We start from the raw sequence: 123,192 nt of genomic DNA on the forward strand, positions 1-123,192 counted from the left end.
GTCCAAAAATGAAAATGTATTTAAATTCCATGATTGTGAAACCAAGCAAATTAGCTTTGATTTCGTTATACACAATCAGACTTTGTGCAACTGTTTCTGACTTGAAATGCAAGCCAAAAAGCACACTGATGCTTTACCAAATGGGTGTTCACTGGGAAATTATTGGGACCCCATTTTCCTTCCACATTTGTCTTCACAGTCAGATGTACCATGCCGGTGTGAAAGTACACTGAACACAAATAAAAACGCAGCATGTAAAGTGTTGGTCCCATGTTTCATGAGCTGAAATAAAAGATCCCAGAAATGTTCCATATGCACAAAAATCTTATTTCTCTCAAAATGTGTGCACAAATTTGTTTACAGCCCTTTTAGTGAGCATTTCTCATTTACCAAGACAATCCATCCACCAGACAGGTGTGGCATATCAAGAAGCTGATTAAACAGCATATATCATTACAAAGGTGCAACTTGTGATGGGGACAGTAAAAGGCACTCTAAAATGTGCAGTTTTGGCACACAACACAATGCCACACAGATGGCTCAAGTTTTGAGGGAGCTGCAATTGTCATGCTAACTGCAAGAATGTCCACCAGAGCTGTTGCCAGATAATTTAATGTTAATTTCTCTAAATTAAGCCGCCTCCAATGTCTTTTTAGAGAATTTGTCAGTACCTCCAACTAGCCTCACAACTGCAGACCACATGTATGGTGTCATGTGGGGGAGCAGTTTGCTGATGTCAACGTTAAGAACAGAGTGCCCTATGGTGGCGGTGGGGTTATGGTAAGGGAAGGCATAAACTACGGACAACGATCACGATTGCATTTTATCGATGGCAATTTGAAGCACAAAAATACCTTGACCAGATCCTGAGGCCCATTGTGAGGCAGATTTTTTAAAGGTGTCTGTGACCAACAGTTGCATATATCTATTCACAGTCATGTGAAAGCCATAGATTAGGCACTAATACATTTATTTCAGTTGACTGATTTCCTCATTCGAACTGTAACTCAGTATAATCAATGAAATTGTTCCACGTTAAGTTTATATTTTTTGTTCAGCATAGATTTATTTTCTTACAGGTATGGGACACAAGTAGCAAACACAGTTTTTTTATACTACAAAAATGACATGGTAGCCTGCTTTTCACTGAAAATTATAATTTAACAATCATCTAGTTGGTATTTGGAGCGCACGCTTCCCAAATTGCGGGACCTTCCAACTTTAGGTTATGCCATTTAAATCTTTTTTTTTTAAAAGCTAATAATCATCTGTGGCCAAATCATGGTTGCTGGTGTAGTATCCTATTTTTTATGATTTGTATTTATTTATGTATAGACAGGAGTAAGAAAATTAGACTATATACTTTTGGCAATTCATTTTATTTAGCTTCCCCTAGCCGTATGGACACGGCGCCTATGCCTTTCGATGTGGCATTAACAACCAGTCATGATGTTTTCATCTGATTGTCAAACGATCGTGTAGACAAACCCCAACAGTGCACTGTCCACCCGCAATTTGATGAATGGAATGGGGCATCAGTTACAAAACACCTTCGTTTAGTATAATAGCGTTATGCGATTGTCCTTAGGGCTACACTTGTAGCCTTAATTGATGCATCCACTGTTGTTAACGCGCGCCTCGGTCTCGGCCACTCATCTCCGCCTTGTCCGCGAATGTTTCTGCCTCTGCACCTTGACAAAATGTAAGTGTTCTCCTCAAACCACAAAGCAATTTGGAGCGTATACCATCCGGTTTCCAGTAAATTGTCACATTTATCATGCGGCTGACATGCAGTAATGTTAAATAATGGTGTAATCGCCTATAGTTTTTTGGGCATGTTGTAATAATTGTGATAGGCTCACGTTTTACCAGTATGGCGTACCCCAACTATTTATTTTACCGGGACGCCATAACGGACCATACCGCCTTACTTTCATCTCTGCTTAATGCTCTCTTCTATGGATAGCAGAACCTATTGTTAAACTACTGTACTGTATGTGGAATGTCACAGCATACCCCCTTACAATATAATGCAATAATTGTGTCATTTCAAATCAGATTTTCATTATTGATCCATTTTCCCTCGACCACTAAGCCTTTTTAAATGTTGTATTATTAATTCATGGAGTACCTATTCCGTAATGCTTAGAACTCAGTCATGTGTAACAGGGCCAATCCTTTAAACTATGGAATGCATTCCAGTTAGTGTGTCTGGAATGGCAGAGCCCTGCTGATGACTAAAAGCCTGGGCTATGTCTGGTTGGATGATAGTGTGGTTTAATGTCCCATCATGCCCTGCCCACTGGGAACACACTGGTTGAATCAACATTGCTTCCAATTTTCAATGAAATTAGTTGAACCAACATGGGATAGAAGTTGAATTGATGTCTGTGCCCAGTGGCTAGTACCATTCTCCCTCAATTTAGATTATGTAAGGCTTTTAGGGGCCAACTGTAGAAGGAGCAATGTTTGCATCACCCCATTACAACAATTTCAATAACACCTATTAATAAATTGTTAGACTAACAAATTCATATCCTGAATAGATACTTTGCCGAAACATGTTCTTACTAACAACTGCTTACTGTGTGTGTGTGGCAAGGTAGTATCTTATGGAGCTGCTACTTTTAGCAACTGTCCCTCAGTTACTCACTCACTTAAAGGGAGAATCTCCACACTGTCGATTCTCCTGAAAGGGTTTAGATCCTATGGGAATTTCAGTTATTTTTGCCTCTTTTAAAGTACTCACTTCATTAATTTATCTTTAAAGGCCTATACTAAATGGAAGCATGTTCCCTCTTTGTACCAATCACTTTGTTATCATAATGACTATTTCACATGCTCCTGAATGGACTGTTTTGTTTGATACAGTATTGTGCGCTAAACTAATTTAAAGGTTTTAACCAGTCCACACTGGATAGATCAGAAAAAGAGTAATTGAATAAGAGTGTTATTGTCTTTCACAGGTGTTCCCATAATCGCTAAGCATGGTCTCTGAGGATAACTATCACAATGTTAAAACTGGGAAGCCTGGAGCTCTTTTAGCTCAAGTGAAATAAAGATGTCTAAGTTATGTTATGACAAAAGGGTGGTGATGATAATTCCCTTTTCTATTTCAGTGCAGCGCACCTCAGAGAAGTGCATGAAGAAACAAAGGAAAAGCAAGAACAGCGCAATCCACGTCTCCTCTCCAGTGGTGGAGGGCGAAAGGAAGCTTGATGGAAGCAGTTTGACAGTTTATGATGACGGCCAGAAGGTGAAGGTGGTGTATGAGGTATACCCTGGTGATGTCCGCATCATGGAGAATGATGCCCACTCCCAAAGACTGTTCCAGGTCACCAACAGAGATGGTGGAGGAAAGGTGCCCTCTCCATCGGACGTAGTCACCAACGGCAGGGGACAGAACGACCTACAGGATCAGAATGCTCCAAAGGTCTGTAACGTAATGTTGATTTGTGATGCCTCCACCGGCCAGCCCTGCTCTGGGCCTGAGGACAACTCCACAGACACACACGAGACTCTAACAGAGACTTCAACTATGACCTTTGTGGATGCACACACCATTGATGAGTCGGGGGAGACACACAGCCTTCTCTGTGTAATGGAGGTACACATTAATAAGGAGTTTGTCCTCATTGATGATGATGATGACGGTGACATGTCCCTAAGAGAGAAGACTGTCACTAACATGTCCATCATGGATGGTAATGCTGCAGACCTGGTCTGTGGCAGACGGCTGTCCATCTCTACTGACACTTACTCTGAGTGTAAAGAGGAGAGTGTGGCCCCGGAACCCACTGCACAAGCAGACACACACACTAAAAAGCAGCCCTGTTGCTTCTGTTCCATTCTATGATCATTCTATCTGTTCCTTTTTATGAGCATTTCATCCATTCACACTGTATCAGAGGCAGAGCACATACTGTAGTAAATTTTAGTTTTTGCAATTTTGTATGAATTTTCTATCAATCAATCCCTATTGTCTTCAAAAGCTGCCCACTACTCTGCACAAAGTGAGTGTGATGATGTTAAAATTATGGTTATTTGTCATGTCATGTCACTGCACAGTATTTGCATCGATTTTGCATTCTTATTTATAGTGTTGGGTAATACGAAATAAAGGTGCATAGTGAAATAATCAGCATTTCTCTTAGCTACTTAGGACCACTGAATGCTTCTTGAATCAAACCCTGTGATCTGAATAATAGGTTCTCTACAGAAAGCCTTTGAGTGAACCTTGTGTTGATTTCCATTTATGTTCTGCTTGCTCTTCTTCACTTTAGATAGACTTTTAATACTTGTACTTTATGTACTAATATGTGTCCTTTGTTTACCGTACATTCAATAAACTTCACATTTTTTGCATTCCTAAATATTGTAGTCAAATGTCTTGAGAAGTTATCTGAAGTAGAGGCCCATGCCTGCTCTATACATTCTATGCCTATTGTCACGGTTGTCGTAGGAAGGAGCGGACCAAAGTGCAGCGTGATTATCGTTCCACATTTTAATTGAACTGTGAAAATATGCAATACATACACAATAAACTAAACGAAAACAACAAACCGTGATGCAGAGTTGAAACATACACTACTCAAAACAATCTCCCACAAACCCAGGTGGAAAAAACACCTACTTAAGTATGATCTCCAATTAGAGACAACGATGACCAGCTGCCTCTAATTGGAGATCATCCCAAACAAAACCCAACATAGAAATACAAAACTAGAACATGACAACATAGAAAAACTAAACTAGAAAACCCTCCTGTCACGCCCTGACCTACTCTACAATAGAAAATAACAGCTTTCTATGATCAGGACGTGACACCTATTTAGTTACAATGTTGTGTTACCATACATTGCATCCTCCTCTGTACAGTATATGTGGAGAGACCCTAGTGGAGTGTTTGTTTGGTGCTTTTGAGGGACAGGCTGGTGCTGTTGGGGCTAGGGGGCAGTATTTTCACGGCCAGATAAAAAATGTACTTGATTTAATCTGGTTACTACTCCTGCCCAAAAACTAGAATATGCATATAATTAGTAGATTTTGATAGAAAACACTCTAAAGTTTCTAAAACTGTTTGAATGGTGTCTGTGAGTATAACAGAACTCATATGGCAGGCCAAAACCTGAGAAGATGCCATACAGGAAGTGCCCTGTCTGACAATTTGTTGTCCTTCTGTAGCATCTCTATCAAAAATACAGCATCTGTGCTGTAACGTGACATTTTCTAAGGCTTCCATTGGCTCTCAGAAGGCGCCAGAAAGTGTAATGGTGTGTCTGCTGTCTCTGGGCGAAGAACAGCAGGAGAATTTGTTAGTGGTCAGCCTGGGAACAGTGAGACTGAGAGACGCGTTCATGAGAATTCTCCATTTTTTTCTTTCAGCCTTTCAATGAATACAATGTCGCCCGGTTGGAATATTATCGCTATTTTACGAGAAAAATAGCATAAAAATTGATTTTAAACAGCGTTTGACATGCTTCGAAGTACGGTAATGGAATATTTAGAAATTCTTGGTCACGAAATGCGCCCGCGCGTCACCCTTCGGATAGTGACCTGAACGCACAAACAAAACAGCGGTATTTGGATATAACTATGGATTATTTGGAACAAAAACAGCATTTATTGTTGAAGTAGAAGTCCTGGGAGTGCATTCTGACGAAGAACAGCAAAGGTAATCCAATTTTTCTAATAGTAATTCTGAGTTTGGTGAGCCCCAACTTGGTGGGTGTCAAAATAGCTAGCCGTGATGGCCGGGCTATGTACTCAGAATATTGCAAAATGTGCTTTCGCCGAAAAGCTATTTAAAATGTCTGACACCGCGATTGCATAAAGGAGTTCTGTATCTATAATTCTTTAAATAATTGTTATGTATTTTGTGAACGTTAATCATGAGTAATTTAGTAAATTCACCGGAAGTTTGCGGTGGGTATGCTAGTTCTGAACATCACATGCTAATTTAAAAAGCTGGTTTTTGATATAAATATGAACTTGATTGAACAAAACATGCATGTATTGTATAACATAATGTCCTAGGAGTGTCGTCTGATGAAGATCATCAAAGGTTAGTGCTGCATTTAGCTGTGGTTTTGGTTTTTGTGACATATATGCTTGCTTTAAAATGGCTGTGTGATTATTTTTGGCAGGGTACTCTCCTGACATAATCTAATGTTTTGTTTTCGCTGTAAAGCCTTTTTAAAATCGGACAATGTGGTTAGATTAACGAGAGTCTTGTCTTTAAAATGGTGTAAAATAGTCATATGTTTGAGAAATTGAAGTTATAGCATTTTTGAGGTATTTGTATTTTGCGGCACGCGTCCCACCTCGCCCAGACAGGTTTTAATCAGGCCTCTCCAGCAGGTGCAGTGTGACATGGGCTCACTGGGGGAGTGATAGAAGGAGACCCCCTCTGAGTCCTGGTGGGCTGGGTGATGATAGCAGCATGGAGGACTTATCTCCCCCTTCCACACTACTGTATACTAGACTAACTCGCTCCCCAAAAACCAACTGGAAACAGCTCAATGGTGAATGGGTGTTCTTACTGTGTTGACCCTATTGGTGCAATGGTGAGCCAGTTTTACTCCATTTCACACCATGTTTTTTTAGCATCAGGGGACAGGGTTTTCCTTCTATACATGTGACAGAGCACCTAGTGTGTGTTGAAGTTATGAGTCTCACAAACACTGTGGATAAAGTGGATTCAGGAAAAGGTAGGCTGTATAAACAAGTAGGCCTGCCTACACTTTGAAGATTCATTTACTGTAATTAATTGTATATCACCAATTGTTCATGTCACTCCCATATCTATGTTTATCATTTATACATTGGACTGTTTATTTACCTAGTTTTAAACTTCTTTAATTCATAATGTTGTATTGAAGATGAAGCCCAAGCGGGTTTGCTATGCCATATGTAGTAGCTCTTATTGGGGTACACAGCATAACTGTGGAATTTGCTAATGTGTTTTATGTCTCCCAAAGTGTGGAGTACTTAATCATACATATGAAGTAAAACTGAATATGTAAAAAATGCTGATGACGACAGACATTTCCCCAAACCACCATTGCCAACATCACCATTGAGCTGAGACAGAGCGGTAGTTGGATTTCATTGTGACCTCAGCTAACTTTGATACCCGTCTCTCAAGTCTGGTTATCAAATCCGCTCAGCACCGCAGGGTCTGCAAAACGGAAATAAAGATGCAGGTAAAAGGATGTGTAGAGGAGTTTCATAAACGGGTCAGAGTCAGGCAGGTACAGAACAGCAGGCAGGCTCGGGGTCAGGGCAGACTGAATGGTCAGAACCGGGGAAACAGAACTTGAGAAAGCAGAGAGACGGGAAAACACGCTGGTAAGACCAGACGAACCGGCATCAGACAAACAGAAAACACATGTATAAATGCACTGGGGATAATGAGGAAGATGGACGACACCTGAAGGGGGGTGGAGACAAGCACAAAGACAGGTGAAACAGATCAGGGTGTGACAAGACAGACAAGATTAATATGAGATGAAATGTTGAGTTCCTAACAAGTTCAGGAAGCAAAAAGCTAGAGCTCTGTGAGACATTCACAGCGATGGGGGCAGACGGTTTGATCAAGAGAGACCTTTAGAAAATAAACATACAAATATGTATTTTAGAGTTATAAGGAATCTTATAGTTAGTCATTTTCTAATTTGAATATACTATATTTAGAAAGCATACAAGTCATTTCAAGCCGTATTCATACAGTTTTGTTGAATAGGAAATACATCTTATAACATATTTCATATTTTCACATTTGTATCATCTTTGTACTATGTACTTGAGCTTGTGTCCTCAAAAGTGACTGCACCTCAGCAATTTATAACTATTTTTACCAGAAATGTGAGAGTTTAACCTTTATTGGAGTATGCAACATTACTAGTTATTGTTTATGGCCCTTTCATGATAAAGTATTACTTTTGGGGATTACGTAGATTACATTTTCAATTACTGTTAGCTTAATTTAACTGGTTAAATTCTAGAGATTGACTGTGGGGAGCCAGTGTTTATGTCCCATGCTAAGATGCTATGGAACTGGACATCGTTGATTGGTAGTGGGGTTTATTACCAATGTGTTGAAGGAAATTACACCACGAGTTGGAGACAATATACTGAGTGTGGAAAGAATGCACTTTGGGAGGATATAGAACTTCATGAATGAATGTATGTACATAAAGACATGTATTTAAATGTACACTATATTCAAATGCAAAATTGCTTTATTATTGTACTGTATGAGTCAGGAAATGCAAACTTGTAGTGCATTTGAATTTTAAAAAGGCTTCTAAAATTGGTCATTTCCACTTTGAAATTTCAACTCCTATAGAAGGTCTATTAATTACAATCCACATAATAATTCACATTTCCTTTTGCTGCCACCCATAAGGTCACTAGAGGGCGAATTGGTCATTTGACTGTAGGAAAGGGCTACCAAAAACAAATTGATTTCAATGAGCAGAGGTAAACTGTGGGGCTCCACTAACCCTTCCCCATACTAACGTGTTGTGGGTTAAGACAACTGGCCTGGGGAGAGTTATTGAGTATGTATGTAATGATGGATTATACCAGGAGGGTGGAAATAGTCTCTCAACTTGTACACCATCAGGGTAGTGGGAATTGTTTCAATAATGTGCAATGTTATATCATCAATATAACCGTGAACCAGTATATTGTGTTAAAGTGCTCACATTCAAATTGATGCTGTGTTGTTTGCACCTACCAATGGAAGAGAGACGTTCAGCACCTAGTACTCTGTACCAGAAGGGGGTAATGTTGTATTGGGTAATTGGTTGTATTGAGAGTGTGCGTCAGTGTTGTAAATTCATGTTTAATCATGATCCTGATTATGTTACAACAAAATAATCGAAACTAGTATTTGTATATGCTGTGTATTGTGATCTAATATTTTATGGTAATCGTCACAGGATGTCCTTTGTATAATTCAATTGATCTGACTTCTACCATGTTTTTTACAGCTAAATGCAGGCCAGCTCCTGCTCTGGCCAACTCATAGGAGATGTGGCTGTCTGGAGGGATTCCACAGTCTGGAGGGATTCCACAGCTGGAGAGGAAGGAACACCTCTGTGTGTGACATCACCGGGAAGTGGCAGGCTTCTGCACTGCAATACCAAGGTATGCCATTCATGAATCTGTAAACCATAGTTCACTTGAAAAACCTTTCAGTATATGGAAGGAATTTGCAAATCAGTAAACTTTTTTTATTTACTTTTTAATGTTTTTTCTCTTGTTAATACCAGAAATCAAGCCTGCCACCAGCGACTTGGTTGTTTTCATGAAAAATGTTTGCGTTGGAATGCAGACAAGTATGAAGAAGACACAGAACATTACAGAGTAAGTTTATCTGAACAAGGACCATAAACTATACAAAATTGTTGATTAGAAAAAGTGCTCTCTGAACTGCATACACCTATGCATACACCTTGACATAGTTATTTGATCTGTCTACCTGTCTATTACAGGTATCTGCCTGAACCTGCTGCCTGTTACCAGCTATACCATCAGCTTCACTGCACTGTGCAGGTTCACTTCTACGGTCACAGCTAACACCAGCCTACAAGGTACACTAGAAAACAACCTCAACTAACAATAACAGTTTTATGATTAAATGTTTTAAGGTATTATGAGAAATATGAAGCACAATATTGCTTTTAATTTTGACTTTGACATGATATTTAAATTTGTCAATAACTTCTTCTCTTATTGTGCCTCAAACCAAATACAATTTTATAGAGAAGTTGAGGCTCCATTGCCACTGTGGCTACACAGATCAGCTAACACTGTGGACCCAATTAGATAATTAATCATTTTACCTCTATCCCTCTACCTCACTAAATGCTGATTTAGTATCTTGAAATGGACCCAATGACGGCTGCCACTCTTGACTGGCTATTATGACTCAAACACTTTTCTCTTTTGTTCCTGGGTTTACAGTTTCTTCCAGGTGCCACTGGAGGGGACCCGTGTGTTTGACTACAGCTCTCCTAAGAATCCAGTCTCCTCCAGTCAGAGGAGGTCCCATGGACAGTGCGTCACTGCCCAGGTCCATCTGAGGGATAAGGGGAAAGAGATTACCCTAACTGTGGCCGACGGACCCTACTATGATTTCTTCTACAACGCTCCACTACAGAATGGCAGAGACTATTACATCATATTACAAGCTATCAGTAAAGACCAACTGCTATGCATTGGAAATGCATAGCATTTATTCATTAAAAAGGAATGACAGTTTTGAAGGTCTTTAACAAAGTTATATTGATTGTTGATCTTATTGAACTCCTGTGCTATTAGTCATACTGTGCCACGGTGACGTTTTAACTATTGTCTAGGATTTCAAGCACACTTGTGTTATTTGGGCAAAAGTGAGAGGTAAGGCTCCCTTTCCTCATCTTTATCCCTTTGGCTTTGTTGTGTTTTAATCAGATTGTTGTAAGATGTTTTCTCTCGTTTGGTAGGTACATCCTACATAATGAAGGTTTCATCACTTTTTGCTGGAGGATCAATTGGAGTCTTTGCTTTGGTCATTTTTCTGTGTATGCCTATATATGATGACATGCTCTATATGTGCAATTCTTTTTCAGTATATTGAACAAATCTGACTTAATACATCGACTACTAAACCTTTTGTATCCCTTTGTCAGGTTTTGTAAGAAGACATGACAGTCATCGTGATAACTGACTTTTTCAGATGGGTCACACTTGGTAATATCAGCATAATGTTCAACGACATCTATCTGTAAAATTGTAACTGTGTAAAAAAAAAATGGTATTATTATTTGTGATAAAATACAAGTGAACATGTTTTTCGTTTTTAATTGTTCATATAGTTTTATTATCAGCAATATCATAAATAATATGTTCTTAAAATAGCCTACATGCAATATAATACACACTTTTTACTCTGTAGGTAGCAAAACCTTTTATAATTACATACATTAATAACAAGTTCAGAATGAAATAGATGCAATACCAGTACTATGTTATAATAGATTATAAAAACTGAAGGTGAACATTTATATTATACACAAAATTACAATATTTCATGAAGGAAAGATCAATACAATTTTCCTCATGAATGTCAACACTGTGTTCAATGTCGAATTATCAGATCATTGAGCTCAAGGAAGCATACAAATATAATTCTGCGTGAAGGATGGGAGCAGAGATCCTTGGTCGTCACTAGTTAACACAGCCACAAAGTCATCATTATGGCTAAACCCCCGGCCATTTCAACAATGTATCTATCTTCTTACAAACAATCTAACCCTAACCGTAACCCTAATCGTAACCACACTGCTAACCAACCCTACGCCTAACTATAACCTTAAATTAAGACCAAAAAGCTAATTTATGTAGACAATTTATGTAGACTTTGTGGCTGTGAATCTGACTTTGTGGCTGTATTGTCTAGTGGAAACCGAGATCCTGGGAGAAAGGCCGACTCGTGACGTCATGATTATCTGTCAAGTGAAGGTCACGAGGGCATCGAAAGTTGAGGTGAGACTGAAGTAAAGAAGAGGTTGTTATTTCATTTGTTTTTTGATGAAGGTATATCATTGGCGCCGCCATGTAAGTGTCATATAATAACGTAGCTAGCTAGCTATAAGTATTGAACAAAAATGTATGGTTGGTTATATACAACTAACTGTCTTCCTGTTATTTTTTTGTTGTTGAGAGCTTGAGTCCATGTCCGGAGCTTGATAGCTAGCTCCGCTAACCCACATTTGATTTGTTTTGGCAGTGAAGATAGCGAACGTTAGCTAGCTAGGTTAGTTAGCCTCTGTGGCCTGGTTGGCTTTAGCTATCCAACATCATACTAGAGAACGAATGTCAATTTAAAAAGAGTTATCTAACAGAATCCTTGTAATATCCTGCTTAATGTACTTCATGAGAATAGTAGATAACTAAATTTGGCATAATTTCTATTACAACGAAGACATTGGTTTTGTATAACACTATACTCATTATAATATAGTTAATAACGTTATCTCTTTAGCAACAAAAACACATGTCTAAAGATCATACAGTAAGCTTATTTAGGCCCTGGGTAATGCATTGTACAAAATACAGTACAGTATCGGCCAAGTGCTCCCTACTAAGGCCTATATCAGAGGAGTTTTATCTTCAATAGGGTGTACTAACTAAAATGAATCACAAGGTGTAACTAATTTACAGCTACAATAAACTATTAGTTAACAGAACAACATATAGCCTAGACCAGGGGTTCTCAATTTTTGGGGGGCCAGGGATCCCATTTTGTGATAGCAAATTCATCAGGGACCCCCTCATAATCATAACACAACTGGAGTGCGATAAAAATAGTCTACAAGGAGTTTTACTATGACATCTGCAGTGCATGGCTGGATGAACCAAGTCTCGGCCTGGAGAGGAAATTTTGCAGTTTTCAAGCAAACTTTCTACAATTCTACATATTTTTCCATGGGGCAGAGATTTTGGGTTGTTGCCGCTTTACCGCTAATATGCTGCAACACATTTAGCCATGAGGCAGAGAGAAAACTTTAAAGTTTTAAACCTGCATTGATGTGAAAATAAATACATGTTTTGAGTTAAGAAATGTATAAGTGGTGGAGTACTGTGCCTAACAATATCCCTGTGAGCCTCCCAGGCCCATGTTGCCCAGGGTTAAGAACATAATATTACATTGTATTACACACTTTAAACTTATTTCACAGATCCTTTGGCCAAAAGTTGTTTCATCTGTTAGTAATATTCATTATTCATGTATTTTCATTTTGAGGTCTGGCTGCGGACCCCCTGCAGGCCCCACTTTGAAAACTCTTGGCTTAGCCTAATATCAGGATTTTAAAGCTACAGTCTGGGAATATGTTTAGTTGTTTAATTCTCAAAGAATATAGGCTAACATAGCTACATTTGAGCTATAGTGTCCACCTCAATGTACATCTTTTGGAACCCTAAAACTGCATTGTTGGTTAAGGGCTTGTAAGTAAGCATTTCACTGTAAGGTCTACACCTGTTGTATTCGGCGCATGTGACAAATAAAATGTTATTTGATTTAATACAGGGCAGTTTCCCAGCCCTGTGGAGGTAGAGAAGGGGCTGCACTAACCCACAGAATACAGCCACTGTGATGCAAACACCGGGAACAATTCCGCTATATTTGATTGATCAAACAGGATGAAAACAACAAGTAACGGCTGTCACGGCTGTCAAAAGGAGCAGACCAAAGTGCAGCGTGGTTGTAGTTCCACATTTTATTAAATCCGTGAAACTTTGCAATACACAAATAACTGAAAATGACAAAACAACAAACCGTGACGCAGAGAGAAACAAACACTACTCAAAATATAATCACCCACAAAACCCAGGAAGAAAAACCCCTACTTAAATATGATCTCCAATTAGAGACAACGAGGACCAGCTGCCTCCAATTGGAGATCATCCCAAACAAGCCAACATAGAAATACAAAAACTAGAACCTAAGAACATAGAAATAGAAAACATAGAAAAACACAAAACACCCCCTGTCACGCCCTGACCTACTCTACCATAGAAAATAACATCTTCCTATGCTCAGGACGTGACCGTACCCCCCCCCCCAAGTTGCAGACTCCGAATGCAACTTAAACAAACAAAAACAAAAAGGAGGGTAGGGTGGGCAACTCCTGTTTATGGCGGCTCAAATGCAGTCCACATAACCTTAACCTCCAGCAGAGGAGGCGGCTCTGCTTGAGCGTAATCTCCGCTCCACCCGCTGATCCTTCTGCTTTATTACCACCGGACCGTGGATCGTCGTCGAAAGAACCGGGCTGCAGGCCGCCGCTGGAGGTTCTAGGTTGCAGGTCGCCGCTGGAGGCTTTGGGCTGCAGGCCACCGCTGGAGGCTCTGGGCTGCAGGCCGTCTCAGGAGGTTCCGGGCTGGGGAGCGTCGCTGGAGGAGCGTCGCTGGAGGAGCGTCGCTGGAGGAGCGTCGCTGGAGGCTCCGGACTGGGGAGCATCGCTGGAGGCTCCGGACTGGGGAGCGTCGCCGGAGGCTCTGGACTGGGGAGCGTCGCCGGGGGCTCCGGACTAGGGGCCGTTGCTGCAAGCTTCATGCCATGGATCATCAATACAGGTTCCGCTCCATGGATCATCACTGGAGGCTTCGTGCCATGGATCATCTCTACAGGCTCCCGGCCATTGATCATTCCTACAGGCTTCTTGCCATGGATTATCCCTACAGGCTCCGGACCATGGATAATCCCTACAGGCTTCTTAACATGGATTATCCCTACAGGCTCCGGGCCATGGATCATCACTGGAGGCTTTGTGCCATGGATCATCTCTACAGGCTTCGGACCATAGATTATCACTGGAGGCTTTTCTCGTGGAGCTGGAACAGGTCTCACCGGACTGGAGAGACGCACTGAGGACCAGGTGCTCAGAGCAAGCACCGGCCGTACTGGGCTATGGAGGCGCACTGGAGGGAGAGTGCGAGGAGCAGGCACAGGACGTACTGGGCTATGGAGGCGCACTGGAGGGGGAGTGCGAGAAGCAGGCACAGGACGTACTGGGCTATGGAGGCGCACTGGTGGTCTGGAGCTTATGGCTGGCACAACCCGTCCTGGCTGGATAACCTCCGTAGCCCGACAAGCGCGAGGCGTTGTGACAGGTCGCACAGGTTTGTGTTGGCGAACTGGGGTTACCGTGCGTAGAGCTGGCGCAGGATAACCTGGACCGAGAAGACGCACCGGAGACCAGGAACGCTGAGCAGGCATACTCCTTCCTGGCTCAAATACCAACTCTAGCACGGCAGCTGTGAGGAGCTTGCACCGAGCGCACCGGGCTGCTTGCTGCCTCCAATTGGAGATCATCCCAAACAAGCCAACATAGAAATACAAAAACTAGAACCTAAGAACATAGAAATAGAAAAACACAAAACACCCCCTGTCACGCCCTGACCTAAGCTACCATAGAAAATAACATCTTACTATGGTCAGGACGTGACAATGGGACATAGTTTACCGCCACATATGGTAGTCATGAGAGTCAAAATGATCCTAAAGACCTTCATGTTATTTCCCGCCTTCCTCTCTCCTTCCCCGGGCTGTTTAAGAGCCCTGATAACTGAGAGGCAGAAAAACAACATCACCAAAAGGAATCAGGAACGAGACCAAGATCCCATAGTATGGTACATGAGGATTGAAGATTCCAAAGACCACATAATTAACCACAACTACAAACTAAACCACTACACTACACCCTGTATCTAAGGGGTCTGAACTTTAAGAAAACCACAAAAACACAGCACTGGAACAGGGGACAACCAATCCAGAGAAAATCCCACATGAAGGCTGCCACTTTTCCAAGAGGGATGTTAACCCCCATTACGGTTGTATACGTTACCTATGCAGTGGAGGATCTCAGTCTTGCTCAACTTGAGGATGAAGATTTCTGCAGCCAACCCAGAGTCAGTAAAAATCAGCCACATCACCCAGCCGTTAACAGGAAGGCCAACTACAAAGTAGGAGACTTGGCAAACAGTATACAGTGCATTCGGAAAGTATTCAGACCCTTTGACTTTTTCCTCATTTTGTTACGTTACAGCCTTATTCTAAAATGGATTACATTTGTGTTTTTCCCTCATCAATCTAAACACAATTCCCCATAATGACAAAGTAAAAATAGGTTTGTAGAAATGTTTGCAAATTCTTTAAAAAAAATGTAAACATATTAAAAATATCACATTTACATAAGTATTCAGACCCTTTACTCAGTACTTTGTTGAAACACCTTTGGCAGCGAGTACAGCCTCAAGTCCTATTGGGTATGAAGCTACAAGCTTGGCACACCTGTATTTGGGGAGTTTCTCCTATTATTTTCTGCAGATCCTCTCAAGCTGTGTCAGGTTGAATGGGGAGCATCGCTGAAAAGCTATTTTCAGGTCTCTCCAGAGATGTTTGATTGGGTTCATGTCCGGGCTCAGAGACATTCAGAGACTTGTCCCGAAGCCACACCAGCGTTGTCTTGGCTGTGTGCTTAGGGTCGTTGTCCTGTTGGAAGGTGAACCTAAGCCCCAGTCTGAGGTCCTGAGTGCTCTGGAGCAGGTTTTCATCAAGGATCTCTCTGTACTTTGCTCCGTTCATCTTTCCCTCGATCCTGACTAGTCTCCCAGTCCCTGCCGCTGAAGAACATCCCCCCCAGCATGATGCTGCCAGCACCATGCTTCACCGTAGGGATGGTGCCAGGTTTCTTCCAGACGTGACTTGGCATTCAGGCCAAAGAGTTCAATCTTGGTTTCATCAGACCAGAGAATCTTGTTTCGAATGGTCTGAGAGTCTTTAGGTACCTTTTGGCAAACTCCAAGTGTGCTGTCATGTGCCTTTTACTGAGGAGTGGCTTCAGTCTGGCCACTCTACCATAAAGGCCTGATTGGGGGAGTGCTGCAGAGATGGTTGTCCTTCTGGAAGATTTTCTCATCTCCGCAGAGGATCTCTGGAGCTCTGTCAGAGTGACCATCAGGTTCTTGGTCACCTCCCTGACCAAGGCCCTTCTACCCCGATTGCTCAGTTTGGCCGGGCGGCCAGCTCTAGGAAGAGTCTTGGTGGTGCCACTGTGTTCTTGAAGACCTTCATTGCTGCAGACATTTGTTGGTACCCTGCCCCAGATTTGTGCCTTGACACAATCCTGTCTCGGAGCTCTACGGACAATTCCTTCGACCTCACGGCTTGGTTTTTGCTCTGATATGCACTGTCAACTGTGGGACCTTATATAGACAGGTGTGTGCCTTTGCAAATCATGTCCAATCAATTGAATTGACCACAGGTGGACTCCAATCAAGTTGTAGTAACATCTCAAGGATGATTATTGGAAACAGGATGCGCCTGAGCTCAATTTCGAGTCTCATAGCAAAGGATCTGAATACTTATATAAATAAGATATTTCTGTTTTTGATTTTTTATAAATTTGCCTACATAAAAAAAAATGTTTTTGCTTTGTCATTATGGTGTATTGTGTGTAGATTGATGAGGGAAACAGTTTAATCAATTTTAGAATAAGGCTGTAACGTAACAAATGTTTAAAAAGTCAAGGTGTCTGAATACCCTCCGAATGCACTGTAATAGTAATTGAAGAGTAGTCCGGTTATGTTGCTGTAGGAGAGGTTAGAGACTGCAGGGTGTTAATTATCAGTGGTGTTCATCTCCTCTTTGGTTGTAGCCTGGCTCGTCTGAAAAATACACCTGGGAGTATCTGTGGGCATGAAATCAAAATAGTGGTCAGGAATTTCCAGTCTCTGAAATGTGATTTAAATCACATTATACTGTAGGTGTAAAACTCATTACAGCCGGCACACCACCCACGTTGCTTCCTACTGTGTCCCTAACTGAGTTCTCAAGGATTGCCATCAGACATTTTCATTGGATATTGACGACATGAAGCCAAGTACATTCTTAAAATATACGGATGTACTCATTGTGTACCTTCTTTTTAAATAAAATATCTGTCAAAAGTACATTAATCTTAATCTCTGAGTTGGAGTGCATTTCACAAGTCAAACAAATGCAAATGTTTTAAGACAAAATACGGTGAGGAGCCATGATACAAAATACTCTATTTTGCTCGAATGAATCATTTATTATTTGAAAATATTTGAAACTCAATCAAACCTGGGCTGATGGAATGCTCTTCTCTTTAGTAGTGATACATTGTTGTTTTTTTTCTTTCTTTTTTTTGGTTTACAATCTGTTGCATCTGACACAGTCCAAATACCTGTGTTAATTTGTGTGTTTATCTTCATGCAGCCACTGGCTCACATGTCACCACATTACACAATACTATAGGCTAATAAGTCATGGAAATACAGTATGTTAGCGTTACAGGACCAATATCCATAATTTAAGTCCGTTTCTCTAATATGATCAATCTATTAGAGTTATAAAGATTCTGCACAACAAGTGCTACTCAGATCTTGACTCTCCATTCTTGCTCTACTTTTGTTTGTCCCCATCCAGGTCTGAAGATGGGTGCTCTTTCTCAAGTCATATTTTCTCAGCAGTCAAATATAGAGCTCTTGACTATTCTTCTGAGGTGAGTTGACTACTTAGGCCTTTCCCCTCTATCTGAAGCCTGTGTGTTAGCCAATGATTTATCCGAGTTGGGCATCTCCGGCGCGGCCCACGCTTGGATTGCGTCCTACCTGACAGGTCGCTCCTACCAGGTGGCGTGGCGAGAATCTGTCTCCGCACCACGTGCTCTCACCACTGGTGTCCCCCAGGGCTCTGTTCTAGGCCCTCTCCTATTCTCGCTATACACCAAGTCACTTGGCTCTGTCATATCCTCACATGGTCTCTCCTATCATTGCTATGCAGACGACACACAATTAATCTTCTCCTTTCCCCCTTCTGATAACCAGGTGGCGAATCGCATCTCTGCATGTCTGGCAGACATATCAGTGTGGATGACGGATCACCACCTCAAGCTGAACCTCGGCAAGACGGAGCTGCTCTTCCTCCCGGGGAAGGACTGCCCGTTCCATGATCTCGCCATCACGGTTGACAACTCCCTTGTGTCCTCCTCCCAGAGTGCTAAGAACCTTGGCGTGACCCTGGACAACACCCTGTCGTTCTCCACTAACATCAAGGCGGTGACCCGATCCTGTAGGTTCATGCTCTACAACATTCGCAGAGTACGACCCTGCCTCACACAGGAAGCGGCGCAGGTCCTAATCCAGGCACTTGTCATCTCCCGTCTGGATTACTGCAACTCGCTGTTGGCTGGGCTCCCTGCCTGTGCCATTAAACCCCTACAACTCATCCAGAACGCCGCAGCCCGTCTGGTGTTCAACCTTCCCAAGTTCTCTCACGTCACCCCGCTCCTCCGCTCTCTCCACTGGCTTCCAGTTGAAGCTCGCATCCGCTACAAGACCATGGTGCTTGCCTACGGAGCTGTGAGGGGAACGGCACCTCCGTACCTTCAGGCTCTGATCAGGCCCTACACCCAAACAAGGGCACTGCGTTCATCCACCTCTGGCCTGCTCGCCTCCCTACCTCTGAGGAAGCACAGTTCCCACTCAGCCCAGTCAAAACTGTTCGCTGCTCTGGCACCCCAATGGTGGAACAAGCTCCCTCACGACGCCAGGACAGCGGAGTCAATCACCACCTTCCGGAGACACCTGAAACCCTACCTCTTTAAGGAATACCTAGGATAGGATAAAGTAATCCTTCTAACCCCCCCCTTAAAATATTTAGATGCACTATTGTAAAGTGGTTGTTCCACTGGATATCATAAGGTGAATGCACCAATTTGTAAGTCGCTCTGGATAAGAGCGTCTGCTAAATGACTTAAATGTAAATGTACATTTCTAGTAAACATAAATTAGTGTTGTATATTGTTACCAATGTTTTTTTTTATTGCTTCCATTGCAACAGGCAAACTCAATCGAGTACAGCTAAAGTATTTGAAATGATTTATTCAAGGTATTATTTTCGGCTTTGCCTCATACATATAACTGCAGCCATGCTGAAAAAAGTACTTTACTATGCTGTCTCGTATAAAATTGCTTTATTTGAACCTTGGTCTGATGTTAGATTGCATCGTTGTCTCAATCTATAGGCTTCTACTAGTCTCAAATTGACCATGAACTGGCTGGCCCTTCCGATGCCCTACCATCTGGGTAGCAGTGACCTCTACCCCCACACTGGTAACCCCCCTGAGGTCACCTACAGGAAACCATGGAGCAGAGGTATGTTGAGTTACTCTTTTTAATTACTTATCTACCCGACTACACAGCAGTTGGCCCTATTCCAAGGTTTTTCAATGTAAATGCTTCAATTATGTATGGGCCAACACAGATTTGTATGATTATGATTATCTATAGGAAGGAGTCTAAACATTTACATTATTGCATCAGCAGTGGTTAGATAAGGACTCATAGACACGTTTTTCCTATTCCTTGTTTTGACAGGGAATGTGATTTCCAACTGCAAACTGTTTGTCAGTGGATCTGTACTAGATGACTTGAGCATTAAAGGACAACCAACATCCTCTCTTGAGAAGTAAACACTTCATTTGAAAACATGTATATAGGCTACTGTACACCATTTTTATGTTTAAAGACAATCCAAATGCTTAAAGTTCACTTTACACCTGAGAAGTTACTGAAGGATTGTATGCGCTACATTTGTTCCCTGTAGCTCAGTTGGTAGAGCATGGTGTTTGCAACGCCAGGGTTGTGGGTTCGATTCCCACGGGGGGCCAGCACAGAAAAAAAAATGTATGAAATGTATGCATTCACTACTGTAAGTCGCTCTGGATAAGAGCGTCTGCTAAATGACTAAAATGTAAATGTAAATTTGACAGGGTTTTCTCATCGTGATGTAATTTTTCAGGCAGAGTGTTAGTCTGACCCAGGTGAGAGTGGATCTTCTGGAGGTGATATCGAGCTCCAACCCTAACTCGCAGCTTGATTTAGATAGAGATGAAGCAGCGTGGCTCCTGAGAGAGGCTAGGAAGGACAAGGGACACTTTGTCTGTAATGAATCCTTTAGCAAGAGCACAGGAGAGAAAATGAGGCCAAGTCATCAGCATGATGGTCAGTTCATAACGTAATGCTTCAATGTAAATATTCCTACACTGTGTATCAGACAATGTTATTTTCCTGTTATTGGATGAATAACGATGAAGAGGAAAATCCCTTGAATTATTTTGAATTACATATCCAGAGATATCCTTTCCTAGGTATGTGCTATAAGCAGTGTCTATGTCAGTGGAGGTAAGTTAAAAGAAACAAGTCGCAAAATAACTATGTGAACATGTACTGATATAACCAAACCTGTATTGTCCTCTCAGATCTTGTCATGCCAGAGGAGGTTCTGTTTGCTGATCACTTGCCACAGTTCAGGAAACATCTGCCCTCCATGAAAGCCAAGTTATCCAGACTGAGGAACCTGCCTGTGTCAGATCCTCTTCTCAGCTCCACTGGAGGCACCCTGTCAGAGGAAGCTATATTCAGGTAGGCAACAGTATTGGGGTCATTTCAGTGAACTCAGTAAGGGAATTGGAATTAAATTAATGAATCATCCTCATAGAAAACCATGGACAATTTTCAATTCATTAAGGATATTTTCATTCATGGTGGTAATATACAGTTGTCTTTGTTGTGTAGTATTACTTAATGATCTGTTTTTGTTTTGTAAACTATTTAATGTCAATTGGGCTTTCAGGCACTGTGCGGCCTATGAGGTACCCCTTGATGCAGAGACGGAAAGCTCCGAAACCTGTTCAAACACTGACGAGGACTTTAGCAAAGAGTTGTTGTTGAATGAAGAGGTCATTTATTTGTATTATTATTATTTCAATGTTTTATTAACAACAAATGTAACAAAATATAGTCATACTTTGTATCACAGTATACAAAACAAAGACAATCTTTATACACAGGGTATACACATTTAAAGCTACAATATGTAACTTTTCTGGCGACCCAACTAAATTCACACAGAAATATGAGTTATAGGTCTAAAGAAGCGGTAGATCTGTTGTGTGTGCTATTTTTATGCTTCCCGTTCTTAAGTTTCATTTTTGCGTCTTTTCCATAACCAAAAATATTGTAGTTTCAGCTGTTTGAAGCTGGTGTGCAAAGCTGAAAGTAAAATATGTTTCACAGTGGTTTAGATGGTATAATGATACTCTACACTATGACTGCTCGTTTTGTCACATAAACTGAAATTAAGCGAACTATTAGAATTTTAGCAACCAGGAAATGGTGGAGCGATTTCTGCGTAGTGCATCTTTAAACAAAAATACATAAGGCTTCACAGGCATTTAGGGTTCGCTTTGCGTTACCATTTTTTAAATTTATTCATGCAGCATTTTAAAGTAATTTTCTTGGCTTTTCTTTAGCACTTGCATTTATGTATAAAACATTTACCATACATAAAAGAGATTCATTATGTATACTTTGTTCTGATCCAAATCCTGATGATGAAATCAAAGTAATGCATCCTTACCGTCAAGCTGAACCCCAGCACCAGTTGATCTAATAAAGAAAGGCTCAAGGTTTGTCCCAAAAAAATCTTAGTACAAATACAATCATAGAGAATGAAGAGATGATCATACAGGACACTGAGGAGGAAGATTATATAACAAATCTGTTTAGCAAATAGTTACCAGATTGTATAAATGATTCAATGTTATTCCTTTCTTATAGTCTCTGATGTTACCTGTTGAAATGGACACCTGCACACCCAAGAGGGAAGATTGCCTCCCTTTTTCAAATATTCCTAAACTATTGAATGTTGTGCCCGAATTGATGGAGGAGCGAACTTCTTGCCTGGATATGCTCACTAAAGGTGGGGGGTAACTATATCTAGGAACAGCATTTACCGTGTAGAATGACTGTGATTGAGGCTAATTGCAAAGTCCTGTGTCATCTGTTTATTTAACCTTGAGCCAGTTAAGTCATTGAGAAGAAATATTCCTTACCAATAACAACCTGTTTTATATGTTCTTTCTTTCTTTCAGCAACTCCCTCAGATGCACTGGAGTCAGTGGACATATCCCAGTTTGAAGTGCCAAGGCTGCCAGTCAATGACTCTCACTGTGAGATTAATGAAATCCTGCTGGATCTCAAGTCATCAGGTACAAAACTATCACTTTACTGTAGATCTTACTTTACTGTAGATCTCACTTTACTGTAGATCTTATTTTACTGTAGATCTCACTTTACTGTAGATCTTACTTTACTGTAGATCTCACTTTACTGTAGATCTTATTTTACTGTAGATCTCACTTTACTGTAGATCTTACTTTACTGTAGATCTCACTTTACTGTAGATCTCACTTTACTGTAGATCTCACTTTACTGTAGATCTTATTTTACTGTAGATCTCACTTTACTGTAGATCTTACTTTACTGTAGATCTCACTTTACTGTAGATCTTACTTTACTGTAGATCTCACTTTACTGTAGATCTCACTTTACTGTAGATCTTATTTTACTGTAGATCTCACTTTACTGTAGATCTTACTTTACTGTAGATCTCACTTTACTGTAGATCTCACTTTACTGTATATTCTCATTATGTGTCAAGAGTCAATAAATCAACAGAATGGCTACATACAATGTATTATCGACATATGGTATAACCAAATCAATGTGTGAATTATTAGAATTTCCACCCCCCTCCTATCAGATCACTTGGTGTTGCCTACTCAGATGGAGATGGACCTACCCCTCACCCCCTCTCCCAAGCCCAACCTGACCCAGCTCTGTCTGGCCTCCTCCCAACTCCCAGCTGAGCAGATCTCTCCACTCTACAGATAGTAAGTCACCTCTTGACCTATCACCAGTGTGAGGGTAAGACTAGAGAGATAATACCATGTATTTTTCATAGCTGGGGTACATTCCTTGGCGTGTTCTACCACTGCAGATGTGGCTGCTTATATCAGGATACAGGATATAGCAACCTGCAATGTTGTTCTGAGATTCCATTACTAAGTGTGCTGCACCATATACACAGTACATCATGTCTCTATATATGGCTCTGTAAGCGTGCCACTAAGTGATGCAGCGTGCCACTAAGTGATGCAGCGTGCCACTAAGGGATGCAGCGTGCCACTAAGTGATGCAGCGTGCCACTAAGTGATGCAGCGTGCCACTAAGTGATGCAGTGTGCCACTAAGTGATGCAGCGTGCCACTAAGTGATGCAGCGTGCCACTAAGTGATGCAGCGTGCCACTAAGTGATGCAGCGTGCCACTAAGTGATGCAGGGTCTCATGGGGCCGGTGATTGTCTTGTAGTTATTTTGTGTCTGAGAAAGATCAGGAGGAGATGGAACAGGCACTTTGGAGGGCAGAGAAGCACCTTGACTTGGTAGTGGGCTTTCTTTTGGCAGGTAAGAGCATAGTACTGTAGTTAGATGAGGTGTGTGACATAACAAGACGTATCACAAATTACAATATCCACTGTTACCAGTTCACCGTTACCTAAGTTCCCTCTGTCACACTTCCTTTGCCTGCATTCATGCTGCATTTTGCACATTGCGTTGTTAGCAGCATTGCATTACTAAAAATACATATTCTTCTCTTTGCTAAATGCTAACAGAGCCTCAGAAGTCAGAATCCGTTGTGCAGCTCCAGCCTTTGACCGAAGTCTTATTAGGGATTGGTCGGGACAACTCTGTGAGACTCGATGAAGGAATGGAACTATCACTCCTGGGAACAAACTCACCAGGACTGACAGGGATGTATGGGAATGGTTCCTCTGACTTCACTGAGAGTATGATGATCTCAGACCAACCCCACCTTATGGAGACATTGAGCAGTATGATAGAGGACTTCACACTACTATCACCCTGTCAGATGGACAGTAAGTTTGACTGATCTATAAAACTATTGTCCCACTGCAGTATTGCTAGCTACCTGTCTAGGTAACTTAGTAAATTCTTTCAAAGCGTGAAACTTATTGAGGATATTGTGTTATCTTGTTTTACAGATATATTGAGTGAATCTGTAGATCACTCTGGTAAGTTTAATATCAGGCCGATATATGAATCAGTTTATTACCATATAATATAATAAGCACTTTGCTGCCGCTATCTTCCGCAGTGCCTCAAAAAAACATTGAAAGTGTGTATAATATGGCTGCAGCAAAGTTCTGGATCTCGCTCCTCTATCTGTCCCTAGAGTTGTCAGGCCCACCAAGTGAGATCAAAGGCAGGTCTATCCTGAAGAATGCAACGCCCATGGTTGTGCTATATCATCAGGAGAGAGAGAGAGCTGGGAACACAGTCGTTTCAGCACCAGCTGTTTCCACTTCCCAGGAGAGAGAGAGAACCGGGAATGTGGCCCTCACAGCCCAAGCATCTACTTCTTCCCAAGAGAAAGAGAGATCTGGGACTGTGGTCTTTTCAACGCAGGCTGTTTCAACTTCTCGTGAGATAGAGAGAGCTGGGAGTATGGCCATCTCAGCAGCACAGGCTACCACCACTACTTACCTGGAGAAGTTAAACCATGCCGTTAGACCTCAGAAGAAGGAGGGTTTACCTGACCAGACAGCTAATGTATCCAAGCTCCCAACCCCCAGACCCAGTGTGAGAGACCGTCACATGAGTCTCCCAGTGGCTAAACCTCAGAAGGACTTAGACCCTCTGTCCACTTTCATGATGTTAAGGGCCCAACAGAGAACCTACGTCTCGGTGTCGCCTCAGAACTATACAAGCACCCCAGGTAGAGTATGAAGTAGATACGATATGATATTTTACTGTCCATGTTCATGGCAATTCACCATGACAAGCAGTATTCACAGCAACATGGGTTTGTGAGATTATTTTAGGCCCTCTAAGCATTTAACTTATTTAATAAGTAAGTGAGTGATTTTCAGTGGCACAGGTGGAACAGCAGACACCACAGCCACCTACGACAGAAATGAGGCCTGCCTATGCAGTCACAGGAAATGACATCAGAGCCCCTGAGGCAATCATTCAGCCTGTCCCTGAGGACAGACATAACAGCAAAGTCATACACATCCAAGCCACAGGTACAGTGCAGTACTGTGGTACACATTGAACTAAATAATAATACTATGTTCACCTATATTAATAGTTAAATACTGTTACTAAACATGTATATAGCTACAGTATATTGATAATCAAATGCAGACGATGCTGTGAAAACTGATTCCATCGTCCCCTAACCATGAGCAGGTTGGCATTCATTGTGATGACTCATGTACTGGAGGCAGCTCTGCAGGGTAGTCACTAGCTGGCACAGCCACAATGTCCTAAAATATATTTTTAAACCTAACCTTAACCACACTGTTAACCTTATCCCTAACACTAACCTTAAATTAAGACCATTTCATGAATTATTATGATATATAGTCAATTTGGACTTTGCAGCTGGCCAATTTAGAGGATATTACTCAGCTCTGCCTCCAGGACAAGATTCATCCCAATAAACATCAAGCTGCTAACCATGACACACGTCCAATTCTGAGCACAGTTACAGCTGCCTCCCCTCCCTCTGTGCTCCTGCAGAGAGTCAGTTCTGGGCGTACAGAGAGCTGCAGGCGTTTGCTCTGCCCTGCCTGTCCAGAGCCAGGGAGCTGGGGCTGACTAACACAGCCTGTGGAGACTTCAGCATCCTGTACCCGGACCACACACGCTTCCTACTGAAACAGCAGGAGAAGGAGCTCAGCATTCGACAAGGCCAGGGTGAGACACACACACATTTACCAAACACAACCAGTCAGGCACCCATCATGCTTGGACACTGGTGTATATATATATGTGTTGGCTTATTCTGGCGTGTTCTTCCTTGACTTTCCATTTGTTTAGTAGATTTCTGATCTGATAAACCGTGTTTAAACCACGATTGAAAGGATTAAAGTAATACAAATTAAGGTAATAATATACTGCACCCTAGTAATTGAATCTGAACGTCTCATTTTATGGCCTGACATATAGAAGAAGTTGTTTGATGTTGTGTTGCAGACCCAGAGGCTTTGTTTAACTATGTGGCACTGATACATGTCCTTGTGACAGTGAAGGACCTGCTCTTCAAGTGTGACCTCAGCACTGCAGTGGGTCAGTATACAGGAGTTGAAAATGTCAACTTCAGCACACTGCTATTCAACAATGCTTTTAATTGATCGCAAACCACGGTTTTGTCCTCTATATATCTGGAACTTCCCTCTTTTTGGTCCTGTAACAAGAGTACCTATCCAAGGCCACAGAGGCCTGCGCGGGGCAGAGTCTGGACAAGCTAGTGAGAAAGCTGGAGATTGTTCTGTATCTCAGTCAGAAAAAACAAGAGCCCAATCCTAAGATACTGGAACTGCAGGAACAGCTGACCACATGGGTGCAGAGCAAGAGCAATGGGGTCCAAAACTCCAAAGTGAGTTTTCTTTCCTATCAAAATGCATATGGATATGAAAAGTAAACGTTGCAATTCATTCAACATGACAGCTAAAAGGCACAATAGGATCTACAGTATGTGAACTTCACCACAAACCAGACTACGTTGTGAAAGTCATCACAATTGATGACTGTAGTAATTCAGAGGTAAATACATTTTATATTGTAGGTTCTGGTGATAATAACAATGGACTTGGACTGTGCCAGAGCAATGCTTATTAAAGCCCTAAGCCAAGTCACAGGTAAGGAAACTTTCTCGCTTCTCTCAGACTTGATCTAATATTGTCAGGTTTGTATTACTCAGTGATGCCAATTCAAGCAGACATGGCCTGTTGCGGTGCATTTATCTTACACTTGCTCACGGTTTTTATTTAATAGTCTTATGCAAGATTACTTTAGTAATCAGCCCTACCCTATCTGAGTGTGTGTGTCTGTCCCAGGTGAGGCTGTAGCTGCAGTGTGTCCTGAGGAGAGTCGAAGTAAGCTGGAGGGTTCGAAAGTGCTAGATAGGTGAGTATCTGCCAAAACTTTATTTACACATACTTCTTTTGTTTATTGGAACTCCTATTGAGAAATTATACTGTCATGCCTTCTCCCTTCTCCCAGCCTGCAGCATAGTTGCTGTGTGGTGGTGTGTAGTCAGCACATGGAAGCCGACTTCCCCTGGGACTGTTTCTCCCTGGTGGTGGAGTACAGCAACACGGAACACTCGCCCTGGGCTGCTGTCTGCACAGAGAGGAACATCACACACATCACCTTCCAGACCAGGATACCTAATTCCTCTGGTTTGTATTGAACTCGGCAGGAAGATGATTCTTTTAAATGGTGTTAATTGCTTCTTGGCCATTTCTCATGAAATTCTGAAATGATCGATCAATTGTGATAATCAAATGTATTTATAGAGCCCTTTTTACAACAGAAGTGCTTATACAGAAACCGAGCTTTAAACCCAAGAGAGTAAGCAATGCAGATGTACAGGTACTATAATAATCAATTCTCCTTTCACCAATTTCCATGTGTGTGTGCTTGTGTGTCTGTGTTTGTATTAATCCACCAGTGAGTGACCCTGAGTCTTGGTCCCTGGAGCAGAGTGTCCCCTTCGTGTTGTTTGTGACCGAGGGTCTGCTCAGCTGTCCTCTGTTGCTTCAGATACTGGAGTCAACGTGGGTCTTCTTTCGACTGAATTATTTCAAGTCACTTCTGAAATCTGTTGACTTTATTGTCCTTATTATTTGGAGTAGGTTTGAGGATGTGTCTCTTTGTTGCAGGTGTAATATGACTGTATTGGAGAGGAGCCACTCTCAGTCCTTACAGATGCTTGGAGGGACTCATCACTATGCTGTGATTACAGTCGACGAAAGCACTGCAGTCATCATTCAAGTAGGTCCTCCTCACCAGTCCCAGTGAAGAGAGGGCCTTTCTCTGTCTTTCTTTAGAAGGATCTTATCCATTGTTTAGTTCCCAATAAATGTTCTTCAGAAGAATGTCTCTCCACCAAAATGTACTGTATGCCCACTCCCCTCCCTATCCTATTATTACATTGTTGAATACCACATTTCCCCAGTTGTTAACACTTTTCTATTCTGTTTCTGTCTCATATCTAGAAGAACTGTAGGTTAAGACATTATTCTCAAACTGTGCATATGTGTTCTTTGCTCTGGTCTCCCCCATCACCAGGAGCAGGAGGAGCTGTGTCAGGAGCGGGCCTGTGAGAGTCTAGTGATTCGACTGACTGCTCTGTCTCTGCAGTACAGCTGCTGCTGGCTCATCCTTCACTGCCAGCAGGACTCTGGGTTAGTACTCACCACCAACGCGCACACATTTCCCACAGATTACATTTTTGAATTGTCTTTGTGGTCGTCTCTGTGGGTGTAGGTTGACCAGCGAGGGCTTCAACAACCTGGTGTTGGTCTACTCCTCTCTGGTGCTGTTTGGCCTTAAGACTGAGGACCTGGATGTCAAGGTAAAATACATTTCAGCTCTCATCAAAATCAACCATGCATGCCTGATACAACATTTCTATGAATGCTTTTAAAAAAACTTTTTGCTGACTTATTTCTCTCAATACCAGGTGCTGATTGTATCAGAAGTGGTGGACATTGCCAAATGGATCTGCCAGATAGCCTTCCATACACTGCTGTCCAGTGACAGAGATCCTCTCAGCTACCTGGACAGAGAATGGCTTTCTGTGATTTCCTCAGAGGTGACTAGTAACTACTGTAGTCTTACCAAACTGCCTTTTTATCTCTCAGTAGCATGTGGTATTTTCATCCTTTCCACTGCTATTATCATCATTTGGTTCAGGTTATTAATCAACCTACCGGGGTGTTTCCAAACACTACAGGAACAAGATCATCCACATGTGTTGAATCTGTTTTTACTGATACTGTAGAACTTTGTTCTAAAGCTGTATCCGTACCCATTGGATGCAGTGATCACAAAATAGTGTCTATATCAGGGAAGTCGAAGTTCCGAAAGCTGGGCCTAAAATAGTGTATAAGAGATCATACAAAAGATTTAGCTGTGTCTCTTATGTGGATGATGTTAACAAATAGTTAACTATCTAGAGCATCCAAACACTGCACTTGATGAGTTTATGAAATTGCTTCTTTCAATTATTGATAAACATGCACCTGTTAAGAAACTGACTGTTAGAACTGTGAGTGCTCCATGGATTGATGAGGATATGGGAAAAACGGTATGGTTGAAAGAGATGGGGCAAAAGGAGTGGCTAATACGTCTGGCTGCACATCTGACTTACTGCAAATTGAGAAATTGTGTGACTAAACTCAACAAAAGAAGAAGAAACTGTATTATGAAGCCAAGATGAATTGTATAAAAAACTTGAAATTAAATTATGGGCAGAAAGACAAATTCAACTCCATCTTTCATCGAATCAGATGGCTTATTCATCACAAAACCATTTGATGTTGCCAATTATTTTAATGATTACTTCATTGGCAAAGTGGGCAAACTTAGGCAGGAAATGCCAACAACGAACAGTAAGCCATCATACTCATGCATAAAAATACAAATAATGAAAGAAAAGCATTGCAAGTTAGAATTTTGGTGGATTCTTTTTTATCAATCAATCAATGATGACAAACCTCCTGGCATTGACAACTTTGATGGAAAGCTACTGAGGATGGTAGCTGACTCTATAGCCACTCCTATCTGTCATATCTTTAATCTGAGCCTAGAGGAAAGTCTTTGTCCTCAGGCCTGGAGGGAAGCCAAAGTCATTCCGCTACCCAAGAGTGGTAAAGCGGCCTTTACTAGTTCTAACAGTAGACCTATCAGCTTGCTGCCAGCTCTTAGCAAACTGTTGGAAAAATTTGTGTTTGACCAAATACAATGCTATTTCTCTGTAAACAAATTAACAGACTGTCAGCATGCTTATAGAGAAGGGCACTCAACATGTACTGCACTGACACAAATGTCTGATGATTGGTTGAAAGAAATTGATAATAAGAAGATTGTGGGAGCTGTATTGTTAGATTTCATTACAGCCTTTGATATTATTGACCATTAACTGTTGTTGAGAAAACGTATGTGCTATGGCTTTTCAACCTCAGCTCTGTATCCACGATATGGCAATCTATCTAATAGAACTCAGAGGGTTTTCTTTAATGGAAGCTTCTATAATGTCAAACATGTAAAGTGTGGTGTGTCGCAGGGCAGCTCTCTAGGCCCTCTACTTGTTTATATTTTTACCAATGACCTGCCACTGGCATTAAACAAAGCATGTGTGTCCATCTCTGCTGATGATTCAACCATATACACATCAGCAACCACAGCTAATGAAGACACTGAAACCCTTAACAGAGTTGCAGTCTGTTTTGGAATGGGTGGCCAGTAATAAACTGGTCCTGAACATCTCTAAAAATAAGAGCATTGTATTTGGTACAAATCATTCCCTAAGTTCTAGTCCTCAGCTGAATCTGATAATGAAGGGTGCGACCCAGAAAAAGTTGAGGAGACTAAATTACTTTGTGTTACCTTAGATTGTAAACTGTCATGGTCAAAACATATAGATTCAATGGTTGTGAAGATGGGGAGAGGTCTGTCCGTAATAAAGAGAAACTCTGCTTTTATAACACCGCACTTCAAAAAGCAAGTCTTGCAGGCTCTAGTTTTGTCTTATCTTGAATGTTGGCCTGTCGTGTGATTGAGTGCTGCAAGGAAGACCTAGTTAAGCTGCAGCTGGCCCAGAACAGAGCGGCACGTCTTGCTCTTCATTTTAATCAGAGGGCTAGTATAAATACTATTCATGCCAGTCTCTCTTGGCTAAGAGTTGAGTAGAGACTGACTGCATCACTTCTTCTTTTTTATGAGAGACATTAAATTCCAAATTGTTTGCATAGTCAACTTAAACTCATCTCTGACACACACTTACTCCACCAGACATGCCACCAGGGGTCTTTTCACAGTCCCCAAATCCAGAACAAATGCAAGAAAGCATACAGTATTATATAGAGCCATTATTGCATAGAACTCCCTTCCATCTCATATTGCTCAAATGAACAGCAAACCTGTTTTAAAAAAACAGATAAAGCAACACCACACAACACCTCTCCACTATTTGACCTAGATAGTTTGTGTGTATGTATTGATATGTAGGCTACGTGTGCCATTTTAAAATTGATGTAGTTCTGTCCTTGAGCTGTTCTTGTCTATTAATGTTCTGTATTATGTCATGTTTCATTTTTGTGTGGACCCCAGGAAGAGTAGATGTTGCTTTCGCAACAGCTAATGGGGGATCTTAATGAAATACCAAATGAATGTAGTTAATTTCAGAGTGCTGAATAATAGTGCCGATGTCATCATTTAGTTAATTAATGACGGAAGCATACAGTTTAAACAGAGAGAATTAGTTGTCCCAGTGGACGGTCTGTGTGTGCGTGCGTGTGTGTGTGCGAATGTGTTTGTATGTGTATTTGCTCTTGTGTATTTGGATGTACAGTACCAGTCAAACGTTTGGACACACCTACTCATTCAAGGGTTTTTCTTTATTTTTACTATTTTCTACATTGTAGAATAATAGTGAAGACATCAACACTATGAAATAACACATATGGAATCATGTAGTAACCAAAACAGTGTTAAACAAATCAAAATATATTTTATATTTGAAATTCTTCAAATAGCCACCCTTTGCCTTGATGACAGCTTTGCATACTCCTGGCATTCTCTCAACCAGCTCCATGAGGTAGTCACCTGGAATGCATTTAAATTAACAGGTGTGCCTTTGTGGAATTTCTTTCCTTCTTAATGCATTTGAGCCAATCAGTTGTGTTGTGACAAGGTAGAAAATAGTAAAAATAAAGAAAAACCCTTGAATGAGTAGGTGTGTCCACTTTTGACTGGTACTGTGTGTGTGTGTGTGTGTGTGTGTGTGTGTGTGTGTGTGTGTGTGTGTGTGTGTGTGTGTGTGTGTGTGTGTGTGTGTGTGTGCGTGCATGTTTGTTTATTTGGTCTCACCGGCTGCTCTTCCCTTATGTCTTCCCCCCAGGAGGAGAGGTGCCTCTTAGGTTTCCCCTGTGTGAACCCTTTGGTGGCCCAGCTGATGTTGAGTAGGGGCCCCTCTCTCCACTGGCTCCTGGGGGCCTCCCTCTCCCAGCTGCAGGAGCTGCTCCCTGAGGTCCCTCACAAAGTCGTCAAGGTGACCTGGCCAGCCATGTCCTCTCACGAGTTTCCTAGTCTTGTCATACACCTTGCCTTCATTGGGAAGAAAATATGGGGTTGTATCTTACTTTTTTGTATATTACAATGTAGATGTATGCCTTTTCCATATGCTATGGAACATCTGCATCCTCATCATTACGAACTTTGTCTTCAGTTATGTTTTATCAGCCAAACTTTGTGATGGTGCTATATTGATAATACAAAGTTTAAATAATTACCTTCCTTCTTATTTCAGCTCTTCAGTGACACCACGTCTCTGTACAAGCTGACTGCGGCTGCCTCCTCCACAGAGTCTCACACTGACTTCACTCATCAGAAAGACCACAATAGCCCCACTGAGCCTTGGGCCACAAGCAGAGACAATCAATACACACACACCGACCCTCATACAAGCCGTGACCCACACGCTGACTGCAACCGTCACACACACCGCGACCCAGAACCATTCAACTCCAACTGCTTCCTCGCTAGCTCCCCCAGTGCTGAGAGTGTAGTGGGGAGCTTCTATGAAGAAAGCTCTGTCATGACCAAGGAAGACGGTGCAGACTTCCAGGTGGACTTGAGTCCCTCCTTTGGCTCCCAGCAGGCCCCTTTTCAGCACACCTGGAGCCACAACCCATGGGAGGTTGAGGAGAGCGATGAGCTGAAGTTTGTAGGCTGGAATAGAGGAAGAGGAGGAGAGGAGTGGACGGGCAGCGCACCCCTACACCAGGAGTCCTGTGGCTCCCCCAGAAACTACGCCCCAGAAAATAAATTTCCGACGGGCCTCTCATCCTCATTCAGCTACAGCACCAACACACAGAGACCAGCGTACTCCGACAACCAGATGTACTCGTTCTCTACAGTAGGGTACACTGACCGGCTGCACTACCCTGATGTCAGCCACTACCCCAGCCTGGCCTCGTCTAGAGGAGCTCTGTCATGGGGGGGCAGAAGCAGTGGCAGCCCCTACAGCACTGCCCAGGGGAGGGAAGACATGAGTGTGTCACCTGACTACGGGACCAGTTACAGAACGGGGATGGAGAGGAAGAGGAGAGCAGAAGGCCCAGAGATGGCTGGCACAGGTAAAGACTGAGAGTAACATGTTTAGAGTGCTGAGAAATCAAGTTTGCATTTAAATAGGTTTTTAGAAAACTCCTTTAGTGGTTTGGAAAAGTTCCAATATAGCCTGAAGTGTGAAAAGAACATAATTATTTATGTAAATGTGAGCAATTACGAGATTATTTTGTCCTGTTTTCATGTATTTTACTCTTCTTATTTCCCCCCAGTTTTAACGCCATTGAAGAGGGGAAAGCTCAGTTATGAGAAGGTGCCAGGCCGAAGTGATGGACAGACAAGACTAAGGTTTTTCTAAAATGTCTCATATTTATAAAGGGCAAAATAGTAAGATTGACCTGAAAAATGAACAGAAAACTCTTAAAACTTACAAGGATAGAATCCTGTCAGTCCCTTGCCCTGTCTACAACTGGTGATATTCAGTATGTAAGAAATACAGGTACAGTGCCTTCCAGAAAGTATTCATACCCCTTGACTTATTCCACATTTTGTTGTGTTACAGCCTGAATTCAAAATGGATTACTTTTATTTTGTTTGTCACCCATCTACACACCATACCCCATAATAACAAAATCTTAGTAGAAATCTTGGGAAATGTATTGAAAATGAAATACAGAAATATCTTATTTACATAAGTATTCACACCCCTGAGTCAGTACTTTGTAGAAGCATCTTTGGCAGCGATTACAGCTGAGTCTTTCTGGGTAAGTCTCTAAGGGCTTTCCACACCTGGATTGTGCAACATTTGCCTTTTTTTCCCCCAAAATTCTTCCAGATCTGTCAAATTGGTTGTTGATCATTGCTAGACAACCATTTTCAGGTCTTGCCATAGATTTAAATCAGAAGTGTAACTTGGCCACTCAAGAACATTCACTTTCTTCTTGGTAAGCAACTCCAGTTTATATTTGACCTTATGTTTTAGGTTATTGTGTTGCTGAAAGGTGAATTCATCTCTCAGTGTCTGGTGGAAAGCAGACTGAACCAGGTTTTCCTCTAGGATTTTGCCTGTACTTTGCTCCATTCAGTTTCTTTTTTATTCTGAAAAACTCCCCAGTCCTTAACGATTACAAGCATACCCATAACATGATGCAGCCACCACTATGCTTGAAAATATTGAGAGTGCTACTCAGTAATGTGTTGTATTGGATTTGCCCCAAACATAATACTTTGTATTTAGGACAAAAAGTGAAATGCTTTGCCACATTTTTTTGCAGTATTACTTTAATCACTTGTTGCCAACAGGTTGCATATTTTTGAATATTTGTATTCTGTACAGGCTTCCTTCTTTTCACTCTGTCAATTAGGTTAGTATTGTATAGTAACTACAATGTTGTTGAGCCATCCTCAGTTTTCTCCTATCATAGCCATTAAACTGTAACTGTTTTTGGCCTCATGGTGAAATCCCTGAGCGGTTTCCTTCCTCTCCGGCAGCTGTGTTAGGAAAGACGCCTGTATATGTGTAGTGACTAGGTGGAGTGACTAGGGATATTCAATGTCTTGCTTTATTTTATTTGTTTTACCCATCTAACAATAGGTGCCCTGGTCTTTGTGAATCTGTGGTTGAAATTCACTACTCGACTGAAGAACCTTAAAGATAAATTGTATGTGTTGGGTACAGAGATGAGGTAGTCATTCAAAAATCATGTTAAACGCTATTATTGCACACAGAGTGAGTCCATACAACTTATTTAGGCTTGCCACAACAAAGGGGTTGAACACTTCTTGACTCAAGACATTTCAGCTTTTCATTTTAAATGTTTAATTCCACTTTGACATTATGGTGTATTGTGTGTAGGCCAGTGACACAAAATCTCAATTTAATCCATTTAAAATTCCGGCTGTAACATAACAACATTTCTAAAAAGTCAAGGGGTATGACTACTTTCTGAAGGCTCTGTAATATACCATAGGTTCTTGAGTGTTTTATAGGACACTATTAAATGTTCAACTGTTGTTAGGAAAATAATCATACATTTTTGTGTAAGTTGTTTTTTTAATAAAAATGTTGTGAATCTTTTTATAAGAAGGATGCGTGTAGACAGTTTTGTGTAATTTTGACTTTTACAAATTCATATAAAAATATGACGTTAAAGATACTTTTTAAATAAAAGCAATCTGAAATGTTGTCCTCTATCTTTCTTTGCTTTTGCCAGAACATGTTAAGCATTGTATCAGGACCATGAACAAGACTGGATTAATATTTATGAACTCAAATGAATGTATGTCAGTAATTTCCATCAATTCAAATGTTCACTTAGTGCATATCTAAACATCTTCTGTCTAGTCTAATGCTTTCGTCCTGTGACCTTTCCGTAGCAGTCCACTGTCTCCGTGGTTGGTGTTTTTAGCTGTGCCGCAGTGAGAAACAGCAGGTGGACTGGACATCAGGACTGCAATAAAAGCTCCGTTCACAAGCATAGCCACTGTATTTACCGACAATAAGGGACTAAGACTATACTGGTCCCAAATACCTCAGTTACAACTTGTAAAAATGCTTTATGTAGTCAGACACTGCATTTCCACTGCAATGTGAATAGTTGCTGAGAGAAACATTTTGCAGGGTTCGAGAGAATTCCAAAAGGAATACTATGTATATTCTGTTTGGGAGATGTGTGTGAAATAACCATTGGTTAAATAAAACGTGCTTTGTATTTGTTTTTGCTGGGGATTCAGGTTTATATGGATTGTCCCTGCACTGAAAATAAGGATACTTTTTACTCTATAATTGACCTGCAATTTAGTCCTTGCCATTCCGACTTGATACATGAATAATTTTGCACTCTAAAATTAGTCAGTTTACGTTAGATTAAATACCCAGATACATTATTATTACGAATACTACTTTTACATAGAATAATATTTCATAATCAGAACATTTTATGAAGGTTCTATTTTTCCAGCTAAAACTGATAGTCTCCCCCCCACTTAATTTCAGAGCTCAAAAGGTAGTTTTTCATTTAGCACAGAAATCCTCTTATCACTGTCTCTCAGAGTGTGGAGAGAGTGCTTATCTCCACCAGCCAGCAGACTGAAGCCTGCTCCCGCAGGAATGAGCCTCAGACAAAGAGCCCCCGAGGGCATTGATTCCTGCCAGCAGCAAACCTCTGTCCATAAGCTACACACACACACACACACACACACACACACAGACACATACACACCATAAATAACCACCAAGCTAGCCTTTCGTTTCGGTTATATGTCTCTGGCCACATTGCCTTAACAACAAGCCTAACAAAAAGACCAAAAGGGGGTGTTTTTAACGGCAAGCAAAACAAAAGCTGAGGGAGAAAATGATTAAAGAAGTCCAACACGTGGAGGCTAAATCAACATCAGTGTAATGGTCCAGTAATTGGTCCTGCCTGCCACACTTTGGCCATGGATTGAATAGGTGACATATTGTGAGAATTAACAGGCTGTTCAAATCTAACCTTCAAAGCAGAATTCTTTCCTAACCACCTCAAAGGTCAGGCTACTACTGTGATTGTTTTATAACACTATGTTCTTCTAGAGAAAGTACTTTGATTGGACAGGCTCTCGATGTGGACATCAGTTGAAAGGAGACGTTAACATTTACTTTTGTAATTGTAGTCTCTGCATAGTTGTTTCTTTAGCTACACTGATGTTTATTATTTATTCTGATGACACCACTACAGCATGGCTACCTTACTGCATTTGATGTTTATACAGTTCAGTAAGATCTACAATTGAACAAAACTTACTATTGTATTTTTTTCTCACTTCTCCATAGGAGCTTTATGTTGTTTTCTTCAGGGTCGTCAAGCCGATTGGTTCTTTACCCCCACACGCTACCCTCCGTGACAGGAAAACCAAAGCTAAAGCCGAGCTACAGTCCACAGCTCTTCAGATAAAAGTCCTTTGCTGAGCTAAATCTTATGATCATGGTCATGGTGGGGTAAATGCTCTGGGAGAGTGCTGGGCAGCGTTCAGCAGGAAAATGTTGTGGAACATTGCAGATAGAAATGTCATGAATAAATCTGACAATGTGATTCCTTATTCTACATGTCAGAGAGGCATGTTTATTCTACATAATACATTTCTATCTGAACATTCCACAAAGTTGTGCCCTGGCCCTGCTGAATGCGGCCCTGGGGTGTATTCATTAAGTCTTGCAACGTAAACCGTTTATCGTTTAAGAACCAAATGGAAGCAAACAGAGCAAACGGAACGAAACTGGGAGGGATCGACCTGAATTTGTCCAATAGAAACTCAAGTTTTTGTTGCAAAACAGTTTCCGTTTGGAGTTAACGGTTTCGTTGCTAAATGTTTTGCAACAGAATCGGCGTAATGAATACACCCCTGGTGTGAGGATGGGGACGTAGGGACTGGCTGGCTGGCTGAAGGGGCCTACTGCCTGCTGTGAGTGCGTCTGCAGACCTGAGGCCGAGTAGAGTGGAGAGAGCAGGGGAGAGGGGGACCCACCACTGCAGGTGCAGCCCCTTGGAAGTGCAGCAAGGCCCATGAATGGCTGCAATTCAGGGCCGGCCCCATTGGGCCTGTTCTCCAGGCCCCAGCGCTAATCCCAGGGCCTAATCGGATTATGTAAATTCCTACTCCACACAGAGAGACTTTTATGGAAGGCTGCGTCTTTGAAACAACACTTGAAGGGTGTAAAAAAGAACATTAACAATTGGTTAAACTAGACGTCGTTTTTAAAAATCTGAAACGGAGGTTGAAAGTGGGAGGCAGAGAGAGAGGGTGTAGGAGAGGTGGGCTGAGGAGGAGGGGTTGTAGAGAGATGGCTTGACTTGCGCTCATGCTTGTGGCTCAGGGAAGGACCAGCCCGCTCGCTCCCCATGCTCCCCCTGTAATTTATGTGTGGCCCCTGGAATGGCTCAACAAGATTACCATAGTCATAACAAAACGCACATTGTTAAACTGTCAATCTGGATATGGTATTTTTACCTTTTGTGGCCCAATCAGGGTGAATTCAGTAGTAGCAGGACTGGTGATATCAATGTTTTACTGAATGGGTTACCCATGGTTGATGTTTGCGCATAGAAGGGAACAAATGTCCGGAATTGTAAGGGAAGGATCAGGAAGGGAAACGTCTCAGTTTCAGCTCAATAGGAATTTATTTGTAAGCGTAATGTTACCTTTTAAAAGTCACATCGTTCCGTATTAAAATTCATGAATCATTTAGTAAAATGACTCAACAAAAAGGAGTGGATGATATGAAAGTAAAAGTTTTCCAATATTCTCTGAAATTGTTAAACGTATGATATTACATCAGTATTCATATGTTTACCGCTAACCTATTGGTAATTTCTTTGTTTACAGACAGAATAGAACACCCAACGGGAAACACTGTGGTCTGCGGCTGGAAACATCACTCTTGAGTTGAACACCACAATGCAGCAGACTGGAGGAGAGGCTCAACGACCGCACACGTCACACAATAGGGGCTCACCCAGCTATAAAAATGTGAGATGTATGCGCCAGCCTTCCCTCTCTCCATCCCTCCCTCTCACACACAGTCATCAGAGTATGAGAAGGCTGTGACTGACTGGACCTACTATACACAGGACTGGACTACTACATCGGGCTACTGCAGCAGCCAACACTGATGACCTGAGGTACACACTTCTGCTACCTGATACCTCTGTCTGCACGCTACAGCACTTAACAGGTGAGATCAGGGACAATAAGTGGATTTTTGTTTTTTCCTCTGAGGTTTTCCTTTATTGAACTGTAGAATTGTTGGAGTAAAAAATTGTTGGAATGAAAATGTTAAGGAATCTCATGAAAGATGGAACACATTTTCCGTTTGTATTTTTTAGTGTACCATTCAGAAATAAATAGTTCAATACAACAGAAGTGTATTTATTTGTATGTACGCTAATCGTGCGAACACACTAGCATCCTCTGTATGCATTGACTGAAGGTCAGACCTTTTCCATAAACATGTATTTTCATGATGGTATTTCTCATCTTATGAACATGAAACTGAATTCCAATATCAAATACATTAGTCATACTTAAACTATATTTTACATCTATTTCTTACCATTACGGTGTTAATGCACCCTATTTCAGTCATCGTGGAGATTTAGGTGCCATTAAAATGTTATGTGACACCACCATACAGCATTTCTGCCTGGGGTCTGCGCCAGAAATGGCACCCTATTCCCTATACAGTGCACTACTTCTGATTAGACAAAAGTAGTGCACTATAGTGCCGTTTCAGACTAAACTCCAGAGAAAGACATGTCACATAACATTCAAAGAACATTTACTTTTGCCATGGGCTAAGTGGTGCACTATATAGGGAATAGGGTGTAATTCCAGTAGAGCAACACTGTGGTAGTTTTAATTCTGTGTAGATTTCGCTCAAAAACGCTCCCCTCTCCTCCTCCCTCCAGGAGAGCAGCACGATGACCAAGAAGGTGTTCACCAACACACGGGAGCGCTGGCGGCAGCACAACGTCAACACTGCCTTCACTGAGCTCCGCAAGCTCATCCCCACCCACCCGCCAGAGAAGAAGCTGAGCAAGAACGAGATCCTGCGGCTGGCCATGCGCTACATCAACTTCCTGGTGCAGCTGCTGGAGAGCCAGAGTGGTCAACCGGCCTCGCACTCCCCCACCGCCCTGCTCACCTTCCTCAGGGGCAATGTGGAACGTCTCCACTCCTCCTCCAGGACCTGGGGCCTGGCCAGCGACACTGACGCCCCCTCCCCTGGATCAAGCTGTGACAGTACCGAGGCCTGGTAGTGTGCCTGCTGCAGTTTCTTATGATGGGTGATCATCATCTACCACTCCCTGGGGTAAAACTGTCTGTCACCATACCCCCATCCATAGACTCCATTTTAGCTCTGCAACACTTGAGGGGGACAGTGTTGGTGGTGATGGCAAGCAGAGGATGTTTGTGTGGTGTTTATGGGTGCTGCCGTCCCTGCTGAATTAAAGAGATGGCGATGGATTTATTTAGCTACACTTTTATGTTGAAATTATGACAGGGGATGATGGGAGCCTTGTGAAATGTAATCTGTTATCTGCATGGATGTACCGGTAGCTTGGATGTATTCCCATCTTCATGTCTGACATGTATGTTCATCCTGTCGGTGGTGAAAGATGTCTGCATAAAAATAAAAAAATAGTTTTGAAATGAGAAATGAGGATGCATTAAGGCCATGAAGGACAATTTAAAGGATTAAGAAATAGAAAATGTCAAGGATTTTTTTTGGGGGGGGGGATCATTTCAGGAAAGATAAAGTCTTGTCCAATTCACCAAGGACTGCAATCCAATTACAAAAGTCTATGGAGATTTGTTTTTTTGTGTGCTGAATCTGATTCCGACCTTGCTTATTTGCAAAGCACTATTTATTATCAAATCCTGCAATATGATATGACCACATTCATTGAGTGACACATTGATCATATATGTATTGATTACGTACAGTATTGATTGATTATTTATTTGGACGACAGGGAATGAGCTGTAGGATAACACAACTGACAATCCTCTTTGAAATATGTTTCAATTGTAGGACTGTATTGTATGAACAGATAACAGGAATAGTTTTTGTTGTCTGTCCATTCAAGTATTTATTCATCTTGCTCTTTTTGTACAATAGGCATGTCATGTAGCCAAAGATTTTTATTTTACCATCTTTTGTCAAGGCTATTGTGATTAATATGCTTTTTGTAAAATGTTGGTTAATATTGTTAATGTTATTTATTGGAACTATTTATTTAATAAATTATTTGTAAATTTAAAAAAAGAATACTTTGTTTGAATTTATCAAAAGTAATTAAGTACCATCCTCTTATCATTAAAAGAGGATTCCATTGACACCATGCAACCATTTTTACTAATGTAACAGAAAGTCCCGATCCAGTAAGTCAAGAGTACAGCTGCTCCCTGTGTGTTTGTACTGGTCCATCCTGGATCCCCTAGTCTAGTAAAGCCCTTGTTCCCTCTCAATGGGCCAGTAATGGCCATCCCTCTGATTGTCCACTACAAACACCCTGACCACTGTGTGGACAAAGAGACCACCACTGACCTCTGAACCCTTATCTAGTGTCCGAGGGCAGCGAGAGGGGAAGAGTAAAAGAACAGCTTAACTTGTGCCCTGCAGTCACACAGGTCACCATGCAGTCAAACCCTGACCACTGACCCAACAAGCAGATGTAGTACTGCTCGTCCTGAGGGTCTCCCATGGCCTCTTGGTGTGTTTTTCAAATCACAAATCTTTGTAAACAAAGTGAAACGCTTACTTACGGCCCTTCCCAACAATGCAGAGAGAAAAAAAGATAAATAGAAAAATAACACGAGGAATAAATACACAATGAGTACCGAGTCGATATGCCGGGGTACGAGGTTATTGAGGTAGATGCACTACATGACCAAAAGTATGTGGACACCTGCTTTCGAACATCACATTCCAAAAGCATGGGAATTAATATGGAGTTGGTCTCCCCTTTGCTCCTATAACAGCCTCCACTCTTCTGGGAAGGCTTTCCGCTAGATGTAGGAATATTGCTGCGAGGACAAGAGCATTATTTGGTTGGGCACTGATGTTGGGCGATTAGGCTTGGCTCGCAGTCGGCGTTCCAATTCATCCCAAAGGTGTTTGATGGGTTTGGAGGTCAGGGCTCTGCAGGCCAGTCAAGTTCTTCCACACCGATCTTGACAAACCATTTCTGTATGGACCTCGCTTTGTGGACAGGGACATAGCCTCCCTGTGGCTCAGTTGGTAGAGCATGGTGTTTGCAATGGTGTTTGCAATGCCAGGGTTGTGGGTTCAATTCCCACGGGGGGCCAGTATGAAAAAAAAAAATATATATAAAAAATAATAAGAATGTATGAAGTGAATTGAAATGTATGCATTCACTACTGTAAGTCACTCTGGATAAGAGTGTCTGCTAAATGACGTAAATGTAAAATGATTGTCATGCTGAAACAGGAAAGGGCCTTCCCCAAAGTTGGAAGTACAGAATTGTCTAGAATGTCATTGTATGCTGTAGTATTTAGATTTCCCTTCACTGGAGCTAAAGGACCTAGCCTGAACTATGAAAACAGCCCAAGACTATTATTCCTCCTCCAAACTTTACAGTTGGCACTATGCATTTGGGCAGGTTGCGGTCTCCTGGCATCTGTCAAACCCAGATTCGCATGGTGATCTTAGGCTTGTGTGCTGCTGCTCGGCCATGGAAACCGATTTCATGAATCTCCCGAAGAACAGTTTTTGTGCTGACGTTGCTTCCAGAGCCAGTTTGAAACTCGGGGAGTGAGTGTAGTAACAGGACAGACAATTTTTACACGCTATGCACTTCAGAACTCAGCGATCCCGTTCTGTGAGCTTGTGTAGCCTACCACTTCAGTAAGGCCATTCTACTGCCAATGTTTGTCTATGCCGATAGCATGGCTGTGTGCTCGATTTTATACACCTGTCAGCAACGGGTATCAGTGAAATAGCCAAATCCACTAATTTTAGATGGTGTCCACATACACTATATATACAAAATTATGTACAGTGCCTTCAGAAAGTATTCACACCTCTTGACTTATTCCACATTCTGTTACAGCCGGAATTCAAAATGGATTACATACCTTTTTTTCCCCACACCCATCTACACATATCATGACACTAGGTGAGACCCAAATGCAGACACAAGAGGCAGATGGTTGGAGTTTAAGATGTTTAATAAATCCAAAGGGAGTAGGCAAGAGAATGGTCGTGGACAGGCAAAAGGTCATAACCAGATCAGAGTCCAGGAGGTACAGAGTGGCAGGCAGGCTCAAGGTCAGGGCAGGCAGAATGGTCACGCAGGCGGGTACAGAGTCCAGAACAGGCAAGGGTCAAAACCTAGAAAAAGGAGAAAAGGCACAGTAGGAAACCGGGAAAACCACTGGTAGGCTTGGACATACAAGACAAACTGGCACAGTGAGACAGGAAACACAGGGATAAATACACTGGGGAAAATAAGCGACACCTGGAGGGGGTGGAGACAATAATGAGGACAGGTGAAACAGATCAGGGTGTGACAACACACAATACCCCATAATGACAAAGTGAAAACATGTTTTTAGTAATGTTTGCAAATGTATTGAAATCGCAATAGAGAAATATCTCATTTACATAAGTATTCACACCCCTGCGTTAATACTTTATAGAAGCACGTTTGGCAGCGAATATAGCTGTGAGTCTTTCCACACCTGGATTTTGCAACATTTGCCCAATATTCCTTTCAAAATGTTCAAGCTCAGTCAAACTGGTTGTTGATCATTGCTAGACAACCATTTTTAGGTCTTGCCATAGATTTTCAAGTAGATTTAACATGGTGCAGCCAGCACTATGGTTGAAAATATGGAGAGAGGTACTAAGTAATGTGTTTTATTGGATTTGCCCCAAACATAAGACTTTGTATTCAGGACAAAATGTGAATTGCTTTGCCACATTTTTTGCAGTATTCCTTTAGTGCTTTGTTGCAAACAGGATGCATGTTTTGGAATATTTTTATTCTGTACAGGCTTCCTTCGTTTCACTCTGTAAAATAGGTTAGTATTGTGTTGTAACTGCAATGTTGTTGATTCATCCTCAGTTTTATCCCATCACAGCCATTAAACTCTGTAACTGTTTTAAAGTCATCATTGGCCTCATGGTGAAATCCCTGAATGGTTTCCTTCCTCTCCGGCAACTGAGTTAGTAAGGACCAGTGGTGTGTATTCATAGATGACAAGGGAAGCCAGGCTTACTCAAATTCTTAACTAATAAAAACAAAATCAAATGATAAAATAATGTATCTTTTGTCTCTCTCTGTTTTCATAATTTTCCATCAAATTTGCAAGTGGATGAATCTCACAATAGCCCATGTATCTGATGCTGTCTGGACCTAAAGAGTATAACATTTTGCTGCCGTAGCATTTAATTCATTGATGCCAGCAAGCATTTGGCCTCCCTTGATAAAAAAAACGTATAAAATAATGAGGTTCAGCAAAACACCCCCCAAGGGAAGCCAGCTTGGATTTGGCTTCCCACTAATCAAATCACTTCCTAAGCATAACATAATTTTCGGGGGGAAAAAAATGTTTCTGTTCTGTTTGTGCTGATGTCCTGCAGTAGCTATATGAACAAAAATATAAACGCAACATGCAACAATTTTAAAGAATTACAGTTACAGTTCATATAAGAAAATAAATCAATTGAAATAAATTCATTTCGCGGTAATCTATGGATTTCACATGACTTGGCAGGGATGCAGCCATGGGTGGGCCTTGGAGGGCATAGGCCCAACCACTGGGAAGCCAGGCCCAGCCAATCATTATGAGTTTTCCCCACAAAGGGGCTTTATTACAGACAGAAATACTCCTCAGAACCCCCCCACCCCACCCCCACCAGACGATCCCGCAGGTGAAGAAGCCGAATGTGGAGGTCTTGGGCTGGTGGGATTACTCGTGGTCTGACAACATTCAATTCTCTGGCAACAGCTCTGGTGGACATTCCTGCAGTGAGCATGCCAATTACACGCTCCCTCAAAACTTGAGACATCAGTGGCATTGTGCTAGGTGACAAAACTGCTCATTTTAAAGTAGCCTTTTATTGTCCCCAGCACAAGGTGCACTTGTGTAATTATCATGCTGTTTAATCAGCTTCTTGATATGCCACACATGTCAGGTGGATGGATTATCTTGGCAAAGGAGAAATTCTCAATAACAAGGATGTAAACAAATTTGTGCACAAAATTGGAGAGAAATATGCTTTTTGTGTATATGGAAAATTTCGGGGATTTGTTTTTAGCTCATGAAACATGGGACCAACACTTTAAATGTTGCGTTTAGATTTTTGTTCAGTGTAGCTTGCTAATTCTCTGTACGGACAGACCAATGACAATGACAGCAATTCAGCTCTAACCATAAATTCATATTTTGTTGCACTGGCCTGAGACGACTGAAGTCCAATATGTAGCCTAGATGTAGCCTAGTAGGCTCACGTTAACTAGCTAACTAACTTAGTTTGTTCATTGTTGCCCATGCGAGGAAGTTAGGCTAGCAAGCATTTTAGCTAGGTAGCCTATGACAACAAAAACTAAAAGTGTATATAAAAGTATATATATACATACATACATACATTTCATTCATTCATTCATTCATTTATCTCCGTACTGGTCCCCCATGGGAATCGAACCCACAACCCTGGTGTTGCAAACACCACGCTCTACCAACTGAGCCACACGGCACCACATACAATATGTGGTCCTGTGTGTGTGTGTGTGTGTATATATATACATATATACACACACACACGGGACCACATATCGTATGTGGTCCCGTGTAGCTCAGTTGGTAGAGCGTGGTGTTTGCAACACCAGGGTTGTGGGTTCGATTCCCATGGGGGACCAGTACGGAGATAAATGAATGAAATGTATGCATTCACTACTGTAAGTTGCTCTGGATAAGAGCGTCTGCTAAATGACTAAAATGTAAATGTATGACAGAGCCATAGACTGTTTAGCCAACATGAAAGAGAGGAGGATGACATTGGCATTCAACTAGTCTACATGTAGGTCACTTTTTTTTATTTTACTTGCACACACACACACACACACACACACACACACACACACACACACACACACACACACACACACACACACACACACACACACACACACACACACACACACACACACACAAATCAGTACCATGGACAGCAACATGATATTTAGCAACACTGATTGAACAAAATCGTTTTTTGATATCTAAGTTTGTTTTCGGTGTATTAAACTAACATATATAGCCTTGTTGATGTGTAAATTTTTAATTTGAAAGGGTGCTGGAAAGCGGGGGCAGTGCTCCTGCTGTCTTTGTGCTGACTTGTGTTAACTACTTGGTTCTAAATCAGTAGTTAAGTAAATTGTCAAAAATATTACATTAGGTCAATGCGGGTATCTATTTAACTAACTATTTATCAGTCTTATGACTTGGGGGTAAGAGCTGCTCAGAGTCCTGCTGGTTCCAGACTTGGTGCATCGGTACCACTTGCCGTGCGGCAGCAGAGAGAACAGTCTATGACTTGGGTGGCTGGAGTCTTTCACAATTTTTAGGGCCTTCCTCTGACACTGCCTGGCATAGAGGTCCTGGATAGCAGGGAGCTTGGCCCCAGTGATGTAAGCACAACCCTCTGTAGCGCCTTGCAGTCAGATGCCAAGCAGTTGCAGTACTAATCAGTGATGCAGCCAGTCAAGATGATCTCAATGGTGCAGCTGTTGAACTTTTTGAGGATCTGAGGGCCCATGCAACATATTCTGAGGGGGAAGAGGCGTTGTTGTGCCCTCTTAACAATTGTGTTGGTGTGTGGACGATGATAATTCCTTAGTGATGTGGACACCGAGGAACTTGAAGCACTCGACCCTCTCCACTACAGCCCAGTCGATGTGGATGGGGCATGATCGGCCATCTGTTTCCTGTAGTCCACGATCAGCTCCTTTGCCTTGCTGACGTTGAGGGAGAGATTGTTGTCCTGGCAACACACTGCCAGGTCAGTGACCTCCTCCCTATAGGCACTTTCATTGTCATCGGTGATCAGGCCAACCACCTTTGTGTCATCACCAAACGTAATAATGGTGTTGGATTTGTGTGCGGCCACACAGTCGTGGGTGAACAGGGAGTACAGGAGGGGACTAAGCACCCACCCCTGAGGGGCCCGCGTGTTGAGGCCCAGAGTGTTGTTGCCTACCCTCACCACCTGGGGGCAACCCATCAGGAAGTCCAGGATCTAGTTGCAAAGGGAGGTGTTCAGTCCCAGAGTCTTGAGCTTAGTGATGAGCTTGGAGGGAACTATGGTGTTGAACGCTGAGCTATAGTCAATGAATAGCATTCTCACGTAGGTGTTCCTCTTGTCCAGGTGGGAGAGGGCAGTGTGGAGGGAAATAGAGACTGCATTATCTGTGGATCTGTTGGGGTGGTATGCAAATTGGAATGTGTCCAGGGTGTCTGGGATGATGGTGTTGATGTGAGTGAGGACCAGCCTTTCAAAGCACTTCATGGCTACAGGTGTGAGTGCTATGGGGCACTAGTCTATTAGACAGGTTAACTTGGTGTTCTTGGGTACAGAGACAATAGTGGTCTGCTTGAAACATGTAGGTATTGCCAACTTGGTTGTCAGTGAAGACACCTGCCAGCTGGTCAGTGCATGCTCTAAGTACGAATCCTGGTAATCTGTCTGTGAATGTTGACCTGTTTAAAGGTCTTACTCACATTGGCTATGGAGAGAGAGATCACACAGTCATCTGGAACAGCTGGTGATCTCATGCATGGTTCAGTGTTGCTTGCCTTGAAGCGAGCGTAGAAGGAATTTACCTTGTCTGGTAAGCTCGTGTCACTTGGCAGCTTGCGGCTGGGTTTCCTTTGTTGTCCGTGATAGTTTGCAAGCCCTGCCACATCCGACGAGCATCAGAGCTAGCGTAGTAGGATTCGATCTTATTCCTGGTTGGCATTTTGACTATTCGATGACTCGTCGGAGGTCATAGCGGAATTTTCCGCTTACTGAGGCAAAATCCCACTGAAGTCAGATGCCAGTGTAGGTTACACAGGCTTGGCCATTTCTCTGTCCAATGGTTTAATTTTGATATTTTCCCTTGATATAGATACGCACATATTAGATTTAATAGACTTGAATTCCTGAATTTCCCTGTAGGCTCTCCATCATGGATTACTATATAAGAACTGTGAAATTTGATTTAGAAAAATACATAACCTTACAGCACAATAAAAGGAATGTATTGAGAACAAAGGCCTATTTTGTCAAGTAAGTACCAAAAAGTACCCATTGTTACCCCCCCTTCAGGGCTCCCGAGTGGCGCAGCGGTTTGAAGCGCTGCATCTCAGTGCAAGAGTTGTCACTACAGTATCTGGTTCAAATCCAGGCTGAATCACATCCGGCCGTGATTGGGTGTCCCATAGGGTGGTGCACAATTGGCCCAGCTTTGTCTGGGTTTGGCTGTCATTGTAAATAAGAATTTAAAATAAAGGCTAGATTTAAAAAAATAATATTGTTCTATTAAATACAAAGAAAATACCAGTGGAAAAAGTCATGTAAAATAAAGTGCTACTGTGAACAAAAGTAAACAGAAAGAAAAGTTTCCTTGTTCCACCATTGTGTTGGCTGAGATGTCATCAGCTAAGAAGACGATTACACCCCAAGGTCACAAGTCTACAGCTCTAATCACCTAGCCTGGTTAAACCAGCCTGAATGTGGAGCTCACCATTGTTAAACATTTAACCAGGCTACTAATCACCTATTGACACTGTTTAAATCTGCCCCATGTCCTGACTGTGCCAACATGCTGCAACTACTGAGCTGAAGAGTCAACTGTGAGTTGGTGTGAGGCTTTTGGCCTTTTCTCCACCACCATTAAACCTGCTAATGGTGTGTAAACGGAGCAATGTGCAGCTGCTGGACACAGGCATACAGCCTGTGGGAATGGACAGGCAACTGCTCTTAATCCACTGGGGATACACTAGACTAGAATCATACTTTATTAGGATGATAGAACTACAGTACCAACAGGTTCTCTATGCAGTTATATCCCCCTTAATCCATCCTCAGTTACACAGCGGTTGTTTACAATGTATAGGTATATTACAATGTATATACGTCTGTGTCTTTTTGCTGTGCTAGTATTGGTAGAGAAATTGCACACATGATGCCATACATGGTTTTATTGTTGCTCAGCAAACTATAGGACTCTTTTAAGGCCAAACAAATGTGACATTTTCAACACAACACATAGGCCTTCAGTGTAGTCATATTAAATCAAAGTATCATTTACTGTGTCATTTATGCACGTTATTTGCCGAAAACATCCAAACACAGTAGATGTTTCTCTGACATTTTTTTTCTTCAACGCTAACTCACTAGCTACTGAAAATCAAATCTGTATTCTGCTCATCTCATTCAAGTATATTTGCCTGATTGACTATTCTCTCCCAAGTACAGGGGTAATGGTCTATTGACAGCACATTTCCTTATCTGCGTCTAGCACACTGTCTGAATCTGTTATCACAATGGACCAGATCAGTGCAGGCAAGCCCTCTCACTCCCGGCTGAGGCGGCATGAAAAAGAATTTCTGGAGCTGGGTGCCAACCGATAGGCCCTGAGCTCTTTATCCCCTTAAACCAATTCACACTCTGCATGTTTAAATATTTCAGCCCCCCCCCCTTCCCTATCCCCTCCTTTCCTCCCCCTCTTTTCTTCCTACCCATTGCTCTGGTCTTCCCCCAGCAGCGTCGGCAGGGAGAGGAGGGCAGCCCAATGAAGGATGGATGCAGGTGCAGGCTCATCGAGGGAAGGGGGACCCCATTGTTGGCTGGACAGCACCCTCTCCTCTGGAGCACTTTCTTACAGGGCCTGACACAGACAAACCCACATTCTAATCAGATTATGCAAATGTATACTTCAAAAAGCAACACGCTGTAACCCACACCCAGGCGCTGAGAGGGAGAGAGAGAGAGAGAGAGAGGGGGGGGGTGGGAGGGAGAGAGAGAGAGAGGGGTTGGTGGGAGGGAGAGAGAGAGACAGAGAGAGAGAGAGGTGGGGTGGGAGGGAGAGAGAGAGAGAGGGGTTGGTGGGAGAGAGAGAGAGAGAGGGGGTGGTGGGAGAGACAGAGAGAGAGAGAGAGAGAGAGAGAAATGGGGTTGGTGGGAGGGAGAGAGAGAGAGAGAGAGAGAGAGAGAGAGAGAGAGAGGGGTTGGTGGGAGGGAGAGAGAGAGAGAGGTGGGGTGGGAGAGAGAGAGAGAGAGAGGGAGAGAGAAGGGGTGGGAGGGGAGAGAGAGAGAGAGAGAGGGGGTGGGAGGGAAGAGAGAGAGAGGGGTGGGAGGGAGAGAGAGAGGGGGGTGGAAGAGAGAGAGAGAGAGAGAGAGAGAGAGAGAGAGGGGGGGGTGGAAGGGAGAGAGAGAGAAGGGTGGGAGGGAGAGAGAGAGAGAGACAGAGAGAGGGGGGCGGTGGGGTGGGAGGGAGAGAGAGAGAGAGGGGGTGGGAGTGAGAGAGAGAGAGAGAGAGAGAGGGGTGGGGTGGGAGAGAGAGAGAGAGAGAGAGAAAGAGAGAGAGAGAGAGAGAGAGAGAGAGAGAGGGGGGGTGGAAGGGAGAGAGAGAGAAGGGTGGGAGGGAGGGAGGGAGAGAGAGAGAGAGAGAGAAAGAGATTACTAAGGATGGTTAGAAAGAGGAAGGAGAGCAGAGGCAGCCGTTTAGAGAAGAACAACTTATAGTGTATACTGAACGCTCCACGCTAAAAGTTCACTAGACCTTATTAATATAATACCCACGTCCTTCATCATGAAAGTAGCATAGAACCATAAAAGGAAGGCTGACTTTCTTACAGCCAGGCAAATTAACCATTCAAATCCTTATTGTTTTCACAGACACTCCTGGATCCAATGTCAAAAGGAATCTACAATGATAATGAGGGGGGCCAGAGTGTTTGTAGGAGATGACATTATTTCCCAGAGAAAAACAGTCAGTCACAATACCACAGCTTCCTAAAGGACCCTGACCCTGGAAGAACTCTGTGGCCCCACACTCAAACCAGCTGCCTCATTCACCTGATCACTATACCAGTGCTACATTTCACATTAAAAACAGAGATTTGGTCATCTAAAATAAACTATACTATACTTAGTGAGAAAGTTGACTTAGTTTAGAAATGTCTATTCCCAATTATAATAATTGTTTGTTACACACATAATAGTAACACAAACATTTACAATGATGACTTCTGTTCACTTTTATATTTGTTCCATTCTGTTGACTTTCTCTGTTTTTTTAACCCTGTTCAGATTTACAATGTAGGCTTTTACTTTTCACCCCCAAAGACCAGCTGTTGGCTCTTTAATCTGGTGACGTGCGATACATTGAGTGCAACTGTGATTCAGAGTTAAAGTTATTCTGTTAATGTTTGCTTGACTTGAACGACTAGTTTAAAAGGGATTGATTACAGCTGAAAGAGTGCATACCTGTTTGTATAATCATACAGCTATGTATCATAAGGCACATAGACTGTGGAAGCATATTAGTTTGGCCCACTGAAGCCAGTCACTGGATCAACTTCAAGCACGTATTGGACACTGATAGACAGAGGACACAACGTCACCGTGCTGGTGTGCTGTGCTTCTCTATACATGGACCCCACGGAAAGCTACTGTTTCAGCTACGAACGCTTTCACTTCTCGGTCTCTGTGGAAGCCTTGGAGGATTTCCTTGAGGAGTACATACACTTCTCCGTGAACGAGATGGACGACCTCTACCACCAGCAGATCCGCTTGAGACTTCATGAACTTATACAAAAAATACATTCAGTTTAACATGCAGATTTTGAACTTTATGGACTGTTAAGGTAGGAGAGAGCCATGGGGAGACTGAAAGAGGTCAAGTACAACCAACTGTTAGTTGACCCCATTTTGCCCGGCGGTGAGCTGATGGCTGAGATTCTGGCCATTCCTCTCGTGTAGATCCTGCGTTTCTCTATCGCCCACATCTGGGAGAGGCTCTGTGAGCAGCTTCCCACCCCACGGTCCTACGTCCCCGGTGCCATGGTGAAATTAATGGGCAAAATAAGCTTCCTGTTCTGAATGTTCTGTTCTCTGCGTCCCAGGACATGACAATACAGAATGTGGCCATGATATGGATGACTACTACAGTGAGGCTATGGGTGAGCTCATTTACAATATCATTGGATGAGGTCAATTTAATGATTACACCACAAAACAACAGAGTATAGTGTATTTTTTTAAGTTTAAATGGATGTTCTAATGCCAATACTACTCATGTTCTACTGATTTGTAGTAATTTGTAATGTCTAATTTTATTGTAGAAATTACTTTATTACTGACCCAGAGAATGGTGTAACAGGCAGGCAGCTGCACTCAATGTGTGTATGGGGTGCATTCCAATACTCTAGCAACGATACCAATAGGTACTCAAGTGCTACGCCTCCTGGTGGCGTGTATGTGTATTGCGGTTAATACCACATTCCTCCCCTCTTAAATAAGTCCTTTATTAGGATATACAACATAATACATTCCCTATGCTCTTCTATTGCGTTAATGAACTCATTATGAAATAAAGTTCCTTTAACTGAAACGTTCTTTATAACTTGTTATGTACTCTACTGATCCAAACAATAAACATGACATTTCACATGTTCACAATAATTGAATCTTCTTTTCACATGCTTAGGTAACTGTTATGTATTTCATTCTTGAGTCTCATTTACTGTGAGTCTTTTAGTTGTCTTTTAAAAAACAATTTATATCAGTTCTTTTTTTTCTTGTTCAGAGTTCACGTTTTTTTAAGCAGCTTGGAAGCTCTGCATGCCTCTGTGAACGACGGACACTAGGGGTAGTGTTTATTCTCAACGGTGGAAAAGCCACCCGCTGTTTCTGAGCCAGGCTCAGAGTATTTGACTGAAACTGGGTTTTTCTCTTGGTGAACTGTTTTCTCTGTTACGGTCTCTGTCTGTGGCACGTGCACCACAGTAGCACTTGGATAGCTAGAGAACAGCCTGTCCTCTGCCATCACAACTGGTAACTCACTTGTTGTTCCTTCCCATCTGGAAAGAATCGGATCAACATGTCTGCAAACCACTTTACCATCTCCCAACATTTCCTTGTAAGAGACAGGACCAGTAACTGAGTCTGTGAATCTAGGAATCCATTTTGACCCCTGACTGAAATTTGTGGTAAGGACAGGGTCTCCCTCGCCAAAACTTCGGGCCCTTGGTGAATTTGTCATGGTTCTCTTTCTGTCTGTTTTGTTTGCGTTCAACTTTCCTTTTCAGGTCTGGATAGACTAGGTCCAGTGTGGAGCATCGTCTACGACCTTGTAACATCTCAGCAGGAGAACGTCCTGTTGTGGGTTGAGGTGTTAGTTTGCAGCTGAACAGAACACGTGACACTTTTGCTGCTACGCTCCCTTCTGCACTTTTCTTCCTCATTTCTTTGAATGTCTGTACTGCGCATTCCACCAGTCCATTTGAAGATGGATGATATGGAGCAGATGGCACATGCACAATACCGTTGTTTCTGAAGAACTCTTGTGTTTCTGTACTCATGAAACAGGTTGCATTGTCGCTCACCACCCTCTCAGGTATCCCTTGATTACTAAAACTCTGTCGTCGGCCATCTATAGTAGTGGTGGACGAAGCAAAACTAACAGGATACACATCCATCCATTTTGAATGTGCATCGATGATTATCAGAAACAGTTTCCCATGAATGGCCCTGCGTAATCTATATGAAATCTTCTCCAAGGTTTCTCTGGGAAGTCCCAAGGCTGGAGGGAAGCTGTTGCTTTTGCCTGTGTTCCTGACACGTGTTACATGTCTTGACTAGATTCTCTATCTCCTTATCTAGTTTAGGCCACCATAAGTAACTCCTAGCCAACCCCAGGGCGACTCTGATGTAGCTGCTGTAGGATAGCCTGGCATGCTGATAGTGGAATAATCACTCTTGCTCCCCACAAAACGCAACCATCCTGTACGCAAAACTATTTTTTCCTGACTCTGAAATTCAATCCCTTCTGTTTGTTGTGGTCATCCCCTTACCATATATTGTCTAAATCTAGACAGTACTGTATCTTTACCTGTCCAGGTTCTCACTTGCTCTGCAGTCACGAGTGCCGTGTCTGTCCACGAACATCAGCACTCTGTCTTCTTGAGCTGTTATGATGGCATGTACGGCAGTGGAAGATAGCTCAAGGCATCTACATTCCCATGGTACTTTCCTGCCTTGAAAACGATGACATACTCGTACTCAAAGTCACTGCCCACCTCTGAATTCTCGGGAGACACCATCTGTGGAACTGCCTTCATTTCTTTGAAAAGAGACAGTAAAGGTTTATGATCTGTACATATGGTAAACTTCCTGCCATATACAGTGCATTCAGAAAGTATTCAGACCCCTTGACTTTTTTTTGCTTCAAAAATGTATAAAAATGTTCCTCATCACACACAGTACCCCAAAATGACAAAGCAAAAACAGGCTTGAAGACATTTTTGCAAATGTATTAAATATATAAAAATGAAATATCACATTTACATAAGTATTGTATTTGGGGAGTTTCTCCCATTCTTCTCTGCAGATCCTCTCAAGCTCTGTCAGGTTGGATGGGGAGCGTCGCTGCACAGCTATTATCAGGTCTCTCCAGAGATGTTAGATTGGGTTCAAGTCCGGGCTCTGGCTGGGCCACTCAAGGACATTCAGACTTGTCCTGAAGTCACTCCGGAGCTGTCTTGGCTATGTGCTTAGGGTCGTTGTCCTGTTGGAAGGTGAAACTTCGCCCCAGTCTGAGGTCCTGAGCGCTTTGGAGCAGGATTTCATCAAGGATCTCTCTGTACATTGCTCCGTTCATCTTTCCCTCGATCCTAACTAGTCTCCCAGTTCCTGCCGTTGAAGAACATCCCCACAGCATGATGCTGCCACCACCATGCTTCATCGTAGGAATGGTGCCTGGTTTCCTCCAGACATGACGCTTAGGATTTAGGCCAAAGAGTTCGATCTTTGTGTCATCAGACCAGAGAATCTTGTTTCTCAGGTGTCGCTTATTATCCCTGTGTTTCCTGTCTCTCTGTGCCAGTTCATCTGGTTTGCCAAGTCAACCAGCGGTTTTCCTTGCTCCTATTTGTTCCCCAGTCTCTTTTGGTTCTAGTCCTCCTGGTTTCGACCCTTGCCTGTCCTGACTCCGTACCCGCCTGCCTGACCACTCTGCCTGTTCTGTCTTCAAGCCTGCCTATCCCCTTGTACTGTTTGGACTCTGATCTGGTTACTGAACCCCTGCCTGGCCTGACCTCGAGACTGCCCTTCGTCTGGTACTGTTTTGTACTCTGACCCGGTTTATGAACTCTTGCCTGTCCCCGACCTACCTTTTGCCTACCCCTTGGATTAATAAATATTGGAGCTCAACCATCTGCTTCCTGTGTCTGCATTTGGGTCTCGCCTTGTGTCCTTATAGTCTGAATACTTTCCGAATGTACCCCAAACTGTACTGCTAACCCCTCTTCGTCTAGTTGGAAATAGTTATTTTCTGCTGGGTTAAGAAGCCTCCTGCTCTTTCCCCTACTGCCACTTTGTCTCTTTACACAGTAGTGTGTGAAGAGGTGCAGAAACCTGTTATAATAGTTTAGCAGTCCCAGGTAAACTCAGTCACATTTATAGGAGCAGGTGCGTTCTGGATTGCTTGTACCTTGTCATTGAGAGGATGTATACCCGTGGCGTCCAATCTGTGTCCTAGGAACACTGCCTCGTTCCCCATGAAAATACACTTACTCTGCTTGAGACGTAAGGCCGCACTCTCCTCCCTGTCACCAGGACGTCATCTCTCCTCCCCGTCACCAGGAAGTCATCCAAGTAAATGGTGACATGTGGAAACCCTTGACATTCGCCCTTGATGGTCCTCTGAAAAATAGCAGGACTGCTGGAGACACCAGAAGGTAAAAGTTTATACATAAACAACCCCTTGTGTGTGTTTACTGTACAATACTTCTTAGATTCCTCATCCTGTTGCTATGCATGGCTCATATCTAACTTTGTGAACTTCTGTCCACCAGACAGATTTGCAAATAGATCCTCTGCTTTTGGAATAGGATACTGCTCTAATTTGGATACTCTCTTAACAGTCAATTTGTAATTCCCACAGTATTGTCAGGTTTCAAAACAGGTACTATGGGAGCTGCCAATTCCAAGAATTTGACTGGTTCCATAATGTCCTCTCTCAAGAGACGGTCAATCTCTGCTTCCACCTTTGACTTCATGATATAAGGCACAGGTCTTGGTTTGTAAAACCTTGGTGTGTCCTCCTCATCTACATAGATTTTAACTGGGGAACTTTTCAATGTTCCTCTTTGAACACATTCTCATGCTCTGTAAACACCTCTTCCAATGTGCACCGTTGACCCTCATCAATCTGATTTAATGTTCGCCATTCTAACTTCAGTTCTTTTATCCTGCCTCGACCTAGCTGGTTCTGATATGACTCCTACGGTAGCTGAGTCACTGTGTCTCTGTGCTGCACAGTTACATTAGCTGCACCTAATGTGTCTCTCACCTGTGTACGTTTTGAGATGCAGAGAACAAGTCTTTAAGTTTGGAAATGTTGCACTGTCCTACAACTTTGAGTACTCTGATCTGTTCATTATGTTTACACTGCACCCTGTATCCACTTCAAACGTCACATCTGATTCAATGACTTTCAATTTCAATGTGATAGGATCCACTTTTGGAATGTAATCTGGCATGTTGTACATTGTAAACATATCCTCTTCTTCCTCTTTGTTTTTTGTTCAGCTTCCCCACTGATGTAATGTGTCCCATACTTTTGTACAAATGTTTCTTAGTTTTGCTTTCCTCACACTTTTGGATTGGAACTCTCTGCAGGGGATTCAGCCCTGCATGCGCGTTTTATAGATCCTTGTTTACCACAATTATGGCACTTCCTCCTGAAAATGGCATTCACGTGCTCACCTAGCTCGTGCTGGTTCATCTTCCTGAGGCATTCTTAGCTTGTGCACACTTCCCTGGTATATCCCTTGTTTCCAAGTCACATTAGCACTGTCCACACATTTTCCCTGGATTTCTTTTACACCCTTGTTGGCAGTCTGTAGCTGTATACTGTAGCTAAGAATGTAATACTAAGTGTATGTTGTGTAGTAAACTGCTAGTAGTCCTTGTTCCTCACCCTAATAATTTGGTCTATTTTCCTCTCTTAATTTTGCCTACTATTCTGACTTGGTGGTGCACATGTAGCCTATAACCTGTTTTAGAGAAATGTAATCATTGAATATTGTAAGAGCTTTCAATGTCTGCTTATATGCCCCCTTTATTTATCCTATGGTTCTGACTTGGTGTACATGTAGAACACTGTAAGAACAACACATGTTCTGAATTCTGTCGCTGTACATTCAAAAGTTCTGAACAAATAGTTATATTGACTACGTCCGTCCTAGCTCGCTCATTAACGTCTTAATCTAAATTACGGATTGCCTCTTATCCGCTTGTCGTCCCCTTGTGCCATAATTTGTACATCTCATTTGTCAGTAGAAACCACATTTGTTTAAGCAAGTCAGCCATGTCAGGTATGTATTTCTAAAAGCTAGTGAATGAGGCTGAATGAACTGTTTCGCTGCCAGACAAGGCTCCGCTGATATCCAGGTGTAGTAGTGGTAAGGTGTTGGAACTGCTGTTGGGACTCTGCTGTTGGGACAGCTTCATGTAGACCCTAACATTTTGTGGGCACCGTTTGTCACCGTTATAGTGCAATGAATGTATTGTTTAGTGTTATGGCTTTGCTGACATGCATCCCCCAATTTTTGGGGTTTGTTTGCCCCACCAAGTTTACATTCTAAAATCGTCACTGCCAGGGGCTAGGAACAATGCGGTGTGAAAAGGCCTCACGAGGAACAAAAGGGCCAAGCACGTGCTGGTTCTGCTTGTTGCTATCCTGATGCTCCTCTTCATCAAAACAGGCCTGTTCTGCATCAGGAGGTGCTGTTAAGTCTAAAAGGAAGACAGTGACAGGTTCATTACGCAATATTATTTCCATACTCTTGTACTGTTATTTAACTTGACTCTCTTCCTCGTCAGGGAGAAGTGATGGACACCAAACGACATCAGCATTTTTTGTCTCATATCTTACATTTCTGTAAGATTGCTCAGTTTATTTTATTTCATGTTTGCGTTCATTCACTTTTTGAGGAAATAATAGGCTTCACACAATTTGATCCTGTTCTTTCAAAAGAACAGTGTTCATAAATATGGAAATAAATGATTCTCTGACACTGTTTGAGGTTTTATGTGTCCATTTTGATTAGGTAACTTCACATATAACATCTGAAAGTGTTGAGGATTGTAGATACACACACTGGGGAGGAGATTATTTATTGTTCAAGTTTTTAGTTCATTTGATTTTGGATTTATTGACCCTAATCTCATCAGGTGAAAATGTAAACATTCTTCAGGTGTTCTTTCAATCAACACAGCCACCATCAACAATAACAAGGTTATTTATTGTTAATAAAACCCCATAACAGATTTATTTTCTTTTACATTCAATATATTCTTATTTCCCAATGTTCAGAGTGCATCCCCAAATAATTTCACATTGACAAGAGAGACTGTGAGAGGATCATAACATGGTTAAACAAAAATGAATTCCACCAATTGACATAAAAATTATAATTTCAATCCCTCTCCAAGCCTACCCACGCCATTCGAAGAAAAGACCCAACAAATAACACTTCACCTTTATACAAATAAGTGACATTTGAACATGAATATTTGTGATTTCATGAAAAACGTAGGTGGGCGATGCCAGTTTTATTCAGATCACCATCGTTTAGTTTTACCATCTTTGACCTTCCACAACATGAGCTGTCACGTCTACTCCCGCTCCTTCTCTCTGGCACTCGGTGTTGCCAGTTTATTCATTATTACGCACACCTGCCACCATCGTTACGCGTACCTGCGCCTCATGAGACTCACCTGGACTCCATCCCCTTCCTGATTACCTCCCCTATATCTGTCACTCCCTTTGGTTCTTTCCCCAGGCGTTATTGATTCTGTTTCTGTGTTTTATGTCTGTACGGTACTCGTGTTTCTTGTTTTGCTCCATTTATTATTAAATTCCCTCCCTGTACTTGCTTCCCGACTCCTAGCGTACTCGTTACATGAGCTCCATACAGGCAGCAGCATCTTCTGCAGAGTCATGGCCACCCACTGGAAGGGAGTGGAACAATACCATACACACAGTTACTATTAACCTACAGCGCACACACACAAAATTTGAAAACCTTGGATTAGGAATGATTCTCAAATGAGTGGATACATGTTTAGGACTTTTGCCTACTACAAAACACAAAATATGATAAATTCTCAGATTGTCTCGACTGCTTTTACTAGTGTTCTAAGAACACATTTAACTGTAAGCAGTAAATGGACAGAGTTGGGATTGTGAAACACTTCATTAAAAGATTCATGCAACATCTTTCCCTGCTTACACCATGATCAGTTTGACTGTTTAAAAATGTAATGACACACAGGTGATGGGTATTATTCCCATTGCCAGAGACTTGTTTGTTTGACCCTCCACTCTCCTGGATGATCCTCATCGGGTAGTCTGCTGTCAGGTTGTGGAGCGTCGTTTTATTTATGAGGCTGAGATTAGGCCTTGTCCTGGACTAAAAAAAATATGCTCAAAGACAATTCTCATTGGCAGTTGAAATGTTTTGTATTTCAATATTAATCTATACTGTATCGAGAAAAAAAATAAGCAACTGGTATCGACAGACTTTCCATATCGGTGCGCATTCAGTAATAAATAGTTACTATTAATAACTAATGCAGCTGAACTTACCTTAAGTGCACAGAGGTCAATTTCTAAGCGTTGGCCAATCAGTATAGTCTCTGCACTGACAAAGCTCAGAAGAGTCTCCTGAACATCTCGTATGGACGAGCTTGTTCCTTTCACATTAACTTCACTGATGCCTGAAAACCTGAGCAGGAGAGAGCATTAGTGACTGCGATGCCATCTTTGTTTAAAATGCTGGAGAAAATAAAGCAGTCTGTCGAGATTCTATATTCATTCTGGAGTGTTATGTGGCCCTTTCTGGTGTTGTAGTCAATGACTTCATTATCAGCTTTCACAAAAGGTGTCATAGGTTACCTGCAAACTGGAGTTGACAAAGGTCACTCTAGCCAGCTCCAGACCATGAGTGGTATAGCACTGAAGGAAGAAAGACTAAATCTATTAGTCATACAGTAAACAAAATAACTTTTACCAGATCACTAGTATGGCAGTGTGGACATTGATGTTCAAAACACACTGACCTAACTTTAATTGGCATGTCATGCAAAAGGTTGCCTATGATTTCCATAATCAGACTGTTGAATCTCACCATTTCACAGTCGACTGAGAACACCTCCAGGCAGCCCTTATCAGAGGCAGGTCCAGGAAGGGTACTGACAAAGCCATCCAGGCTAACTGTGTCATGGACATGCAGCTGAGGGGGAGACGTATGTGGGGGATACTAAATGCTTCATGACATCTTTGAACGGTCTTATGGAAAATAGATGCTATGCCCTGTTTGTCTTCTTCGTACCTTGAAAACGTGGCATCCAGGGCATCCAATGACACCCTCACAGCAGCTACACTCCTCCGTGCGAGTGTGCTTTCCCACTCATAGAGTAAGTGGCCCCACACCGACAGAAAACCCTCTTTAAAGCTTCTTTACCCCTGAAACAAAAACACACAAGTTGCCAATTTGGGAGTAAAACAGGACTAGCCCTGAATACAAATACATCATAAAGCGGAAGTATGCCCTATTCTGGCATGATGGGGAATGATGAACAGAGCATGAAGAACAGGCCCATGTTGACTACAATACCCAAAGTCGACCAGTCCAAGGGAAATGAATCATACCACAGCCTATAGGATATATTGTCTATACCAAGCATGTAAAAGGCATGCTTATGACCAAATCTGTCACATTTCAAGAGGTATATTTTTACATTTGGTCGGCCCTCAGCAATATATAACTGAACAATACTTTGCTTCATACTGTACTCATGGTCAGTGAATATCACTGAAGCCATTTCAGTCCACCTCTACATCTTTAAGTTTGCACTCACCTCAGCAGGGATAAAGGCAGTAGGCTGAGGTTCTACAGGAACAGGGGAAATGGGTGAAACTGGTGTGACTGGGTATGGACTGGAGTGACTGGAATAACTGGAGTGACTGGAGAACTAACTGAGGTGATGGACAGAGTATAGCTTCCCTCTGGGAGGATGAAGTGCAGGTTGTTGCCCACCTGGATGGTTGTTCCCACAGGTATGATGTTCACACAGGCTAGCAGGGAAAAAACACAAGCAATGACTTGGTACACACAATATCAACATGTTCCCAACTGTCCAAGTATCCTACCCAATGTGTGAGAGTGCGGGTGTACCAGCCTGGTGCGTTGATCCCTCTTCACCTTGTTGGCTTCCTCCAAGAAGATGTGGTTGCATTCCTCCATTGTATCACTATCAGATAACTCAATACTCAAGCTCCTCAGAACTCAATAACTTGTTCATTCACTTATTCTATGGTAGGTGGTTCAAAAGGAGTAGATTCTAATTCTATTCCATTAGTTGGTCCATATAACAGCTGGCATTTTGTGATACCGCGGTAGTGGCTGCTTGCTCTACAAAGTTTGTTGCCGGAACTGGACTAGGCAAGGCAAAATCAAGCCCTGGAGTTTGGCCTGGTATTTTCTGAAGACATGGCACTGATGATACGCTTTGTACAAGTGACCAGAAGCTCTGTGTTGCTGTCTGCTTATCTCTCTGGGTCTCAATGGGGAGTTTATGGGGGGAGGAGATTGAGGGAGGGACTAAAACCTTGTGAGGTAGTGAAGATACATGTCCATATAAGACTTCACAGTTGGAGGCAAGCTCACTTTCAAGCAATCCAGGCTCTGCCATCAGTAAGTCGACATCCACATAACCAACTGGATCATTATGGTGACATGTCTGTAAAGATGAAGCATCCATTTTGGGACATTCAAGTTCTGTCTCAGTTACTTTCCGCAGCGGCCTCAGCCTCTTGGTAACAAACTATTCTCTCACTTTCACTCCTCAGGTTTTCCAAGCATTTTGACAGGTCATCGAACACACTCTCAGCACTGGGTTTACCTTCAATTTCCTGACTAGCAGAAACACTAGATATGACAACACTTATAACCTCATCTTTCACACTCTCACACACTGCAGGTGGGGATATGACTTTGACTACTTCAGGACAAGGAGTGGACACAGGAAGTGGAATAGCAAGTGGAGGATCAGCCACAGCAGGAACAGAAACAGGAACAGGGTGGACTTCCGCTTTGACTTCCTGTGGAAGGTTTGTGGTGGTCTTACAGGGCTTCTAAGCTCGACTCTTCTTCCTGTCGCTCTCCAGAGGTGGAATATCAATGATGAGGACCCCTTCTTCATCAGTCATCAACTAGCTTGTTTCTACTAGCTTGTGAGGGAGTGAGCTCTTGAGAAGTTTGGTTTGTTTCCCCTTACAAACATTCTCTCTCGTCCTATTCATACTTTGCACACTCATCCCTGTACTTAAAACAATGACTAGATCACAAAGAAGTTGAGAAGTTGGACAAGGGCTATTATTCCAAATCAGTCCTCTATTTGGAGTTGTCAAACACGTACTTCCTCCTAGAAGGAGAATAGACTGTAGTTGACGGCCTGTGTGAAGATTTGGTGCTATTTCCATTCAAATCTTCACCTGCCGTTTCAGATTTGGGAATCGAGACTTTCTTGGACTCTATGCTTTTACTGTTAATCTTCACAGTTTGGTAAAGGGATAATCTCCTCTGCTCCTTCTCTACCTCATTCACATTCTCTATTTCCTTGTTAATCCTCTCCAACTCCAAAAGGCAAAGGTCTTTGTCCTCATTGACCTGTGGGGCTCCATTGATGGAAGTGGAACGTGTTTTCCATACACCTGTTTATGGAGAAAAAGTCTATATAAAACAGGTTTGTCATTAAGAATATTAAACGATGTAATAAAGTCCATTGCTACACGTCACATTACACTTTTTCCAAAGTGAAATAAAATGCAGCCAATTGATATTGCCTTCTATCATTCCTTACAAATGCAGGTTTGATGCATTAATAATGCAATAAGGTTATAGGCCGACTTGAAAACAAGTAATCAGATTGCAAATTTATTAAATAAATGTAGTACTGCCCATTACCATTTGAGAATGGCATGTTGGAATTAACTAATAGGCCTAGGCCTATTTTTAAAAGTATGGCGAACCAAAGGCAAGCTGAAGAAGAGATACTTTGGGAAATTTGCATGTAAATACATTACAATAAAACTAGACTAACCTGCCACTTCTGTTACCGGTGATCCATACAGGGTGTTGTCCAACATTCCTCCCTCGACTTTGACATGCTTGTACAGACAGTAAGGCCTATCACAGAGGTCACGTCTGAAAAATGGATAGTATAATTCAGCGAAGAACCCACTGGAAGGCAATATCGGCAACTTATAATTTATCTGTATTCCCGGTATGTTTGATCAAATTCATTAACGCATGCACGCTTTCCATCAGTGGCCCACTCACAACACCATGCACCTGCAAAGCGAGAGGGATAACTGGGCGCTCAACAAGCGAGGAGTTTTTGAGTAGAGGTCAATGCGAGTGTCGAATTTGGTTAACAAAATTTTTCATGGGATATTTGATCAAAAGTTTCATAATGATTTGGTTACGAATATACTGCTATAAGTAGGACACACAACTTTGAGAAAAAACACTTTATATTGGAGTTGTGCCTGGTCGTCATTAGTTACCACCGCCACAAAGTCAAGGGATTTGCTCCATTGGTTTTGTTGGTAGACCTACATTATGCAGAAATAGCCATAATAGCCTGTTAGCTACTGTTTTAAACTGTAAGGGTACAGCCTTAGTGTTCCCTGTAAACGTGTGCTGGAAGTTGCACAAAAATCTCAGAATGTTTACATTTTTGCACACAAGACCAAAAATTTGCTCAGTGCCCCAAAAATTGTGAGGGAATATTGGCCCCCTCCTGTACTCTCTGTTCACCCATGACTGCGTGGCCACGCACGCCTCCAACTCAATCATCAAGTTTGCAGACAACACAAGTGGTAGGCCTGATTACCAACAATGACAAGACAGCCTACAGGGAGGAGGTGAGGGCTCTGGCGGAGTGGTGCCAGGAAAATAACCTCTCCCTCAACCGCAACAAAACGGAGCTGATTGTGGACTTCAGTAGACACCAGAGGGAGCATGCCCCCATCCACATCGGCCTCAGTGGAGAAGGTGAAAATCTTCAAGTTCCTTGGCGTACACATCACTGACAGTCTGAAATGGTCCACCCACACAGACAGTGTGTTGAAGTAGTTCTTCAACGTCAGGAGGCTAAAGAAATTCAGCTTGGCCCCTAAGACCCTCATAAACCTTTACAGATGCACCATTGAGAGCATCCTGTCGGGCTGTATCACCGCCTGGTACGGCAACTGCAATGTCGACAACCGCAGGGCTTTCCAGAAGGTGGTGCGGTCTGCCCAGTGGATCACCGGGGACACACTGCCTGCCCTCCAGGACATCTACAGCACCCGGTGTCACAGGAAGGCAAAAAAGATCATCAAGGACCTCAGCCACCCTAACCACGGCCTGTTCACCCCGCTATCATGCAGAAAGCGAGGTCTGTGCAGGTGCATCAAAGCTGGGACAGTGAGACTGAAAAACTGCTTCTAACTCAAGGCCATCAGACTGTTAAATAGCCATCACTACCCATTTTCCACACAGTACCCTGCCCTGAAGTTAGTCACTGTCACTTACCGGTTTCTCAACCACTGCCCTATGTATGTAGGCATGGAATGCTGGTCACTTTAATAATTGAACACTGGTCACTTTAATAATGTTTACATACTGTTTTACTCATTTCATGTGTATAATACTTTATTCTAGTCAAGGCCACCCTATACAACTATTGCTGTACATACTGTATAATATTACATCCTACGTATTCTACAGATATACTACATATTCTATCCGCATACTGTCCATAATGTCTATACATCCCTTCAGAAAGTATTCAGACCCCTTGACTTTTTACACATTTTGTTACGTTATAGCCTTATTCTAAAATGGGTTCCTCAGCAAACTACACACAATAGCCCAGAATGATCAAGCGAAAATAGGTTTTTAGAATTGTTTGCAAATTTATGAAAAACAATATTTAAAAACATACCTTATTTACATAAGTATTTAGACCCTTTGCAATGAGACTCGAAATTGAGCTCAGGTGTATCCTGTTTCCATTGATCATCCTCGAGATGTTTATGCAACTTGATTGGAGTCCACCTGTGGTAAATTCAATTGATTAGACATGATTTGGAAAGGCACACACCTGTCTTTATAAGTTCCCACAGTTGACAGTGCATGTCAGAGCGGAAGCCACTCCTCAGTAAAAAGCACATGACAGCCCGCTTGGAGTTTGCCAAAAGGCACCTAAAGACTCTCAGACCATTCGAAACAAGATTCTCTGGTCTGATGAAACAAAGATTCAACTCTTTAGCCTGAATGCCAAGCGTCATGTCTGGAGGAAACCTGGCACATTCCCTACGGTAAAGCATGGTGGTGGCAGCATGATGCTGTGGGGATGTTTTTCAGCGGCAGGTACTGGGAGACTAGTCAGGATCGAGGCAAAGATGAACGGAGCAAAGTACAGAGAGATCCTTGATGGAAACCTGCTCCAGAGCACTCAAGACCTCAGACTGGGGTGAAGGTTCACCTTCCAACAGGACAACGACCCTAAGCACACAGCCAAGACAACGAGTGGCTTCGGGACAGGTCTCTGAATATCCTTGAGTGGCCTAGCCGAGCCTGGACTTGAACCCAATCGAACATCTCTGGAGAGATCTGAAAATAGCTGTGCAGCAACTCTCCCCATCCAAGTTGACAGGGCTTGAGAGGACATGCAGAGAAGAATGGGAGAAACTCCCCAAATACAAGTGTGCCAAGTTTGTAGCGTCCTACCCAAGAAGACTCAAGGCTGTAATCGCTGCCAAAGATGCTTCAACAAAGTACTGAGTAAAGGTTCCGTGTACTAATGTAAATGTAATATTTCAGTTTTTTAGATTGAATAAATGAGCAAAAAAATGGCTTTGTTATTATGGGGTATTGTGTGTAGATTGATGACGGGGGAAAAACGATTTCATATATTTTAGAATAAGGCTGTAACCTAACAAATGTGGAAAAAGTCAAGGGGTCTGAATACTTTCCGAAGGCACTGTATATGCCAAGAGTGTGCAAAGCTGTCATCAAGGCAAAGGGTGGCTGCTTTGAAGAATCTAAAATATAAAAAATATTTTCAGTTGTTTAATTAACACTTTTTTGGTTACTACATGATTCCATATGTGTTATTTCATAGTTTTGATGTATTCACTAGTACTCTACAATGTAAATAATAGTAAAAATAAAGAAAAACCCTTGAATGAGTAGGTGTGTCCAAACTTTTGACTGGTACTGTATATACAGTATATTATTAGGTTTTGAACAAACAGTGTTAAAAACTCACGGACAGCTAGAAAAAGCTCAAACCAGGTTTAGTCACTCACTAGGTCATACAGCTGCAAAGACAAAGACATGTTAACACAAGCACATATATTTCTACTCTCCTGCTAGGTCGGAGTCAATTCCTTGCACATCTAGACAGCCAATACATCTGTTAAGTCTGGAACTTCATTGGTTCCTCCCACTGGTGTAGTCATGGCCCTGCCTCATGCTAGAAGCTTCGTGGGCATGGAAGTATATGTGTGTGGGATAGGACTGTTCCTTCTCACTTCATCTGACCTGACCTCGGGACGAATTCCTCACTCCTCTCTAATCCACGGCTGTCCTACCTTATCAGTGACTGAAACCAAACTGTTGCCCTTTGCCTCCCTCCTTAAGAGCCATAAGATTTCACAATACCATTTTTTGACAGAATGTAAATGCTCTCCCCCTTCCTCACTCAATAACTTTCCATACATCTAGCTCTTCTCCACCCTCCATTGACCCCTAACATATACATTCCTTATACATGTACAGTAATCAATAAGTTCTAGTCTGGTAACATGAATTACATTTACATTTACGTCATTTAGCAGACGCTCTTATCCAGAGCGACTTACAAATTGGTGCATTCACCTTATTTCAAGCTAGAATCCAACAATATTACACTCCGGAATCCGACATTGCTCTTCCTAATATTTCTATATTTCTTAATTGCATTATTTTACTTTTAGATGTGTGTGTATTGTTAGATATTACTGCACTGTTGGAGCTAGGAACACAAGAATTGCGCTACATCCGCAATAACATCTGCTAAATATGTGTATGCGACCAATAAAATGTGATTTTACGGAAGAACTCTCACCTGTCTCTGTGTTTTCCCCCATTCAGAGTCGCTGATGTCATTCTGTCCATTTAGTCAAATGTCTGGGATGTGTTAAGAATTTCATGGACGTCACAGAGATGGTTGAGAGGAGGATGGAACTGACTCCAGAGTCTGCTCGTTATTCATCATGACACTGAGTAGCCTGTCTAGCAGCATTCAGACTGGGTACTTACTGATAATATGGTTCTAAAGGTATCCATTTGGCTTAATGAAACCAGGATATGGGTTGTGAAACAACCTGTCAGGATACAAGTTTCCTTCATGTACAGCCTGAAAGGGTTTGGATTCTTATCCTTAGCCTTTAGTTCTTCAGTAAATATTTTCTTAAATCTATTTCTTGAACTGCATTGTTGGTTAAGGGCCTGTAAGTAAGCGTTGTATTCTGAGTAAGTAAGCAAATAGAATTTGATTTGATTTGATTTTAGTTAGAAGAAATGAAATGTCTTCATACTAGCAATCAGTTTACGATGACGTGAAATGCAACCAAGAATTGTGTATGTTATTGTTTTGTTTACTCAGCCTCAGATGCCAAAGTCATGGACCACCCTGGACTGGGTTGTGGTGGGCTCACACATCACAGCTGAACTGAGAACAGCCATCCAAAGCAAGCTGGGCCTCACTGGTGTCAGGCACCTTCAAGCCAAATCAACAAACCACACTTTTGCCAGAGAGTGTCAGAGAAATCATGGGTAGTCTAAGTGGTTTAGATAAAGTACCAGGTTTAGATATACGTTTTATTTCTAACTTGACTCAATTGAATTGATCCAACTCACTACATGAAGTATTTGTATTTATTATGGATCCCCATTAGGGCTCCAGCAAAAGGAAGGCAGTTATACATTTTGAAAAACATTACAGTACATTCACAACAGATTTCACAACATATTAAGTGTGTAGAGTAGAGATTATTGATGCTCAATGTAACCCATAGCAGTTATCACCTCTGTAGCTGTTGTCAAGCCATTCAGGTATTTACCTTTACCCATTATGGCCCATTTCAGGAGGTAGTTTAGTTTAGTTGGATAGGAACAAGTACAAACACATTGAACAGACAATTGTCCTATGCATTGTCCTATAGTGTTTCCTAACTCACGCTCATTTTCAACACCTATCCCTAGTTGGACTTTAATGGAAACAAAAGGAAAGAAATAAGTGCATAATCAATGTTTAAAATAATAATAATCACATAAAATAACACATCTGTACATTATTATAATTATATCACAAAGCAGATGTCAGTCAACAATTAGACGCACAAAGCAAATCTCATACATCCAGTATATACCCCTAATATTTACAACATGGATGTTCAGAGCTCTTCTTGGGAGCACTTCATACAGTTCATACATGATTGCAATGTTGGAGCTGTAGCAACCAGTTGTTGGTGTTTCTTTTGAATGTATTGACATGTTCCAGCAGTTTATGTTCTTCTGATAACGTGTTCCTTTATATAGAGGGACATTGCAGTTTCCCTCTGTTGCACCCCCTGGTGGACACTCCAGGCCACTGCAGCTTCCGCATGTGTTTGGTCAGGGAATCAGTGGCAATACCATTGAGACACTTAAACACAAGCTTCACATTTGCAAATCTGATTACGTTTTTAAAAGCTCAGTACATTGTACTTTTTCAGGATGTAACAGTGATGGTACCATACAATGGCTACCCAGACTATTTGCATTGTGTGCCCCCCCAACCCCCCCAACCCACCCAACCCCTCTTTTTACGCTGCTGCTACTCTCTGTTTATCATATATGCATAGTCACTTTAACTATACATTCATGTACATACTACCTCAATTAGCACGACCAACCAGCACATTGGCTAACCGAGCTATCTGCATTGTGTCCCGCCACCCGCCACCCACCACCCGCCAACCCCTCTTTTACACTACTGCTACTCTCTGTTTATCATATATGCATAGTCACTTTAACCATATCTACATGTACATACTACCTCAATCAGCCTGTGTCGTGGACGTCTCAGAATTAGTTGGGTAACATAGATAATTAAGATGTTTTATTAGTATAATATGCTTATTTGAGGTACTTGTCATTAGAAAGTGTCCATTGGACTCTGGTGTCTTTTCAGTTGCACGTCTACCTTAGCTGGGGCTCAGACACTTGGGGCCCAGAGAGGGGAGAGGTCAGATTTGTCTTCATATGTGAATGTCTCTTTACCTATTCTTAAATCATGTGAAGGGATGGCGTGATTAATGGGGAACCGATGACTTGTCTCCATAATGTCTGTGAGCAAGTCACTCCCTCCTTTTCTTTATTGTGGGGAGGTTTATGGCAGTAACTGGACCCTTGTATGTCCTCTCTTAGATCTCGCACTTATCCTGTGATAATATATGGCCTAGAGGCTCACTCCCCCCAGTGAGCCTGTCCAGGAGTGGGGTCAAGGGGGGGTTTGCTTGAGATGGGAGTATCTAGAGTTGACAACTGATATATGCCATTGGATGAAATAGTTCTGTTCAATACCGTACCAGGGAGGGACGGTTCTAAGGAGACCAGATACTGGGCTATACCATTAATCCTGTTGACATAGCAGTTACTGTCTGATGTGTTTTATTGATATCTGTCATACAAAACGTAACCTTTGTGAACTGTTACTAAGTATCTGTGGTTTGTCAATGTACGTTGAAGGGGGTGTATCGTTGCTATAAAAGATCCCTGTAGCCATTCTGTAATCAATCACCTTCCTGGTTCATTCGAGAGAGTGCATTATTGAAGGTCAAGAACTTTTGCAAAAGTATCTTAAGTATTAAAGATGTAGTTTAACTCGGACTGGTGTGTTTGTAACTCCTCATTTGGTAATGCGGAAATTAGCCACCACACCTGACTAACCGGTGTCTGGATGTAGCCTCGCTACTTTTATAGCCTCGCTACTGTATATAGTGTGTCTTTTTACTGTTGTTTTATTTCTTTACTTACCTATTGTTCACCTAATACCTTTTTTGCACTATTGGTTAGAGCCTGTCAGTAAGCATTTCAACGCACGTGACAAATAAACTTTGATTTTATTTGAAATAGTCCAGGTGGCCATTTGATTAATTGTTCAGTAGTCTTATGGGTTGCGGGTAGAAGCTGTTAAGGAGTCTTTTGGTCCTAGACTTGGCGCTCTGGTACCGCTTGCCATGCGGTAGCAGAGAGAACAGTCTATGACTTGGGTGATTGGAGTCTTTGACAATTTTTTGGTCTTTCCTCTGCCACTGCCTAGTATATAGGTCCTGGATGGCAGGAAGCTTGGCCCCAGTGATGTGCTGGGCCGTAAGCACTACCCTCTGTAACGCCTTGCGGTCAGATGCCGAGCCATTGCCATACCAGGCGGTGATGCAACCGGTCAGGATGCTCTCATGGTGCAGCAGTAGAACCTTTTGAGTATCTGTGGACCCATACCAAATCTTTTCAGTCTCCTGAGGAGTAAAAATGTTGACATGCCCTCTTCACGATGGTCTTGGTGTGTTTGGATCATGATAGTTCGTTGGTGACATGGCAGTGTGGTGCCAGGACAAGGAACTTGAAACTCTCGACCCGCTCCACTACAGCCCCGTCAATGTTAATGGGGGCCTGTTCGGCCCGCGTTTTCCTGTAATCCACGATCAGCTCCTTTGTCTTGCTCACATTGAAGGAGAGGTTGTTGTCTCTGATCTCCTCCCTATAGGCTGTCTCATCATTGTCGGTAATCAGGCCTACCACTGTTGTGTCGTCAGCAAACTTAATGTTGGTGTTGGAATTGTGTTTGGCCACGCAGTCGTGGATGAACAGGGAGTACAGGAGGGGACTAAGCACGCACCTGAGGGGCCCCAGTATTGAGGATCAGCGTGGCAGATGGGTTGTTGCCTACCCTTACCACCTGGGGGCAGCCCATCAGGAAGTCCAGGATCCAGTTGCAGAGGGAGGTGTTTAGTCCCAGGGTCCTTAGCTTAGTGATGCGCTTTGTGGGCACTATGGTGTTGAACGCTGAGCTGCAGTCAATGAACAGCATTCTCACATAGAGTGGGTCTAGGGTATCCAGGATGATGCTGTTGATGTGAGCCATGACCAGCCTTTCAAAGCACTTCATGGCTACCGACGTGAGTGCTACGGGGTGGTAGTCATTTAGGCATGTTACCTTATCTTCCTTGGGCACAGGGACTATGGTGGTCTGCTTGAAACATGTAGGCATTACAGACTCGGTCAGAGAGAGGTTGAAAATATCAGTGAAGACACCAGTCAGTTGGTCCACGCATGCTTGGAGAACACGTCCTGGTAATCCATCAGGCCCCACGGCTTTGTGAATGCTGACCTGTTTAAAGGTCTTGCTCACATCGGCTACCGAGAGCATTATCACACAGTCGTCCGAAACAGCTGGTGCTCTCATGCATGCTCTAGTGTTGCTTGCCTTGAAGCGAGCATAAAAGGCATTTAGCTCGTCTGGTAGGCTCGTGTCACTGGGCAGCTCACGGCTGGGTTTCCCTTTGTAGTCCGTAATAGTTTTCAAGCCCTGCAACATCCATCGAGTGTCAGAGCCGGTGTAGTAGGATTCAATCTTAATCCTTTATTGACGCGTTGCCTGTTTGACAAGGTACAGAAGGGCAGGCAGGCTCAGGGCAGGCAGAATGGTCAAAACCGGAACTAGAAAAAGACAGGAGCAAGGGGAAAACCGCTGGCAGGCTTGACGAACAAAACGAACTGGCAACAGACAAACAGAGAACACAGGTATAAATACACTGGGGATAATGGGGAAGATGGGCGACACCTGGATGGGGGTGGAGACAAGCACAAAGACAGGTGAAACAGATCAGGGTGTGACAGGTGCAGGGTATTGGGCTGGGCAGTCTTGACGGTGTTCATTGCCCTGTCCATAGTAAAATATTTTGACCCAGTGTGGATCGATCTTTGCAGAGCGGGGTATGGGCTTGCTTCAATGTAAACAAAGCAGTCTCCATTGGAACAGTTAATGAATTGGTTCTTGTATAGAATCATGCGTTTCATCACTTTCCCCACAGTTTGCAGCCTGCTTAAGTTAGAAACTAATTCAGGCAGCTCTTTGGTTGTCTTAGGTCTCTTTTTATGTAGTGTTGTGGTGTTTCTCTTGTCGTGATGTGTGTTTTGTACTATATTTTTATTTTATTTTTTATTTTTAATCCCAGCCCACGTCCACGCAGGAGGCCTTTTGCCTTCTGGTAGGCCGTCATTGTAAAGAAGAATTTTGTTAACTGACTTGCCTAGTTAAATAAATAAAGGTAACTTGGACTGAGTTCTGATTGGCCATGCATGAATTCAACCTGAAAGGGTTGTTTTCCTTGAACACTGCATGCTTTCCACAGACAGATATTCCTCTAATTGGAGTTTTGCCCTTGCTTCCTTTTATGTAGATGGATACGCCAGAGTGCTCTAACTCTCTGTACTGACCTAAGGTGGCTTGGGTGGATTTCCTGGATGAGGCTATGGTGGAGCTCTTCTTCTTTCAGAGGGTTGGCTATGGCATCCTCCCTTGTAAGGATTTCTCTCTCCAAAATGAACATAGGAAGAACAGTTTCCTTTGACGTGTTGCGCCCGGCAAATGTACTCCGGCCTCCTTTTCTAAACCATTTTCCTTGATGCTGCTTGATGTGTCAGCCTCCATGTACTCGGCCATGTTGACTGGTTCTTATTTCCCTATATTATGTCAAAAATCACAACAAATGCTTCTATCATCACAAAAATACTTATCCAACATTGTTGGGAGTAACGTAGTGAATATAATTCCCACTGTATAAACATTGGATGGTTGATTTTGTACTATATATTCACTAGGCCACCAGACTGCTTAGGGATTTCAGGCCCTGGGATTGATTAGTGTGCAGGACTTGCAGCTCTTCCCATTGGTTGACCTGGTGAGGGAGTTCGGAGCCTCCAACGCTCTTCGTCTCCAGAATCTAGCCTTGGGCATAGATGACACTCCAGTCACCCCACTGAAAATGAAAACTGATAAATGAAATGACCTTGTGATTTAAACCGTTTTCAGCTAACACTGTTAGCACCAACACAGTGCACATATTGATATGTCTTTCTGTCTTTTGTCTACGTACATATCTTCATAATATCCCAGGCTATTAGTGATGAAGACTCCCTTCATGAAAAATAAGAAGCAAATCATTTTATAACATTTTTGACATGCGTTTTTCTGGATTATTTTGTTGTTATTCTGTCTCTTACTGTTGAAATAAACCTACCATTAAAATTATAGACTGATCATTTCTTTGTCAGTGGGCAAACGTACAAAATCAGCAGGGGATCAAAAACTTTTTTCCCTCACTGTCGGTGCAACAACAGCTGAGCCGTGAAGTGGTAGGCCACACAAGCTCACAAAACGGGACCGCCGAGGGCTGAAGCGTGTAAAAATCATCTGTCCTCGGTTCCAACACTCAGTTCCAAACTGCCTCTGGAAGCAACGTTGGCACAATAACTTTTCATCAGGAGATTGATGGGTTTCCATGTCCGAGCAGCCACTCACAAGCCTAAGATCACCATGCGCAATGCCACGCATCGGCTGGAGTGACGTAAAGCTTGCCGCCATTGGACTCTGGAGCAGTGGAAACGCGTTCTTCCCTTCTCTCTGCCCTCGGACACTAGATAAGGGTTCAGAGGTCAGGGGTGGTCTCTGTGTCCACACAGCGGTCAGGGTGTTTGTAGTGGACAATCAGAGGGATGGCCATTACTGGCCCATTGAGAGGGAACAAGGGCTTTACTAGACTAGGGGATCCAGGATGGACCAGTACAAACACACAGGGAGCAGCTGTACTCTTGACTTACTGGATCGGGACTTTCTGTTACATTAGTAAAAATGGTTGCATGGTGTCAATGGAATCCTCTTTTAATGATAAGAGGATGGTACTTAATTACTTTTGATAAATTCAAACAAAGTATTTTTTTATGAATTTACAAATAATTTATTAAATAAATAGTTCCTATAAATAACATATTAACAACATAATATTAACCAACATTATACAAAAAGCATATTAATCACAATTTCCTTGAGAAAAGATGGTAAAATAAAAATCTTTGGCTACATGACATGACAATTGTACAAAAAGAGCAAGATGAATAAATACTTGAATGGAAAGACAACAAAAACTATTCCTGTTATCTGTTCATACAATACAGTCCTACAATTGAAACATATTTCAAAGAGGATTGTCAGTTGTGTTATCCTACAGCTCATTCCCTGTCGTCCAAATAAATAATCAATCAATACTGTACGTAATCAATACATATATGATCAATGTGTCACTCAATGAATGTGGTCATATTGCAGGATTTGAAACGCATTCTCTGGAGTGATGAATCACGCTTCACCATCTGGCAGTCGGACGGACAAATCTGTGTTTGGTGGATGGCAGGAGAATGTTACCTGCCCGAATGTATAGTGCCAACTGTAAAGTTTGGTGGAGGAGGAATAAGGGTCTGGGGCTGTTTTTCATGGTTCCGGCTAGGCCACTTAGTTCCAGTGAAGAGAAATCTTAATGCTACAATGACATTCTAGACAATTCTGTACTTCCAAATTTGTGGCAACAGTTTGGGGAAGGCCCTTTCCTGTTTCAGCATGAAAATGACCCTGTGCACAAAGCGAGGTCCATACAGAAATGGTTTGTCGAGATCAGCGTGGAAGAATTTGACTGGCCTGCACAGAGCCCTGACCTCAACCCAATCGAACACCTTTGGGATGAATTGGAACGCCGACTGCGAGCCAGGCCTCATCGCCCAACATCAGTGCCCGACCTCACTAATGCTCTTGTGGCTGAATGGAAGCAAGTCCCCACAGAAATGCTCCAACATCTAGTGGAAATCCGTCCCAGAAGAGTGGAGGCTGTTATTGCAGCACAGAGGGGACCAGCTCCATATTAATGCCCATGATTTTGGAATGAGATGTTCGACGAACAGGTGTCCACTGACTTTTGATATGTAGTCTAGACCTGGTATAAAAATGATGTACAAACAGTGGGTGACACAATACAAGTTACCCCCACATGCCTCCCCACATGTTGACTCAAGATGATGTCCTAATGCATTAGAAAGGGAAACACTCAGTTTAGAGTATTAGCCAACTTGTTGAGATTCCAGAAGAATAAGAGGGAGAAATGACTTTTAGGGGGTTTACAAAGCTCCCAGTTTGCTGAGTTCCACTGAAATTCACATAAGCACACATTATTTGTAGACAGGGCCGCAATCCAGTTATTAAAGAGCTTTTTCCCCCTGAGAAATACCAGAAAACACAAGGTCTGTGAACACCGCACTCTGTGGTTCTTTTTTTAGCTGGAAACTCCTCCCTTATAGCATGTGAGATGGGGAAAGGTTCAGGCAATAGCTATGTGTTTGCCAAGGACTGGTTGAGCTCCCTGAATGGAAGTTGGCAGTACCTCTGGCTAAATCGGTAAGATTGAATTTATTTATCGTTTTTCTCCAATCTTGGTAGAGTGAAGTTCATGCATTTTGTAGCAGCATCATTGAGTGGCATATTGGTTTACTCATCTCCAGGCATTTCATCGGGCATTGTATTGTCTGTCACACTGTATTGTTGGGGGCATTATGGTTGGCCTACATTTTCTGAAAAGGCATTTTGAGACGTTCCTTATGTGCATAATGGCCATTTATCTTCAAGAGAATCTGCATACAGATTAATTTGTTCTATGGATAATTTACACATTCTCTGCATACAAAATAAATATTGTCCAATGTCTTAAATATTTCGGGCATCACAGACACATGCCATTGAAAGAATTTCATCAGGCCTACTTTTTCCTCATCTTTCAATAAAGACAACAGACAACTGAGCAGAAATATCATATTGATAATCCACACTGGAAATGAGTCAGCATTTCGTATTGGCATCTCATTCCTTTTTCAGTGCCTAAGGAATCTGAGTCGTATGACAGGCCATTTCCAAGTACGAAGCAGATTGGATATAAAACATTTTAAATTAACAATAAGGTTGTGCTTTTAGACTGTTCCCAACACAATAATGGATCAATTGATGTCCATGACGGTAATGATGTAAAAATGTCAACATCCCTTTTGATATTTTCTTCCACTTGATCTTCATCCACATACTACAAGATGCTTTGTCATGCTATTACTCAAATAAAGAGTTACCAGTGTAACTGAATAAGTTACAGGACCCCAAGGTCGTTTTGCACTCTTTGTATTCTGTCTCTGTACTATTTGAGAGTGTACTGTATGTAGACAATGAATAGAAGCCACAGTTTCGAGTTTTCCTGCATCTCACACGGGACAGCCACTTGACTGCTCATGTGAAAGCTGGGTCGAGTCATGTGCTAGCTCTGCTCTGATCAGCTTTTAATGACTCAAAGTTGTGACGGCCTACTAAGCCCCTGTGATCATGAACCCACTGACTGGGAATTTCAGCTATGTGTTAGGCCAATGTTTGCCTATTTGTTCAATCCTTTTAGGGCACTTTGTAGTATATTGACTATAATAGCCTACAGTACTTTGGTTTCATATTTTAGGGCAGGTTTGGCACGAGGCTGCACAATGACGACTGATTGGGATTATGACTACCTGATCAAGCTCTTGTCGTTAGGGGACTCTGGAGTGGGCAAGACCACTTTCCTCTACAGGTACACCGACAACAAGTTCAACAGCAAGTTCACCACCACAGTGGGAATAGACTTCAGGGAAAAGAGAGTGGTGAGTCGTGATGCTTTACTTGTGTGCAGCCCATGACATTCCTTTCAAACATATCATTCATGTTCAGTCATCCTTGCTCCACACCAGCTTCCAATGATAATGTGGTTATACAAATCCAAATGTTGAATATTGGATTGTTTTTTGGATGGAATAGTAGGGGATCAACTCACAATTAAAGTAGAACATTTGTTAAAAACATATTCCAGAGCGAAAGTGCATGCCTTTGGTCCCAGCTCTTGAGATGACACTTATTCTACAACTTTCTTGTGTCTTCAGACGTATTTGGGGACTGGCTCTAATGGAACGACAGAGAAGACTTTTAAAGTGCACCTACAGCTCTGGGACACAGCAGGGCAGGAGAGGTAGGCCACAACAAGCTGACAGTACATGTGATATCGGAACTGTCCTGCTCTGCAAGTCTGTCACATTTCACGGTATTTGCCGTTTTTCTAGGAGTATACTGTATTTAGAAATTCAAAGGCAATTTTGTATCAATAATCCACATGCATAACGTTACCAGTGTTCGAACATTGTTGTAATTGTATAAATTCCAGGTTCAGAAGTCTCACTACAGCCTTCTTCAGAGACGCAATGGGCTTCCTTCTTATGTTTGATCTGACCAATCAGCAGAGTTTTCTGAATGTCAGGAACTGGATGAGTATGTCTCAGCACACGTATCTGCCAAAGCACTTAGATCAATGTCAGCCTGTAGTCAGTTTGAATCATCCATTTAGTAGAGCCTGTAAGTACAATACCACATTGATAGTGTATTTTACGTTGAATTTGGCATTATAGTAAATTATCTCAATCTAGCAGGGTAGGTTACTGTTTGTGATTCAAATACTAACTTACATATCCATCAATAACTGGAATTTGATTACCTCTTGTTGTGATTGTTCAGGTCAGCTACAGGCAAATGCCTATTGTGACAGTCCAGACATAGTCTTAGTTGGCACCAAAGCAGACCTCAAAGACCTGAGAGATGTACAAGGAAAACAAGCCAGGGACCTGGCGGACAGATATTGGTAAGTGAGATGGATACCTGCTTGCTCAGGACAAAGTTCTGCTATCTCCGCAAAATTTGATCTAACCATTGGCACAGCTCTCTTCTCCAGCGAACCGCCATGAACTGAGGGTGTTTGAGTTCATACTTTTAGCACAACTCTGAAGCATTCGTACCGATCTAGTGCGAATGCTCCAAACAGAAGTAGTACTATTGTACTACTTCTGTTAATTCACCAGGAGGTTGAGTCAGTTAGCTACTACCATCCACTTTATGGAGCCTCTCCAGCATCTTTAAAGGCCAAGTGCAATCAAAAATGTGATTTCCTGTGTTTGATATATATTTCCACACTGAGGTTAGAATAATACTGTGAAATTGTGAAAATTATTATAATGGCCTTTTAGTGTAAAAGCTGTTTGAAAACACTGGCTGAAATTTCAGCCTGTTTAGGTGGGATGGAGATTTGGCCTGCCTTTTTAATTCACCAGGTGGTAAATGAGTTATTAGACCAATAAGAAAGAGAGTTCCAAACCTCTCTGCCAATAACGGCTAGTGAAATCCCCCCCCCTCCCCACTCAGACAACTCCCAGACAGTCTGAGAAATTCCTCTTTGCTAAGAAGATATTTTTGCTTATTTCTGACCAATTAAATTGAAAACAATCACAGTAAGGTACTTAATTGTTACCCAGAATTGATTTGATATTAAGATACAAACGGCTGCATTAGACCTTTAAAATAAAAATGACCTCATTAGAAATAAACCACAATTCAACTGAACGTTGTGGCCTTTATCCATTCATTAATAATCACTATAATCAGTATAGTGTTCAGGTTAATAAGTCCCTCCCTTTCTCCCTAGTGTCCCCTATTTTGAGACGAGTAGTGCCACAGGGGATGAGGTAGACCAGGCAGTGACCACTCTGCTGAACCTGGTGATGAGGCGCATGGAGCAGAACACAGAGGGGCCTGTGTCAGAGGCTGCCAATGGGAGCGCAGTCATTAACAAAGTGGCTGAAACCTCCACCAGCAGGAAGTGTGCCTGTTAGGGTGTCAGCCACATTTCATGGACATGTGGTTGGCGGCATTCAGAATGAAGGACCATCCATTCAAATGTGTAACTATTGCATCATAGGAGTTTTATTATATTGGAAAGTTCAATTATCCTATACAGTATTTTAAGGATGTGTATTATCCTCTTATGCAATAATGTGTGTTTATTTTTGGATTGATAACTGCTGCACTGGCTATTTATTCCCAACCTGGTCAGTATTATTTTCAGTCTGTACTTGTGCTGTATGTTAATGACCCGAAACAAGCAATATAACACACAATCCAGTTTTATAACATTGTAAAATGATTAAAAAGTAAATGAAAGCAGCATGTGTAGATCTCAAGCCAATATTTGTAATATGACTAGGCTTTGTGTGATTCTAAATTGATAAATACTAATCAAAAGTGTTTGAAGAAGAGTCATATGTAAAAAGTATGTTTTTTTTTATTTGACACATTGAGGCATCGATGGAAGGAAAATGCAGGCACGCACATTTATAATTGACAATATATAATCCAAAACTGATTATGCAACAACTCATTCACAGTCATGGTTACATATCTTATATAGGAATGAGAAAATCTATTATTGTTTTACACAAACATAGATAGCAAAGTGTATGACAGGATCCATGGGTTCTACTGTATACGACAAGGAGCACATTTGGTACTAAGCTTGACTATTACTGGAACAAAATTGTCATGCACATTTAAGAAAGTATAGAAAATGTTTAGAGGTCATAATTACTGACAGAAAAAAAATATTAAATAGGTTTTAATACAAAGTCTTAAGAATAAATGCTGTCATTTTAAACACAATTAATGGCAGTTTTACCAATAATTGCCTTTTGACATGAAAATGGCTGGCTGCTTTGATGACTTATCAGTTTGTTCTTATCAAATAAATACATGCAAGCACAAACTTGGGGTGATTTGCAATCCGGGATTCTGTTGGTACCATTCCTTTTGAACACAAACGCGTCTGCACACACATTACTACACACACATTGGACATTTTGCTCTAAGGACATGTGGGGGAGAATACATTCTCTTCATTTATGTGAGTAGTACTGTAGTTTTCTTTGGAGATGATCAGTACATGGAAGTATTTAAAGGAGGACATTCATAGAGGCATTATAATTCAACAACAGAACCCATTAGACAAGACATAAAAGGCAAATATACCACACAACTACCCAAGTGTTTTCTATGTCAGGAAATCATTTGACAACACATCAAATAAAAAACATCAATTGAATGAAATATATTGTTGTACATTGGTTGCCATACTTAAGCCAACATTTTAAATCACATCACATTCAGATAAATGAGTGTCTCCTGTTTAATGGGCTTTCTTTGGTGTATTTACTTTTAAGAAATAAACATGAGTGAAAATATAAATCTAATTTAATCTAAAATCGAATCTACACGACCAGGGTATGGACTAAGAGTAAACTACTACCTAACAAACTAATGGCACATTCGTATCATATATTTGTGTCATAATAATGATGACAGACAGTACTATGATGGGAAAACAAACCGGTCTGTTCTAAAATACTTCTGTGAGCATGACACCCATGGTCGATGTAATACTGAGTAACTTGTCTTTTAAAAGTACCAATAATCTGGTTCATGAGCATAGTAAATCTGAACTCATAAGCAAAATATGTTTTAAGGTAAATTCCTAAGATTTTCTACCGCTGCTCATAAAGGCAATCCCATATCTTGTGCATGCCATGTACACTATGACACAACCCTCTGTCTAATAAATACAGCCAACTTGTGCTGTTTTTCACCAACCTCACCTCCTTCCCAATGTGAGCATGTGCTGTGAGTCATCATGTGGCTATCATACGGTACCGTTTGAGCAAAGTCAATGTACAGACGTCAATGGTTAAATCCTTAAAGCTACAGTACCAATCCATACCCAATCCTCTAACATAGTGGAGCTTGATACAGTATATGTTTCATGTAACATTTTGTTGAGGAGAGTAAATATAATCTAGAGATATAAAAATAAAGTTACATTAGTTCTTTAATTGTCAGAAAGGTAAAACAAAGAATTTTGGTCCCAGTGGTTTGATAGGAATTTCTGCCTTAAAACAGCATTCATACAAAGTTTCTGGTGATATTTAAATTAGAATATCAGCACAAATAATTTGTTAGTTTCTTACATGCAGTGTCATTCAATAGTGTATCATGCTCTTTGTACAAGATGCTACAATTATTCAACAAAACTTAATTTCTCTGGTTTATGTCTCAAAAGTCAACGTAATGTATACACTGAGTGTACAAAACATTATGAACACCTTCTCTTTCCATGACATAGACTGGACAGGTGAATCCAGGTGAAAGCTATGATCCTTTATGGATGTCACTTGTTAAATCCACTTCAATCAGATCAGTGTAGAAGAAGGGGAGGAGACAGGTTAAAGAAGGATTTGTATGCCTTGAGACAATTGAGACAATATTAGGAAAGTGTTCTTAAACTTTCGTACACACAGTGAATGTGGTGGGAAGCAAAACGTTTCCCTGTGTTGATACATGGGTCATAACATGAGTTATGTGTTCAGCGTTTGACTAAAACAAAAAATGCTGTTACGGTAAGCATCCCACAATGTAAAGACTGGTTGGTGAAATTCCTTTTACCTTCAGCACCATGGTGTTCAATGGTATTTTGAAAATAGATAAGAGTTGAAGTCGTATGAAACTAAAACAGAATTCTGACACTTTCTCTGAATGTTTTGTTCAATTACTCAAGAACAATTCTTAATCGGGATGATAACAACAATAGATATAGTTTAAAGTGTTCTGTAACTAAGCTCAGTCTATGGCTTGGTGTTGGAATGTAGATTACTCATTCGCAAATTTGAATATTACCAGAGCTATCACCAGAATCTCAGTAAAATAGTGGGACTATGGCTATCGCCACAGTATCTTTATCTATATAGGGCAGCAATTATATACATTAAGGGGCATTGTAAACAAATCTCACTGCTACAGTAGTTAGCAGTGCAGTGTGCTGGCTGGGCCCATTGTCTGTCTGCTGGCACCTATGGTACTTCATTGTATGCTAAAAAAGGGAGGGGAAATAGACAGTGTGTCTGTTCGCACCTCAATGGGAGCATTTGAATCTGATAAAAAAAAAAAAACATTCCTTCTCTTAACTCCTTCCCTGAGACTAAGCAGTGATATCAAAAGAACAATCAAATCCCTTTGAAATAAGGCTATAGCCTAGTAATAATTATGCCCCCCACCTCACCCCTACATTCTGGAAAAAACTTTTGTTTGGAAATAGTGATTTTTTTTCATAAAATGTATGTGTGTTTTATTGATCTATTGATCCACACAATTATGATAGCAATGCAAATAATGTGATGTGAAATATTGTATGATAAGTACTATGATAGTGTGACATAATATATTCAGCATAACATACATCATAACGACATCGTCAACCAGCAATCCACCTTTGAAATACTGTGCCATGTTCCTCGCAACCTAAAGTGTGAATTACATACCCTATGACGAAGCTGAAAGGCAAGATGCAGTTGTGGTATGATGGTGTGTTTCTGGAGTGAAAGAGTAATACGTCTTACTACTAAATCATGCATTGTCTGCTTCGAGTCGCAAAATATATTACGTGAGCGCAAGGTCAGCTGCTGTGTTTGGAGCTCCACCAAATTAATTTCTTGACGCCCTGTCACCCAGACTGGAATGTCTAAGAACAGTGTGAAAGGCTCAGCTTGGTCACACCTTCTCCATGCATCTTGTAGAGCAGCTTAAACTCACTGGGCAGCTGGTGGGTCTCCTGCCACTTGGTGGTGAACTTGGTTCCTTTCTTGTCATAGTAGTGGTAGGGCAGCTCCTTGCCTGTGTTGGGATCCCAGCCGAAGGGCCAGAAGCCATACAGATGGATCTCCTCACACATGGCCGATGCCAGAGTGTACATGAGGATACCAGTGCTGAGTCGCTTCGGGGACAGGTTCTTGGTCTTCCAATATCTATGGGAAAAAAGTAAACACTTTTTTGGACAATGAAGTGTTCGACAGATGGCAAAAAAGACAGTCAAAAATAAATCATAAGGAATAAGGTTTTGAAGTGTCTGTCCTATATCTAAGAGACATACGAAAGCTTAGGAAATAGTTTAGCTTTTTTGGCACAAAACTACCTCCATACTTCCATTCGTGTTACCTTCAGACAAGTCCCGTGACACTTGTGTGGGTCATAGAGCAAAAAAGAAAGTCCCCCCTTTCCATAGTGGGGTCCTATTAGTTTTGTAAGCCAAACTGTTTGGACGCTACAGACGTTTTCATGAAAAGATCGGTTTTCGGTATGTCTCATGGGCTGACAAACACAGCTGTAGCTCGGCCACTTTCCGGATATGTCTAGCTTAAACTGACGGATTTTGATCGTGTTTTTGATTATGGTACTTAAATTCGTTTTTTTGGTTAACTCAGCACTGGGTAAATATTAGACAGAACCCACGGTGGGTTATTTTGACCCAGCCAGTTGGGTTGCGTGAATTACCCAACATGTTGGGTTGTTAGGATTACCCAAACATGGGTTAATTTAACCATCAATTGGATTTTATTCACTTTCATGCTGGGTTGACCCAGCAGCAGGTCTTTTTTAATGTAATCCTTATTATTTTCAGGAGTTATGGCTTATTAAGGGTGTGGCTTTCAGATAGTTATTTTTGGTCACCCATGAGAGCAAATGTCATGCCTGTTCATTTGTTCTGTTCTATTGTATCACATGTTAAGATTGTACACTGAAATTTTAAATATTCCTTAAATATTTTGGGATATTAACATTATTAATTACATATTGTAATAAAGTGGTAGCTATCCCAACACTGGAACTTGCATAGGTTCTTCAAGATGGAACCCGCAGTAGTGGGAAACAGCGCCACTGGCCACCGCACCACCAATGTTTTTTATTTCTTTAGAGCGGAGGAGCGTTGCACAGCATGATAAAAAAAAACATTTGGAGTACATATTGTGCTCTTTTATCTCGCATCCAATAAAAAAACCGTATATGCTGTTGTAATATCACAAACGGATGTGGCTGTTTCACCATTAAGGACTCCTGCTTTAAAGGTCTAATGCTGACATTTTATCTCAATATCAAATCATTTCTAGGTGTCAGTTAAGTACCTTACTGTGATTGTTTTCAGTAAAAAATAAAATACAAATAAAAGCTTCCTAGCAAAGACTCTAGCAAGAATTGTGCTAGGACTGTCTGGGAGTGGTCTGAGTTGGGGGGGTAAAACACAAAACTAGCTGTTATTGGCAGAAAGGTTTGTAACTCTCTTTCTTATTGGTCTATTAACTAATTTACTGCCTGGTGGTGTGACCAGGCAGGCCAAAACTCCATCCCACCAGGCGGTCTTTGTAAAGTGCTCTTACACAAAAAGGAAATTATCATATTTTTCAACATTTCACAGTATTATTCCTAACTCATAGTGTGGAAATATATATAAAATACCGGAAAATCACATTTTTCATTGCACTGGGACTTTAAGGAACACAAAACCTCTGTAAGCCTTCTGTAAGCCTCATAAAAGCTTCAAAACTGCCAGTGTTCAACCTTAACATGCGGTAACAATACAACAGAACAGATTAACAGGAATGGCAATTACTTTCACAGGTGGCCAAAAGTAACTATCTGAAAGCCACGCCCCTACTAAGCCACGCCTGCAGTATATTTCAATAACCCAGCATCAATAACCCAGCATTAAAACCCAACCTTGCTCTTTTAAAAGAAAACAACCTAAGTGACCCAATGCCTACAACCCAGCAGTTGGGTCATTTTTTGTGTGTACAGTTTGTAGTAACAATGGTGTCTGAAAGTGAGAACAAAACCAACAATGACAGTTCTGATTCCCAGAACTCTGGCACAATAAACTCAGTCTCTCCATACTCACTTGTTAACATCCTGCATGATGTTTCCCGGCCAGGCCAGCTCGATTTTCAGCTGCCCCTTGTGCTCAACAAAGAAGTCCACCAGGGTCCGTGTGACGGTGGCCGAGGTGTGGAGGAAAAATGCAGGGATCCACAAAATGGCCCCCTCCAGCTTCTTCAGGTTGAGGAAGAAGTTGTTGCGGTCCTGGATGGTCAAAAGGTTGTTGTAGTACCTCTCCAGGATGCTGGGGTTAAAGGTGGTGAGGTTGGTCTTCCGGCCCACATCCTTGTAGTAGGAGTCGGTAGGGGCGAAGTTGCAGCGGAAGATAAAGTCGGAACTGTCGATCTCTGGCCCACAATGACTACCAGTCAGGATCCCACTGTTACCCACCACGGCACACACGTTGTAGTGCTTGTTCTGGATGGGTGAAGCATCAGGAAGCAGTGACTTCAGGTTGTTGCTTATAGAGAAGACATACTTGTGACTGGAGTAGTCAAAGTGCATCAGCTGGCCGACGCGCACACCATTCTTGGTGAGGGAGAAGTTGTTGGCCACATCAATGTAATGGAAGATCTCTTTCCTGAAAAGTTGTAAACAGATCAAAATATCAGCTCACAGCTGTTGTTTCAACAAAATGCAATGTTATGTAGCCAACTGCTACATGCAAACGACAAATAAACTGAAATGTTCTACTAAACACATAAACAGTATTCTGTTTAAACCGAACACTCCATTAAAAACAATAGAAAATGTTTCTACAGATTATCACAGATAACCCACATAATAATAATACCTTTGCTGATAAAAAGCTGTCCTATTGAATTTCCATTTGGAGGGTTTCCCTTGCAGCTCCTCATTCAGAGCATTGGTTAATGGGATGAAGGATGGGTCCAGGAAATTCATGGCAAACTGTGACCTGAGAAGAAAAGGGTTTTCCTTAGTAAAGACGCTATTCATATTGTCAGCATTATTGTCAGCATATTGTCAGCATGTCCAAGCCCACTCATAGCATGCATTTATGTGTGGGCTTGTAACAGTATAGACACAATAACAGCTAGCAGCACCTTGGACAGTTCTCTTGATTAAAATTGGGCTACTGATGGAGCAACGATAGTTTGTGAAATATGTATATATACATACATATATATTATATATATAATAAATTGGCCAAAAACCTACTGTCGATGATTCTACAGTTGAAATGTCATTAAAAATGTAATGTGAGGCTAATTGACGCTGGGGTTTGCATTAGATTAGGCTACTCCCGCTTGCAGAGGAATTATTATTTATTGTGATTATTTATTCAGGCCCTGATTCCTCTAATACAGTTGGCCATACAATGCCATAGCCTACAGAACAATGTAGACATAATCAATCACAAAGATTACGTTGGGAAAAAAATGTAACGCGTGCGCCTTGTCAGAGTGAAATAAATCACATATTATCGGACCATTTCAGGATTTTTACATGCGTCATATCAAAATAAAAAATGATGAGCTTCCAAATCTTGGTTTAGCCTACTCACCGAAATCCTGCGTGGAACATTATCCGTGGTCCTCCCATGTTGTCATTTTTTGTGGAAGAGAAGATGCTATCCTTTCTAATGGACACATAACTTATTAAGGATAAAATGAGAAGAGCAACCATCAATATGACCAGACCCAGGGCGTTTGCGATGCGGACCATCTTGGAGCGTTTTCATTCCTTGAAGAACAGCGATGGAAATGTGCCAGCCTTCATCACCTCGATTCTAGATGTTGATTTTGGCTATTCATATTGGTTTTATGATACAAAATAAACATGCTTTCCAATGTAAAATGGACGGCAAATATGCAATGTGGTTGAAATGGTAGTTAGCGATTTGTCTTCGTGCACTCACATCATCCCTGCTGCCTTGCCTTCGCACTGAACTACAAATTCTCTCCAGGCAGCCAGATTAATACCATTAGGGCGATGCATCTGAAATTCACGTCAATGTATCAATCCAGCAAAATTCTCACCGGTCTCGGCTACGCAACCTCTCCCCATTAAATAATTTCACATATTCCGGTGCAAATGGAGAAGTGTTTGTTGAGCCCAGATGAAAATACGACTAAAAGTGTCATGACTGTAATACACCTCCGTGGTTTAGAGATGGGAGCAATAAACTTGGTGTGTTATGCATACCATCGAATATTACTTGCTGACTGTACAAAATATTGTATCACATAATATTTTGCAAATGTGGAAGCCTGATCCGCATCTGAATAAGGGATGTCCCTACGAATACTAAAGTACATCTCATTAACAGTAGCATATCAGTTTAGCGGTCCAATGCAAACGTTTTTTTTCACGATAACAAATCATTTCTGGGTAAAAATTAAGTACTTTACTGTGATTCTTTTTGACCATTTCAATTGAAAACAAACAAAAATAGCTTCTCAGCAAAGAGGAATTTCTCAAGCAATAATTTCCTACGACTGTCTGGGCATGGTCTGAGAGGGAAGGGGGGAAATAGCTGTTATTGGAAGAGAGGTTTGGAACTCAGTTTTTATTGGTCTTTAACTAATTTACTGCAGGCAGGCCAAAACTCCATGCACCAAAACAGGCTGACATTTTCAAACAGCTCTTACACTGAAAGGGCATTATCATGTTCACAGTATTATTCCAACCTCATGGTGTGGAAATATATACAGTGCATTCGGGAAAGTATTCAGACCCCTTGACTTTTTCCAAATTCTATTACGATACAGCCTTATTGTAAAATTTGATTTAAAAACAATTGTCCTCATCAATCTACACACAATACCCCATAACGACAAAGCAAAAACAGGTTTTAGTATTTTTGCAAATATATACAAAATTAAAAACAGAAATACCTTATTTACGTAAGTATTCTGACCCTTTGCTATGAATTTCGAAATTGAGCTCAGGTGCATCCTGTTTCCATTGATCATCCTTGAGATGTTTCTACAACTTGATTTGAGTCCACCGGTGGTAAATTCAATTGATTGGACATGATTTGGAAAGGCACACACCTGTCTATATAAGGTCCCACAGTTGACAGTGCATGTCAGAACGAAAACCAAGCCATGAGGTCGAAGGAATTGGCCCTAGAACTCCGAGACACAGATCTATAGAAGGGTACCAAAACATTTCTGCCGCATTGAAGGTCCCCTAAGAACACAGCGGCCTCCATCATTCTTAAATGGAAGAAGTTTGGAAGCACCAAAACTCTTCCTAGAACTGGCCGCCCGGCCAAACTGAGCAATCGGTAGAAAAGGGCCTTGGTCAGGGAGGTGACCAAGAACCCAATGGTCACTCTGACATAGCTCCAGAGTGCCTCTGTGGCCTTCCCTGTGGCTCAGTTGGTAGAGCATGGTGTTTGCAACGCCAGCATGGTGTGTGCAACGCCAGGGTTGTGGGTTCGATTCCCATGGGGGGCCAGTACAAAAAAAAAAATGCATGAAATGAAATGTATGCATTCACTATTGTAAGTCGCTCTGGATAAGAGCGTCTGCTAAAATGTGAGATGGGAGAAACATCCAGGACAATCATCTCTGCAGCACTCCACTGATCAGGCCTTTATGGTAGAGTGGCCAGATGGAAGCCACTCCTCAGTAAAAGGCACATGACAGCCTGATTGGAGTTTGCCAAAATGCACCTAAAGGAATCTTAGACCATGAGAAACAAGAATCTCTGGTCTGATGAAACCAAGATTGAACTCTTTGGCCTGAATGTCAAGCGTCACGTCTGGAGGAAACCTGGCACCATCCCTACGGTGAAGCATGGTGGTGGCAACATCATGCTGGGGGGGATGTTTTTCAGTGGCACGGACTGGGAGACTAGTCAGAATCGAAGGAAAGATGAACGGAGCAAAGTACAGAGAGATCCTTGATGAAAACCTGCTCCAGAGCACTCGGGACCTCAGACTGGAGGCGAAGGTTCACCTTCCAACAGGACAACGACACTAAGCACACAACCAAGACAACACAGGAGTGGCTTCAGGACAAGTCTCTGAATGTCCTTGAGTGGCCCAGCCAGATCCCAGACTAGAACCCGAGCGAACATCTCAGGAGGAACCTGAAAAAAGCTGTGGAGCGACGCTCCCCATCCAACCTGACAGAGCATGAGAGGATCTACAGAGAAGAATGGGAGAAACTCCACAAATACAGATGTCCAAGAAGGCTCAAATCTGTAATCGCTGCAAAAGGTGCTTCTGAATACTTACGTAAATACTTACGTAAATGTGATTTTTCATTCTTTTATTTTTTTATTTATAAATGTGCAAAACAAATTAAATAAAAAAAATATTTGTCATTATGGGGTATTGTGATACCCCATAATGATTGATAAGGGGAAAAAACAATTTAATCAATTTTAGAATAAGGCTGTAACGTAACAAAATGTGGAAAAAGTCAAGGGGTCTGAATACTTTCTGAATGCACTGTATAAAGTACAGGAAAATCATTGACTGCACTGGGCCTTAACAATAATAGGGAATACACAACAGGGTTTAAAAATTGTAATCCTTTTATTTGCAGGGTTCTTTTTTCCAAGCAAACATGGTTTGTTTATAACAACATGTTGATATACAGTAACATAAAATGGCTTATTCACAAAGAATGATAAAACATTCACTTTTTTTTATAATTTCTTATACAAGTTATGTAAATGTGTAATTCATTTACATATAAATATTTTGCACGTGTACTGAATCAACATCATTCTCTAACAGAATCCCATTGACATACTTCCATACAAGTCCCCATTAATAGAATACAGTATCATCCTGCGTATAATCACAAACACATTACAATAACATGGTGAACTGGCAACTACTACAATAATACTATTCTATAAAACCGGTAAAACTTGCACAATGTACCGATGTTGGGCATTTCCCATTGATTGAACAGTTAGTGTGCGGGACGGACATCCTAGGAAGAAAATAATTTTGCCCTTGTGCTTAAAGGGATAGTACACCCAAATGACATAGTGTATTGGTTTCCTTACCCTGTCTATGGACAAGGTATGACAGCAATCCATGCTTTGGTTTAGCATCCCTAGCACTGTTTCCACATGCTAAAGTTTTATCATTTGTGGAACAAATCTAACGTTGTATTTTTCATGCAAAATGCTCAAAACATCTAGAAGTGACTTTGTTGAACTTCATAATCAATTTGAGATACTTTTGCATGATTTGGACATGCGTGAAAACTGCTAATACCGATGACTTGAATGGGATTTGTGCCACAAATGCTAAAATGTTACCATGTGGAACAGTGCCAGGGATACTAAACCAAAGCATAGATTGCTGTCATACCTTGTGCATAGACTGCTTATTACATGGGTAAGCAAACTAATGTGTCATTTTGTAATTTGGGTGAACTATCCCTTTAATGACAACTGGAATGTGTCAAGTTTTGACATAGATTGACACCAGGAACATATTTAAAAAGGCATTTTGAGATCTTATTGCCAGTCAGCTGCCAAGATATTGCAATTTAAATTCCACTAAGATCTTATCTAAAATCATAACAAAAGTTTAAAAACTGCACATGGATTAACACAGGCACTTGGTAGGGCCTGTTGTTCAGTATTTCCAGAATACATACGTACGTAGCAGAGGTGGTTTGTTGAATACGCTCCCATGATCAGTAAACTTACTTTGGACCGGAAGATGTGTTAGCTTCCACACCTAGACTTTAGCTCAGAGGTCTAACAAGTCACGCAGGCAACTTGAGTTAGATACCCATCTGTCACACATACTGTATAGTAATTAACATAAATGTTTTTACAAACGACAAGGAAAGTTACATTTAGGGAAAAGTTACAGTTAGCACCCTGGTTATACATACAATCTCTATCGAGAATTTAAGCTCGTCAAAAAGAGAGGAGTATCATTTTCTGCCCTGGTTGCAAAACTCCGAGGGGAAGAAGGCTCCCTCTGCATCACTGCCAGGAGAGCCGCACAGGCTGTCCTCTTCACAGCTCATATCCTCACAGGAATCCTCACTAAATATATGCAGGGGAGAACAGATGTAATCATTACTATCTTCAGATTAGTGAGTTAACTTTTCTTTCTTCCCTGAAACATCATAGCAATGTAGAAGTGATGTGGTGCATTACGTTGCGGTTCAATTTAATAATTAGCCTTTATGTTAACACACAGTAGCTCTAATGTAATCAAATGTTATTCTATTATTAAACAGTGAAGTGCATTAAAAGGGGCTGTTTGTTTACCTCTCACTTTCACCCCAGCTGCCCTCTGGAATAGTCGGCAGTTCAGGGACACTGAAGTGATTAGCGTGCAAATTTTGGGCGGTTCGTCTGGACACGATCCACACCAGTTTTTTGTTGTCTGGTTTGTTACATTCACCTGAGCTGTACTCAGTCATGCATTTGGCCACGAGTCCCCTCCAGTAGAGTAACTCACTGTCAACAATCTGTGAAGGGAACAGGAAACATTTGAGAGGCTGGCGGAAGACATAAATATAATAAATAAATATAAATAAATAGAGTAGTCATCCAAGCCAGAAGGCGCTAGTTTCCATGTAGCATGTTGTCAGATGACTTCACTTGTTCAGTGCCAGGGTAAAATATAATGTCAGTGTCAGCCTTAGTGGGTCTTTGTAGTATAACAATATAATAAATGCCATTGGTCACAACACCATCATATCAAACTGAGGGCTCTGTAAGTAAACTGTATAATACCTTTAGGTGCCTTTTGAGTTCTTGGACAATTTCCAACATAGCAAGAGACTGGAGGGCATCAAATTCCTGAGTTATGACAGACAGTGCCAGCACCGATGGCTGAAGAAAAAAAAGAAAAAAACGTATCAGTCCTACAACTCAAAGTTAACATTCTTGTCATTTAAAAGTGTATTGGGAATAATTCTTACTTTTGCTTTAGAGAAAATAAGCTGGCATAAGCAGGCTTTTAGCTGGGCTTCCAGTCTCCCAATGCTTGGGATCTCCCCCCTTAAAATAAAGGGAACTCTCATGTGATCCTCATGTCAACTGATCATTAGGATATCAACTTTACAGCATCTAGCCATTGGAAAAATACTGATGACATAATGCGAAAAGTGATCAATTAAGAAACAAAGTGCTCACCTTTCTGATGTAAGTGATACAATGACAGCATGGTATAAGTGTAAAAAGGTTAAGGCTGTGACGGCTTTGAGCTCCAAGTTGAGTTTTCCAGAGATGATCTTCTCCATTCGGCTGAGGTCAGAAACAGTGAACTTGCTTTGGCTGATGCGGATGAGTTCATGGGTGGGTGAGATGTTGCACTCGTCCTCAACCATTTTGGCAGCAATATGGAGACAGGAGACTCCAATGCAGGGCAAGTGCTTAGGTTGGACCTGTGAACATACCATTATAGTGATACACTAGTCAGCATTAGTGGGCTACTTCTGCAGAGTTCTATTAAAATAAAAAACGAAATAAAAGGCATGCAAATGTACATAACGTAAACAACAACAGAGGTATCAAACAATAATTTAAAAAAAAATGCATAAAATATGCCAATTATGTAGAAAATATTCAGTATGACCACATCACAAAACAAATATATTTAAAATACACACCTTCATAATGGCTAAGAACCTATCCAGTAGATTGACAGCTAGGACAAATGTCTGGGTGCTGAAACCAAAGAAACTGGTCAGGCTCCACAGGTCTTCAACTTTGGCATTTCTGCATTTTGCAGAGACTCCATTGTGATTCTGAAAATGAATGTTAAATACCACATCAAAACACTGCTGAAAGGTAAGTACAGTATATAAAACTGGGTCAATGGGATAGCAATACCTACCTCTGCTGCAGACTCCATTATATTGAGGCCAGTTTCCCTTGGTAAAAAGTCTGCTTCTTGAGCAATGTATGACTTTAGCTCTTTGACAAGCCAACATGTTTCATTGTCAAGGTCTTGAAGATCCTGCATCCTGAAAAAACATTTTGTTTTATGTGATTAGATCCAAAACAAATAAACTGTAACATTTCCCTCAGAGAAAGGGGGACTGCTTTACCCCACCCACAGGGTGTCAAAATGTCAATGGCAGCCACCCATAATCATAGCTAGCTAGATTGCTAGCTATGTATTACAATAGGCCCAATACAATTCTTAAAAACGAAAAGCATAGCATTATTGATAATTAAAACAGTGACAGGCAAAGGTTTCCCAGTTGTAAAAATAAAAACAACTCTTTACACAACAGCTAAACACAGGATAAAATAATCAGCAATAATATTTTGTTCAGATTAGATTTTGTATCCTTGATATAACACTTAAGAACGACCACCTGTCAACATGTGCCTTTGAAATGCTTGGAATTTGTCATTTCAGGTAATTGTGAAAATGCCATCATCTGAAAAGGTTCAGTTATCTGATTTAAGTGCACAATTTCACACATATCTGAGCTCACATGCTCGATATTGTACCGTTGAGAACACAATCAGAACTCTATTTCACGTTTTATATTTGATCCAGCTCATTTCAGTCAGGAAATCATCCGTTGCTGGGATTTTTAAGTATTTTTCCCTTTTCACTTGCCCTGCGCCATGAAGCTGTCGGCGGTTGGTCAGATTTATGCTGCAGAAGAGCTCGCCAGTTTGTAGTCCTAAAAAACGGAAATTAAACCTCTGGTTCGTTCAGCCATTCCAATGGGGGGAAATTAACGGGGAAAGACTGGGTTTTTGGGATAAACGCCGAAAATAAGGTCTGAGGTTAACACAGGCTTAGAAGATCTTATACGTTTTGTTCTATGAGATAATATCAGTCAGTTAACATGACCTTTATGAATTATGAAGCCTTATTTTGATTACATAAATGCTTCAAAATTCACAAAAAGTGACATTAGCTGATTAAGATGATCATATAGAACAAAACGTATAAGATCTCCGAAGCCTGTGTTTACCACAGACCTTATTTTGGCCTTTTATCCAAAAACCCTATTAAATTTTCACATAGGCTTTAGCCAACGAGCGATGGAGCAGTTAACTCTGTTGCATGCTTCCCAGTCAAAACAGTTTTTCCGACTGTTCCAGCACACACATTTTTTTCTTGAGGCAATAGTGTGCAACTGCAACTGTCTACCGGTCGCCCCCGCCTCCAGCTAGCACAGCGGGCGAGAGGCTTGGCAAACACCGTGTGCTAGCTAACTTGCTAGTTAGCGACACCGAGGGCGAAAGACGCCTTCTGCCCGTGCGTACTAGCTATAGCTAGCTAGCTACCATTGTCGGCCGCGCCTCTTCTGTGGGTTTTATCGGCGGTTGGAATCCAACGTCATAGTGCATTACTGCCACCTACTGTGTCCCTACCCCTCCCCGTCTATGTACAGGAGATGCAGGAATGTCCCGAATTGCGGAATGCAGTTGCACCCTACACACCTTCGTCGGTGATTGGTCAGCAGTACTACTCCTAGTAGGTGTGGGAACATGAAGAATTCGTTGTCATTCAACGAGAGACGGCTAGTTTTCATGCACCAAACATCTTAGCTAGATGTAAAATTGCGCGACTAAGACCTCTTCGGCAAAAACTTCCAAATTAATGACAGATTTCTTGATTTATCTTAGATTAATTATTACTATTTTGAGGATGTGTTTCTCGCTATGTTGTTGCTACGGTGCTTCAAGAGGAACAAAGAGTAATATTGCTGCTTTTTCACATTTTTAAAGTGAAGGTCTTTAGGAATTATGCGAGCACAGACGGTTGCTGTTAACTAAAAATGACAACGATTAGGTTCCAGTTGAACAACGTTTAATTAATCGTATTTCCACAGTACATAGTTGCCATTGCACTTTGGCCAGGTCCATCTCCAGTGAGACTCTTGCGCAGGCGTACTAAAAACAGAGTGATAGCACCGTAACAACAGCGTGATAGCACCGTAACAACAGCGTGATAGCACCGTAACAACAGAGTGATAGCACCGTAACAACAGAGTGATAGCACCGTAACAACAGAGTGATAGCACCGTAATGACAGAAATATAGGGATACTTAAAACATGAACTTAATAGTTGCTTCCCCTAGCCGAGTTCTGACAGGAGCAAACGGAACCTGTGTATGTGCAGGCCTTAAGCCTCTGTTAGTGCCTACAAAAAGACGCCTTTACGATTGCTCTCAATGTTCTCCATTTAACTAGCTAACAGTAATAAAATCACTTCCAACTTCACTGCTGTTTACAATTATCTTTATTTAGGAACAGTGCTACAGTCGTGAGAGTATTTGAGATTGAGAAAAAGATTTAAAGGAATTTTGCCAGGAGAGATCACATTGATATCCTTGGTTAGCTAGCTAGCTAGCTTAGACACAATAGGGATAGCTAACGTTTTCTAGGTAACCGTTTGTTCAGAGTACATATATTATTATTTATATTTCCAGAGTACATTTATTAGAAAGGGTCTAGCTATATGGTAATATTTGATCAGAAATACAATAGCTATATTATTTTCATGTTGTAGTTAGCCACGTTTTGGTGGTTAGCTAATGTTAGTTGGCTAGCTGACTGCAGGCAGCACCAATGGCTGTCTAGCTAGCTAGCTTTCTAGAGCTAACTAGCTAGCTTGGTAGTTTACTTATTAGGAAACAAATATTTCTGCCAGATAAGTTGATTAGCTAGCTAACAATGATATACATGTGTTGTGCCATCCAACAATTTCTTATCAACTCAAAAATGTAGCTAGCTAGCTAGTATTCACTGTTTTAAATGGCAGCATCATCAAGTTGATAGGGAATTCACTGACTGGCTATAGCTGACTAACTAACAACTATATCCTGTCTCATTATCTGCATATGAGTGATCATTATTGACAAACGTTTATTCCCCACATATTCTCATATCAGTATCATTTTTCTTCATTTCTGATCCAGAAAAGGACTCAAATCCAAGCAGCCTAAACTCAACTCCTCAATTTACAATGGAGTTGAGCAGTGTCTAGGGTGGGTGGACTGGAGCGCCAATGTCACATAAAATGTCATTAAAAAAAACCCGACTAATTTCAGCAACCAAAGAATAGTACACAATTACACAGAACAATCTTGTGTGTAATTGTGGGCTATTCTTTGGGTGCTGAAATCAGTAGCTAGTTTTAAAAAATGTTAAGTCGCCGCTCAACTCTTGTAAACGCTGGAGTTAATCAGCTAACAAACAAAAGCCAAATCTGTAACTTGTGTTGCTTGCAGTATTGTTCTTTTCATTTTGACCTGAAATGATGTCCTCAAATGATGTTATGGACAGAAATGACATATTCACCATAATGTAGAAATAACAGCCAAATGTAGTGATAGACAAAATTGCTGTTGAGGCTTATTTAATGAAGTCTAAATTAACATTATGTTTTATGGTTTACATGGAGACCTTTGCCTGTCATCTTTAACATTATTTCTTAAAAAGTATCCACCAAAATCTTATTGATAGTAGAATGGATGGATTTAAAAGCAAGCAGTTTAGTCTCATAGGCGGAGCACAATTGGCCCAGCGTCGTCTGAGTTTGGCCGGGGTAGGCAGTCATTGTAAATAAGAATTTGTTCTTAAGTGACTTGCCTAGTTAAATAAAGGTTAAATAAAAAACATCGAATTATTACTATATTATTTAGCTTGCTACTAACGTTAGCTGAAAAAAACGGTCGTATATAGGTCACGCATCAAGCTCATATTGTGACATTATTTTTGACGCAATTAATTAACGTCAATAATCTTTAATGAAAAACGATCCCATGTATGTCAAAATTACATGCTAAGAGTATACAGTATACCAGCTGCAAAGCAAAAAGTGTCAACAAGCTAGGCTAGCTAATGTGAGCTAAGTTAGCTAACAAGACAGAGCAATTTCGTACCTTGCCAAACGCTTGGAACAAGACGAATTTGTGCACATATCAAATCAGTATTCACATTCCCATTTCGATTATGTTAGCTATAACGTAAATTAACACTATGTTTCCTAAATGGTCATCTAATGTAATGTTGGTGTTGATAATGTCCGTCTTGAACTCAATACAAACAACAACGCTTGAACCACAGATAGAACAATGAGATATATTTCGACGAATGTATAAATGTGAAGCTTCCGCTTGGCGTTTCCAATCACTACCAAATATGATGGTGAGAGGAAGCCCAGTGGCCGGCAGTGGGAGAAGATGGACCGAGATAGATTTTGTCCGACATTCTGCACATTTTCTCATCGATGAAACATTTGATCTCGAAAAGGTTTTCTGTTCTTAAAACTATAATATGTTATGAGCATTGCCAAATAAAAATACATCGCGTTGTTTAGGAGTGTAAAGGCGAATTTAGGTATTGCACAGGCGCACTGCACGGAGTAGGCGTTCCCAAACGAAACATGCAAATAATTTCTAGAACGCGCCAATAGGATCTCGCTAGCTCGGGCTTGTTCTGCCCAGTATGACTCATTTGTCCCCATTGGAAACAACAGGCTGTGGTCTATCTTGGGTTAGTTATAAAATCTTTGCGTGTCTCGTAAACTGTGAGAACTACAACGGGTTCTACTACCCTTTAATATTTTGTATTTAACAGTAAAGTAAATATCTTTCTGTTAGTTCTTGAGATGGTATCTATAAAGTCATGAACAAGTTTGTGGCGTTAGCTAGCTAACGTTACCGTTTCTAAAATCCACCAACTTTGAAGAAAGCACGAAATCAACGGTTTCCATGGCGAGCGATTAAGCTTCCCTAACGTCATAGTAGTTACTTGTAGCCGTTTGTTAATTTGCACATGCTATCCCACACGACCAGATAGCTAACCAACTGATAATGTCATCTGTATCTCAAAATTCCATACCCAAAGATAGTGATTTATCTATCCATAAATCGTCTGAATTGTTTGATGATGGATTATTGCACGAGATTCCAACAACAACTAGTAAGTCAATTAACCTGAATAGCTAGCTATAACGTCGTTAGCTAGCAACGTTTTTGTCATAGTACTGATCCCTGGCGCCATCAGCACTGAGCCACCCCCTTAGGCTATCTAATTAAGATAACTATCCCTACCTTACAGGTACAAATGACACCAGTACTGTCCCTAAAAGGTACAAGAATCTGGATGAGTTTAGGTAATTTTTCCACTTGTAAGTTTCTCTAGCTAGATAACACGTTACCTGTTAACTGCCCTACCTCCTTTTTCAAAACACTAACGTTAACTACCTACCTGTATTTGAAAACAGTCTGCCTTTTGCACCATGAACCATCATCCATTTGGAAGCGAATTTGTTAGGTTGGCTTTCTTTACAGTGAGGAGCTCAACAGACGAACCAAGGAGACCCAAATGCTGCAAGAAGAAGTGGAACATGCAACAAACATTACCATGGAGAAAATGGGACGCACATTTCCCAGCAGCTCACCCTCACAAATAAATTACTTTCCCATTTTTATGGGTGAGTATGAGGTTTTCTTGTATCATTAATAAAAATATAGCCATTGCAATGCGTACACGATAGCTAGTACTAGCTCTATACAGTAACACATCAAAATATGACACTAACCTATTTTGAATTCTGATACTACCTGTAGTACTTTACTGTGACACGTTTTTTCTTTTGCCCCCCCCCCCCCCTTTTTTGTATCTTTTTTTTTTTTTTACAGATGGTTCATCAGAGGATAACTCAGAAGTGCTGTCTCCGTACCGACCGTCTTTGATCCAGCCTCTTACATATGCCCGGGATGGCCTGGATCTGGAGGTGGTCAGAAGTGGCGTAACCTTCCCTGGGAAAGATGTTTTGGAAAATGTAATAGAGGACTACTCTCAGCAGGTGTCGGAGCTCCAAAAGCAGCTGAGTGAGGTTAGTCTGAGATGGAGGACTATTTATTTTCCTTTCCTGCTGAGAGTTGTTGATATAATCTGGTTGAAGGAGGCCTCCTGAACTAAATTATTTGAATCAAAAGCCATGCAATTCTGTGCCACAGAGTTGCCATTGATTGCAGCACATTTGCTAATACTTTTTCAGATGTTTGCTTTTCATGAACAGCAGAAGTTCAAATTGCGTCAGTCGATCATCAAGCTGCAGACAAAGTTGCACGAGGTACAGATTGAGAAAGATGCCCTGACTGATCTAAGGTAATTCATGCTAAAACCCTTGCAATGTAGGCCATTTGTACTGTATACCTTTGGACAGATCTCAGCTCATTTTAACTGTAAAAGTAAGGAAGTAAAGGATATAAGTTGCGCCAATGTTAATTGTTTTGTCCCTCAGAATGAAAGAGAGCAGAAAACAGGCAGATGTAATGGGGAAAATGCATGCAATAATCAGAGTGCTGCAAATCAATAAACAGACAGGGGACCAGATGCTACTGGAGGCTGAGGAGGAAGCAAAGTCACAAAGCAGGAAAGCAGAGTCAATGGAGCGTACACTACAGGAGGTTCACTCCACACTGTTGGCTTATGAGAAACGGTGTAGAAACTATTTGTACACCAGCCATGATGCACTGGGAGTTGCGGTGGAGAAAGTATTACAGGACTTGGAGCATGAGAATCACAATCTGAGAGAAAGATTCCTGCTGGTAATACAGTCTTATGTTTTATGCCACTCTAAACACTTTTGTCAAAGGTTTGACATGTTGGTCTTGATATTGTATCTTTCTATTCCAAACTCATTGTGCCAGGTGGAAGAGCAGATGGAGACTCAAGAACAGAAATGCCAAGATAAAGCAGAGATACGGTTGAAGGAGCAAAGGGAAAGGTACTTTTTCATTAACTTTTGACAATTCTTGCCTCAGCCACTTGGGTTACCTGGGATTAGTCATTCATTCACTTCTCTGATTTTTTAAAAACTGTAAGTATGTTTACGACATAAGTTCCTTGAGGCGACATGTCAAGTTGCCTTGCTTGGCTTGCTTTGCTCTTTTCCAGACTGGAGCAGCTTATTACCAGTCATGACCAGGAGGTGGCGATATTGACTGAGAAATTGAGCAGCTCCAGAAGCAGTGCCTCCAGCTTGTGTGTCCAGGTGGAATTGTTACAGTGAGAGACGTGAATTAACTAGCAATACAATATCTACACATTTTCTGAGTTGAATTCAATTCAAAGCTCTCTCTTTCCCCCCCAAATGAATTATATCACCTATATTTTAATTTAGTTGTGAGACATCAGTCTTATCTTTCAGAAAGTGTCCAAAAACATGCATTATTTCCTTCTGACCAGAAAACAAGGTGAGAGTCAGGCTTCAGTGCACCAGTGTCAGGTCAAGGACTTGGAGTCAGCTTTCTCCACCCTGCGCTCCGATCTACTGGATGCCAAGCGGATCCATGAAGACAAGGTAATGGCTACATATCCCTATTGTGTTGTAAAATTATTAGAATAATGATAGTGGCCTTGGCCTATTCAAACAGAAGTTTAGGAGGTAGACATTGTAACACAGGAGGTTGGTGGCACCTTAATTGGGGTGGATGGGCTCGTGGTAATGGCTAGAGCGGAATAAGTGTAGTGGTATCAAACACATGGTTTATATGTGTTTGATGCCATTCCATTAGTGCCGTTTAAGTCATTATTATGAGCTGTCCTCCCCTCAGCAGCCTGCAAGGTAATATTCTATGTGAAGTGAAGGTTTGGGTTGTCATGATGTTGTGTGCCAGGTGAGTGCTCTGGAGAAGCAGTTGGCTGAGGCCCAGTCTCAGGTGGAGGAGGCCCAGAGAGGGAGAGACAGATCTCTCCAGCAGGCAGAGGAGCTGGACTCTCAGCTCTGCCAGCTCACGGTAAGACAGCCCAGCCTCAGACATAAACAGGGAGGATACAGCCATAGTGTGCTCCCTGCTGCTGTGGAAAAAGAACATTGCAAATTTTTTTAGATTCCAGAAAGCCTACATCTATCAATGTATTTGATATATAAATGGTAAAGTGGCTTTGATAAAAAATAAAAACGTTTTGAATAAATCCAAACATATGAACACAAACAGCGATGAGTAAGAGTGGGTACTGTGTTACGTGTGGGGTCAGTCAGAGCTCCGACAGGCCCGTGAGGAGTTGGCCCTTGAGAAGGAGGAGACCAAACAGCTGTGGGAGCGGGACACGGGCCACAGTGTGACCAGCGACGGGCTGCGCAGGGAGCTGGAGGAGCGACACCTGGGGGTGCAGCAGCTGGAGGTTCTGGTGGGATCTCTCAAAGATGACTGCCAGGCACAGATGGAGGCTCAGGTGAGAATGAAATTAAGCCTTGAGCTGTTTGTTTAAATGTTTTTTTAATGAAAAATGACTTCAAGGCCTTAGTTGTCAAACACTTACTATTTTGTATCTCCTCTGCCAGTTGTTGGGCGAGAAGCATCAATGGGAGCAGCAGGAGGAGCTGGCTGTGCTGCGAGGGGAGCTGAAACTGACCACAGACCAGCTGAACAGGGCCAGGGACGAGGAGCTGAGACTGCAGGCCCTACATGGGGACCGGGACGAGGAGCTGAAGAGGGTCCAGGCGCTGCTGGAGGAGAGGGACAGGGAGCTGCAGCTGAGGCAACAGGAGGCGCAGCAGGGCCGGACCAGGCTGGAGGAGGCCCAAGGCCGCTGCCAGGCCCTCAGGGCAGAGACTGAGGTGCTGAGGCTCAAGCTGGAGGACCGGGAGAAGATGGTGGACCTGCTGCGGCTGCAGATGGAGAGCACCACTCAGATGACGGTACAGCATGGCCGTAGCATTGACTCCCTGCACGATGAGAAGAGCCGCCTCAGCAACCAGCTCAGTGAGCACAAGCTGGAGATCCAACAGCTAAGGGTTGGTTTGTTAGTTAGTTAGCTAGTTAGTTGACTACTTAGTTTTGATCATAGTTTATTTGCATCATCCTACTTTAATTTCATGGTTGGTTGTTTCCTCCACCTCTGGGCCAGAGGTCATACAGGCTGCTAAAGGGAATCCTCAGTTAACACCAAGAATTGTTCCTTCTCTTGGATTATAATACTCCAATGTTTTCTTTTTGGGTGTGTTTTCAAAGCTATCCTATCAATAATGTTCAAACACTGCTGTGTCCCGCCCTGTACAGACAGACTTGGAGCAGCGTGAGGAGTGTTTGGCAGTGCTGGAGAAGGAGAGGCGAGTGCAGCAGGCTGGCCTGTCCAAACAGAGCCACTGTGTCAAGGAGCTAAAACTGGAGAAACAGAAGCTCACCGCTGAGCTAGGGATGCAACGCATGCATCTGGTCACCCTCACAGGTACACTAGCTGTCATTATAGATGGCTTTCATATGAGAATATTCCCCGTGCACAGATAAAATGGCGCAGCCTCTCTGTCAGTTCTTTCATCAGCAGGATAGTGTTGTGGTTATCCGTCTTGAGGCTGGCTCCCTAATCAACATAAACAATTGTGTTGACGTCGTGTCCTTGATTTATCCAATTAAATGTTTTACTCCTGTGACCAAACCGTTATTTGTTAACGTTTCTCTATGAATTATGATCTTTATTAATTCTGTAATATTGAAGACCTTTCAGTGATTAGATATAACGGCCTCCATTTCTCCAGTCTTTGGGGTAATACAGGTCTTTAGTGGCAAAAGGCAAGAATAATGATGAAGTTGCTACACTGTGTTGGAAAAACACTTCAGCATGTACTGTTTTTCATGTTCAACCAAGCCCTCATTGTGCTTTGTGTGTGTGTGTCCATCTGTCTGTCATCCAGAGGAGCATGAGGAGTTGAAGAGGCTCCACAGCAGTAAGAGTGAGGAGCAGGAGGGTGTAGTGGTGAGTCTCAAAGCCCAGCTGAAGACCACCCGGGCTGAGATGGACCAGGCCAGGAGGACCCTAAAGGGGGCGGACGAACACGGTCAGCACTGCATATCTGACAAACATCACGGACAACATTATAATATAGCAGAGAATTTTGTGTTTGTATGATTATGGGAAATATACACTGTGTTTAGGCATGAGGTTTTTAGTCGAGAGAACTGACTATTGCAACAGATGAGTAAATAGCTCTGGAAGTAATACATTTTTTTAAAATCCAACCAACATATTTCCAGACTAACCCATCTTTCCCAGTACACTACCATTTTACTATTTGATTTGCAATATATACATCTGTTTTACTGTGGTGTCTTACAAGGGTCTAAACCTCTCTATTTGTACCATTTCTATCGAGATTGCCCCACCAAAATAAATTGTGTACCTAAAAGTATAATCATATTTTCCATTGTTTGATCGTGGTTCTTCAGATCTCTTAACAGTACTGTTAGTAGGTCCACACAGACATTGACTATATTAACAACCAATCCTGGACCTGATTCCAAAAGTGAGCCACCGAAGGACAGAACCAAAAGAGATGATCTATTGGTTCTGTTTCCTAGTGGCAGAGTCTGCACAGGGATGACTGTTCAATGCCCCATATATTGAGCCTTCTTTTTGTGACGAGAATTTTATATAATAGTTTTAATTAAAAAGAACGGATTGATGTGACGATTGTTGTTTTGTCTATCAGTTCATAAACCCGATGCCTTGGCATAGTTGTCAAACCTATCGACCTTAAGTAAAACTGATACATTTTACAATTTATACTAGTCATTTTAAGCCATGCATGGATTTTCTTTGGAGGCAGACCAACCAATTCATTCCTTTCTCTTTTGAGCAATTGCCTCTTCCATTTTTGTGGCAGAGCTGCGACGACTTTGTTGTACTTTTGTATTGGGCATACACCTTTGTTAATAGCTTGGGTGACAATTTTACTGTCTTTATTTACAATGTCATTCATAAACATGATACTTTCCTTATACATTTTTATTTTCCAAGAAAATTGCTATTTTCTCTATCAGTACATTGGCGTTTTAGCCATATTGTGTGCTGTAATACTCGTTTTGCCTCTTCTGGAGGATGAAATTGGAATTGTAACCAACTCTGTATCGCTTAATTTAAAAAACAGGATACTTTTAACAGGAATCATTTGTCAATCCACCGGAAATGGTTGGTTTTAATCTGTATAACGTCCCAAAAAAAACTACTTTTGAACATGGATGTGCCTCTTAGTAGCATCCTGGAAAACAAGTTTAGATGTCAATATAATTTCAGTATAATAGAGGCTTTAATTAATTCCCCCCCTCCATTGAGTAGACAGAAAGAGATGAGAGTAGATGAACCTTGATTGACTCATCCTCTCTGCCCTGCCTCCCCTTTTCTGTCCAGGCCTGAAGGTTACCATGGGAATGCAGAACCAGATAAAAACTAAGCGAGACCAGATCCACTATCTCCAGGGCCGAATCCAACTACTGGAGGAAACCATGGACAAAATGAGCCAAGTAGGAACACCTCAAAGTCTGCTTTAGGGCTCCATGATGCAAAACTCCAAATTCTGAGTTAATCTCCCTTGTCTCTCACTATTACACATGCCCTGGCTTCCATGCAGAAAATAAGGCATGTGTCCTTAATTATGTAGGGATTTTAAACAAGGGATTCTAGTGTTTACTTAAATGTATAATAATCTGCCTTTCAATATGGTCTCTCTCTTCCCAGGAAAAGCGTTACCAGAGTCTGGAGAGTAAGCGTCAGGTCCAGGAGCTGGCCTCAGTCACAGAGGAGAAGAGACAGATGGCAGCTGAGTTGGAGACCGTCCGTTCCCTGGAGAGACTGCTCAGGGAGAAAGTGGCCAAACTGGAGGTGACCCTAAACAAGGTGGTGTGTAAACTCACTTTATCACACAGTATGAAGAGAGATGTATATATACGCTTTGACCGACCCCCATTTTTACACTTGCTACGTTCCTCAGATGTCTGGGAGCATTATTGACTGTCAAGACTTCATCCAGTTGCAAGAGCAGGCGTTTGTGCGGCTGAAGCTGCAGCATGCTCTGGATGTGAAGGTACAGTTCAGTAAGACGGGTGTCCATTTGCCTCTATAGAGGTCTAATGCATATGATGTTTTGTTGTTTCTGTCTACCTTTTCTACTGTGTGCTTTTTCAAGTGCGGTGTCTTTTCAGCAGGAGCTGCAGGGTCAAAACCTGCGAGACACAGGGAATGCTCAGCGTTCTTCCCCTACAAGCCCAACAGCCCGGAATGCACTACCCTCAACCCAGCACCGCTCTACTGGCCTGCTAGAGGTAAATCAATACAGAAACCTCCTACAAAATGGCTCCAATCCTCCCAGGGCCTGGCTTTATTGCTGTTTATTCGGCTGTGGAAAACAAAGATACAAGCTCAGCACATCTGACTTCCCCAAAATTAAGAACACACCCTGATTGCATTCCTGTGGTAGCACGACAGACTCGCTCATCAACCGTTTGACTTGACTCTGGAACGGCCGGATTTAAGCCAATTTATTCAAAGCATGGAGGGATTCCAGATAGTAAACAAAAGATTTCTGTGTTGAATGTACTGTAATCCTTATTGGTATTGGCCATAATGGTATTTTACACAGCACCTCTTCACCCCTCTTGCAGTTGAAGTCTCAGCGGCTGCTGAAAAGCCCCACTATGGAGCTGCGTTCTCTAGTCAAAGAGCTGCGACGTGTAATTTCTGAGAACCCCGGACCACACACCAGCATTATCAAAAGGAAGTCTGCTCCAGAGAGAGTGCACAGGACCACCCTGTAAGTCTGTCCTCATCTATTATAGATCATGTGACCATTAGAGGTCATGATGTTACCAGTTTTCACCCCACATTTTATAGTGTGCGCCAATCAATTTATTTCACAACCACTAGAGAGACATGTTACTCAAATGTTTACAAAGATTGTTCTATTTGGTTCTCAATCAACCCATTAACTAAAATAACGTGGAGCCTCTTTCATTCAAATGTAATACAATAAAATATTTATCTTACAGCAATGAAGTCACCAATTTTTGTACAAATAATGCCAAAACGACAAAGGGGACCTACAGCAGGTAAGAGCATGTATCCTTGAACCTCTGTGTCTGACTGCCTGAGCATGGCTGTTGGCAACCGGCCCCTACCCGTGTCTTGGCTTTTCTACTCCTCAGGCCACATGCATGTGCAGTGTCTGTGGCATCTTTCTAATGCATGTTTGTGTATGCAATATGTGTAGTGGTGTGCCTGACCTCCTTAGGACAACTGATCTGGATGAGCGGAATTTATACAGCACCTTCTCAAGCGAGAGTGAGTTTGTCTTTGTTGGTACGACCAACCGCTTAAACACAGTTAACAAAGCATGTGCTTAATTTCCCTTATTTCACACGTTTCGTATCACTCTTCTAGTCTCCTTTATCATCCATGTGGTCCCCTCAAACGTAATATGATTAAGGTATATACCATTTTGATCAGTTAATCTTTCCTCCACTTTAGACATCGTTTGCTATTTCTACAGGCCAGGACTTCTCTTTTGTTGCATCTCTGCCTTGCTACACATCGTCACCTCGAGCCATGGCACTGGGCCGCACGTCCCCTGTACACTCACTCCTGACTACTGACCACAGCCCCACGCATCTACAACCGAGCAGGCCTCTGCCTCAGGCAGGAAGCCCTCTTGCAGACATGTGCACCTGTAAGTCCTACTGCCTTCAGTATTATTACACCTCTGTTGTGTAACCAATGTGGGAGATGACTGAGGCCTTCTTTGCACCAGTTAAATGGGCTTGGAGTTCCTCTGTTACTACAGAATGTCATCATAATAATGTTTGAATTTCTGAACTCTGTTGACCTCTGAGTGAGTTACTTGTGGTTTCACTTGAAATGTTTGTCCAGTGGCCAATCCGCAGGCTGAGTTGACAGGACACACATGCAAGCACTTGCAAGGGAAACTGGACAGCCTTCAAAACATGGTGGATGACTTGCAGATGAAGAACCAAGGTTTGTTGAGCAAAGACACTGTTTTTTGAGTTCATATGACTGTTGTGCAGTGGTCGGTGACTGACATCAGTGCTAAAGAACTGAATCTGTATTTAGTGTTGAATTAATTAGCCTAGATACCAATGTTGTCCACACTCTACAGTTGTGATAATCCAGACTTCCTTGTTATGTCTGTCCTTCCCTGCCTCGTGTAGCAGACAAATCTTTAATAAAAATGTAATCAGGAAAAAGAGGATATTGGCTTGGGGGTAGGTCAATTTCATGATGTATAAATAGATGGTTTAGCTGACAACGTCACAAACGATGCACACGCTTCAATGGGGCAGAAGTCCGTGACTTGTTGTGATTCTGGATGGCCAGATGGCTACCAACAATGACAAGAAACTGCCATGTGGGGAATCACAATTGACTTGTTTCAGCTAGTTTCATCTTATTCTTGATACCATGTCTTCTTTTGACTGATTTCATGTCAGTGCTAATATGGATAAAATTCACAAGCTAGCTATTTGTGAGACAATAAGTGCTCATTGTGCAAATGTATTGGTTTTTAATAAACATTGGAGACAAAATATAGTTTACATGTTGTCAACAATCGAAGTCAACCCATCTGTTTTGCCCCATTGTTGAGCATGCATCGGTTTTGTTGCTAAACAACCAACCCGTCTAATTTATATATTTTTTTTTCAATGTCAGAGAAACATTAATTCCTGATTAATCCCGGAGAAATTCCATTTGCTGTTTATGTCCGAAAAACTGTATTGTCCTTCAGGTGCAATTTGATATGAAAACTCACTTTCTGTGAGAAGCTTTTGTCTTTTTTTTTTACAGACATGTCCTCTATGATAAAAGGTCAGGAGAGGAGGTTGATGTTCAAAGACAAAGGGAGGCTTTATAAAAGCAAGGCTCTGGGTGAATGTCTACATGTGGAACAAAAATAAACTTGTATTTAAATGAAGGCACTGAGTATTGTGAATTGTCTTTTTATTATTAATTCAAATTGCCAATGTCCATGGCATGTTACTTTCAACACCACAAGATTGGCACTAAATATGATGACAGAAGGATAAACAGGCTAGCATCTCTAGTTATTCATAAAATGTCATTTATTCAAGGTAACTGAGGATGATCTGTGATGTACATGCATTGACAGACAGGCAATGTTTTCTAAACATAATTTTTCACGAGTTTCCAGATTAAGATCCACTTTTCTTTTTTACCAGCATAGTGTCTAATTCTTGTGTACTATTGTGAAACTGACCTACATAATGCCTATTGAAACATGCCTGAAGGACCAATTTCCCTTTCCGTGTTGAAGCAGAGCCTGCTGCATCTGGCCTTGATCAATTGTCTCGCTCCTCTTCAGTGAAGGAAAAAAATAGATTTTTCAGGGGGTGCTGCAACACCCTCAAAACCCCTACGTCCTGTGTTTTATGTACGCAGTCCTCCTCACCTTCTTTATGGTCATGGCCGGTTTGTGTTCGCTGTGCTTACCAATGAGGCGACCCAGTCATAGAAAAGCTTGACTTTCTTGATGTCCTCTTGAGATGTGGAGCACAGTCGTTTGACATTGATTATCTGGTCTTCCTTGGCACTGCTCTGCTTTGCTTGCAGCTCTTTGGGCAGGAATCGTCCATCCTTTAGCAAAAAAAAGAAAAGGGTTAACAACAGCACAGACTGTTGGCTATATATCATACATCACCAGTACTTATACCAGTAGATCAGTGCCGGCTCTAGCCTTTTGGGGGCCTGTCATGCCAAATAGTGTCCCCCTCTGCGGGATATTATTTGGCATGACAGGCCCTAAGTAAGATTTGGTTGAGGGGTCCCCCACCTCACAGAAAAACATTTTCATGGCCCCTCTCTTGACGGTGGAGAGAGGATTTTTCCTGCAATTCTACACATGTTGATATGATATCTGAGTGAGAATGACTAACAAGTGAGAATGACTAAAGGTCAGGGCACATGCGCTGCATGTCCAGTTGATATTCGGCAATGATTACTACACATTAAGATAGATGGCAAGACTATTCTTACTCTCAATAGTAAGTCGAGATCCCGACTGAGTTATTTTCGGTCAGGGACTTGTCATGCTAAATAATACCTGCCAAAGAGTGTCCCCCACTGCATCACAATGGGATTTCCACTGTGACGCAGGGGGGACACTTTTTGGCAGGTGGACAGGTCCCCTTGCGGCCACGGGCTCTAAGCAAGCGCTTATGTCAGGAACCGGTCCTGCACTACAGTTTATACCCTAGTGATGAAGAGTTTGCCCCAAAACAAACTTATCTGGAAATTACATTGCGGTGACCGATGGTCCCTCTCTCACTTCCTCCTCTGACTCGGATTCCTGCATGATGGTTTCACACAGCTCAGTGCAGTCGTCCACATGCTCCTCTTTTTCTGGTGAAGTCACTGCAGAAGCTCTGTTCACACACATATCCGGGCCCAGGACACGTATAACCTGATCAAACAACTATCGGATGAAAGACAAACAGTAAGTAGTACATTCAATTGTGTTGTTACAAGTAAGCAAAACAAAGTCATGCTGTAACAACAGCGTAAGAGTTGACTACTTTTATAATTCAGAAGTGTGTGCGTGGGCCATCTGATGTATATTTTAGGGTCTGGTTTCTCGGACGCAGATTAAGCATTCTCTTGGACTATAACCCTTTCGATGTGTTTGGAAAGATGCCCTTTATGTCTTATTGCAAAAAGGAGGAGGCATATTTTATCTTCAATGTCATGACATCGCTAATTAGTCTTGTTATCTACCTGCCACTCACCTCTGGGGGCATGCCATGCTCTTAATGTGGGTACAGAGCCAGAGGATGCTGTTTGAGTTTGTGCTCCACTGCAACCACATGCTCCCTGTGTGCCTGCTGCAGAGCATTCTGCTTACAGAAGCAAGCCTGCTCTTTTGAGAAGCACTTCCTTAGTGTTTTATCAGAGAGAGACGTAGAACATCCCAACTACCGAACCATCCAATGATGGGATTTATAAATGAATTATCTGGGCTCACAAAATAACTGATCTCCAGAAATAACTTTTAGAATGCTCAAATTCTGAGCTAGCCATTCAAAAAGTATGGTCCACTGATCTAACTGAATCTGTACAACCCTTTAACTGGAAAAGAATATGGCCTCCCGTAATCCGAACCATCAATTTATAACTTTGTTCACAGACTGTATTTAACACCAAGGAAACGTTTTACGATGAAATTGGCCCCAAATCCAGGTAGGCACATTCCTTCATATGATGTGGAAGTACCCTGCAGTTAAACGCTTCAATGCTTTGTATCTACTATGTTACTTAACGATGATAGCCCATTGAATCTCTCAATACATTTTTCCTTGTCCCTGTGGGGTAAAAGCTAAACGGCGATTACTTTCACATTGCCCACATTTGGAAGCTCCAGCGACAGTAGATTGTGGAAGGTCTTGAATTATTTGTCAATTAAACATTTAATTTATTTGTAACCTTTATTTACGGCCTACCCCGGTCAAACCCTCCCCTAACCCGGACGACGCTAAGCCAACTAAGTCAATTAAACATATGACAAAATATGTCAGCCAGATATTAAAGTATGACTGTTATCACTATAACAAATGCAACCCAGTGCTGTCTTTAACGTTAGCTAGCTAAGGTGGGAGTAGCTAAGGACTTAACCGTAAATTTAGCCTAAAGGCCGGAAGCTGGCGATATTGAGTCAGATTGTCAGTGATATTGGTAAAATGAAACGACGCCATGTCGCCATCTGCCGGCCTATGGGCTACAGTTAACTCTAGTGGTCGACCGTCAACATTTGCACCAACGTTGACCATTAAGTCCTTAGGTACTCCCACAATAGCTAGCGACAATCATTAGCTAACGTTTGTGTGAGAGATGTAACGAGCTAGCTAGCAGCACATCCACATTACCAAGGCTAGGCAGGCAGCATCGTTCTGGTCTCCATTGGTCCATTTTGAAATGTTTTATCAGTCTTTACGTGTCCTTGTTTTGTCAAATGTCCATGTATTGAAAGTAAAACGAGTCTTGCCCTTCGACCCTTTCATAATTCCAGTATCGAAAGTTTGTTCGTTATGTGGATACTATGGTAACGGTGTTTTGGCGCTAAATCGGAGGTTCTTATGCGATGTCACAAATATAAATCCAGAGACCCTTAATTTTGTTATTTAGCTATATTTACATATGTACATTGTTTATTTAGCCATATTTAAATATGGACTGTTGTACACCATGATTGACAATAAATGAAACCTTAACACATAAAAAATAAGAACAAAATTATTACATACAGCCTTACTGTTTTGACCACTAGATTGTGGTATTTCTTAAAAAATATATATTATTCTGACAAAAGAGTGCTTACTTACTGGGCACAGATGTCAATTCAACATTATTCCACATTGGTTCAACGTAATATCATTGACATTATGTTGAAACAATGTTTGTACAACCACTGTGTGCCCAGTGGGAAAAGAAAGGATTGTTTAACATTGTAAATTCGGCCTGTCGTGTAATATGAGGTCTTCAGAGTTTTCATTCCTTCTTGCGCCATGTATTCCTCCTGCTGTGTCACAGGACTGAGGTCAACACTGTTGAACAACATCACAGCCTCTTGAATGACAAATCATCAGTGTCATCAGCATTCGATTCCATCAACATGGCACCATTTGTTAGGCCAGTGAAATTCCACTTCATGGATTAGTGGTCTGTGGAAGTCCCAGCCTTTAGTAAATGCCTCTCACAGCATTTTGACCTTGTCGACCAACTGTGAAACAGTTTAGGCCTGTTGGAGCTGTCACAGAAAGGTTATGAACTTTGTTTCCCGATGTCACAGGAAGACCAAAAAGAACATCAAGGACAACAGCCACCCGAGCCACTGCCTGTTCACCCCGCTACCAACCAGAAGGTGAGGTCAGTACAGGTGCATCAAAGCTGGGACCGAGAGACTGAAAAACAGCTTCTATCTCAAGGCCATCAGACTGTTAAATAGTCATCACTAGCGCAGAGGCTGCTGCCTACGTACAGATTTGAAATCATTGGCCACTTTAATAAATGGAACACTAGTCACTTTAATAATGTTTACATATCTTGCATTACTCATCTCATATGTATATGTATTCTATACTATCTATTACATCTTAGCCTATGCCGCTCTAACATTGCTCATCCATATATTTATATTTATTTATTTTTATTCGATTCCTTTACTTAGATTTGTGTGTATTAGGTATTTGTTGTGGAACTGTTAGATATTACTTGTTAGATATTGCTGCACTGTCGGAACTAGAAGCACAAGCATTTTGCTACACTCGCAATAACATTTGCTAACCGTGTGTATGTGACCAATACAATTTTATTTTATTTGACATATTTTAACTTCTTTGGCAAATATGTCCTCTTGGCTCCAGGACCATCTCACAAGGGGTTGTCCCTTTGACAAGGCCTGCCCACTTTCCTTGACATGTTTAGGTTATTGTACTATCTTCCATCATACCATCGTGTTACTGTCTTCTGATAAATGTGGTATGTGGTTCAGAACACTTGATAATAAATAGACCTTACCAAGACTGTACTGTATACAGTATATGAAAGGACTAGAAGAAGTATTAACGTATTCAAAATATGAAAATGGGTTTGTTTGCACCCTGAGGTTTGTAAACCGTCACTGTAAGATTTTAAGGTTTTGAAGAGGTGTAAAATAAATTCTCCCTACGATGTAATATCAAGCATTTCTAGTTGGGAAACAATTTCATCAATTGTGTCATGAATTTATATTGACTGAAATATGACCCGTTTGGAAGTTGTGATCAGCTGGATGATGCCTCCAAATAGTTGCGTTGACCATGGTCCGACTCTCCCTGGAGCCTTGCCATTTGGCAGATCCATAAGAGAAGTAAATATTTGGAATCGAAAGGATCTCAGGATTATTTGTACGATATACTCCCAAAAAACAAAAACTATTTACATGTACAAACTTTGGCAATGTGACACGTGACATACTTGAACGTCGAAGTATGATTGTAAAGGTGGAGTTGTCAGTGTACTTTAACATTAATACTCCTTGCATGATGTAAACGTTCTAACTAACTTAAGTGGGTGTGTGTGGAACTATTATTCTATGGCTAATCATATTTTGTAATATATTCCATTGTATATCTTGTTCCATTTGATGTTGGGTGTTGGCAATCGAGTGCGCATTTCCAAAAATGTCCCAACAACTTGGGAACCAAAGCAACAGGACAACATTAGTGTTTTTTATAGTCATCTGCAATCGTAGATTTCAGAAATCTGCAGAGAAGTAAAACAATTTAAAAAAAGTTGCAGCACTGTCAGGCTTTTCCTCAAAATGTGTGCAATAAGATTATGTAAAACATTTATGTTTTGTATTTTATTTACATTTTTATAAATCTGCAGTTAGTGAATTTTCATTTCTGTTTACACTTCAAAAAGTTGCATTGCATCCTCTTAGTCTTGTTGCAAAGTTTTCCACTCAATGTTGGGAATATGAGGACCACATCTACAGTTTAAGTGGGAAGTTTACATACACCTTAGCCAAATACATTTAAACTCAGTTTTTCACAATTCCTGACATTTAATCCGAGTAAGAATTCCCTGTTTTAGGTCAGTTAGGATCACCACTTTATTTAAAAAATGTGAAATCAAATCAAATCAAATTTATTTTTATATAGCCCTTCGTACATCAGCTGATATTCTCAAAGTGCTGTACAGAAACCCAGCCTGAAACCCCAAACAGCAAGCAAAGCATGTGAAAGAAGCACGGTGGCTAGGAAAAACTCCCTAGGAAAAACTCCCTAGAAAGGCCAAAAACCTAGGAAGAAACCTAGAGAGGAACCAGGCTATGAGGGGTGGCCAGTCCTCTTCTGGCTGTGCAGGGTGGATATTATAACAGAACATAGTCAAGATGTTAAAATGTAAAAATGTTCATAAATGACCAGCATGGTCAAATAATAATAATCATAGTAGTTGTCGAGGGTGCAACAAGCACGTCCGGTGTCAGAAATGTCAGAATAATAGTGGCTTTTGTCTGAGAAATGCTTCACTGTTGTGCAACAGGTACTGCCGCCAAAGTGCAAACTAAGCGCTATGGGCACACTTTCTTGCTTCTAGGACAGGAACTTGTGAGAAAACAATGAATGATATGTGGGGAAAACTGATACCCAGACGGGTTAGATTAGAAGAACTTATTCAAAATGATTTACCTTCTAAATAAAAGTCTCCTTGTCCTGGTATGTATGAATGGTTGCCTTATATGCACACTGGACCCTTTTAGAGTGCACAAAGGATATGTCCCTTACACCCAAAAGTTTTTGTTCCCAATATGATCAAATAGTGTTGTATGTATGGGCCGTCAATTTTTATTTATTTAACTAGGCAAGTCAGTTAAGAACAAATTCTAATTTACAATGATGGCCTACCCCGGGCAAACCCTAATCCGGACGACGCTGGGCCAATTGTGCAACTCCCGATCACGGCCGGTTGTGATACAGCCAAGAATCAAACCAGGGTCTGTAGTTATGCCTCTAGCACTGAGATGCAGTGCCTTAGACCGCTGCACTACTCAGGAGCCCCTCTTAGGAGCAAGTACAAATAAAATCAGTTTTCGCTTCACTAACCAAACCGTTTTTCCCCCCCAGAAACAATGTTGCTGCATTACTTGCCTATTATCTTTCTTCCCTGATGATTTGTTTCAGTATTTTTCGCTTCTCTTGTTTGAACAGATGCCACCCCCCTCCAGCATGGCCCGACCCCCGGGATTGTTATAGTACTTACTTATTAGTACATTGAACTAACACGCAATTATATTCATAACACTCAAGTAAGTTCCCTTTTGTTAACAAGCAACGTCTAATGATATGATGTATAACCTTTCCTATGGATTATAACCAATGGGCATCTTTTGTCTGATTCCAGGGAATGGCATGTAAAAGGTTGTCTGAAGTAAAAGGATGTTGCATGACTGCACTCAACAGCTCAGTCTGTAGTCTCCAATACTGTCCAAACAGCATTTTAGCAGGATTTAACCTATTGGTAAACCAAATTACAATAAAGTCATGGTGATCGTGAAAAGTCGGGTTCCTGAGTGGCGCAGCGGTCTAAGGCACTGCATCTAAGTGCTAGAGGTGTCACTACAGACCCTGGTTCAATTCCAGGCTGTATAACAACCGGCCCTGATTGGGAGTCCCACAGGACGGTGCACAATTGGCACAGGTTTGGCCGGGGTAGGCCGTCATTGTAAATAAGAATTTGTTGTTAACTGATTTGCCGAGTTAAATATATATATATTTTTTTTAAATAGTCAATGGGAAACAGATTACATTTTAGGAGCCGGTCTACTTGTGAAACTTACAGTGGGGCAAAAAAGTATTTAGTCAGCCACCAATTGTGCAAGTTCTCCCACTTAAAAAGATGAGAGAGGCCTGTAAGTTTCATCATAGGTACACTTCAACTATGACAGACAAAATGAGAAGAAAGAAAATCCAGAAAATCACATTGTAGGATTTTTAATGAATTTATTTGCAAATTATGGTGGAAAATAAGTATTTGGTCAATAACAAAAGTTTCTCAATACTTTGTTATACACCCTTTGTTGGCAATGACACAGGTCAAATGTTTTCTGTAAGTCTTCACAAGGTTTTCACACACTGTTGCTGGTATTTTGGCCCATTCCTCCATGCAGATCTCCTCTAGAGCAGTGATGTTTTGGGGCTGTCGCTGGGCAACACGGACTTTCAACTCCCTCCAAAGATTTTCTATGGGGGTGAGATCTGGAGACTGGCTAGGCCACTCCACGACCTTGAAATGCTTCTTACGAAGACACTCCTTCGTTGCCCGGGCGGTGTGTTTGGGATCATTGTCATGCTGAAAGACCCAGCCACGTTTCATCTTCAATGCCCTTGCTGATGGAAGGAGGTTTTCACTCAAAATCTCACGATACATGGCCCCATTCATTCTTTCCTTTACACGGATCAGTCGTCCTGGTCCCTTTGCAGAAAAACAGCCCCAAAGCATGATGTTTCCACCCCCATGCTTCACAGTAGGTATGGTGTTCTTTGGATGCAACTCAGCATTCTTTGTCCTCCAAACACGACAAGTTGAGTTTTTACCAAAAAGTTCTATTTTGGTTTCATCTGACCATATGACATTCTCCCAATCCTCTTCTGGATCATCCAAATGCTCTCTAGCAAACTTCAGACGGGCCTGGACATGTACTGGCTTAAGCAGGGGGACACGTCTGGCACTGCAGGATTTGAGTCCCTGGCGGCGTAGTGTGTTACTGATGGTAGGCTTTGTTACTTTGGTCCCAGCTCTCTGCAGGTCATTCACTAGGTCCCCCCGTGTGGTTCTGGGATTTTTGCTCACCGTTCTTGTGGTCATTTTGACCCCACGGGGTGAGATCTTGCGTGGAGCCCCAGATCGAGGGAGATTATCAGTGGTCTTGTATGTCTTCCATTTCCTAATAATTGCTCCCACAGTTGATTTCTTCAAACCAAGCTGCTTACCTATTGCAGATTCAGTCTTCCCAGCCTGGTGCAGGTCTACAATTTTGTTTCTGGTGTCCTTTGACAGCTCTTTGGTCTTGGCCTTAGTGGAGTTTGGAGTGTGACTGTTTGAGGTTGTGGACAGGTGTCTTTTATACTGATAACAAGTTCAAACAGGTGCCATTAATACAGTTAACGAGTGGAGGACAGAGGAGCCTCTTAAAGAAGTTACAGGTCTGTGAGATCCAGAAATCTTGCTTGTTTGTAGGTGACCAAATACTTATTTTCCACCATAATTTGCAAATAAATTCATAAAAAATCCTACAATGTGATTTTCTGGATTTTTTTTCTCATTTTGTCTGTCATAGTTGACATGTACCTATGATGAAAATTACAGGCCTCTCATCTTTTTAAGTGGGAGAACTTGCACAATTGGTGGCTGACTAAATACTTTTTTGCCCCACTGTATATTAGTTTGGTGCTGGATTTATATCTCATTGTAAAATAAGAGTGGCTGACTGTTTTGCCAACAATAATTTCAGGGCGGATATGCAAAGTGTTGGCAGGCTTTAGGGCCAACACCCAATGACTGTTCTTTATAAATATTTGCCTAATTTTCCAGGTCACGAAAATAAGACACTTTATTGGCCGACATCCATTTCCCTACGCCTAACCTGTTATCTGACCACTAATTCACTCCATAGAGGTTCTGTGTAAATACATGTCCTTGAGTCAAGCAGCAGGTGTTAACTGTAAATAAGGCTGGTTGCTCACAATGTGCTCTAAAAGCACCCGTGTCTTATTACACCCAACTTCCATCTCAAATTGGGAATGACACATAATCCCAAAGGTAATTTGAAAAATGTCCCTGAAACCACATATGGTGGCAATGAGCTTGAGCTATGACACCCTGGCATCCAGTCTCAACATGGGGTGATCCGTTTATGAAGGTTAACTTGTGAAACAAATGAACCTAAAAACGTGATAACTGTCCCCTATAGAATATTGGTTCTCTGCTATGCAAGGCCCTCCTATGCAAGGATTCCAAATTTGGGGATCGTTGTCAAACGTTTTTTGTTGCTTTGGGGAGGGTTGTGTGTTTTTTTGGGGGGGGGCACAGGGGAGGGTAGTGCGTTTTTTCCCTGGTTTAAATTCACTCCGCAGGTACTATATAATTGCTTCCATCCTAGCCAAATGTACTCATCTGCTTGCTTATATCAAGGTGTTTTGGTACTTTCCTTATGCACTACACTTTTAACCAACTGTGCTATTTTGTGTGTTTTTTCACATTGTTTGTAACTTATTTTGTACATAATGTTGCTGCTACTGTCTCTTATGACCGAAAAGATCTTCTGGATATAAGAACAGCGATTACTCACCTCGAACTGGACAAAGTTTTTTTCTTTAATGAGTCCGACGCGAAGGATATAAAAACCGATGCTGGCACTAAGACTGCACTCAACGAGCTGTATAAGGCCATAAGCAAGCAAGAATATGCTCATCCAGAAGTGGCGCCCCTAGTGGCCGGGGACCTTAATGCAGGCAAACTTAAATCCGTTTTACCTAATTTCTACCAGCATGTCACATGTGCAACCAGAGGAAAAAAAACTCGAGACCTTCTTTACTCCACACACAGAGACACATAAAAAGCTCTCCCTCGCCCTCCATTTAGCAAATCTGACCATAATTATATCCTCCTGATTCCTGCTTACAAGAAAAAACTAAAGCAGGAAGTACCAGTGACTCGCTCAATACGGAAGTGGTCAGTCAAAGCGGATGCTACGCTACAGGACTGTTTTGCTAGCACAGATTGGAATATGTTCCAATCACCGGCTATATCAGTAAGTGCGTCGAAGACGTCGTCCCTACAGTGACTGTACATACATATGCCAACCAGAAGCCATGGATTACAGGCAACATCCGCATCGAGCTAAAGGCTAGAGCTGCCGCTTTCAAGGAGTGGGACACTAATCCAGATGCTTATAAGAAATCCTGCTATACCATCAGATGAACCATCAAACAGGCAAAGCGTCAATACAGGACTAAGATTGAACCCTACTACACCGGCTCCGATGCTCATTGGATGCGGCAGGGCTTGCAAACGGACTACAAAGGGAAACCCATCCACGAGCTGCCCAGTGACGTGAGATTACCAGACGAGCTAAATGCCTTTTATGCTCGCTTCGAGTCAATCAACACTGAAGTATGCATGAGAGCACCAGCTGTTCCGGACGACTGTGTGATCACACTATCCGTAGCCGATGTGAGAAAGGCCTTTAAACAGGTCAACATTCACAAGGTCGCGGGGCCAGACGGATTACCAGGACATGTTCTCAGAGCATGCGCAGACCAACTGGCAAGTGTCTTCACTGACATTTTCAACCTCTCCCTGACTGAGTCTGTAATACCTACATGTTTCAAGCAGACCACCATAGTCCCTGTACCCAAGAAAGCGAAGGTAACCTGCCTAAATGACTACCGCCCCGTAGCACTCACATCGGTAGCCATGAAGTGCTTTGAAAGGCTGGTCATGGCTCACATCAACACCATCATCCCAGAAACCCTAGACCCACTCCAATTCACATACCGCTCCAACAGATCCAAAGATGACACAATCTCAATCGCACTCCACACTGCCCATTCCCACTCGGACAAAAGGAACACCTATGTGAGAATGCTGTTCATTGACTACAGCTCAGCGTTCAACACAATAGTGCCCACCAAGCTCATCACTAAGCTTAGGACCCTGGGAATAAACACCTCCCTCTACAACTAGATCCTGGACTTCCTGACGGGCCGACACCCAGGTGGTAAGGGTAGGCTACAACACGTCTGCCACGCTGATCCTCAACACGGGGGCCCTTCAGGGGTGCGTGCTTATTCCCCTCCTGTATTCTCTGTTCACCCACGACTGTGTGGCCAAGCATGACTCCAACACCGTCATTAAGTTTGCTGTCGACACAACAGTGGTAGGCCTGATCACCGTCAATAATGAGACAGCCTATAGGGAGGAGGTCAGACACGTGGCAGTGTGGTGCCAGGACAACAACCTCTCCCTCAATGTGAGCAAAACAAAGGAGCTTATCGTGGACTACAGGAAAAGGAGGGCCAAACACGCCGCTATTAACATTGACGGGGCTCTAATGGAGCGGGTTGAGAGTTTCAAGTTCCTTGGTGTTCACGTCGTCAACAAACTATCATGGACCAAACATACCAAGACAGTCGTGAAGAGGGCATGATAACACCTTTTCCCCCTCAGGAGAGTGAAAAGATTTGGCATGGGTCCTCAGATCCTCAAAAAGTTATACAGCTGCACCATCAAGAGCATCCTGACCGGTTGCATCACTGCCTCGTATGGCAACTGCTCGGCATCCGACCGTAAGGCGCTATAGAGGGTAGTGCGTACGGCCTAGTATATAACTGGGGCCAAGCTTCCTGCCATCCAGGACCTATATACTAGGTGGTGTCAGAGGAAGACCTTAAAAATTGTAAAAGACTCCAGTCACCCAAGTCATAAACTGTTCTCTCTGCTACCGGACGGCAAGCGGTACCAGGGCGCCAAGTTTAGATCCAAAAGGCTCCTTAACAGCTTCTACCCCCAAGCCATAAGACTTCTGAACAATTAATCAAATGGCCACCTGGACTATTTACATTGACACCCCCCCCCCCCCCCCCCTTTAGCCCTACCTACATGTACCAATTACTTCAACTAACCTGTACCCTGCAAATTGACTTGCTACCCCCTGTAGATAGCCTAGCTATTGTTATTTTATTGTTTTACTTTGAATTTTATTTTGTACTTTCTTTTATTTAGTAAATATTTATTTTAAATTTTTATTTAGTTTCTTAACTCTATTTCTTGAACTGAATTGTTGGTTAAGGGCTTGTATTAAGCATTTCACGGTAAGGTCTACACCTGTTGTATTCGGTGCATGTGACAAATACAATTTGATTTTATCACTGCACATGAAAGAACATTGAAGACTTGAGACACGCAGCTCAAAAAAGCTCCCCTATTGATCTTGTTTAGGGACAATATAATTATCCTACCTAGACTAGCCTACAACACTAAAATGCAATGAATAATTGCATTATTGTTTTCAACTGAGTACAAAATTCTACTCTAGGTGAAAATGTCAATTGAATAATGGCGCAACGGCCCTGTGATTTAAATGTTTAAATTCCATTTGGAACCATTATGGGTCTACTCTCGACAGTTTCTAAGGTATAGAATGGCACAGTAGCAGGCCAGTCTGGCTGTATTTCTACTTCTGATACTGGGATGCGCTGTCTGTTGCAGATCATCATTCTCCCAAGTCATCCTATAATAACGTGGCGACATATGCTCACGGCAGGCCCAGTTATTCAGGAAAGTTTAACGAACGCTCTGCCTCCTCTCCAATCCGAGAGGCTGTTCCTCATGCCCTCTTGAACCTTATGCTTCAATATAGCCTAAATATTTAAAATTTAACATCCAACTTTTTGGTACATGTCGGATTAAAAATGTCACGACATCATGGGAAAGCATGCAGTTTATTAGGCTACAAATTAAATAAATGAAGATGAACTTCAGTGTGATGAAAGTGCACGGTGATGAGCTTGATGCTCCTTTCAATAAATATCAAGGGTCTTATTCTGCTGACATGATGATCAATGCTTGGCTGCCATTTGACAAATAAAAATAATCTTGCACTTTTGTCCATAATATATCATTGTGTATTGTAGGCTATACCCGCACTGTATCTGCAAACTGTTGGCTAGAGCGCACGTGCCAATACCCGGTTGGGCACATTCCCTATACCTACGCAAAAAAATGTTGTGACCAAATCACCAGTAGACCTAGAGTTGAAAAAAGTCAATTTGATGGAAACAACTCTTATGGGAAAATGTGCATGTTGTTTTTAATACAGATTTTAGAATATTCACATGAAAATCTGTAGCCAATGGGATGGAAGCCTAGCTATAGACACCCTAAAGACTCTGGCAAGTGTGCTAGTCCAGTGTCACTGTGATTATGCCTGCACATCATGGTTCACCAGCAGCCCCAAACATCTAATGAATAAGCTACCAGCCAAACAAGTTTGTAAGAATTGTGTTTAAACTCCCCCCTCACACTCATCTGGAGGTCAAGCATTTGTTGTCTCTGTAATGTGTCTGAATCTATCTACAGTTGAAGTCGGAAGTTTACATACACTTGGGTTGGAGACATTAAAACTTGTTTTTCAACCACTCCACAAATTTCTTGTTTAACAAACTATAGTTTTGGGAAGTCGGTTAGGACATCTACTCTGTGCATGACACAAGTCATTTTTCCAACAATTGTTTACAGACAGATTTTTTCACCGTATCACAATGCCAGTGGCTCAGAAGTTTACATACACTATGTTGACTTTGCCTTTAAACAGCTTGGAAAATTCCAGAAAATGATGGCATGGCTTTAGAAGCTTCTGATAGGCTTATTAACATAATTTGAGTCAATTGGAGGTGCACCTGTGGATGCATTTCAAGACCTAACTTCAAACTCACTGCCTCTTTGCTTGACATCATGGGAAAATCAAAAGAAATGCTTGAAGGTACCACGTTCATCTGTACAAACAACAGTACGCAAGTATAAACACCATGGGTCCACGCAGCCATCATACTGCTCAGGAAGGAGACGCGTTCTGTCTCCTAGAGATGAATGTACTTTGGTGCGAAAAGTGCAAATCACTTATCACAAATACTCAACTAGTCTAAAGAAGGCCAGTTTTATTGCTTCTTTAACAAGCACAACAGTTTTCAGCTGTGCTAACATGATTGCAAAAAGGTTTTCTAATGATCAATTAGCCTTTTAAAATGATAAACTTGGATTAGCTAACACAACGTGCCTTTGGAACACAGGAGTGATAGGCTACAGAGGCCTACTATCAGCAACTATGTAGATATTCCATTTTTAAAAAATCAGCTGTTTCCTGCTACAACAGTCATTTACAACATTAACAATGTCTACACTGTATTTCAGATCAATTTTCTTTTCTTTTAATGGACAAAAAAGAAAAGCTTTTCTTTAAAAAAAAAGGATATTTCTAAGTGACCCCACACTTTTGAACGGCAGTGTGAATGTATCTGCATTTTTCATTAGTGCAGAGGCAATAATTAATGCGAAGCATAGTACAGATTGTACAGATGGGGGAAATTGTATAACATTTAACAAGGGAGAACCAGAGGATAACTATTTGCTGAAGGTAGGAAGTACTGCAAGATATGCGTCTGTACTTATTTCGCACTTTCTCTTTTTCCCTCGACGTTAGCTTGACTGAGTAGACTAGAGATTTCCAGTCAGCTCTCTGGGCACATCTGATTCACTTTGCCATTCCCCCTTTAAACGAGCCCCGCCCCGAAATCAGTCGATCAAATTCTGCAACACGCTCAACCTCGTCTGTCCAATCATAACCCACTGGGGGTGGTCTTAGGATGGTGGTCCGGGAGGCTGTTAGCCAATAAGATTTACTGCTCAGTGAACTAACGGTTCACGTCAACTATCGTTGGTTCTCTGAACAAGACATTATTCATGTTCATGTTGTCGTTATTTAAAGAGACATGAGGTGATATAGCGGAATTTCATTTTGAGAAGTAAGTCGGTTACTCCTAAACATGTATGAAGGCAGTATACATTCATTTAGCTAACTCCTCAATTCAGATGCACTGTTTTTTAAAAACGTTTTATAGTTTCGCAATAGTATATGCCAC

General features: G+C 41.8%; 7 protein-coding genes and 2 long non-coding RNA genes across 16 annotated transcripts; 5 read left to right on the top strand and 4 right to left on the bottom strand.

The window, feature by feature from the left end:
- Positions 1 to 11,398: 11,398 nt before the first annotated feature.
- Positions 11,399 to 36,307, top strand: shoc1 (shortage in chiasmata 1). Of its 6 annotated transcripts, none has more exons than XM_045703005.1 (30): positions 11,402 to 11,610; positions 18,011 to 18,086; positions 19,611 to 19,740; positions 19,963 to 20,053; positions 20,387 to 20,589; positions 20,847 to 21,009; positions 21,221 to 21,326; positions 22,207 to 22,348; positions 22,521 to 22,637; positions 23,192 to 23,321; positions 23,800 to 23,894; positions 24,104 to 24,367; positions 24,494 to 24,523; positions 24,685 to 25,227; positions 25,382 to 25,537; positions 26,037 to 26,213; positions 26,493 to 26,585; positions 26,714 to 26,895; positions 27,085 to 27,157; positions 27,356 to 27,425; positions 27,522 to 27,700; positions 27,973 to 28,078; positions 28,184 to 28,295; positions 28,593 to 28,708; positions 28,791 to 28,878; positions 28,987 to 29,118; positions 32,428 to 32,577; positions 32,836 to 33,664; positions 33,869 to 33,944; positions 35,973 to 36,307. In XM_045703005.1, coding segments are annotated over exons 1-30 (4,677 nt in total). In that variant the 5' UTR covers positions 11,402 to 11,608; the 3' UTR covers positions 36,019 to 36,307. The 6 variants fall into 6 exon arrangements, with proteins under 6 accessions (XP_045558964.1, XP_045558961.1, XP_045558962.1 ...); XM_045703006.1 differs by having other exon boundaries at positions 11,403 to 11,538; XM_045703008.1 differs by lacking the exon at positions 25,382 to 25,537 and having other exon boundaries at positions 11,399 to 11,610.
- Positions 36,308 to 38,609: 2,302 nt separating this feature from the next.
- tal2 (T-cell acute lymphocytic leukemia 2) lies at positions 38,610 to 41,408 on the top strand. Its single transcript, XM_014160610.2, has 3 exons — positions 38,610 to 38,757; positions 38,958 to 39,306; positions 40,040 to 41,408. The coding sequence occupies exon 3, from the start codon at positions 40,052 to 40,054 to the stop codon at positions 40,388 to 40,390; it is 339 nt and encodes a 112-aa protein (XP_014016085.1). The 5' UTR covers positions 38,610 to 38,757; positions 38,958 to 39,306; positions 40,040 to 40,051; the 3' UTR covers positions 40,391 to 41,408.
- Positions 41,409 to 49,688: 8,280 nt separating this feature from the next.
- On the top strand, positions 49,689 to 52,248 carry LOC123729329 (UDP-glucuronosyltransferase 2A3). Its single transcript, XM_045704219.1, is given in 4 exon segments — positions 49,689 to 49,761; positions 49,907 to 49,986; positions 51,654 to 51,745; positions 51,747 to 52,248. Coding segments are annotated over 4 exon segments (747 nt in total).
- Positions 52,249 to 58,657: 6,409 nt separating this feature from the next.
- Positions 58,658 to 60,810, bottom strand: LOC106580261 (uncharacterized). Its single transcript, XR_006761088.1, has 4 exons — positions 60,564 to 60,810; positions 60,332 to 60,391; positions 60,023 to 60,161; positions 58,658 to 59,846 (listed from the first exon to the last, which is right to left on the bottom strand). It is a non-coding gene; the product is annotated as an uncharacterized lncRNA (long non-coding RNA).
- A 15,129-nt stretch (positions 60,811 to 75,939) lies between these two features.
- On the top strand, positions 75,940 to 79,748 carry rb27b (Ras-related protein Rab-27B). 2 transcript variants are annotated; one of them, XM_014160053.2, is made up of 6 exons: positions 75,940 to 76,020; positions 77,093 to 77,294; positions 77,571 to 77,656; positions 77,849 to 77,952; positions 78,196 to 78,319; positions 79,157 to 79,675. In XM_014160053.2, the coding sequence occupies exons 2-6, from the start codon at positions 77,139 to 77,141 to the stop codon at positions 79,341 to 79,343; spliced, it is 657 nt and encodes a 218-aa protein (XP_014015528.1). In that variant the 5' UTR covers positions 75,940 to 76,020; positions 77,093 to 77,138; the 3' UTR covers positions 79,344 to 79,675.
- Positions 79,749 to 79,774: 26 nt separating this feature from the next.
- On the bottom strand, positions 79,775 to 87,410 carry LOC106580045 (sia-alpha-2,3-Gal-beta-1,4-GlcNAc-R:alpha 2,8-sialyltransferase). The gene is made up of 4 exons (XM_014160609.2): positions 86,783 to 87,410; positions 86,051 to 86,173; positions 85,280 to 85,837; positions 79,775 to 83,354 (listed from the first exon to the last, which is right to left on the bottom strand). The coding sequence occupies exons 1-4, from the start codon at positions 86,941 to 86,943 to the stop codon at positions 83,072 to 83,074; spliced, it is 1,125 nt and encodes a 374-aa protein (XP_014016084.1). The 5' UTR covers positions 86,944 to 87,410; the 3' UTR covers positions 79,775 to 83,071.
- A 2,341-nt stretch (positions 87,411 to 89,751) lies between these two features.
- On the bottom strand, positions 89,752 to 98,472 carry LOC106580043 (cyclin-G2). Of its 2 annotated transcripts, none has more exons than XM_014160607.2 (8): positions 98,411 to 98,472; positions 93,059 to 93,188; positions 92,832 to 92,969; positions 92,356 to 92,606; positions 92,142 to 92,220; positions 91,954 to 92,052; positions 91,483 to 91,685; positions 89,752 to 91,254 (listed from the first exon to the last, which is right to left on the bottom strand). In XM_014160607.2, exons 1-8 carry the CDS (start codon positions 98,455 to 98,457, stop codon positions 91,140 to 91,142), a joined length of 1,062 nt encoding a protein of 353 aa, XP_014016082.1. In that variant the 5' UTR covers positions 98,458 to 98,472; the 3' UTR covers positions 89,752 to 91,139. The 2 variants fall into 2 exon arrangements, with proteins under 2 accessions (XP_014016082.1, XP_014016083.1); XM_014160608.2 differs by lacking the exon at positions 98,411 to 98,472 and adding an exon at positions 97,081 to 97,318.
- Positions 97,645 to 107,913, top strand: LOC106580042 (coiled-coil domain-containing protein 158). Its single transcript, XM_014160606.1, has 24 exons — positions 97,645 to 97,693; positions 98,261 to 98,315; positions 98,494 to 98,636; positions 98,845 to 99,041; positions 99,207 to 99,316; positions 99,453 to 99,759; positions 99,862 to 99,938; positions 100,109 to 100,219; positions 100,400 to 100,514; positions 100,831 to 100,950; positions 101,192 to 101,389; positions 101,499 to 101,951; positions 102,217 to 102,385; positions 102,849 to 102,992; positions 104,342 to 104,454; positions 104,669 to 104,830; positions 104,922 to 105,014; positions 105,133 to 105,252; positions 105,592 to 105,740; positions 105,976 to 106,035; positions 106,197 to 106,267; positions 106,476 to 106,652; positions 106,853 to 106,957; positions 107,786 to 107,913. The coding sequence occupies exons 3-24, from the start codon at positions 98,528 to 98,530 to the stop codon at positions 107,893 to 107,895; spliced, it is 3,270 nt and encodes a 1,089-aa protein (XP_014016081.1). The 5' UTR covers positions 97,645 to 97,693; positions 98,261 to 98,315; positions 98,494 to 98,527; the 3' UTR covers positions 107,896 to 107,913.
- Positions 107,914 to 107,930: 17 nt separating this feature from the next.
- Positions 107,931 to 111,082, bottom strand: LOC106580044 (uncharacterized). Its single transcript, XR_001322791.2, has 3 exons — positions 110,875 to 111,082; positions 109,255 to 109,430; positions 107,931 to 108,592 (listed from the first exon to the last, which is right to left on the bottom strand). It is a non-coding gene; the product is annotated as an uncharacterized lncRNA (long non-coding RNA).
- Between the last annotated feature and the right edge of the window lie 12,110 nt (positions 111,083 to 123,192).

This window comes from Salmo salar, chromosome ssa20 (assembly GCF_905237065.1).
Source record: "Salmo salar chromosome ssa20, Ssal_v3.1, whole genome shotgun sequence".
In the NCBI taxonomy this organism is placed as follows: Eukaryota; Metazoa; Chordata; class Actinopteri; order Salmoniformes; family Salmonidae; genus Salmo; species Salmo salar.

What these genes read in the sequence shown, in the direction of transcription:
- LOC106580043 (XM_014160607.2), bottom strand. Translation starts at nt 98,457, where the DNA reads ATGGATGATGGTTCATGGTGCAAAAGGCAGACTGTTTTCAAATACAG. An exon ending in TAATGGAGTCTGCAGCAGAG is followed by an intron (nt 92,970 to 93,058) that starts GTAGGTATTGCT and finishes ATTCATTTTCAG; the next exon opens with AATCACAATGGAGTCTCTGC. An exon ending in AACTCAAAAGGCACCTAAAG is followed by an intron (nt 91,686 to 91,953) that starts GTATTATACAGT and finishes TTCCCTTCACAG; the next exon opens with ATTGTTGACAGTGAGTTACT.
- LOC106580042 (XM_014160606.1), top strand. Translation starts at nt 98,528, where the DNA reads ATGCTGCAAGAAGAAGTGGAACATGCAACAAACATTACCATGGAGAAA. An exon ending in TGAGAGAAAGATTCCTGCTG is followed by an intron (nt 99,760 to 99,861) that starts GTAATACAGTCT and finishes TCATTGTGCCAG; the next exon opens with GTGGAAGAGCAGATGGAGAC. An exon ending in CCATGGACAAAATGAGCCAA is followed by an intron (nt 104,455 to 104,668) that starts GTAGGAACACCT and finishes CTCTCTTCCCAG; the next exon opens with GAAAAGCGTTACCAGAGTCT.
- tal2 (XM_014160610.2), top strand. Translation starts at nt 40,052, where the DNA reads ATGACCAAGAAGGTGTTCACCAACACACGGGAGCGCTGGCGGCAGCAC.
- LOC106580045 (XM_014160609.2), bottom strand. Translation starts at nt 86,943, where the DNA reads ATGGTCCGCATCGCAAACGCCCTGGGTCTGGTCATATTGATGGTTGCT. An exon ending in ATGTTCCACGCAGGATTTCG is followed by an intron (nt 86,174 to 86,782) that starts GTGAGTAGGCTA and finishes TTTTCTTCTCAG; the next exon opens with GTCACAGTTTGCCATGAATT. An exon ending in ACAGCTTTTTATCAGCAAAG is followed by an intron (nt 85,838 to 86,050) that starts GTATTATTATTA and finishes ACAACTTTTCAG; the next exon opens with GAAAGAGATCTTCCATTACA.
- shoc1 (XM_045703005.1), top strand. An exon ending in AGTGGGCTTTCTTTTGGCAG is followed by an intron (nt 23,895 to 24,103) that starts GTAAGAGCATAG and finishes AAATGCTAACAG; the next exon opens with AGCCTCAGAAGTCAGAATCC. An exon ending in CATACACATCCAAGCCACAG is followed by an intron (nt 25,538 to 26,036) that starts GTACAGTGCAGT and finishes GTGCTCCTGCAG; the next exon opens with AGAGTCAGTTCTGGGCGTAC.
- rb27b (XM_014160053.2), top strand. Translation starts at nt 77,139, where the DNA reads ATGACGACTGATTGGGATTATGACTACCTGATCAAGCTCTTGTCGTTA. An exon ending in ACTTCAGGGAAAAGAGAGTG is followed by an intron (nt 77,295 to 77,570) that starts GTGAGTCGTGAT and finishes TTGTGTCTTCAG; the next exon opens with ACGTATTTGGGGACTGGCTC. An exon ending in GACCTGGCGGACAGATATTG is followed by an intron (nt 78,320 to 79,156) that starts GTAAGTGAGATG and finishes CTTTCTCCCTAG; the next exon opens with TGTCCCCTATTTTGAGACGA.